Source organism: Heliconius melpomene, chromosome 12 (genome assembly GCF_056956725.1).
Source record: "Heliconius melpomene rosina isolate 202511_hmr_F chromosome 12, ASM5695672v1, whole genome shotgun sequence".
Taxonomy (NCBI): Eukaryota; Metazoa; Arthropoda; class Insecta; order Lepidoptera; family Nymphalidae; genus Heliconius; species Heliconius melpomene.
The window spans coordinates 8,455,153-8,573,577 of record NC_140400.1 but is presented as its reverse complement, the minus strand read 5'-3'; the positions used below and the strand labels follow the sequence as shown (position 1 = coordinate 8,573,577).

Below are 118,425 nucleotides of genomic sequence, written 5' to 3'. Positions count from 1 at the left end.
CCTTAAAATATAAAAGCAGGATACGCTATCACGCGATAAGTCCGGACTCGATGGTGCCGGTGAAACCTTTTACATATCAAACGAGGGATAAGTTCAGATTTTGCACCTAATTCTCTCAGAACTGAATGGAAAAAGGAAAATACAGTTTGCGCGGAGGTGGAAAATTTTTGCAGGTCTTAATTTAATTTACAATTATGTAGTAGGTATATAAAATGGTTAGTTTTCGTTTTTTTGCGAATTTTTATAATTTCTATACTTTTAACGCTAAGTACTAAGCGGATTCGTTTAACTTAGACAGTTCCCTAGAGGCGTAGGTTCAAATTCGCTAGTTTAAAATTTAAAATTTTCTTTTAAAGTATTTTACTGCCTCACGTGTTGATTAACAATAAAAATGTAAAAACAGTACCTCAAACTTTTTTTTATTGGTACATAATAGGACTGGCACAGAAAACCTACTGTGAGAACGCTACCTTTTCCCATTTCCACATGAATTCGAGATATTGCATATTGAGTGGCGGTACTTAACGCCGTTCTTGGTCTTACCCTAGTGGGAAATCCATAATCATTGCGTTTACAGTTACATATTCTCACTGCACCATGATGGCGTAAGAATTCTCTTTTACCATCTAAAAATATAGAATCGTGCAATTGAAATTCTAAAGCAGTTGCTTCCGTTGTTTTAGATGACTCAGAAATCTACTATAAAACAAAGAGAAGGCGCTATGTTTTAAAATATAACGTGTGGACAATTTATGTTCTCTTGTTTTAAAATTGTAAAACTGTAGTGTATAAAATAACAATAAATTTGGTATTTATTTATACGTGTTTTTATTAGCTTAGAAATATAAACTTAGAATACTCCATCCAACTTTTCATCTATTTTTTATACCTATATTGGCGGAACTCTACGCCGCGCTAGTTAAACTTGTTATTAGACTGAAAAAACTATCTTTATTTATTCCCCCGAGTGGAAATCGAACCCACGAACGTCACGGGTACAAAACAAATAAATAAATACTTATAAATGAGTATAAGTATTTATTTGTTTTTAACGGTAGGCAGAGAGATAGAAAATAAGTGTATTCCTTACTTATCATTGTGTATTTATAGGTAAAAGCTCAACGCAATGTTTCGTTTAATTAGACTATTATTTCTGATATTAATTATTTAGGAGAAATGGAAGCGCAAATGAAGCTTTCAATTATCAAACCTGTACTTATCGATCTAATTAGATTTCCACTCCTGTACGGTAACGGTGACAGTACGATTATATAATATATCTTTCTAAAACCATTCTTCCTTTTCAAGAACAAAATATATTGAGTTGGCGTGATAAATAGTACTCACGTTTCGTCGAGATTTCACTCTGACATTCAATATGTAGTTGTAGGCTTATTTTTAAGAAGATTTCGGCTTTTATATTTTACTATTTTCTTTTTGAGTTCTGCCACTTAACACGCAAAGCCTCGGCAGAAAGTGGGGAACGGAGTGTCTTAACATTAGGTTCCCTCTGCCTACCCTGCTGTATGCGGGTTACAGCGTGAAGCTGATATTTTAATATATATGTAAATCAGTATATTGGATATTGTTTCTATTATTAAATATTCATTGTTATCAACACGATACCGCTCGCACTTGACCGATTTATTTTTAAAAAATGTCAATATATGCGGAAAGATTATTAAGAAATTTAGATTGCGCGTCCCGCAGATTTAAAAAGTGCATATACGTCATTGTTGCACTAAATGAATCGCTCGTTTGGTTTAACAATGACGTATTTATATTTATTAGTGTTTTATTGAGTAAAACTTAAGTTACAGTTATTAAAATTCACATTCTCATTGTAACACAATATTCGTATGTACTCGTATTTTGTATATTAAAGTAAAAAATTGTTTGCAAAATTACCTTCACGCTTGGCTCGGCTTGTTTGCTGCTATACGAGTATAGGGCATAATATAATAGTAATTTAACGAAAATAATAACTTTATTACATTCGGAATTATGAAAGCGTATATTCAAATATAAGGTATAAATATCTGTTATTGTGAACTCGAATATGAGATTTATATATAAATACGATATTTTTTTTTGTACAGCATAATTAATTATAGCATTCATTCGAGGTAGTCTTGGGGTCCGTGACGTAGCGGATATGCTCCAAAAGCGTCGCCTGAGATGGTTTGGCCACGTTACGCGCCGGCCTAAGCACTATGTCGGATGCAAGTGCCTTGCTATATCAGTTCCTGGAGTGAGACCTCCCGGACGCCCAAGGAAGCGTTGGTTGGATGTCGTGATGCAGGACATGAGAGCCAATGGTTTAACCACCGAGGACGCAAAAGACCGTGCAAAGTGGAGTAGGTTGAGTAGGAGGGCAGACCCTGGCAATAGCCGGGATTAATGCCAGGAGGAAAAAGAAGTATAGCATAATTAAGGCATATGTACGTAGTGGTATTGTAGTTGACTGGCTGAATTTCAAGAGTTCAGTTTAAATTATATTTCTTTAGCTACACCTTGTATCTCATATAAGCAGCAGAAGAAATCCAGAGTCTAGACACTTCGTTCTCCACTCTCTTTCTTTTCTCTGACTTTCCAAAAAAAATACTCAATTTCTATGTGGAAGTTGAAACTACAACCGTTTCAGTCACACGCTGTACCGCTGTAGCCTTTTTTTTAAAGTAATTAGGTTAAAATTTACATGTATTTTTTAACCAAAATTTTCCATAAAAATCTTTTATTTAAAGTAAATCGCTAATTGTGACTTTGGACAAGTGCTTTTTCTATTTAAAACTTTAACTTTTAACTAATACAACTGCATCGTTTAATTAGTTACAATTGTTCTAACCACATAATGTGGTCACTATCAGTGAAGTCCTTATTTGAAAAAGGTTGATCATGTTGCGGTCAGTTTAAAACGTTTTAGATTTCCTTTAATTTTGCATTTTTCTATTTATTCCTATCTTTAAACAATAGGTTCACTGCCTGTCCTACTAAACGGGAACAATCATAAAAAATAAATCAGCTTCACGCGAAAAAATCAATAGAATCGAGGTCATTTTGCAAACTATACATATACTGATAAAAAACTGTCTATGGCCAAATCTCGTGGCAAATTGCGAACTATTATGTAACAAGCACTATGAAGCTATCACCAAATTGGAAGTTACCATTGATGACCATTTTGTGGTTAGATCCAATGTAAGTAAATGCCTTATAATTTAAGCTTCTATTGCTATGATGGTATTGGGACTATTGCCGGTTCTAGTAAAACAAAACGTAGCGTTAAGTTACGTTGCATTATATTACTTGAATTCAGGCGAAGGAGAGGCATACCGCGGAGCTGAGTTCCATAACACAACACGAAATGCCTCCAGAATTCGGCGGAAAGTTTGAAACGGTTTGTCTTAACATTAGATTCCTTGTGTCTATCCTGCTATATACGGGAAAGAGCGTGAAGCTGAAAAAAAAAGACACGTCAAAGCAAATTTATCGTAAAACAATCCTCAAAATACACCCCGTATAAGAATTTCAACTTCAAAAAGTATTTTCGTAGCTTAAAACAGTGAGGTGTCGCAAGCTTAACGAAAGCTTGATATCTTTTTTATTTTCGCCCGAGTGGAAGTAGGAAATCGCTGACTGAAAGTGTACAATTTTCTTTGGGCTTGAAATTTGTTGTGTATTTTTTTCTTTGCTGAAAAATAAATTGACTGACGTCGTTAGTTTTACTATATGGAGCAAATTTCGAATAAATTATAATTTTTTAAAGAAAATTACCCTCAATGTTGTTATATATGTGCAAGCATTGCGTGTTGACGGGACGGAACTCAACGCCGTACTTTCCTAGATACTAGAGTGAAAAAATGAACATTTAATTTTTTTAATTTCCTCAAGTGAGATAATACAAAATATCTTCTACTAAACTAGATCTTTCAACTAAACATAAGAATAATTACAATGACCACTGAGATATAATTTTCATATTTTTAAATAGTAATTTACTTAAAATATTTAACTAAACTTATTTTAAAATCGCAGGAACTTATATAAGCGATAAGGTGATATTTTGCAATTTTGAACCCGAGTACATGCTCGCTAACGCGCGAGTAAGCGGTAGATGAACTTCATATCTATTTAGTTTTAACATGAAAATCTTACGAAGAATTAAGATTAAGCATGAAATTCTTGGTCGAAATATAAGTTTTCCTTCGTTATTTTCCGAAGTGACATTTTACTTCACTAGTAGAGTAGTGAGGGTATGCTACTTTTATGCATCCTATTTGTTGGTTAAATAAATAAAATGATAATTAATGTTAATAAATTATATTAACAAAAAAAAATATTTTTATTAAAACCAACCAAAACAATTCAAAACGACCATTAGATTTAAAATATGCCCAGTTCGACAAGTCAACAAACAGACCACCGTTGTAATTTATTGTATCGTTGATAGGATTTATGCATATTTCTGTCGAAAATTGATTTATACACCTTTTGTTTGAAAACGTATTACATATTATATTTATTTTTGAATCAACTCCCTCATCAATCATTATAAGTGGACGTTTTGATAAAACTCTTAGAAGCTTTTAGCTATTGAATATAGATTTGAAAGTAATCTAGAAAATAATAAATAATATGTGACTCTAAGAGTCACATTTTCTACTGAGGCAGTCTTTTTGTGTAAGTACATTAATAAATTGAGCGGGTCGTGGCATTGTGGGAGCGTTTAACTGTAAATACGATGGTAGTAGATTCAATTTCAATTCCTTAACTTTACATACACCAAAAAAGTAAAAAAGAAAAATAAAGAATAGACGCTTGTATCTTCTGATTTTGTTGACTTAACTTATATTTTTTGTGCTCAAAGAGACTTTAAAACTGGATGTTTAAAACTAATTACACTTCGTACCTCCATACTATCTAGACAAAAATGATCTTGACAGAAGGACGCACAAGGAGATCTTACAAGGTTTCTGATATTTCTCTATTAAAGCAGTGTCTCTAAATCAGGAAAGAGGAGAACTGAATATCACATCACTATGTTTCCTCTGTCTATTCTACAAAAGAGAGGAGATACAATGTAATATACAATTATAGACTATATTTAAAGCCTCCCGAGCTTATCTATTGTTTATCATTAAAGGATGTTAATTCAAAAGACGTTGCGAACTTCCTTTCAATTGAACATCGAAAAGTAGGTCGAATTTAAATTGTAAAATTGAAATTGAACACGGACAGAAACTTAAACAAAAGTTATTAAAATATATTTAATATTATTCGACATCTGGCTTTTACTTAGAAAAAACATTATCTTATTACTTACGCTGTGCGGTTAGTACCATTTCTTAATTTATTAACGAAACTATACATTTCATATTACTCTATCTTTCTTTCTCTCTGTATCCCGCAAATAGCTGGGTACGTAGTGATGATAATGGAATGTCTTCAGCTTAAAAACTAAATTAAACTAAAAAAAATTAAAATTCTTCTTCAAAAATATAATTAAAATTATAAAATAAGCAAAAAAAGAACAAAACTACTACTGAATAAACAAACATTTTTCTCAAAGCAACTCACTCACCTACAAAATGAAATTAGAAGCTGTTCCAAGTTTATATTATACTCGTACATACGTTTCAGCAACCTTTCTGCGGGTTCACGGATACACCGCGATAAGCGTGACTAGAGCTTTCTCGTATATATTATGCTACTTATTTTTATCTAACATGTAGATAAGAAATGGATTTTCACCTTCTATTATTGTCATTAAAGAAAAAATAGTGAAAAAGTGAAATATAAGCCTAAAAATTACGACTGTAGAAATTAAATTAAAATGTCTAGTACAATTCGTATGACGTATCATTTCTCAATTTCGGTTCACCGGTTCATCTTTAAAGACATTCCGTTTTCTATTTTCTTCATGAATTCGAGATACTACGTGTTGATTGGCGCTGTATAATAAGCGCTGCAATTGTTTTACAAAAGAGAGGAAATTGATAATTCTTTCAGAAGTCCATATTTATCGAATATTTTGAATTTGAATTTGAATTTCTCAGAGCATGCTAGTATTATTGGAAACCTTAACTCTGCTAGTCGTCATGCATATAGCTTTAATGAGAGTTCTAGCCACAATGTATCAATTAGTTTCAATATATTGCAGTTGTTACTGTTGTATTCTCAGTACAATAATAATTGCATTAATAAGCCAATTTATTTAGAAACTGGAGTTTAATAAATGACTCAAAAAAGATAATATAAAGGTAGACAAAAATATACGGTAAAGGTTATTCATTTTATCGTAATGAAAATAATCAAAAAGAAAAACAATATCTAGTTTCATTTTAAAAATCACATAGAGCTAGTTTCTTATTTTTCTAGAGAGAATTTTGTTGATATATTTTTTTTAGGTTTTAGGTACTTAGACTTCACCTCTCCACTTTCCTAGGGGAATTTGTTTAGCCAAGCGCGCCTCTAACTTCCGCAAAGTCAAACGTTTGGAAAGTAGAAAAAAATCTGCTGTTTGCCGGAAGAGCGTGAAGCTGAGAAATAATAATATTTCGGGTGGTTTTTATACTTAAAACGTATAATAAATCAGCATCACGCTGTATCCCGCAAATAGTAGGGTAGACAGAAAGAACCTAGTGTTAAAACACTCGGTTCCCCACTTTCCACAGAATTCTGGAAGCATTGCGTGTTGAGTGGCGGAATTTAACGCTGTTCTTTGCCTCGACACCAGAGCGAAGAAATGACAATGTATATTAGACCTAAGTTTTGAGACATCACATGTTAAGCGACGGAACGTAGCGCTTTGTTTTGTTACAAGAGCGAGGAAATGAAAACGAGTCATTCCACCGAGTGGAATCGAATCCATAACCAATGTGTTTACAGTCATACACTATGCCACCACGAGTTCTAATTATTATTATTCAAGTATTACCAAAAATTCAGCACACACCTAGCTATTTAAAAGTCCTTTACTTATTAATAAACCCGCGACATGAAACGCGCATTTCAAATTTCGTTCGTGTTTAATAAATGTATTGACGCAGATGGCAGTTTTCCCACTGAAAGAACTTCATACATTAAAAATGTTCAACCTTACCAAGTTGTAGAGGCTCTGTTATGCTATACCTATTTTGATTATACACATACATATATATTTTACCTGACATTACTTATTACCTACTTTTACTTATAATGGGGTAAGATAATTTTCAATTATATACAGGGCGGAATTGTCAGCACCACTTTAAATGAAACCACAGTTTTAACTACTCTATAAAAGCCTAATATTGTTCAGAAAAAAAATAATTCCCAAAAATGAAAAAGTTATTTTTTCAAACAAAATAAATAATACAATAATCGTTTTAAAATAAAACGCCATTTGTAAAGTATAACATAAGCACGCACACACTTACCTGTCAAAGCGGCAACGTCGCATACGTATGTGTGCGTCACACGAAATACAGGTATGGATAAAAATCGTGAAATGAAAAAAAATTCCTACGTCTAAACTGTTGAGGTACCTTGATTAATTTTTTTAGTTCTGAGTTTGAAATATTTTACCCTATATGCAGTTTCAGTAAAAGGAGCGCTGCCTCTTCCACCCTGTATATTAGAATAAAATAAAATGCCGATGACACCGTCATGGCGCAGTGGGACAGTATTTGAACGTAACCGCGACGGTAGTGAGTACGCTGTTATTTTAGCAATATTTTTTCCATTTTTCTGCTCCAGTAAAGTATTTCTCGAAATCTGCCTATCCTTCTATATACACAGTGTAAAGCTACAAAAATGTTATTCTTCAAAAATATAATCTCTCAAATGATTTAACCAATTATTTTCTAACAGAAAAGTAATTAAAAAACACCAAAAAAAAATTGTTCTCGAATTAAAAAGCCCACAAACTTTACTTATTTATTACATTATATTAATAACTTGCTTCGCTCATTTTAAATACCTTTTCGGCTCTTTAATGTTATACAGTAGAAGTATAATTTAAATTGGATTTTTTTTTATTTAAGACATTGTGTATTGAGCACCTTTTTAGCCTAGACAACTGAAAGCAAGGTAATAAAAATATTATATATTCATTACCCCGAGTGGGAATCGAACCTAAAACAGTCTTTCAGGGCCTCGAAAATTACTTGCTATAATTTTTATTTTATATTATAAAATGCAAATACAACAATAATGTAAGTTTAAAATGCAAAAGTAATATAAGTTGTTTAAAGAATTTAGTTATACTAATATTTTATGCCATAGCTTCTGATTTTTAGGCTGATTGATGATTGTGGGTTCAACTCTACTTGGAAATAAATTATTAACGTTTTCATATTCTGTTAAGACTCGAGGTCTCGAAAATTTTGCGAAAATTGTAGAACGGAGTGCCTTATGACTAAGTTGTGTTTCTGTACTCTGTTCTACTCGTTTGCAAACAGATGCTGTCCCATTGTACAACCATCGTTCCAGATTATATCCTATAGGAACCCTATAAACCTAGAAATACATGACAAACTTCAAACATTAAAAATGTTAATAAAAATCATGCATATTACATAGATAGAGGTTTCGGAAAATGTCGATGCTTTCCCAATTCAATAAAACCGCACTGTTTGCCTTCATAAAAGTACTCCCTAAAAAAACAATGTAGGTATAGGCGACGCAATTTGATATTTCAGATAAAGTAATAAAGTCGGGTTTTTTTAACTTAAAAATGAACTGTTTCTCATTCAAAAAGGAACGGAATGAATGAATAATTTGGGGTATCATTATTTCAAGATTTATAAATTTTAATAGCCTTTGGTCTCTCATACAAGTATTGAAATTCGATATCTTCGATATTTGCGTAATTTGACGTCACTTTATCTCTTGAATTTAGTAGACTTTTAAATTTGTATTTTTGCGACATGAAGACATTCTCTTCTCTTCTCTTCTCTTCAACTTTCCATCCAATTTGCCTTGATTTGTCTATTAGAGTGGAGAAATACAAATAATTCGGAGAAATATAAAGAATTCATCCAGTTACCACCAATGGCGAACAATGGCGAAACATGTTTTCTTACCAGAGCGAGATATGAAAATAAATTAATCCCTCGAACAATCCAACCCACTGTAACATTAACAGTCAAAGTAATACATATATATACTCGTAAATCAAATTTCTCATTATTACGTCAAAATTCAAGAGTTATTTTAGAATTTTTCTTTAGAATTCTTTTAAAAATTATCGATATCTCCCAACGCTAATGGCGTAGCAATAAAGGCGACGTATTCGGTAATGTTTCGTGTGACACATGATCTTCTGAATTATATTAAGTTGTTCTTGGGGTAAGTTGTGCTGCGTTTACATTTTATTTGTTTTTTTTTTTAATTTCGTGCCTTTTGTTTAAAGAAAGAAGAATATTTAGTGATTTTGTGTATTAACAAGATCTACGAATATATTTTTTTAATTTGGATTTCAAAAAACAATAGTACAAATATTATAATGTAATATTTATTCAAGTATTCCCTCTGGCCAAGACAAAGCTTGGCATTGAATTTAAAAATGCGAAATGGAAAGAAAACTTAGTATATTCACAGTAAGTTAACTGAGTTCTGTTGTTTTACCCTGTAAAAGAACTCTGATATAATCTATATACTATACTGTTACGTTCCTGAGTGACTGACAGATAACGCACAGACGAAACTACTTGACTAATAAATTTGGCATACCAGTAGGTCAAGGAGTGGGGCTAAGCGCTAAGGATTTCAACGATATTCCTACTGGAAAGAAAAAAAAATGCAAACAAAATTGCAGGCGAGCACTATAGCAATAAAATACTCTAATCAGATATAAATATCAAATATAATATGTAAGTGTACTTGGCAAGCACTTGCCAGTTTGAAAGCAACAGTAATATCGCGTTCGCGTGTCATATCGCTACGAAGAATAATAAGGTGCCTTTTGGCCAAAATTTGTAGCCACGCGTTTATGCTAATATCTCTATGTAATATAACACTTAATTCCTTCATATTTGGGGAGAATGGAATTTTACCAGTTTTCGTATGGGTTAGCTTTTTCTTTGTTTGTTTGTAAAAAAGATGTGCTTATTACAATATGTATTAAGTTTAAAGTTACACCAATTCGATTATCTAAAGAAGAAAAATGTGAAATATTTAATAAAATTTTCATTTTCTTCTCGAGCTACTCAACAAGTAGTGTCTCGAGAATCCAGCACAGTGGGGGTGTAGAAGTGTCTTAAAAGAAATGCAGAGCCTAGATTCCCAGATTGCCCCTACCTAATATGTGCAGGAGCGTGAAGCTCAACACTCAATATCTCGAAAATTGAGGAGAAATTGGAGAACGGTGCGTACCAAAAGCTATAAATATTATTCGTAATTTCAATTATTTGTATTAAAAGTTATTTATAAGGTTTTCCATTATCTTGCTTACCACTTCAAATGTTCAGGATACACGTTGTACGGTATGCGATACGTATTGTATTTGCAAATTGTATGCGATTATACGACGTATTACGTTGTTCTCATTTACATGTTAATGCATTTGCTACACATGACGAATTTATTGGGAAGCAGATTTCTCCTCTTATTAAAGTTACTAATATTGTTTAATATTATGTATATAGTTCTTGCCTGTAGTTTTATGACCGGAAAGGGGGGGTGGGTTCGATTTCCACTCGGAGAAATTAATTATTTTTCTCGCTACGGTAAGTAAAAAATGTTAATTAATTAATTATAGACCGACTCTACGCTAGAATATGTTATTTTTAAATGTTTCACATAATTACGTTTCTCTTTTGTCGTAATGGTATTAATAAAATGATTCTCAGATTTCTTCCAATTTTCTAATTTCGCATCACTTATTCAGAATAATGGGAGAAATTACAATTAACCTCAATATTGCCTTTGTCGATCCAAGAATTAATGAACCTAAATTTAGACTTCAGCATCTTTACACAATTAGGCTTAAATTGAGTGAAAGATTGAGTAAAATAGATAATAATAATATTATTTATACAAAAGTAATAATATAATAAATTATGTTATACGTAAAATTTTAAGTAGTGATTATTATTATTATTTGAATGTATATAATTAAGTAAATAATAATTTAGTTTATAACCCTAGCAACCGTCAAACAAACATGTCAGGAAAAATTTTCACTGTTGATATAAATTAATAAATAATTTAGAAAAAGTACAAAACCATAAGAAAATTGGATACAAAAATATGATCTGGATTACTAGAATTAAAACAAATATTGGTAAAAGATGGCACAAGAGTAAAAAATAGTGACGGATGCCAGGAGGACAAGTGCACTCCCAACACCACGGGCGGAGATGTTGCCCTTCGAATTCGCAACCGTCGTCGTCAGAAGACGACTATCGCACTGCGCCTTCGACTGCGGGTTCGGAGGAAGGAATGTCAGAGTCGGAAGGGCCGGCTTTAAGACCACGCCGGCGCGCCGACATCCCACCATCGGAAGGTTTGGAGCCAGGAGTGTCGAGGATACTCAACAAGGCTCCCGCTACCGGTGGTAAAGTGCCTCGCATGAGATGGTCTCAACAGCTGAATGAGAGTGTCATGCGTGCGTACTATAGGGCAACAGAGGGGGGAACTAACCTCACTGCGTATCGTTCAAGGTTACTGTCTATGTTTCAGGAGCTTGAACCAACAGCGACCGTTACTGCACAGCGACTGTCGGACAGGGTGCGGATCATTCAGCGACGTCATCTGCTGGATGAATCCGTACTGGAAAGGCTACGCTTGAGCTTTCAGCAGGTCAATATTACCAACAACAACAGTTGCGACATCCGGTCACAGTTCCAGCACGCCAACATTGAGTCGCAAGGTAATATTGAGTTGTCTGTGAGTGCCCAGGATGATGAGCGATTGAGGAGAAGCTTGAAAGATGCTATTTTGGAATATGGTTCCATTCCGGTAAATCTCAGACCAAAATTGCCTCGTTTGCCTATGCATAGACGTAACATAGCACTAGTGAGGATTCTAGATCAACATTTGCCAAGTCATTTTAACAACTGTAACGATCTTACTGATACGCATTCATTGTTGTATTGTGGTGCTGTAGCTGTATGTCGTGTTGCTGGTGTACAGTTCCCAAATAAAGGGGGTACCAAGGCTTCAAAGCATACGGTGCCGGCATGGCAGTACGACACTGAAAAGCGTATCAATCTGACTAGAATCCTCATTGGCAAGCTAATAAGTTTCAAGTCGGGTAATCGTCGACCGAGGGTCATGCGGTTTGTGGCGGAAGCATTTGCTGGAACAAATTTAAAGCCCAGTGAGTATATGGCTAACGTCACAAACCGTATTGACTTTCTGAAACAGAAACTCTATGCATTGGCAAAACGCATTAGAAGATATAGAGAACGATGGGATCGATACAATCAGAATAGTGCCTTTCAAAAGAACCAACGGAGTGTATACAGGAAATGGGAACGTTCTGGGGATAGTGTGGTTAATTGCGAGATCCCGAATCCAGATGCTAGTGCTGGTTTTTGGCGTAGTATATGGTCGGCTCCTGTTGAACACACTGAGGGTGAATGGTTTTGTGATATTGTGAAAAATTGCGAAAATATTATACCAATGCCATCAATAAAAATAAGCGAAATTGACGTGAGGTGTGCTATTCGTTATGCTAGTAATTGGAAATGTCCCGGGCTAGATGGGTTGCATAATTTCTGGCTGAAGTGGTTTCGCAGTTCACATTCCGTTTTCGCAACACAATTCCAGGATGCCCTTGACTCTGGATCGTTACCAACATTTCTGACAACAGGTGTGACATTCCTGTCATACAAATCCGGATGTACCACGGAGCCTAAAAACTATCGCCCAATAACATGCTTACCTACCATCTATAAGCTCCTTACATCTATTCTGAATAAAAAAATCACAGGACATATTGTTCGTAACAAAATTTTGGCACCGACTCAGAATGGATGTAAGGCTGGTGGCCGTGGTACAAAGGAACTTCTTCTCATTGACACAACTATAAGCCAACAGGTAAGGCGGAACAGGAAAAATCTCACTACTGCTTGGATAGACTATAAGAAGGCATATGATTCAGTGCCACATACTTGGCTCTTGAAGGTCTTGGAGTTATATAAGATTGATATTACTTTGAGATCATTTTTGGAGGCTTGTATGGGACAATGGGTCACTGTCCTTCGTCATCTAGGGGAGTGTGATATTCCTGCAACGTCTGAACCGATAAGGATAAAGAGGGGTATATTTCAGGGTGACAGTCTGAGTCCTTTATGGTTTTGCCTAGCTCTGAATCCTCTTAGCACTTTGTTAGAGGATTCAGGTTTAGGCTTTCGTCTTCACCGGGGGGGTAAGGTCATATCTCACTTGCTGTACATGGATGATCTGAAATTATTTGCGTCAAAACGTTCTGATCTTATGCGGCTACTAAAGGTAACTCAAACCTTTAGTAGTGATATAGGAATGGAATTTGGCGTCGATAAATGTGCTAGCATGCATGTAGTGCGGGGGAGTGTGATCAGATCTGATAATATTTGCATTTCAGATTCTGTTTCCTTCAGAACTCTTGGTGAAGGTGAGACTTATAAATATCTTGGAATGTCTGAAGCATTGGGTATTGATGAGCGGAGCATAAAGCAATTGGTGAAGGAGCGTTTCTTTAGCCGCCTGAAAAAAGTGCTTGGCAGCCTTTTATCTGGTGGCAACAAGGTGCGTGCTTTCAACGGTTGGGTTATGCCGCTTTTAGCCTATACTTTTGGCATTGTAAGATGGACACAGACTGAGTTAGACTCCGTAGATCGCCAAATACGTAAATTGTTGACGACATACCGAATGCACCATCCGCGTTCGTCTGTAATGAGACTGTATATCCCGCGTAAGTGTGGAGGTCGTGGCTTTATGAATGTCAAGAACCTCCATAACCACGAGGTATGCAGTCTTAGAGAATATTTTCTCAAGATTGACGTGGATATGCACAAGGATGTGGTAACAGTTGACAAAGGCCTTACTCCTCTTTCCTTGGGCAAAGAGAACTGGCGTCGGCCTGTAGTACTTACTACTTCTGATCGCATGGCTGTATGGAAGAGCAAGGAGCTGCATGGTAGATTCCATAGAGCCCTAGTGGGCCAGGACGTGGATACTGTTTCATCATTATCTTGGTTACAGTTCGGGGATCTTTTCGGAGAAACTGAAGGTTTTGTCTGTGCAATTATAGACGAAGTTATCAAGACACGGAACTACCAGAGACATATTATGAAAGATGGCACTATCGACATCTGCCGGGCGTGTCATCGACCTGGGGAGTCCCTCAGACATATTGTCTCTGGTTGTTCTCATCTTGCTAATGGCGAGTATTTGCATAGACACAATCAAGTAGCCAAGATAATACACCAGCAACTTGCTCTTCAATATGGCCTTGTAGAATTGGAGGTGCCTTACTACAGGTACAATCCCATGTCTGTTCTTGAAAATAGCTGTGCTTTGCTCTACTGGGATCGGTCTATTATTACTGACAGGTATATTGTTGCCAATAGACCTGATATAGTACTAGTAGACCGAGTGGCGCGCCGCGCAGTGATTGTTGACGTTACTATCCCACATGATGAAAATCTCGTGAAGGCCGAAAAAGAAAAACAATCTAAATATTTGGACCTAGCCCATGAGATTACCGCCATGTGGGATGTCAATGCGACTATCATTGTGCCGATAGTGGTTTCGGTTAACGGTTTAATAGCGAAAAGCCTCGACCAACACCTTAAGAGGCTATCGCTTAGCTGTTGGATCAAGAACCGGATACAGAAGTATTATTTGAGACGGCACGTATTGTGCGGAGGTTCCTCTCTCTGGAGCCCTAGCCACCGATGGCTTGGACCCTTGTCCCGCCCTCGGAGGAGTGGTTTTTTATATTTTTAAATGTATCTTTTTTATAATAATTTATATTTAAAAATGTAAAATTGATTCGCTTATTTAATAAAAGTATATTCTGTGTATTTAGTTTAATATTTAATCCTTTTTCAAAAAGAAAATGGTTAAAACGAAAAAAATGATATTAAAATCATAACTGATCGGCGTCTGTACTTGGAACACGTAAAAAAATGTTGTTAAGGGCATCAAACATTGTACCTAGTAGAACCCAAAACAATGACTTATTTTTTTTGTTGGCTTGTTTATTTGTCTGAGCATTTGTCCATACTTATCTAAAAGGTGGCTTAACAGATTTAAATGCAGTTTTCATTATGGTATACTCGCTTTTTACGCTTTTTTCCACACAGCAAGGAATTTCTACTGCTTTGATAATAATTTTAGTATAATAATCACTCCCCTAAGTACGAATCAAATTTATATTTTACATGCTTACATTTAGATGGCCCCACTGCGATACAAAAGCCTTAAAATTATTTCCACATCTAAACTTACATAATCCTTACTAACACAAGCGGAAGGGTTTGTATGGTTGGACGCGCTAATCTCAGGAACTACTGGTTCGATTAAAACATCTTTTTGTATAGGATAGACGATTTATCGTGGAAAGCTATATTTCATCGTTTCGATGTCATCCATTTTACAAGGCCTTGAACCTACACCTACCAAAGGGTAAATTATACCTTAGAACAAACCTTCTAACCGAAGGCATTCTGTTTTTTATTTAATGTTAGAAAAGCTTTTTTGGGTACGGAAATATAAGGGTATAAAAAACCATCTTGCCTATCACTTACAATAGCGAGTTCCTGTATTCATTGTTGTCGGGATTTTTTTGACCTATTTACTTATTTTTCTAGAATCCTTTTTACTTAGACGGTATCTAGTATATTATATAGAATTTATATATAGAAATAAATTGTATTGTATAGTAGTAGATTAAAAAGTCATATTTTAATTTTAGAAATAAAATGTAGTTACTTTCGTTAAATTATATAGTAATTGTAAAGAAATTTAAAATTCTTTATTTAGATTTGTGTAAAGAATTGTTACAAATATAATTCGAATTGATATGAATTTATATTACCTAACTATTTTTTGTAAATAATTGTAAAAAAATATTTTATAATTACAAATCTTACACATTTTTTTAGCTCTATGCTTTAACCGGCATTTAGGCAAAAGGAACTTAGTGTTAAAATATTCCGTTCTCCACTTAATGTTTATGCCCGATCTCCTTGAGTGGGAATCGAACTCACAGCCGAAGCGTTTGTAATTAGACTCTATTTGCCTAAAAAAGCTACACTAAGGTTTTTAAATATCACCTTGATATAATTAATGATATTGAATTGAATTAGTTTTGTTTAGCTTAGTTTGTAACAAGAAATAAATTTAAATTCTCTTTAAAATTCCTTATTTTTGCTTATTCATTTATTTCACCTGCACGCTTGTTCGCTTTGTCCTTTGTTAGAAAGGCAGTTAGAGAGAGTCCAGTGTCAAAACACTTCGTTCTTCGTAATCCGTCCTAATTAGTAGCATTGTTTGTAACGGTACTCAACGCCGCATTTTGCCTTGTCAATTGGTAAACAAATATTTTTAATATAATTCCTTTCCCCAATGAGGACTGAGCCAAACCCTGCAATGAATATGTCAGATGCGGTCCACTGCTCCACTATAGCCTTATTTTATTTATATTTTTATTATATTAATAATGATAATATTAATTGGGTATAATATCATTATATTTGTTCTCTATGTTAGGTAAATAGGACAAGTCATACTGCAGAATTAAGAATGATCACTCTGAACTTAACAGCTTAAAACGTTATCCCAGATATAAGGGTAAACAAGGGGACAGAGGGAACCTAGTGTTAAGACACTCTTCCCAATTTCCTAGACATTGTGGATTGCCCGTTACTAGAGCGAGTAAATGAAAATAATTCATTCCTACGAGTAGGAATCGAATTCACAGCTATCACAATTACAATTCACAATTACCAATTAATAAAATCTTTCCAAAACTCCCTTTCATCTCATATGTGACATGATGAAGGAAATTAAGAGACGAATTTAAAAATACTTTGTACCATATTTTACGGATTTCATACATTTTACGTCCATACATACATATACAGACATACATACATACATACATATATCGCGATTTAATATCCGGCGTTGGACGAGAAAAATGGGAAAGAAACTAAATAAAGCTAAAGCTGTTTCTTTGTGAACCTAACAGCGAATAACGTTGCTATGACTAAAATGCAACAAATATAATATTTTTAAACTGATTTTATTCGGTCAAGCTGTAAATAACTTAGTAAATAGTAAATTTTGTAAAAAGGATTTATTTAAATACAAATCTATATATATAAAATCGAAAGGTCACTCACTCATCACGAAATCTTAGAAACTACGAGTGCTAGGAATCTCAAATTTTGCATAGGAGTTACTTATAGGACGTAGGTGCTCGCTAAGACGGGAATTTGCAATATTCGACTTCTAAGGGGTTGTTTTTGGGGTCAAAAGTTTGTATGAAACTTCGTTACTACAAATGCTACGAGTCTCAAATTTTGCATAGACGTCACTAGGACGTAGCCATGGAGACAGAAATTAATAATAACATAGTTCACGCGGGTGAAACCGCGAGCAGGCCGCTAGTAAATATATATAACTGTAGGCCTACGAGAAAGATAGCAAAATATACCCCATAACATTCTAGTGTCTTCATTACACCTAAACGTTCATCCATTCCTTAATTTTATATGAGACTATCCATTTTCTTCCATTAGAGACCTCTTGGGTGAAATTTAATCACCCACTCACGAGATGGTCCCTTTTGTTTTCGATCTATTTAGGGTATGTGCTCGTTTGGACACTGCTATTACTGTGTTGAAAGGCAAAAGTGCTGTTAGAAGAAATTGGCAAGAATTTTATATGTATAAGATTTCAAGGGTTAAGGAGTTAGTGGGGTAGATAACGAAAAAAATAGTGTTAAGACATTCCATTTTAAGTTTTATATTCAATTAAGATGTTATATTAAATATTTTAATTTTCTTGCTCTGGTAAGCAAAACTTGGCGTTAAATTCTAACCCTTTATAATCTTATAGAAAATCGGACAGAAATTTGAGAACGAAGTGTTTTAACACTAGGTTACATTACTACTACTATTATTTATTACTATAATTACTATATATTTAATAATTGCATCAATTAATTGTAATTAATTTGATCTCTTTTATTATCAATATATTAGCGCAACGTAGAGGTCCACTACTCAACACGCAATGCCTCTAGAAATCGGCGCAAAGTGGGGAGCATAGTGTATTAACACTAGGTTCTCTCTACCTGCTCTACACGTGGGATACAGTAAAAATATATATTATGTTATTCATATTTGAATAAGAAAACCATCGAATTTTACTATGAAAGAGCTTTTACCATTTAGATGGCACTTATAAAGGTTCACGCGAATTCTCCCACAAATATTATCCTAACTCAAATGTAAGTAAAAAGCCAACATTCAATAATACTTAAGCAACCTTTTTAACATCGCGAGTTGTCTGTCTTTTACATACTTACTTGTATCTATATGTATAACATCTAAATATCTATTTTCAATGAAAAATATTCTTACATTTCTTTATGTTTCACGCTTGTTTGAAAGATTGGAAATGAAATGAATGAAAGTCTATTTCATTTTAATTTTTCGCTAGGGAATGATGATATTTAAAAAAACTTTTACGTTTTTATTTTAAATAAATATGTTATAAAAGTAATTTATACATTAAGATGGGAACTACTGCCTAATAGTACATGCGATAATTTAGGCTTAGATTCTCACTCAGGAAATGTTTATATTAATTGTTCCTATTTACCCGCTTTGGCAGTATAAGCACGGCGGTGAGTTACGCAACTAGTAGTAGAGAACGAAGAACTTTAACACTAACTTATTTAGTTATCTCTGCCTTTCTTAATAAAATAAAAATAATAAAACAGACAATTATTTTATCATAAAAAAATATAAGTTTGCTAAATAATACAGTAAACAAGCTAAAGACAACAAAGATGCATCTCTGAAAGGGCACTATTGTTACTTGTTCGTCGACCATTGTACTCTGCTCATGCGACTCATTTCATTCCTTAGCTTGATTTCCTGTTGAACAAATAAGAGTTTCATTTAAAATACTGTATTTATTTGTAATATAGCTGTGGGCATTTCGTTTTTGTCATTGAGTTAATCTAAAAATAAATAGATTATTGTGGAATTGGTATCGCAGAGCTTTTCAAATCAATAGTGATCCAATAATCTGTGAAAAAACAATTCCTCGCTGTGCTTTCTTTATCACATCTGTCATGGAGTGTTCTGAGGAACTGTTGGACCTACCTGTAACTGCCGATGCTGCTGCTTCTGCTACTGCTGCTGTGTATACCTGCCGTCGTATTTTTTAGTCACTCAATAAGTGATAGGTTCAAATATTATCTACACCACCTGGATATGCAGTATTCCACTATTGTCATTTTCGCAGGAACTTCCTTCTACACGTCACACAAATGTGGAATGGACTACCCGCAGCAGAGTTTTGGGGTTTATATAACACGGATATTATCTCTACTTCAAAAGCCAGCATCGCTCCTGCCTGTAGCCCCACTGGGTCACACGAGGTCTTGAGAGACGGTGATCACGTACCACAAGATACCCGTATACTTTATTGACTTACTTGTTTGACTAGTTTCTTCCAAAAAAATGGTGTCTTAGCGAAGCGATATACAGAAGATGTAATTACACGCGCCACTAAGAAAAATTGATTTGTCTTGTCACCAATTTTCGAGAACACTACTTCAATTCTTAACTCTTTCAACATTTATAGTATGGTAAATAATTTAACATTAAAATGTTGCCCAGGTGACCCGAACGCTCGTTTGCCTTGTCCTTTTTCCATAAAAAAAAAAAGACATTCCCTTCTCCATTTTCGACCAAAAATCGAGACCATTCACGTTGAGAAGTACATTTTTACTCCTTGCAATGTCTTACTAGAATGCAGTAGGTCCCACAGCGGTTTTACTTTAAAACACTTTTCCATTTCGCCATGATAGCTTTCAAAATACATAAATCTAGACACAAATGAAATAAAAATTATCTATTCAGCACAAAATAATAAAATTACGCTCAGACAAAACTACTTCTCGAAAATTGTTCTTAAAGTAGTGAGTTTATACTGAATGCCAACTAGATTTGATATTACCTAACAGCTAAACGAACTTTTCGCATATATAAGTAGTTTAAAATTTTAATTAAAATTCTCTATACTGATGTCAGTAAAAAAGTTTCCGCCGGCGTTAACTTATATAGGAGGAATGAAACTTGGGCCGCTTAAATGCAAATGCAAGGTGTGGAATAGTAAAACACAGGTTGAAGTTGCTTAATTATAGAGTAAAAATTATGGAAAAATTGTGAAAAGTTAGTCTTTATATAATTTCTTTTATAAACCTTATGTAATTTTTTAGTGTGAACTAGGTGACGAGGTTTCTATCTATTGCAGTTTACATTTACATATTACTAGCGAATCGTTCGTGGCTTCGCCCGCTAGAACCACAAAACTAAAACTAACTAACCTGAATTATTTTCTCCAAAATCTGAAATTTCGTATATTGTTTTCTTGGGGAGTCGCTGCGCCACGACCGTGTAGACTTTAAATATAAAATTGTAAACACTGTGTTTGTACCACATGTTCCAGCAATATAATAAACATTTCTTTGTGCATATTCTCATACAAATCTATTACAAAGTATCCTCACAAATAAAATGTACTAACATTTGGGAAATGGAAAAGTCTTGTCGGAAGAAATTCCAAATTTATGTCTTAAGTGAAACTGCTTTCAAAATTCACTTTATTTCGTTCTGGACGTTATATTTAATATTAGGTTAAGGTGCTACAATTGTATAATAAATTTATTTGTTTGTTATTTAATATTATACTTTTAGTTAATTTTATAAATCTGAGTGTGAAATTTAAATAATGATATAATTATATAATGTAACAACACTAGGTACGATGGTGAGGTCCGTGATTTCACTCGCGGGTTTTCTTGAAAATTGGGTGGAAATCGGTGGAGTGTCTTAGCACTAGCTTCCTTCTGCCTACCCTTCTACATGCGTATAGCTAAGTGTTATATCATAGAGCCCAGTGACACAAGGACTCGTGACACAAGGGCACAAACGCGACTGGTAGTTGGTTCAATTTTGACTCGACGAAATTACATCTTAAATATTTACATTCCTTACTTACGTAACGAGATTTCCATTTCCAGATTCCAGTGAAACGTGGGCAACAGAAGAGATTCTTAATGGGAACGGAGTATATTAACACTAGGTTCCCTCTGCCTGCTATAAGCGGGATATAGCGTAAAGTTAAATAAAAAAATGTAAATAAAAACCTAAATTTACCATCAAAAACTACCGACATCAAATAAAAATAACTGAATAGATACACGTATTATGTCAATATTAACCCAAGCACGAAACTAATAAAACTTCGTTAAAACTACTACAGCGGAGGTACAGTTATTCAACGTTATTGTATTTGTTTGTTCGACGGTCGTATTGTAGGCGAGAATATTTCATTTTCCACAGTGTAAATCATTTAGTTACTAGTTTGTTGCATATAATGAGTTGGGAGATTTTACACTAAAGCTGCTGCCTAGGGTTAAAGGTGGAATTACACTAAGTTATTTCTGTTATTATTGAAAATATAAAATAAATTATTAAGGCAGAATTATAAGACTGTAAAAACGACAGATTGTAGGTTCGATTCCTACTCGAGGAAATTAATTATTTAATATTGTCATTTCTTCTTCGAAGTCTAACCGGGGAAAACGTTGGATCGTTCCTTTTACATATTATATAGATTTTAAGAATTATTTATTTTATACTGTTGTATATTTTATACATAGATTTTTTTTCTAATACATAATAGCAGGTATATCAGCATAATCTACAATCAAAGTAATAGGTTCTCCTCCTGAATTCAAAATATTACGTATTGAATGGCGAAACTTAACGCTGTGAATTTTATTGCCATTTCAGAAAAGTGGGAATCGAACCCCCAACGCCGTCCCTCAAAATTCAAAAAGCTTTGCAAAATTAAGTAAGTAGGTGCATAACAATCTTTAGCCAGTAGTACTTAATTGGAGCTCGCTCAACTTGTCTTAAAGTCAGCGTCGGTTCACAGTTTTATTGTACTAGACTCTAGAGAATAAATTCGCTATTATTTTGAATAGCTTTATTTATTTCTAGTAATGGTGTAACGAGATATGGATGTCTGAGTTAGCAATTTAATTTGTACTGAGAAATTTTAATGAGAAGATAAGTTAAATAAATCGGTTCCTGTTGTATCCCGGGTAGGCAGAGGGAACCAATTGTTGGGACACCCCCTCAATTCCTCCTGTCATGATATATTAAGTTTTTTTTAATATTTTTTTTATAGAAACTTCTGTAAATTGTGTAGTAGGCATTACATAATTTTTTTTCGTTCCTTGTCCATTTAGAGACATTGGTGTTATTAAAATTTCTAGTTTCTATTGGTTTTTTAACCTACTTCTGTAAAAAGGAGGTTATTAATTTGACTGTTTTTTTATGTTTGTTACCTTGGAACTTTTGACTGGGTGAATCGATTTTGACGATTCTTTTCCTATTTGAAAGCTGGTGCTTACCGAGTCATATAAGTCATAAATTTGAATTAAGTATATGCGCTACAAATGGACGAATAATTCAATATCTTTCTTCTAAATTAGTCCATTTACCTACCATCTTTCTTTATATTCCTTAACAACATAATATACTTAAAAATTAGTAAATGAAGATAGAGAGTTAAATAAATCTTTCTCCCAAAAGGGAATCGAACTCACAATCATCACTTTACAGCACTGCGCTATGATGACCAGTTTTCTCTTTTATCTCCTAATATGCAATAAACTAACAAATTCTAAACTAAGCCGAGGTCATAAATAAATTTTAGTGAATTAACAATGTCGATTGTATGAGGAATTATCGTTGCTGTTCCATTTTAGATTGGGTACTATTGAGTCTACGTTATAATCTAGCTTTGGTCTATAATGTATTGCGAATTTGTGTATTATATATGTGTAGATAAAGGATTGAAATATTGTGAAAAAGTTTTATACAGAATTTAGAAATATTAAAATGGCGTTGATATATTAAAGTGTAGTTTTTTAGCTTTACGCTATATCCCGCATATATCAGTGTAGGCAGAGGGAACCTGGGAATCTAGAATTAAGACACTCCGTTCCCATTAAGACTTCCGTTCGCTACTTTCCGCCGAGGATTGCGTGGTGAGGCGAAACTCAACGCCGAGCTTTGTCTCGTTAATGAGGAAATAAAATTTTTATTTCTACAATCGCACGCTTGTGCCCCTAAGTTAAGAAAAATAAGTGTGAAGCTAAAAAAAGTGAAAAGAAAATGTTATTCCTTCAAGTGGGAATCGAACCCATATCAGTCACGTTGTGCCCTTCGTCATGAAAAATAAGAGTGAAGCTAATAAAAAAGTGAAAAGAAAATGCCGGCTACAGTTGACTTCACAAGAAATCATAAAAATTCAAGTTAGTATATCAAAAGCAAATCTAAGTTACGCTATGGTAGTTCGTTCTTTCTAATTTTAAACTTATCATAACTTTACGAAACTTCAAAAATATATTCCTTTTCATTTTTACTATAATTTACACCACATTTAGAAGTTGGATGATGATAAATTTAGATATAATATGAAAATATATTAATAAATAGGTTATTATGATTATTAAGTTAAATACGGCGATGAGTTCCTCCCTACACGTGGCCTACGTACGTATTTTACTGGTAGGTATTTTGCCTACCCTGGTTTAAGCAGAAAAAAATAAAGTACTGAATACACTATTATTCAAAAGATAGTATTTTTAATATATTTTGGGGCCGGAGCGGCCTTAGCGACGGTAAACACGGCATAAGTGGGTTCGATACTATTTGCTCCATTAAGACGAATCCCGGTGTTGAGTTCCACCACAAAGCAACCTATACCTAGAAATTGCGAAAAACTGCTATAGGCGGGATACAGGATGAAGCTATGAAGAAAATAAAATACCTACTGTTATTGAAAAAAGAAAAAGAAAGAATATAGAGAAGATATATTCTTCTCCATATAGAGTATTTAACATTATCAAAATAAAATCAATAATCAAAATAAAAATCAAATATATATATATTCTTTATTGCACTAAAAAAATTACATAATAAACAATATATAAAGACATTTCGTGTACAAAGGTGGACTTATCTCTATAAGAGATCTCTATATATATAGCTATTATAAATTATATAACAAGTTGATTTTCACACAGATCACACTGGCCCTTATAAATGGCCTCCTAAATCAATCGCACGATTGGAAGTTGAATTAATGGTCTCGAAATGTTTAATATTTGTTTGTATCGGTGTCTTGCTGTTTCCAAAGAGATGAAAATAGACTGAAAATAAGAACTGTAATAGATAAGGACTCAATCCTCATTTTCAACATTCTTGGGTTCGATCCCCATTCGAGGAAATGAAATATTTATTTAAATTTATATTTCCATTTCTTCACTCTGGTTTCGAGGCACAGCGCGGCGTTGAGTTCCGCCACTCAACACGTAATGCCCCCAAATTCCGCCAAACTCTGGAGGCATCGCATGTTTGCTTAGCTACCAGAGCGAGGAAATAAAAATATTAAAGATTTCATTTCCTCAAGTGGGAATTGAAACCACAACCATGTGTCTCTATATATTCTCTATAGACAAATACAAATTTGAACTCTATTTACTTGAAGAGTTGGTTAGAGATGAAATTCATCAGTGATTTGTCTTCGACCGCAAGACTTGGCGTGTCCGTGCCATATAAATTAGTGCACCTGGCTCTATAATTAAACGATTGATAGGTTGATGCGGAACATCGGTCAGTATTTGTGTAGGTGCTAGTAGCACAGTATAAGGGTATTCTGAATTGAAGTTACAGATTCAAATTTATTTTTAACTATTTTTTTTAAGTCAACTTGTAACTATGAAACTATTTAATAAACTTTAAGTAACGGATTTTCACCTATGTACAGTGAGCTGGTGATGGATATGATGTCATCGAGCTGGTCATCATCAGATGAAGCCAGGATCCGATCATCATTAGGTAGTAATGGAACCTATAGTAAAGTAAGCTCTTTCAAACAACGAGAAATATAATTATCAAATACAGAAAATCAACTTCTTTTCAAATAAAGAAGTCAGTTGTCACTTCTTCTCTGATTATAACTTTTCTTCATAGTTCTAAAAAGATTTACAAGTTATATATACTTATGTTCTTGTCCTTTTAATTTTGATAGATAATATATTTTATATGCTTATGTGGAGAGCTGTGTGTTTCAGTGAAAAAAGTTAATTTCCTTTCGTTATGGCGTTATTTGTAACGGAAATTGTAGCACGTTAAGATGATTGCGTACTATACGGTAGGTGTTAAGGAATATTATTTCTAGCACCCTCATATTGGCTTCACTTTGTATCTACCAATGTATGCAAGAAATATTGCAATAATTTTTTCACTAACTTTTTGTCTACTAAATTGTTTAAAAAATTGTAATTTGTTTTAACTATAATTCGATTTTCTTTTCCATGAGTTAGAGTTTTTGTTGAAATAACAAAAATGATGAATTCAGTTCCTCCACTCATGCTTCGAAAATTCTGTTGAAATTATGCAACGGAGTTTCTTAACACGAGGTTCCTGCTGCCTACTATGATCTATGTGCGGGATACAGCGTGAAGCTAAAAAAAATTTTCCATTCACCAAAATTCCTTTCAAAGACATACAACCAGAAAGATGAACAACAAAGTTATTATACGGTTCCGGTTAGTTCTTTTCAGATACGAAATTCTAAAAATGAAAACACTCGGCTAGCAATGGTAGGTAGTCTTATATAATTCTATACGAATATTTATGTCTCCCAATTCGAAATCTAACATAGAATAAATCTCCTAAAATACCTAAAAAGATATGCTAAAATAATGAATAAATCTAAAAACATATTAAGAACCCTGATAAGCCTATAAGAAATATATTTGGGGCTGCCATAATGTCTTCGTAACGATCCTTTATGAATAACGCGTGTAGATAACAAGAATAGCTAAAGTTGCCTCAATAAATTCAACTTTCATAGTTTTTAGGATTAGTATTTGAGAACTTTTACTTTAAAGTGAGATATATTTTACTTTTATTCATACTCTTTAAAGATTTTACCAAGTAGCTGTTAAGTAAGTGGTCACAAGTAATTCTAGTTACCTTACCTTAATCTGGGAGGAGAAATGCGTTTATGAGGAAACTATTCATATATTAATTTATTTTTTCATATGAAACAAATCTATATATATAAAAGGACTTGTCCTCACTGACTGAGGTAAGACGCACGCACAGCCGTAACCGCTGATGGTAGAAACGTGAAATTTGGACAAAAGTTTACTTTCGTAATCTGGACATCCACTAAGAAGGGATTTTGAAAAATTTTAACCCTAAAGGGGTGAAATAGGGGTTCAAAGTTTGTATGGAAAAAAATTTAAACTGGCACCGATTTTTATAAAATTTTAAATTTAGATTTTTAAAAGTATTTAATTAAACACGTGTTTCATCGTTTTCTAGAATTCTCCCCCTAAGGGTGCAAATAAGGGGTTGAAAGTTTGTATAGGTTTTTTTAAAATCGTCACCAATTTTTATAAAATTTGAAATTCAGACTCTTAAACGTATATAATTAAACAAATGTTTCATGGTTTTCTAGAAGGGGCTAAGGGTGCAAATAAGGGGTTGAAAGTTTGTATGGGAAAATTCTTAAATCGCCACCGATTTTTATAAAGATTTGATATTTAGACTCTTAAAAATATTTAATTGAACATATGTTTCATGGTTTTCTAGAATTCACCCCCTAAGGGTGCAAATAAGGGGTTGAAAGTTTGTATGGAAAAATCTTTAAATCGCCACCGATTATTATAAAATTTGAAATTTAGACTCTTAAAAATATTTCATTGAACACATGTTTCATGGGTTATTAGAATTCACCCTTATACGCAAGCGAAGCTGCGCGCGTCTGCTAGTCATTAATAAGGCTATACTGACTTAAACGCGACAGTTTGTGGGTTGGATTCCTACTCGGGGGAATGAAATATTTAATATTTTCATTTTCTTGAGAAGAACCCATGGCAGTACCTGGAGATTGCTGGGACCCTTTAAAATGCACATTAACATTCACCTCTTTGGTAAGGGGCCGTGGGTTGTCGATTTGATTTCCATTCGGGGGAGTGAATTATATTCTTGCGCAGCATTGGGCTCGACAATTCGACATGTAATGTCTCAAAAATTCGATGAAACCTAATATTAAGACACACTGTTCCATAGTTTCCGCCGAATTCTAAAAGAAATTTATATATTATATTTAATTGTTCGTTAACAGAAAAAATAGCTAAATATTCAAATATTAAAACATTCACATTTGGTATTAAAACATATACAACTTTTGTATGTCTAATAAAAACCTCCTTTTGAATTATTCACGCTTCTTTTTTACGATATAATGTTATTAAGAAAATACGCGCCGTCGACTCATTTGCCCATATTGTATTACTGATATAAAAACAGATTCCTTCAACAAAGTTGATATAGTTAAAAATATTGTTTTTTATTAGTATGTATGTACGAATTCATTTATGATAGTCTTAAAACTAAAACTACGTTTTTTATGTACTATACTATATTTTACATTGGTTGTCCGTTTAACACTAAAATAATTCCAGTTAAACAAAATACTTTTTCTAATATGTTCTACGACCTGAACCAGCTCTGAAAACATACATTTCATTTTCCTTTCCACCAGAATCAATAACGCAGAACGCAGAACTCTGGCACGCAGAACTCAAGTCAACCTCTATACCAGAATAAAAAAAATATATTCCCTAATCGAACCCGAAACCATAGCGTTAACAGTCAGAAACTATCGCACTGGGCCACCATGGTTTCTTTAGTAAATCTGTATCTCATTTCATTATTTTACTCACTTTAGTACCAAAAGTCCAAATTCAAGTATACATACGAGTATAACATTTTCTAACCAAATCGTCCGAATATGGGGGGGAAACCCCGTGCGGGGCTTTAATCCACGATTGATGGTGGCGTTATAAAGGGGTAACTGATAACGTCATCATATATCAATCTTGGATCTCTAGAGAGCAGACAGTTTCAAATATTTGAAATTGCGAATCAATATTCATTAAGAGATTTTAAGCTGTTGCTTAAGTTACTGAATTGAATGAGAGTGCTATGTACGGTATGCCTGAAGTGTCTTGGGCGAAAACCTATACCGGTTGGATTCCAAACTCTAAAAGAATTGGTAGATCCAAATGGAGTTGGCGAGACGAGCTGGATGGATAGGCTTGACTGGTGTAGAATATACGAAAGGCAAATAAGAAGAAATGGAGACAGGCCCAGGCCCAGCAATGAGACAGGCCCTTGCCCGGAAATGAGACAGTTCAGGCTAGTACGTTAAGAATTATGAATATTTATTTAGAACCTATCAAAAATATTCTGTTCTATTTTTGCTTAGGAGACGTTGTGTATAAGCATACATTTTTATCTGGATATACTTTTTGGTTCTTTTTTTTTACACGTAGCTTGCTACGTGTAAAGACAAAGATATTATTAGAAGTGTTGAGTGTCGGAACTTAATTACGCTTTGTCTTACGTGCAGAAAGAGGAAATGCCCATAATTTATTACACCGAGTCGGAATCAAACCCACGAGCATCACATGTAAGAAAGTGAATTATTATACTCAAATTTTTATTTCCAATATATTTTTTAAATTACTACGAAATATTTTACAAAATACAATTTAAGAATAGCATTGATGTAAGATTTTTCATATACTTTAAGCCTGCTCCAAAAGGCACCTTTGTTTTCAATCCCTTGTTCCAATTTAAAAAGTTTCGCGATAATCGGATATTCTGATTAGGATTTTTTCTTCCCATTCTGACTTTTCATAATCCATTTCGTGGACTTATCCCATTTTGGCAGAATAAGGCCATTTTATGGTTAATTTAGTATGAATTTCTTCATACCCGTATATTCGTTGCGAAATATGGCTTATTGTTCTGAGAAGTATGTTTTAATTTTGTTTTTATTGAAAGTAATAAAGTTATAATTATATTTGTTTATAATAAGCCTAAGCTGTACGTAGGAACCTATAACTAGGTTCCATTTCCCCTCAAAGGTCCGATTAATATATTTTTTTATTCAATTGAGTTACGCTGCTCAAAATGAAATTATTCGAATTCAATTATAACACAGTGATCATTGTATCTCTGGACTAGATTACTTTCACAAAGTTTAGCTAGACCAAAATTTTCTCTGTCTAGCTTACTATTGGGTATAAAAATATAAAGTGGGGAACGGAATGTTGCAAAAGATTTCTCTTCTCACAAATCTTGTTATGCGAAAAACTGCTATAATAAAGAAAATCTTAACATTACTCAATCTTTGTTAACGAAAAGTGGAGAGTGCGGTCACTATGTAGATTTGTACCTTTCAATAAAACCATTACAGAAAATAGGTAACGATATGAAAAAAAAATAATTGGCGGATTTAATGGATACTACCAAGCTTTACTGAATTGAATGGTTTAAATTAACGATAAAATTGGTCTCCAATTTCGACACAAAGTGCCACTTAATTTCATATTGATGTTTCATAATAAATATTTTGGAGAGTGTTTGTAAATTTTAAATTCAATTATATTGTCATTTCTTTGTGGAAAAGTTTTTATATATGAGGCCGCCGAGGCATACTTGGTTCATTCTGGAGGAGATTCGCCACTCAATCCATAATACCTCATGAATTGGGCGGAGAGTGGAGAACGGGAGTTTGTCAATGGAGAACGATGGAGTGTCTTAACACTAGGACACCAGGTTTCCTCTGCCTATCTTACTGCTTTACGGAATACATTTGCATTTAGTTAATGTATTACGTGTTATACATATATTACGTATTAGTCTTTCGTATCTACCCTATAATGACCACATGGACTTCTCGAATAATAAAAGTTTTCTGTTCAGTGCGGCTTTAGGGAATTATTTTAGGTATTTTGTTAATAACGTTTGAACGTTTACTGCAGACAAAACTATTGGAAAACTTTTACTTGTCGTATATTAATTATTATATATATTTTAAAACAATTTAATACAGACTGGTGGTCCGTATTTTTTTTAACTTTCTCAAATTATCAAATAAACCTTTGTAAAAGTAGCCTCATAACAGACAAATTGAATTTATATTTCTTAAAATCCTAACTTTTGTGAAAGGCTTCTTCAGGCTCCTAAAATAGATATGTTATTCCTCATTATTCCTCAAAATTTCAAATTTGCTAAAATGACGTAGGTCTGGGGGCCCTTGGATCTCGGTGTAATAGTACCTACGACAAATTAACAGAAATACAAACGTTGACTTGTAAAATATGTTAGCTAAATATCTGTTCACGGTGAAGGTCTAGTGGATTTCATTTCACTGTTTTGCTTGGTTTAAGTTAGAAGAATATATTTTTTATTCATTGTTTGATATAAGTTTCCTTTTTTACCCCCCACCCAAAAGGAAGGGTGTTATAAGTTTGACCTAACTGTTTATGTGTATGTCTGTGGTATTGTCGCTCTTGAATTATTGAATCGATTTCATTGTGTTATTTTAATAGAAAGCCTTATTCATATCGGTGGTTCTTAGCTATCTTTTATATAAAAGTCGGATTAGCAGTTTAAGAGCTACAAGCACTTTTTAAAACGAGGTAATATATTTTTTGGTGGATTTTAATTTATTTTATTTTTATGCTCTTCATTAAGAACTAGTGTGTAGACGACTACCGAGGCGGTAATATGGAGAAACAAACACAACTTGGTGTAGCTACTTTCAGTATTCGTTGATTTGGAAAGTGATAATAGAAGTTAGTAGGTATATCATTTGAAAGTTTTATTACAAAAAAATATGAGAAATATATAAATAAAACTAACCAATCAATCAACTATATAATATATATAGTTCGATTCTATAACATTTACAAAATAAAACGTTGTGTTAAGTTCCGCTACTCAACACGTAACATTTTGAAAATAAAACAAAATGTCTTAAAACTAGGTTCTCTACCTATTCTACTAAAGGCGGGATATACACCACGAAGCTGTATTATATTATTGCAAAAAGAAATGACGTAATCGTGCATCACTTTCTCGAATCGAGGGATACTGTGTTATACTTTGTCTATCACTCACTCAGTAACTGAAGAATTTTATGTACAAATTTACCAACAAACGTATGAGTGGGTCATACATATCTTGACAGGAACTTCTTAACTTTCCTCGTAATCTCACAACTTAGACCGGCAGCTTAAGGGCAGATTTCATTGCACGCCCGCCTAAAGGCCGTGAATAATTCATCTCGAGAGCGTTTCGCTGAATAAACATGGAACTGCCAACTAAACTGCTAAACAGTAAGTTATTTTTACCTTTCGCGAGTGGAATTAAATGGTTTATCCTATATTTAATATTAATAAATCTAATGGGTCTTTTGACTGATTGAAGATTGTACATGTACTATTAAAAACCACTACATCCCACTTGAGAGAATGAATTATTAATATTTTATTTTCTTCGCCCTGGTACTCGAAGCAAAGGAAAGCGCGGGATTGAATTCCGTCACTCAACACACAATACCTCAACACACTTTACCTGGCGGAAAATGGAAAACGGAGTGTCTTAACACCATGTTCCCTCTGTCTAGCCTGCTATATAAAATAATAGAAGCTATTATAAATTATAATGTAATCTAAAATACAGCTTTATCTCAAATTTAGTTTATTACGTAATATATGTCTGGCTTAAATGCATTTGCATTTACTGGATGGCAACAAACCATTGCTTGGCACTATTGTAGCCGTACAGTCAGTTATGTTAATGTAATGCAAGTTAAAGTTAATTAAATTAAAATTATTATTTCCAATTAAACGATGATATTAATAAATTTATATTATACTTTATACAAGTAGAAATATCCTTTTTTAACAGAACACAATAATATGACGATTGTAATGAACTTAAAATCGAAATGTTTTTTAGTAAGTGGGTGCCAAGGTTCCATAAGCCATCTTTCAATGCCATCATCACACAAGCTCGATGGTATCATAATATGATATTGTTATGTAATCTTCATGTAATTAACAAGATTCATGATGAGATAACAATGATGAGAAGTGCGTGTAATTCAGTTTGTTAGATTTTTTCTTTTTAGAAATGCGTGTTGGTGGGGCGGCGACTGGTTATGAACCCACGGCAGTGGGTGCGGTTCCCAGAGTCTCAAGAACTCAGCGGAAGGTGGGGAACGGAAGTGTCTTAATGGGAACGGAGACGATCTTCCCTAAGTAGGAATCGAACCACGTTACAGTCGCACGCTTTTACTCCTGCACCACTACGGCCTATATATTTATATACGAGTACATAATAATGGTAAGTTTATATTTCATTTAAAATTTTATTAAATCCCTAGCGCGGCAGAAATTTGACATTGACTTAAAGCCATTACTCGTATATATTAGAAAAACGCGACACGCACTTCGAATCCAATTTGCGGCTTACAAATCTTATAAACGGAAAAAACGAAACGCTCCTTCCATTAAATTAGGCAGTTTAATAAAATTAGGAAATAACAAAAAAGCAACAAATAACTTGACGTGATTCAAATGAATCACGTCGACTCGAAAAATAAACTTGACGTGATTTAAATGTATCACAGTCAAGGGAAAAATTTAATCTTAAACGGCAAGGAATCGTAACGTTCCTTTCTCAATCGGATTTAGCGTCCTTTGGGAGGGCTTGCTTATCTTCTTTATTAGTCTTCTTAATGGCCTGACCGGGACATTTGCTAGTATATGTATTATATAATTGCTATATATTTTTCTTATTCTTTTTATCATATGATTCAACATTAAAGACCGTTGTGGAACAGCGGTAAAGCGACTGTAAACGAGACGGTTATGGGATCGATTTCTATGGGTTTCTATGGGTATTCTTTATTTTTCTCCCTCTGGCAATCATTCAACATTGAACTTGGCTCTCGTTTCATAGTTATGTTTTTGATGATAATAGCAGTATACATAGCATTACGATATTCCGTTTTCTACTACCCTAATTTGAGAGATTGTTAGATTACGGAACTTAACGCCGCATTCTATTACCACATTGTAAGATTATACATATAAAAAAAGTGAATTACGTCTCTAATGTACATACATGGTTACAGAACAAATTCTATTCGTTATAAACCAGTATGACATAAATGGCATTAAAATTAAGATTGATGTTAGCAATTTTGCGCAAATATGGACAGAGACGCGTGATGGGAGACATGCTTTGTATATATTGTTATTATGTTTACATGTGAATGTAAGCCACCGGAAGTTCATTTGTTTTTTTTTTTTATTTTAATTAAGCTATAGACGTTGCCGATACTTCTTTTTTCACTTTTCCAAAATTATTCGTTGTTAACTGTATTATTTTATTATTAACTGTTTATTAAAGTAGGTTTACAATTAGACGTTTTCTAGCATATTGTACTCATTGAATCCCACACATTGCAGGGAAGGCAAAAATTCAAATTTTCCAAATTTGAAGCTAAAATATAAAGGGATATTATAAAGATTTTCACAAAATTAATTTAATTATATACTCCAATTTAAACAATTACCCAAAAAAAGTATCTTAAGGTAAAAAAAAATAGAAAATCCCAGAACACGGTATCGTACTTAATATAAAATGTTTTAGGCCTAACAGACCCTTGGAGGATAAAAATCGTCTCACACCGACGAGGGTGAAGTTTGCGTGAAATTGTTTGGAACGTGAAAATTAAAAAAACGAGCTTATATAAGATTTAATTTTATATAAAAATAAGAATTCTCTTCATAGACTTTACATGCTATAAGCTTTTAGTTAGCTCACCAAAATCTACTCAAATTGAGAATGGACAGGTTTTTATTACTTTATGATGGGCATACGCGGCGTTGAGTGCCGTCACTAAATACTCTCAAAGTTGGATGGAAAGTGGTGAAAGGGTTGCCCTATAATTAGGCTCCCTCTGCCACACTGCTATGCGAACAAATTCGTAATTCTGCTTTTTTTTACTACCTTTTTGTCTTTTACGAGACTCATTTATAGAGTACATGGATTTTAAATTTGTATTTATATTATTTTTTTAAACCTGGGAATGTAATGTTATGACACTCCACCCCTTTTGTGACACTTCTGCTTCCCACTTTCGGCCGAGTTCTAGAGGCATTGCTTGCATTAACGGGGAAATGAAAATATTAAATATATAATTTCTTTGAATGAGAATCGAACCCACAACCTGTCGCGACTGTAACACACACTTGTGCCCATGCACGATTGGCTTAATTTGTATAATCCTATATCTTATAAAACAAAGTCGCTTTTCGTGTCTGTCTGAACTTTCTAACTCTTCTTCTTCTAAACCACCCAACGGATTTGGATGCGGTCTTCACCATTAGGTCGAGTATTTTTCAGGGAAGGTTTATATATAGTTTATTATTTGTACATTCTTATGTAAATTAACATAAATACGATAAATGTGTATAAAGTCCTACCCTTTGAGACACTTTCGCGCATGCGCTGCTCTAATGGTAAGTACTACATGAAAAAAATGTACTGAAGTATTGTTCCTCTTAATAAGATCTACAAAAAAGTCCGCGATGGCATATTTTTATCTTTTAAGAATAACGTGTAGTGATCATATTTCAGTCTAAAAATAGTAATTTCAATATATTTTTTATTGTGAGGGATATTTTTCCATAATGGTATTAATCCTTATCCTTTAAAATACTTTATTAATTTTCTACGTTAAACGAAGATAAAATTTGCTTTTTACACTATTTCGAAATTGCGAATAGTATTAGAGAAAAACGCATTTAATTGTTGACACATCAGCTGTGCCGACTCAAGTTTTACTTATCCCTTACTCTCAGCATATAAATAAGTATATTAGTTACGTTGGCCATTTAATGTAGATCAAAACTGTCTTTTACTGTTTTTTCATTTTAATAAGTACTTTAGAAGTTGTTACAATATCAAAACATCCTTGCTGCGAAACGCGCCCCGTGACGTTTTGCTTATACAAGCGCGTCATGAGCAGTTATCGGTGGTTCAGTGGTAGTATGCTGGCCTGCCACGCGGGCCCGTGTTCGATTCCCGGCCAATGCATTCTATTTAATTTTCCTCACAGGCAGCCACGTAGTGCTTGCTTTTCATCAGGGACAGAATACCCCCTTCAGCATAGAGCCGGCCCTCTCTGCCGCTATAGAGGCATAGCAACGAAGATTTAGATGCGTTTGCACGTATTGGATAATTGGAGTTGAATGTATTATTTAAGCGCGATATATTTGGTTTCATATTTTTTGTAGTAGTTATTAGTAGGTAGGCTTTTGTTTATAATTTCTTCCGTTTAAAAATAGTCATTTAAAAATATTTTAATAAGTACTTGAAAAGATTAGTAGCACAGATTTAAAATTACGGTTCCTACTAAAAAATCCTTGCTGTGTAAAATAATTGGAAAATCCTTATTGATACTACGAAAATGCGGGTTGCATTAGAGTTTAATTAATTTTCACATTATCTTAACTGCTTTGCAAACATACATTATATGAATAATCCAGTAGTAAAAGCGGGCGAAGCCGCAAGGGGGTCGCTAGTCTATATATATAAAAGGACTTGTCCTCACTGACTGAGGTAAGACGCGCGCACAGCCGTAACCGCTGTGCGTAGAAACGTGGAATTTAGACAGATGTTTACTTTCGTAATCTGGACATCCACTAAGAAGGGATTTTGAAAAATTTTAGCCCTAAAGGGGTGAAATAGGGGTTCAAAGTTTGTATGGAAAAAAAGTTAAATCGGCACCGATTTTTATAAAATTTGAAATTCAGACTCTTAAAAGTATTTAATTGGACACATGTTTCATGGTTTTCTAGAATTCTTCCCCTAAGGGAGCAAATAAGGGGTTGAAAGTTTGTATGGAAAAATCTTTAAAACGCCACCGATTATTATAAAATTTTGAATTTAGACTCTTAAAAATATTTAATTGAACATGTGTTTCATGGTTTTCTAGAATTCACCCCCTATAGGTGCAAATAAGGGGTTGAAAATTTGTATGGAAAAATCTTTAAATCGCCACCGATTTTTATAAAATTTGAAATTTAGACTCTTAAAACTATTTAATTGAACACAGGTTTCGTGGTTTATTAGAATTCACCCCTAATTACGCAAGCGAAGCTGCGCGCGTCCGCTAGTATAACATATTTCTTTTTTTATTTTCACGCTGTAACCCGCATACACCTAACAGAGGAAACATTAACACAATTATTCTCTAATCTCCATCAAATACTTTTCGAATGGCGGAACTCAACGACGCGCTAGGTCTAATCACATTTTTTCCTATCAAAATGAAATTCATATCCATCTTGAACAGTCAACTAACTGCGCCCATAGCAACTATCATATTTCAAAATACATATATATGTGTATATATATATATATGTATATTATATGTAGAGAATACTCAATAAAGTACTAAAGTCCGATCACGTTTCGCATTCACATAAAATTCATACATACAGTGACTGGGGCGTCACGAGAAATGATCGCAGTTTTATTTATCTCCAACTTGAAAACAAACGCCTTACAGGCTTTCTTTTGGATATCGCGATTTTTACTCACGACCGAAGCTACCTAATGGATTTATTTTACAACTTTCCATGGAAAAGTTTATTTTTATATATTGGAAAAAAACTCATTAGCTAAATGATACGATAAAAATAACTTTATTTTCAGGTTCACGCTTCGTTCGTTCGCTTCGTTTCGGAGATGTAGGCAGAGAGAAAGAAGTAAGTGCCAAGACTCTTTTCTCTAACCAAAATTAAGAAATTATAAAACTATAAATATAAAGTGACATTTTAAATATAAAGTGAAACTGCTAAACTTCCATACAATTATGTCGCTGACAGATTTTATTTGGAGGGCGGTACGAAAGGAACAAACCATTGTTCTGAGTCGCGAATTGGAAATAGGTCATAGATTAAACATTTCATTGTCTGTCAACTGACAAATCGCCGGTCGGGGTTGTTAAAGAGAGGACTTATATTGGGTTTTACCAATAATTTGACAGCATTTTTTGATGAGGATCTGATAATTTTATCACTAGGTTGCTAAATGAAGGTTTTAGCTTCACACTTCTCGCACATAGCACGGTAGGCAGAGGGAACTTGGTTACCTAGTGTTTAACCACTCGCGTTTTCATTAAGATACTTCCGTTTCCCACTTTCTGCCAAATTCTATAAGTTTTGCGTGCTGAGTGGCGATTATCCATTGCCGCGTTGCAGTGGTCATTACTAGAAGGAGGAAATGAAAATATTAAACATATCATTTCCTCTAGCGGGAATCGAACTCACAACCGTTATGTTTGCACTCGCACCCTGTCTACACCCTGTCTACACCACGACTACACCCAATGCCTCCAGACTCCAGTAGAATGTGGGAAACGGAGTGCCTAAACACTAGGTTCCCTCTGCCTAATATGCTAAGAAACGCGCGAATTATTCATAACATTGATTTTCCAGAAAGTTGAAGCTGCATAACTTCTATACTAAAATTTCACTGTTTGTTACAAGTCAAAGGCAAAGTAGGTACATTGTAAGTTATACGTATATACCGACAACTAGAGGCATCTGTGCGCTATTTATTAGTATAGCTTTAGGTCTTGCTTAACGAGTAGCTAGTTTGGTAAATAGTTTAAATGTATTTTTTTATTGAAATTCGCGATTATTTTATATTTTAGTTAGAAAACAAAAAATCTCATGAAGCAGTCGTAATAATAAAAATAAATAAAATGGTAAAAAACTCCAGCTATTCCGGTAGTATAATATAAATTATCACTTAGCAACTGCTTGTGGCAATAATTTCCCTACAATACAGCCTAAACTAACAGAAAGTTTTAATTTATACGAGGTAGGGTCAGTTATACCCCTACAGGTTGGTTGAACCTTAATAAACTAGCAAATATTACCAGTAAATACCAGACTTTCCCCATTGCTTTACTTGTATTATAAATATAATCTTTAATGAGGCTGTCATGACACAGCAGCTTGTATTGATTTGACTTGATTGTAAACGCGATGGTTGTGGATTCCATCTCCATTCAGGGTAGTGATTACATTTTTAATTATTTTCATTTCAATGTAGAGTTCGGCCACTTAAATGTTTCGATAATTAGGTGGAAAGTAGAAGCCGGGGTGCCCTAAGGATGCCCAGTGGGTTTCCTAGAAAAAAAACGTGAAACTGTTTCCCTCTTTCTACTACTAGAGAAACTCAACGCCGTGGTATGTCTAACCAGATATCCGCGCAATATCTCACTAGATTGGGTAAATGAAAATAATTTTAAATAATTCTAATTCCACTGCGCCATCAATTTCAAAACAAAATTTAAGAGGAAAAACATCATAATAACAGATATTCTTTTAAGACCTAAAAACGACATAAGGCATGTTTAAGCACTGCATCCGCATTTAGCTCCAACATAATGTCGTTTGAGACCACTTAGCTCTATGTTAAGTGTACTTGGCAGGGCCTTTTATAATGAAAGAGAGCCGACCATCGTGGAAAGCTATTTTTCTTATTTTACTAACATTTTTCAGTTGGATGCGAATAAAAATCTTTTTTCAGTTTAATTTTAGTGTAATATCTGATCTATAGTGAAAGGCAGAGATAATCTTCTATCTATATCTAAACTTTCCGCTTTCTAATTGAATTCTGTTTGTCTGTTGGACTGTCAAACTTAACGCCACATTTTCTCTTACAACGAGCGGAGACTTGAAAAAGAAATCATTACTCCAATAAGGAATCAAACTCACGTCCATATTTACACGAGCGCAACAGCCAGTGAATCAGTATATATAAAAGCTTTTAAGAAAATAATATTATTCCTTATTATTTACTCATTTAACAATCAATTAGGTCTATACAATTTTTCTAAGAAAATATCAATCTTGCTGGTTCTTTCAACCCATGTATACCCTTATAAGCCTATTAAGCTACCATCAACAAGGCGAGGCTGGCCCTTATCAATATCTTAGGGCCCACGGGAAATCAAAGCTAGCGACAAGTTTAATCAGACGAATGTAGGTGAAAAGGTAAAATGTTTAGAAGTCAGAATAAACTTGTAGGTAGTTGTTAGTTATTGCAGTTTTGTATATATTATACGTTATATATTATTTATATAGAATGAAATAAGGCAAGATGGCATGCCTTTATTGCCCTTGAATAATTTTGATTAAGTTTTCTAATATTTTAAAAGCGACAGTTAAAACCCGTTCAAGGGATCTGACCACTAAGCCTAGGTATTTTTATCGAGCGCTCAAACTTTTAATATGCTTATAACTTACCTATATTTGTTAAAATTTCTCTACGTAATTTATTTTATACGTTTTCTAAAAATATGTTTCTGAATCAGAATTCTTCCTAAAAGTGCAAAATTTTTTTTGATATTCCCAAAATTAAATTGGAACTTCTTATATCTGTGCTTCCACTGTACCACAAGGGTCAAACGGGTGTTTAATTTGTATATTCCCCACCATTTCCAATAAGCCTCCACGCTTTCAATATAATAAATGAATTCTCAAAAGAATATCGTCGGGAGCGCTCGGTATCGAAACTAACAGCAAGTTATTTGTGAGGACTTTGATCAATCGTTTAAACTGTAGCGTTTTGTTCGCTTCTATTGTTAACTTTATTAATTATCTTTAAGCTTATTTTGTTATTTATTGGCGATTTTCTATTTGTTATTTTCTATTTGCTTGTACTATAATATATTATGAAAGTGGACAACTTCGCATTTGTCTACATTTTAAATGACCAGTGAGGTTAATTAATTAAAATCGTTTTGTCCTTCTCACTTGTTTTATTTTTTTTATAATAAAAATATATTAGATTAAATTAATTTATTGGAAGAAAATTTTATAATATATCACACAGATTTTATGCAAAATAAGTAAATTTTATTGTAAGTATTTTTTTCCTGGGTTCTATTTTCTATATGATTATGTCACCTTAACCCTCGTCTCCGTAGAATGCTTTTAGGTCATCAATAGATGCCTTAAACGTCAACTTGTGGTTGATGTATAGATTTAAGAACAGTTTCTTTTAACACTACATATATTTTTCTTGTATTTCCCAGCTTATACACCGTGAAAAAAAAAAGATTTTTTTTGTGATATAGATATTTTTCCTATGGTATAGTAAATAGTAGTTTTATCAATTATATTTGATTTTTATGATAATGCACATTACTGTGCTATCTAGGGTCAGTTGGTACTAAATAATCAAGAGGACGTAGATTCTAATCCATATTTAAAACAATATACAATTTTTACTAAATATTTTGAAATATTTTTTGTTTTTATTTTAGCTTTTACCAGCTTTAAAACTAAGCCTTGTATATGAATATCGAAGCGAATACTAAAATAAAGTAGAGTGGTATGTACATTATCTCTTTGTACACTATAGAAACATTTAGAGCTCACTTATGGGAGTTTTTTAAATAAAATATATATTTAAATTCATTCATATTGTAAAGATTTGACGAAATAATATGTTTAATACAAGAAAAAAGGAATCCGTTGCAGTGCAGCGGCACAGCGTCTGGCTCTAAATGCCACAGTTGTAGGTTCAATCTGCACTCGGAGTAATTAATAATTTTCATTTCTTTGCTTCAATTACTAGACAAAACGCAGCTTTGAAAGTTTACCCCCCGGAATGTCTTGAAAATTATAAATGGAGAATGGTTTTTCACCACTAGGCCTATCCTGCTATTTGCAAGATCCAAAGTAAAGTTAAAAAACGCTACGTTCTCTAGTTTATTTATAGTTATGGATTGAATTTATAATATGTTTTTGAAATGAATCTATTTCTAGAAGAATACAAAGAAGAATAGTATAGAGATTAGGTGGTTTCCCTCTGTCTATCCTGCTATGCGGGATACAGAGCGAAACTGAAAAAAAAAATGTGCAAGAAATTGAAAATAATTGCAACATAAATATAATATTTGAAATATTATACAAGAAAAAGTCAAATAAAAATAACATTGTAATAAGAACCGTACACGCCAACATCTGTAACACACTCGTTTCCCTCCCGTAACACGAGACCCTCAGCTAATAATAAAATAAGAGGTCCGTCAATTTATCACTCGTAGATCCTCCATTATGGCGAGATCTTTCATTATATGCCATCCGTTGTCAAATATTGAGTTTTTAAACTAATTTATTGGTTTCCCGACTTTCAGACGACTTTTTTAAGATGACTTTTGAAGTATTTTATAAAAAAGTATACTTCTTATAGCTTCATGCTGTATTTTAAATATAGATGGGAAGGCAGAGGGAACCTAATATTAACAGATTTCTCACCATATTCGAGAAATTGTGTGTTGAATGGAGACACTCAACGTCGCGCTTTGTTAAGTTACCAGAGCGAGGAAATGAAAATAATTCATTCCTATGAGAGGGAATTGAACTCGCACCCATCACATTTTGCCAGACGCTTCCACTGAGACATATTGGTAATTTACAGAAAACCATATTACCGATAATTAAAAATCTATGTTTTAAATATCTAAGCTTATTATTTATCGATAGAAAGAGTGAGGTAAAAAAACAACATTAATATTAACAAATCATTTTATTAAACTCCAAAACCATACAAAATGTATTTCTGTAACGTTCATTTTAATTAATGTAGAAAATGATAACATAAAATTAATTTTAAATAATAGAAATTCACATAATTTGTGCAATAAATGTATTATTGATTTAAACGCGTGAATACTTAGAGATACGTATTAAGAAACCACTCCCAAGTCTGAGATCGATCTTGAGATGACGTTTTCATTTGGCATCTCAAGACCGATCTCAGACTTGAAAGCAAATTATAACTACGGGCTTTAGACTACAATTCTATATATTACATAGTATAATACAAAGTCGATCTCCATGGATGCGACGTATATACTTTAGTTCTTTAAATTAAGCTATAGATTTTATTACAATTTTTAATCATAGAAAGATTCAAGAGCGAGTTTTATATGTATTATTATTATATACATAATAACAAGCATTTATTAGTTCCAAGTGCAGCTTTTTTTTAATAAAATACAAGTAATTAAACCATGTAATAAATTTTATAAGCCCAGTAAGGCATATAGCGTTTAAATATGAAAGAAATGAATAAATCGAATTTAATACATTTTATGTTATTTAATATTGTTTTAAAAATTAAGTTATTCACGCGTTATTTTAAATATAATATTTGGCAATAGCTTTTGGCATTGATTAAATATGACTAGAAAAAAATATGTTACTAGTTCTTTTATAATTAATTCAATTTTGTTTTATATTTAAAATACATACAATAAAATAAAATAAATCCAATAATTTTATAATATATAAATGCTCTACATTTTTTCTTTGTAAATAGCCATAGTCGGATAAAAGATAATAAAGAGACACTAAATGCTGTTTTTTTTTAATCAAATTTATACAAAATCTTAGTTTTCATTTATAATAAGGTAAAAAATCTTAAGCAATATGCATTTTAAGATAAATTTAATTTTTCTTATCGTTCGTAAAAGCAATAAATGTTTATAAAACAGCGAGAAGGATATAGGAAATGAAAATGAAAAATGATTTTTCAACAACAAATTATTATAGTACAAAAAAAGTATTTTGGAAAGACTTGGCTTCTTTTTTTTTTCTTTTATTTAACTTTTATTAGTTAAATTGGTATAAAAGACAGAAATATTAACTGTATGTGTATGTGTGTAGTATATACAAATACATATATGCTTAACTATTCATATAATATTTTAAGTCGATGTGATTTTTGTTGATATCAGAAAGTCTGAAAAAAAATAAAAAAAATAAAAAAACATAAAATAAATCAGCTTCATGCTGTATCCTGCACACAGCAGGGTAAGCAGAGAGAACTTAGTGTTAAAACTCCCCGTTCCCCACTTTCTGCCGAATTCTGTAGGCATTGCGTGTTGAGTAGCAGATCTCAACGCCGCGCTTCGCCTCGACACCAGAGCGAAGAAATGGAAATAAAAATTTAATTAAATACACTCTTCGAGTAAGGATCGAACCCACAACCGGTTGGTTTTACTGTCACACTCTGTGCCCCTGCGCCACGACTGGCCTCTTACATTTTCGACCTTTATATTTATGTAAATTAGAAAACACATAACTATATTTTACTTTACCTTGGAATAAAATATTCTCATACGCTTTTAGTACAAAAACTAGTTAATTCAAATAGCTTTTATCTCTTGAATTTTTAATAATCCATTTCTAACTTCAATATAAAGTGTATATTAACTTTGTACGAACAACTCATCTGAACTTTCATGTTTTAATATATGAAATTGTAATTTGTATATTTATACGAATATATGAATTAATAATATAATTTTATATAACGGCTTCACGCTGTATCCCTCATAAAGCAAGTAGGGAGAGGGAACCTAGTGTTAAAACACTCCGTTCCCGTCCACTCTCACCTCTCTTAATCACATACAAAAAAAGATATTCTCTATACATAATATATACGACATACCTTTAAAAAACCTGTACTCTATGATTTTCTCGATCGCATACAATGATATTTCCACCGGACATTACAGCGATGCCTTCCAAGCCTTTGAATTCACCGTCTCCGCAGCCCCAAGATCCGAAAGCTCTAAGGAAAGTACCATCGGGTTGGAAGATTTGGATCCTGTTGTTGCCCGAATCAGCTACCACTATGTAGCCCTGGTCGTCTACAGCAACACCCCTAAACATAGAAATTAAATTGATTTTAGTACATTGCATTGATTTTGTACAGGCGCAACTAAACGCCGCACCTTTTTTGCAATTCTAAATACATATAAAACAATATTTTACGAATACTTATTTAAAGTCAACTCTACTTCGTTCTCAACCGCACTGTCATTTGACTCATAAAATTGAAGATCTATTAAATGTTCAGTAAGCATGTCACGTATTGGGGTCACGTTTTCGTTATTTTTGGGATATCGGTCAATGTCTATCCTGAAGTTAAAGATGCTGCAATGAAATTACGAAATTTTATATATTTTCATATACAACGTGTATCCGCATATAACTGGGTAGGCAGAGGGAACCTAGTGATGAGACACTCTGATCCCCATTTTCCGTCCAATTATCGAGACCTTGTGAGTTGAGTGGTGGAAAGCAACGCAGTGTTGTTTTGTTACCAGAACAAGAGATTGAAAAAGGTTTTTCTCCCCAAGTATGAATCGAACCCACAACCGTTGCGTTAATAGTCAGACCCTGTGAATTTTGAATAAAACCGTATTATGCCTAAAAAAACTAACAAAATACCATAAATTATAAATAGATATCTTCATCAAAGGCGTCCCTTAAGAAATCTGAACGGGATCCTCGATTAATTTACGTTCTATCCAAAGCTCACAAAGGTTCCCAATCGATTACTCGTTAGTAATATAGCAATCACCGTATAGTTTACAACGGGATACGTAGACCCGAAGTGTAATCCTATTATCGCCCCTTACGATCCTAGTTAAAGACTTCTAAGGTTATGTCTTGGTAAACTATTTGGAGTATATCAATTATAGATTATTATGTTTTCTTGCTGTAAATTGGAGTTTATCTATATATTTCAAGGTCAGTTGCATGGGTTTTATGATCCATGTTATATTTATTTCGATTAATAATAATAATTTTTTTTAAGAGTTTTTGAAAAATAATCTTTTAATGTCGCCCTATAAGGAACTTGTATGTTTTTACAGCTTTCTACATCTTCAGCTATGCCTTATAGTGTTAGAATAGAGAATGGAGAATAGCCAAAAGAAAAAAGAAAAATATCTAAGAATATTATACTTGCCTTGGGAACTTGAATTGTCCATCTTCAGAGCCTTCCTCCCCAAATGAAGATAGTTCTCTTCCATTCACGTCAAACACTTGGATCCTATGGTTATTGGAATCGGAGACCAGGACGCGGTTGGTACTAGATACTGCTATGTAATGAGGATGCTCCAGTTGTCCAAGTTTAGATCCGAAGCTGCCAAATTTACCCACAAATGTGCCGTCGGATTGGAATACCTGAACAAAATTATATGATATTAATATTAAGATTGTCATTGGCCACCTTAGCACAGTGGTAGAGCGTCTGACTGTTAACAGTAGGTCCTCCCAAGGTAAAAGAACACGGTACGTCGGTTATAAAGTTGTAATACTTTTTGTTTATCCGCCTCAATCCACCTCCGGAATTTAAGGAAAGTGGGGAACGGAGTATCTTAACATTAGGTTCTCTCTACCTTCTCTGCCGTGAGTGGATTTAGCGGAAAAATGATTTAATTTTTAAATTTTTATATGAAAAAAATCATATAACGTTTCAAAAAAAAGGAATGAGTTACATTATGGGAAACGCCTGGTCACTTACTGATATTATTCGCCATAAACAGGATAACGATACCATAAAACGATAACCTCGTAAATGTCAAAAAGAAAAATATTTTATATCTGTTAGCAAAATTTCCATAATAAATTTCAATATCTTATTCTATAAGTTTTTTTTATAGAATTCCTTTTTTATGATTAAAAAGCTAATCGTATACAAACAAAGCTGTTATATGAGAATGGAGATATATTTTCAGGCATTTTTACCTCAAAAAAAGTAGACGGAGACCGAAACCTAAATGAATAAAAGCTCCTTAATTCTTAATTTTCCAACGCTTTAAAAACGTGACTGATGTCTATCAATTCATTGTCTGTTTAAATAGCTTAACTCAACGCTGCGCCTTGTCTTTTTACAGTGATAGATGAAAATAATTAATACCCCAGGAACCCCCAAGGAATCAAACACCCTACCGTCGTTTTTACAGTCACATTTTGAGCCACTGGGCCACGGCTGCCTATATTTAAAATGTAAAACACAACCCACATCCTGAACATTATGAATATCAATATTTTATCACACATTGGCTTTTTACCAAATTTTATGTTTAATATCTCATAGCCGCAGACCATAAAACTAATTACCAAATATAAATAATTTATCTTAGCCACTGAAATGACTATACATTGTAAAAAGTAAAATAATTTAATATAGATTTTGCTTTAGCGTCAAAACACTATTTTCAACGTTCTACCTGAAATATTCTGTTTTTATAATTTGAACATTCTATACTTGAATATTCTGTAGCTCAACGCCGTTCGCTGCCTTACCAGAGCGGATAAATGAAAATGCTTAAAATATAATCAATACGTTTAAAAATTTTAAAAATTATTTTATTTTTTAATTTTTTTTTTGAACAAACTTATATCTTTATAAAGCGTCAGGGAAGTGTTATGGGTTCAATTTTTATCATTCGTTTAGGGATTTATTAACTAATTCTCTGCCCCTTAAGTCTATTTACCACTTTTCATTTTGGAGACGCGCTTCGTCTTGTTACTAGAGTAGAGTGGAGTGGAAATGGAAACCACAGCCGTGGTTTTTAACGTTTTACCGAAGACAGCCTCATTTTTTATAATATGCTAAAAAAATAAATTACCTGTACTCTATGGTTCTCCTTGTCACAAACATATATAAATCCGAGGGCGTCAGTTGTAATACCCCATGGGTAATTAAACTTGCCGTCTCCGGTGCCTTGGCTACCGAAGGACCTCAGGAAACGGCCAGCTGGGTCGAACACCTGGAACAAAAGATGAAGTTGAAATATAGGTATTTAATTTTTATCAAGTTATAGTTGTTTTTTTAATAAAATTGAGAATTTTATAGTTGTTACAGCGTTTTATAGTGTAATTTTTATTCTTCCTTATGGTGGAATATGGAGAACGGAATGTCTTTATTCTATGCCCTTGCCTTGCATTAAAAAAAAAAGTTAGACAGAATTTCTCGTAACTCCTGGAACTTACAAAAGGGATTTTACATCTTAAGTATTTAAACATGCAACGATGTGACCTAACGTGATGTGATGTGTGACGGCTGCCTTAAAGAATTATGACATTTTTTTTATATTTACATTATAAATTTAAATAAATATTTTAAAATTTAAAAGCTTTTAAATAAATATTGTTTTAATGAAACGAACAAATGTTTAATAATTAAGTTAGCTTATAGCAGGGTTGCCATTACGAGCTTTGATCTAGACATTACCTTTTACAGAAAGTTCTTAACATTATAATGAGAAGATTATTATTACTCGATACAAAGTAATTAATGTCGAGTAGAAATCGGAAAAGCGAAAACAAAGGCAAGGGCTTGAATTGTTGAACTAAAAATGATTTTACTTAGTTATTTTGTAATTACAGGCTAAAAGTTGGGCTTGCGACTGGTAACGTGACAGGTTGTGAGTTCGATTCCCACTCGATTAAAAGTGAAAACAATTCTGCACTCTGGTAACGAGACAAAGGGCGGCGTTGAGTTGGGTCATTGAATGGCGCAATGCCTCCAGAGTTCGGTTGAAATTGGGGAACGGGCGTGTCTTAATGGGAACGTGCCTTAACACTAAGTTCCTAGGTGTCCTCTACCTTTTTTTAAAGTGGGGCTAAAAAAACTTAGTTATATAATAATTTAATTGTGATAATAAAATTATAAATAACATAGATCTACTGTGGCTCAGAAAGTGTAATATACTCACAAAACATAGTTTTCATATCAGTTGTTAATGCCATTGTATCAATTTAATTAATCAGTACAATTAAGAAATTATTTAGTTTTATTTTTGTTTTATTTTCTGAGTAGTACCATTTTATTTTAAGATTAGGTAATCCCAGCATTCGTTCCAATTCTAAGTATTCTATAAGAAGTAAAACAAAAACAACGTAATACAATATCGTTAATTAACTGAGACAATAGACACACAAGTATAAATAACATTTAAATGAAAGATACAATTAACAAATTCTTCGATAACTCCACCATAGCTCAGTGGTTATGTAACATAAAATGTTATGGTTATATGTTCAAAAAGGATGTGTTTATATATAATTGTAGTCAAATATAGGGGTGGGTAAAAACAAAAGATAACAGATAAATACACAAAAAAAAGCCAATAATATAAAAAAATAAACAAATTGAAACAGATTAAAATATTTTTAACCCCTAACAAAAATAAAGGGATGTTCTAAGTTAGACGTATCTAGGTATGCGTGTGTGCGTGACTGTAGTAGGTATCGTAGCCTCCAAACGGATAAATCGATTTTGATTTAGTTTTTTTTATTTGACATGTCACTTAATCGAGAGTATAGAGTTCTTAGCCATGTTTAAAAAAAAAATGTTAATTTGAACTGTTTGAAGATTATCAGCTTATTTTTAGCTGTTTTTTTATTTGTAAGGGCTTTTTAGAAAAGTATTTTTTAATAATCACGTAGTAAAATGCGTTTTACGGATTTTAAATAGAAAATAAGTATATGCATTCTATAATAATAATTATTTTTTTTTATGGAAAAAGGACAAGGCAAACGAGCGTTCGGGTCAACTGATGATGATCACCGCCGCCCACGACCCCGTGCAGCACCAGAGGAGCTACAGGTGCGTTGCCGGCCTTTGAGGTGGAAATAGACGCGCTTTTTGAAGGTACCCATATCGTACCGACCTGGAAACACTGCCGCGGGTAGGCTATTCCACAGTTCAGTGGCGCGTGGAAGGAAGTTCCTACGAAACCGCACAGTAGTGGAGTGCCACGCATCCAGATGGTGTGGATGATATTTAAGTTTGTGACGTGCTGTGTGGTTAGAAAATTCGGCGGCAGGTAACAGGTCAAACAGTTCTTCAGAACACTCACCATGATAAATGCGATAGAGAACGCACAGCGAGGAGACGTCTCTACGCAGAGCCAAAGTGTCAAGCCTTTCACAGCTTACTGGGTCCTTAATGATTCGGACAGCTCTACGTTGTATGCGATCAAATGGGTGCACCAGCCCAGGGATGAGAACAGTACTCCATGTGTGGCCGAACCTGGGCCCTATATAGAGCCAATCGGTGTTTTGGCGTGAAGTACCGTCTCGCTCTATTGATGACCCCCAGTTTCTTCGAGGCCAACTTGGCCTTGCTTTCCAGATGATCAAATGGGTGCACCAGCCCAGGGATGAGAACAGTACTCCATGTGTGGCCGAACCTGGGCCCTATATAGAGCCAATCGGTGTTTTGGCGTGAAGTACCGTCTCGCTCTATTGATGACCCCCAGTTTTTTCGAGGCCAACTTGGCCTTGCTTTCCAGATGATCGCGATACTGGCAATATCAGTAGGCTGAAAGGGGAGTGTTCTGAAAGACTGGCGATACGATAAATGGGTTTTTTTTTGTGGTTAGCGCGCAAACCTGTGTCTTCAGGGGGTTAAATTGGACCAGGTTCTTTTCACCCCATGAAGAGACATTCGATTAATTTTTATTTAATTCGTTTAATTCATTTAATTCGTTAACTGTTTTTAATTACCTTTATTTTAAAGGTAATTCCTACTGTTTACTTAATTTCTACCTGTCTACTTTTGAGTTTTTGTTTAAGTTTATTCATATTATTAAGTCAGTTTTTACATTTTTTTAAAATAATTGTTTACATATTTCAAATAAAAACTAAACAATAATTAAGTCTTACCTTCTAATTAACACAATAGAAGCTGTATTGGAGTAAAGATTCATTTCATCATCAAATTGCCTTTGTATTTGATCAATTAATTGACATTCTTGATTGATGACAATTGTTTACAAATAACCCAACTAATGAGAGGCACTAACGAACTCTACGTGATGGTATTTAATTATTTCTCTATTTAAGACTCTCTGTTCCCTACTTTCCGCGTAATATTTATTTTGAATAAAACGTATTGAGTTGCGGAACTTAACACTGTGCTTTGTTTACGGTCCGATACTGCCACGACGGATTTAATTATTTAATTGTAAATTTAATTAAAAATTTTGTAGAGATTGGAGAGTTACTAGGCTATCTTTGCGTATTCTTATATTTTTATCTATATATGTTTTTTATTATTTATTTGTATAAACATATATAAAGTATATTTTACAATAATTCAAACTACGAGTACTATAACCGTTCGGGCGTGAAGCGTCAAGCGACGTATCCAATATGGAATGCGATTGTAGAGAACGGAATCTAACATGGCTTTACTTTTAACATTTTATATTTTACTTCACCAATATTTTTTTGTTTGCCCACGTTATATCCCACATATAGCAGAGTAGGCAGAGGGAACCTAGTGCTAAGACACTCCGTTCTTTACTTCCCACCCACTCTTGTATGCCTGACTTTACGCATTAATTGGCAAAAGTCAACCCAAGCGTAGAGCAAAGAAATAAAAATAATACTCCCAAATTGAAATCGAACTTACAACCGTCGTGTTTACAGTTAGATATTGTGCTACTACGGGATTCTTTACTTGATCTCTAACTCCTATATTCTTGCAAATATCAAGTCCGCTTCATGATAAATGCTCTCATATCGAAATCTTGAAAGTTCTAGTTAGAGTAACAAATGGTGTGTGTTATTGGTCATATTCTATACAAGAATAGCGAGCCACAGGCTATTTCGTATATAAATTTGCATATACATTTTAAATTGGGTGTAATATTTCACAAAATCGAATTGACCACAGATTTAGTCTGCTATGGTCGTTAGTACTTTCTATATTCTCTCGTAGTTGAGGAATATAAAAAATTGTATTAAGATACTTTTTCATATTGATTAACGGAACTAATGTCTACATTCGGCGACCAGAGCGAGAAAATGAAAATAATTTATTCCTCCGAGCGAGAATGGAACCCGTAACTATGCCTCTGCGACATAACGGTCTAATTATTTCTATTCCATACTGAAATAAACTACTAAAGTAAGTCACTTTAGCTAAAATCACATGCTTAAACAAACAAAAGCTATTATACGATAAATTTATTACCCACATAATGTACTTTAAATTATCTACTCGACAGTAAAAGCTTAAGAATATTATGTGTGTATAATTTTCAACTATAGAATAGAATTTGTTTTAGTCTTGAATTGTAGTAATTAGTTTTTACATACTTTTACAACATTACATGTAAGGCAAAGGCATTTGTGTTCCGCCACTCAACTTTGAGAATTTGGTGGAAAGTGGGGAACGGAAGTGTCATAATGGAGAAAGGAGTATTAACACAAGGTTCCCAGGTTCCCTCTGCCTACCTTGCTAAGTAATAATCAATACTTCTTGAGATAACTACATTCAACCAAATAAGGTCTTTTAGCCATATAACATTATTATAGCAGATAATAAATGACAAATATAAGCCAAAATAAATGTTAACATATTTCAATACAATTTTTTGCTTGCCATTAACTTAATTGTCAGGGAGTTGGGAACTTCTGACACTGGGAATGACAGTTTGACAGCCAACCCAAGTTTCGTACAAGGGTTTGTTCCGGAATAGTAAAGTATTAGGTGTTTGCATTTCAATGCATATTCAAAATCTTTGATAAAGTTATGTTTGACCGACTGACTGACTAAAACTGTGTTTTTGGTTTAATTTATTTAAAAAAAATAAATTTTAGGTGACATGAATGAAGAGTGTAAGTTTAAATTCGGTGGAAAACATTGGAAAAGAAAATTTATGCTACAGGAAATTATTGCAAAAGCACAAATATTTTGGCACCTTAGCTTTACAATAAAAAAATGTAATAGAAAACTTTATTAATAATAATTTAAAAAATAACTATAATTTTTTAGTTTATGTATTAAAAGATGAACGGACAAGTAAGTTATCTTATAAGGATTTGGTTATTTCTTTTGAGAAACTTCTTTATACGGAACCCTAAAAATATGAATAAAAAAATAAAAAAATGGGAATGGAAATTAAAAAGTCACTCACTTGTATACGATGGTTGTATCTATCAGCAATGATGTACTGTCCAATCCTGTTGACAGCGACGCCGGCGAGGCAATCAAACTCGCCTTCCCCACTGCCGTATTGGCCGAACTCTTTGACAAATATGCCATTCGAATCAAATACCTGTGGGAAAAATATATTAAGTAGCAAATCAAATAAAATTATGTAATGTCAGACTTGAGAGCGATTTATAAATGGATCTCATACTTGAGAGCTCTCAAGTCCCATCTTGATTTGCTGTCTTCATTCATAGATTATAATTTATGAAGAAAAAGGCATTTTAAGATCGATCTCAGAGTTGAGAGCGGTTGAGCTCAGAGTTGAGCTTAAGTAACGCAATAGGACACGTTCCCGTTCTAATACCAAAGTGTTTTAAGCATTGCTTGTTGGACGGCGAAACTCAATCCGCCACTTAACACGCAATCTCTCGAGAATCCCTGTTACACTGGGTTCCCTTTGTCTACCATACTATATGCACTGTACGACGACGGCTATTTATATTTCGCAAATGGTAGACAGAAGGAACCTAGTTATTTACTTTTCGTGTATTCCATAGCGCATATGTCAGAAAGCCATCTTTTATCTATTTAGGTTAGGATGACAAGACTTAAGACTTAGCTCTGTAAACCTTACAAAATATGATGATTGAAATATATTATAATTTAACATATTTGAATATATATAAATAGCAAAGATCAAATGAAACTACTGTAGGTACTAAAACATTCATTATATTAGACAACGCTCGAGGAATACGAATACATAATTTACGATGTTACGCATTCCTCTATTTGCCAAACACGTGTATCGAGGTGACTTCTACTTTACGAGAAGATTGTACGGTATAGATGTTCATTTTTTAACGTTTATAACCTAGAAATATGAAATATGGTTGCTAGTTAAAATTAGAAAACTATACATTTGTTGTTAAATCCTAAAAAATAATAGCCTTAAAAGGGTCGCAATATTTGATATTAAAGTTCAACTGAAGTATCAGATGAAAAGGCTCTGTAGCCAGCTTAGCAGCTCAGCTAGAATTTCAGAAAAAGCTCGAGACATCCAATTTTTGTACGGGACCCTCGATTGGCAAGCCGGATTTTTTTTTATTTTTCATCCAATACAACTCTTTTAGCTGAATTTTCTTGGTTGACGAATATTTTTAGTAAAATTATAATATAACACTGTAATGTTTAAATTAACATCAAAAAAAGTAAATTTATGCCAATTTACTCGAGGCACTAAATGTACAGCTAAATTTATTTGAAATTTTCGTAGCATTTAAAATATTTAGATCGTTATATTTTAAGTAGGTTATAAAATTGATATATGGCGGCTTGAACACAACAAATTGTTACTGAGTATTAAAGAATGTTGGGGATTGTGAAGTACTAGCGAATTGTACACGGCTTAGCCCGCTCAAATATATTGTTATATTATAGCTGAATTATATATTTTTTTACATAAATTATATTCTAATATATTTTTATTATCACCAGAGTAGGCAAAGGGAATCTAGTGTTAAGACACTCCGCCGGATCCTGGAGGCATTGCATGTTGAGTGGCGGACATTAACGCCGCATATTATTATTGTAAACTTGCTAAATTACCTGTACACGATGATTAGATGAATCAGCCACGACCATAATATTGTCGGGACCTACAGCGATGCCACGAGGCCATGTAAAACAACCGGGTTCGCTCCCCCGACTCCCCACACTGAATTGTAAACGGCGTTTCTGCAGATACTGGCTCCTAGGGGAGGAACCTGCTGCTGCGAAACCTGTGATAAAATTATATAAATTTATTAGAAAATAATCCTATACCTTTTGATAACCCAAGTTTCAGAAGCATCAAACCTATGTACACGCCACTCTCATTCTAACCTGCTACCGCTGCTGTAGCCGCCGTAGGGGAGATGGGGGAGCCTGCCGCGTTTTTTGAATCGTCATCAGAACTGGCAAGCTCGTTAGCTGAGCGCAAGGGCAACCCGAGAGACAAGCGACGGGATGTACTCGACGATGTACCGCTCGAATCGCGATCTTTTCCCCGCGAGCCGTACTTATTCTTTAAGTACCTCGCCCAGGAACTCAAGGCCGCTCCGTCCTTCTCGCCGGCAACCGGACGTTCAGGGGAGCTTTCTCTCGATTTCAGCGCGTGAGAAGATCGGCTACGAGACAACTCCGAACCTCCAGTGCCGGAGCCGTATCGAGCCGCTAGATAAGCTGATGGAGACGCAGTAGTTGGCGATACGGGATCATCTTGATCGTCATCATCGCCACCACCAAAACCAGAATGACTACTTTTACTTCTTGCTAGACGATTTCGTCGTTCTTTTAAAGCAAGATATCTAGATCGAGCGGTGGGATATTTAGAATCATCATCCAAGGAAGATGTCATTTCGTCATCTTTTGGCTTGCTACCATAACGACTATATGAAGAACTACTAGCGCCATATCGAGGTGCTGGCTCCTCTTCGGTTTGTGAGGACTGTCGAGTTCGGTATCGAGATTGAGTTGGCGTTTCTTTAGTTGGCTTATTTTCAATGGCATCACTCCTAGCATTACTACTTCTCGCTAAAAGTGGACCTATGTCACTGCGTGCCATTGCCTGACTCTCGGGCTTCCTTTGTGTTACAGGCTCCTCCTCGCTCTCCTCAGATGAATCAGTTTCCTCTTCAGAGCTCGTATCGGAGTCTTCTTGGGCCGGCTCGGCGGGCGCCGGGGCTGGTGTGGGTCGCTGTGAACCAACAAAACGACTTTGAACCCGTTGTGCGCCGCCAGTTGTTCCATTAGTAGTTGCCGGTGCTGATCTTTCATTGCCTGCGGACAGAAAACGTGTGGTCGGTTTTTGTGGAGGCCCATCACTGCTATATTTTGCTTTCAATTCTGCGATGGTTAAAATCGCACCTGTATGTTTTACCGCCGAGCCGGAACTTTCTGTCGAAGCACTTGATTCAGTGCTCGCTGCACGGGTTGCGGGACGATGTGTAGTGGCAGTATCAGAGGCTGAAGGCCGTCTTGCAGCAGTTGCTTTAGGTGCTACAGCAGTATTCTTACGTTGGGTTCGATGAAGAGATCCAACAGATTCATCAGATTCACCATCGCTGGATGCCTGAGAAATATATTTAAATTCGGTATTGACACCAAAAACGTAGTTTGGTAATATTTGTTGTTGTGTTGTGTTTATGTGTGATTATCATGGAGTGTACATTAGTGGAATGCCCTAGTTAATTGTTTCGTTTTCCATGTTAGTATCGATGATTATTTACTTATTTTATATATCTGTTTATATATTTGATTTACTCTCTTTCCTCTTCCCAACTCACCTCGCGAGCTGGTGTTGGAGGCTTACGATTAATAGAATTTCGTTCTTCTTCTGCAGGTCGCTGCACTGGTCGATCAGGTTCCTGTGATGTAGCTGCACCCTTATTTTGTCTTTTAAGACGAGTTATTTCGTCGTCTTCACTCTGCTGTCTTGCTGGTGGAGGTGGACGACGTTGTGGTTGCGGTGCTGGTTGAACTGGTTTCGGCGGTGGAGGAGGTTCTTTCTTCTCTTTTTTCTTACCACTGTCTACATCTAATATTCGCTGCATTACGCGAGGACAGTCACTTAATCTGAATATTCCGCTAAGAGGCCCACGTGTAGCATCTTCTGTATCAGCTACTTTCTCCTTTTCTTTTTCTTTTTGCTCACTTTTTGTTGATCTTGTAGTCGTTTCAGTATCAGAATCATTATCTGCTTGATGACTTCTCACGAACCGAGAGCGAAATCTTCGCGAAGGTCTATGCTCTGACTCATAACCGCTATAGTCATCAGTAGCACCATAGTCTCTTGTATGTTTTTCTGGTGGAGGTGGTCGACGTTCACCAAACTTACGACCACCTAAAATTGGTTCATCATTTTCCATATATCCTTTAGCTTCTTCTTGCTGACGAAACTGTGTTGCTAAACGATGGTCACTCTTGGATCTAGTTAAGCCTTGTGTTTGTTGTAGCCCAACTGAGTATGCGTTTGGTTGAGTGATATTCAGTTCTCCATAACTAGCAACGTGCATAACTAATTGATTAGGATCATGAGTCATTATAAACCGTACTCTTCGATTGTAATCACCAGCTTCATAATCAAAATTACGCAAAAATTCTACAGTTTTCAAAAATATTTCTTTAGTATCAACAAGTTCTGTATCTTCCCACTCAACATCATCGTTCATGTATTTGTCAGCTAGATCACAGTTGCTTTGTATATTACTTAACTCTAATTCTAAATTATCCTTAAGATGAGTTAAGTTTCTAAGTTCAGTAGCTAAATAACGGTCAACTTCGTTTCTTAAGAAATCAGTTCGATCTTTCAAGGCTTTTGCGAGCCTCTTATGAATTTCATCTACTTCTCCAGCAACTGCACCACAATTTGTTTGTAGATTAGCAGTATTTCGCTCTACAACAGCCAAAATATCTTGCAATCTATTTACACCCCTCCGTATTTGATTATTAATTCTTGCTATTTCACGACGAAGTACTTCCATATGAGCAGATTTACATTCTTCACAGACTTTCTTATCGCAATGCGCACAAGGAGCACAATATGCTTTTTCTGAGCAAACATTGCATCTTTCCATAACTTGACCCGCAGTAGGATCAGGCAATTCCCCAGCGATTTGAGCATGAAGCTCTAAAAATCTTTGTAAGGTAACATTGGTCGGAAAACCTTGTACACCCTGGTAAGGAATACGATGCTCCGCTCGACATTCTGGACATTTAACCTGGAAGGAATATTTTATTTATAATTTACACAACTTTTTCTATATTATATAGTAATAAGAGAATACACTATTTAAAAACAGTCGCTACCTGTCGCCGGACATAGTCGACCAGGCCGTCCATACATGGTTCCATACAGAAACTGTGCTGACATGGCAGCAGCTTTGGGTTTCTGTACCGGTCCAAGCAGACGCAGCACGTCAGCAGTGATTCAAACTGCTCCATTTTTGTTTTACCCTCTTACTATGTATCTAAAATAAACAAAACATTTTTTTAATTAATTCAATATATGTAAGTTTTATGTTTAGTGTTTATGTAAGTTAGAAAGTTGAGGCCGTTGTGGTGTGTTATTCTTATCTATTATGTAGTTCGATATTTCCATTTCTTAACTCTGGTATCGAGGCAAAGCGCAGTGTTGAGTTCTGCCACTCAACACGCAATGCCTCGGCAAGAAGTGTTGAACGGGGTGTCTTCCATCACTAAGTTCCCTCCGCTTACTCTACTGTGTGCAGGATATAGCGTGAAGCTGATAAAAAAATGTAATACTAGCGGCCCCTCCGTAGCTTCGCTCGCTTGAATAATATAAATATGTATTTTATATTATTTGGGGGTATTTACATATTATATCTTATTTTAGTATGGTTGTCTAAAGTATTAATTACTAAATTATAATTTAAATCCTTTAGGTTTTTATTTAATTTCACACACAATCGTCCTATTTAATAGGTACACGTGTACGACAAGCACAGCTTAAAAAGTTAAAACCTGAACCCGTGGGAATTACGGTTCAGAATGTAGTTCATATGTTGTTCTACGGATTTTTACTGAAAGATAGAGAGATAATCTTTTCAAGGTTGTTATTTTTCAGTTAAAAATCCAAAAAAGTTCAAGAGTTTAACCTGAACCTGTTCCAACCTTTAACCTGGATAAATAGAAATATATACAGACAGATAAAAATTATCTGCTTACAAAAGTATTCTGCCATGTTTCATACATTAAGGGATAAATTAAACATTCATTATAATATGGCGAGTTTTCCATAATATATAATCACTACAACCTATTCTTAAAATTATAAACAAATTTTGATACTTTTTTTCACAAATGTACATAAATATTAGTTCATTAGCTTCCATTACATAAGATATCTATTCTAAACTGTCCCACTACACTAGCAATATGGTCACTGGGATTTCTGTCAGGTTTAATTTTAGTGTTTGCGCGATATGTAGAGGATCCGGCTCCATTTAAAAATAGCAAACGTCTGGCATTTCACACGGCTTTCATTTACATTTTAGAAGCGGTGGGCCCGAATGCGAGAATTGTACTTTTGAAAACACTACGCATAATGACGCCAGTTTTAAATGATGACGAATTAAGAGAGCTACGTTTTAAATTATTATTTTTTAACAGTTAATAAATCTATTAATCTCTTTTGTTGTTGCTTGTAAATTAGTTTTGTTTACGAATATTTTTGAGAACACATCATTGCAAGAAAAATTTTAATATCAGAGACATCTCTAGGTATTCTGTATCTTTCTCTAGCATACATCATTTTGGCTCAAGTAAACTTGAGAGATGTAAAAATGAATCATTAATGAGAAACAAAAAACATTTTTAAAAATAACTTTCTAAGAAATAGCCATCAGCTTGTACTACACAAGCTAGTAGTCCGCTTTTGTAGAAAAAAAATATTACACATATATAATAAAAACATATAAGTATGTTAATATTTCGAGGCCACTGAAGCACGGAAAAATAATATTTGACTGTAAAAGTGATTGATTGTGAGTTTCTTACTTAAGAAATATTATAATTAAATTATATTTATTTCCTCCTATCTTATGAGACTAAGCGTGGGTAATCCATCACTCAGTATGCACTAGGTTATCTTTGTAGACCTTGCTATAAGCGGTAAAAAGGAAAAAAGGGTAAGCAGATGGAACCTGGAAACTTAATGTTCAGACATTCCGTTCCCACTAAGATATTTAAGTTAGTGAGGTATTCCCCGAGTAGGAATCGTTTACAATCGCCACGAATACACACATTTATTCCTCTGAGCCATGACGGTTTCAAAAAGAATAAAAGTTTCCTAATTAAGAAAAAACGTGAATGATTTTTATGATTTATATAACAGTGTAAAGATATCGTGACATTTTTCTAGGTGCTATAACATAAATATTTTTGATTATATAAAAACTTTTAAACCCAATACTTTAAACATAATAAGTTCCAAAAATATCCAGAATTGAAAATGTCTATTTCTAGAAATCGCCGTACATTTGCATCAGGATTAATTTTACTACATATCGACTGCGTATCTCGTGTTTATTATACAAGAACGCGTCAGTGCTATTTTGAACGTGGTTGGCAGATTTTTTAATGGTCTTCTTCGTATTTGGCCGATCGAAACGAACACGAAAGTGAATTTTATTTTATTGGTCTTTATCCTCAAAATAAGGGTGCTTTTACGTTTTCGTCAAAACTTCAAAAATGGTATAATATTTTTTTATACATATTGCATCACCGATTAGACTAAATAATTTAAGCATAATTGTAAATAACGAATATTTTCAAATTATGAGAAATTAAAGGAACGTTACTAAAAAAGTGAGATTTTTTAACGATTATTTATTATTTCCCAAAATAATTCAATTATTCAACTTATATAGTCTTTTCTAGTAAATATAGCAAACTTTACACAATATTGTATGGAACAGCTTTTTTCTATAAAAGTGAAAATAACACATTCCATAAATAAATTTTGTAGACAATTTATATTACAGTCTATTTATATCGGAATAGACTTGTCACTGAATAATAAATAATTTAGGTTCGTAACGACGAAACGAATTTTCTTAGATAAAAACATAGTTTTTTTATGTTTTGAGTATATTATGGCATTTACAATAAAATATTTGGCTTCTACGGTTGTCGTCGTAGCGCAGATGCAAAAGCGGGCGACTGTAAACGTGACAATGGTGGGTTTGATTCCCACTTAGGGGACTGAAATGTTTAATATTTTTATTTCCTCACTCTGGTTACAAAGCGCGGCGTTGAACTTCACCGCTGAACACACAATACCTCAAGAACGGAACGATTTGTGTGCGTATGTGTGGAATAGAAAACGAGCAATTTATTAGCAAAAGTTAAGATCCGTTATCAAAAGAATAGATGCTAAATCTTAAAGTTCACACAGACAAAGCTACTAGTTCCTGACCTACTAGTTCCTGAAATTTATGAAGTTCTCTTGATTTTTTAACATAAACAATTTTTAAACAATTAAGGCCACCGGAGATTTCAAATATTATTTAATTAGTAGATATACTAATCGCTTACAATTTTTACGCTCCAAATAAAATAAAGTAATAGTTTAAACAGCTTACTTGCTTTACATAGAACGACAGCGATATTTACATAAGAGTTCAAATAAATTGGTTACCCTCGAGACCACACTGTACGGAGTTGTATACATCAAATATTTAGTCTTAAAATGATATATTTATTGGTTGGGTCTGAGTTTTTTTAGTTACATTGATAAAAAAAGCACCAAGCTCTATCTCGAACATAGTCGTGTAGGCAGAGGAAACGTAGTGTTAAGACATTCCATCTATTCCGTTGCCATTTTCTACTCAATTTCTCAATCAATGGCTCAATGTGTAGATTGAATTAAATCGGTGGAGTGCTTAATTCTAAATACACGTATTGCTTGTGTGCCAATTAGTGAAAACCGCTCCAAAATCTGTAGCCTAGTTTGCAATATTTAAGCAAACATCGATGAGAAAGGACCTTTATTATATTATGTAAAGATAAAGAAGATCAGAAAAGAATAGACTATAAACAAAAACACTTTATCAAAGTAGCACTCAAAAGCATTCAGTTATTTTAATTCAATTCATAAACAAAAGAAAACATTCATCCGCTAAAAAGCTGGTTTCAGTACATGACGTATTAAAAACATGTATGAATAAACCATACGTCATACATCTCCAAGGTCGTCTACGATTTACATTTCCTTGCAATTTGTTCTGTGGAAAAGTTTTAAAGTACAATGAAAGTTTGAGCTTTGTATGTATTATGTATAGTATGAGGGGTAGTTGGTAATTCATTACATCTTACTTTTTTATATTGATTTTAATAAATTAATCAAAGTAAAATAGTAAGTAGTAAGCTTTTATTATGTTGATTTGACCGTGTCAATTAAAGTTAATTATTTTGCCAATGTATCGTTGAATGGAGAACACATGAAGGAGGTTGTACTATGAAAGAATGAAATAAGAACGGAGAAAAAAACTACTATAATATAGAATATAAATTATAATATATACAAATTCCTTAGTTATTTACAGAAGTAAGTTAATTTTAACGCTTCAATAATAACAACTATAATTCTATAAATATTTGAAACTAAAATGGCAGCTACGTAGTGAGTATGGTGTCTTACGTCACAGCTGTATTTACGTTACTTTATAATAAATCGGTTAAGCACACTTAAGCATAATTTAGCAGATTATTTGGGATTTAAAACAAAACTTTAGGTGTTTTTATTATATACGTTAGGTGTAAAATACCTTTTAGGTATAATTAATTATTACATCCTATAATTAAATAAAAAATTAATTAAATGATTTTTATGGTTTTTATGGACATTTATACGTATCTCGTATTTATTTTATTTAAATGTAGTTTTATTTGTACCTAAAATGTTATTGAAAATGTAAAAAATGTTAAAAAAATATTAATTTTAATTTGTCTTATGAGGATTATTTAGGGCAAAGGAGCTCAAAATAACCAAAGCTTATATACAGAATCTCGCGCCGTATAAAATGTGGGAAAATTCCAGAAGCAAACATTTTAAGAAGTGTTTATAAATAAAAAAATAAAAGAAAAATTTTAAAGTGGAAACCAAATAAACAAACAATAGGAAAAAATTCGCATGCTCTTGGACTATAATAAGGAACTTAAATATTGACTAAACCTGTAACTCAAAAAAAATAAGTGTTAGTAAAAAAAGCTTACTTACAATATTTAATGGCACATTAAGAAAAAAACTGGGGGTAAAATCCAAATCACAAGCGAAAATACACTATTAATTTACTTGTCATTGTGGTATACGGGTGTTTCAGACTAGATATATCACAGGCGGTCGGTTTCACGTTCTTAGCTAAACTGAAAGCAACTCGACACCGTCATGTTATTTTTGGTTGGTGCGCACGCGCAGCCGTCACGCTCGCTTTTGGACGGGAAAAGGTCATTGGACACGCGGTTGTTTTCAATACGCATTGTTCCCTTTCAATGTCGGTGAAATTTTCAGGAATTGGGTCGTTATGCATTTTTTTGGGAAAATTCTCAGTAAATTCATTAAGGTATGTTTTGGTACAATTTGCGAGATAGTCAAAGACATACCTAAGATAATCCAAATACATAATTTTTTTGGAAATTTAAAAATCTTAATTATTAATTAGATAGGTATAGATAGAGCTTAGACAATGTACCTTTCTTTTTTTGGGTAAAAGCTACCTTTATTTATAGAGAAAACAGTAATTCATGAAAAAAAGATAGGCAGAGAGAGCCTATTGTTAAGACACTCCGCTCTCCATTGTCAGCAGAATTCTGGCGGCATTGCATATTGAATGGCAGAACTCTATGAATCTATAAATTAATATAAAACATTTATTTTCCTCGAGTGGTTGCGTTTACAGTCGCACGCTTGTGCCACTGTGCTATGACCTCTAAGTGAAAAAATCTATCTGTACTTATAAATAAATAAGAGAAATGAAAGTATGGCATTGATTCGGCGGACAGGAGAAGTGTCTGTGTGGAGTGGAGTCAGGGTCAGAGAACATAAAGTTATCTCCTTTACCCTGCTGTATGACAAATACATGGTGAAAAGAAAGAAAAAGGATGTTCTAAAATAAAACACGTGGCATCCACGCTGATCAAAGACATTCATATATCTTGCCAGTACTGTCTATCACTGTTTATAAGTCATTGGCATTTATAGGAAAGGGCAGTTAGTATTATTTATAGATGGACCACGTAATAGTTTTTTATATACGCATGAGTGATGCGTAATTTAAATAACTAAATATAGAAAACAATAGTGTTGTTCCACTTTATCTTTTTTCTTTATTTATCTCTCTTTTATATTTAAATGTTCATCAATTTTTTTAGAGTTCTTGCATGTTGTGTAGTGAAACACCGAGATTTTTAAATTAATTCCTTAATGCAGGATAGAACTCACTAATCATCGTATATACTGTTGGATACTCGAGTAATCTCAAAAGCATAGCAATTATGTTTAATCAATTAATTTCATCAATATAATAAGAAAATATAGGCTAACAGTAAATTGCAAATTAAATTATTTTCATGTTCCCAACTGTGGTATACAAAGCGTGGCATTAAGTTTCACCAATCAACACGTAGTGTCCCGAAAGTAAGCTTAAAAACGGGAAACGTACACTACGTTATGTACTAAGCACTAAGTTTTCCCTGCGCACTGTGCTATGCCAGAAAAAAATAAAGTAAACAAATATAACATAATATTAGATCGCAAACAATAATAGGAAGTTGTATTTAATCAAATTAATGTAAGTACATTTAGATGCGTATAATGGCAGAAATAAGGAAATTATATTCAAAATTACTCCAATGGAAGGTATCACGGAAACAGTTCAAAACGATATATAAATTTCGCAACTAAGCTGCAAATATAACAATGACGTATAATCGTTTTCCACGAGTTCCATGAAGATTATATAGAAAAATAGACATGAAGAAGATATAGAGATATTACATAGAAAACTCTCCTGTCACTGGGAGACACCGCACAGACAAAATTACTGGACTTAGAAATTTGAAACTTAGCATATACATATGTTATGGAATGTATGGGAATTTTAGAAGATTTCTCAATATACTGTGTAAAAGGAAAAATATTTTCTTTTTTACATATAAGAGTAAAAACTATTTGGTAGGGTGGACAGAAAAAACTAGTATTGAAAAAGTTAGTTAGCCTTACTGTCTCATTCATTAACTTACATTCGGATGCAACTACTATAATGGTCTCAAAATTCACGTTTTAAAATTTCACAAATAAATTCAACTAAAAAGTCAATTTTTTCTGTTGCATTCCTTACACTCGTATATGAAGAACTGTTACAAATTTTTCGGTCTTTCTCAAAAGTTCTTCACATTCCACCTATTAAAAAAAAGACATAATAATAAGAACATACTTTAATTTCACAAGTCTCGACCCCCAAACCGTTTGGTGAATATTTCTCACACTTCGTTTGATTCACATTCACTTTGACGTCTGTTTATTTCCAAATTGAACTTGCTTGAGGTGCATAGTAGTGTAAATAAAAATGAGGTTTACCGAATTTGACTACTGTGTTTTTAAATGGTTTTATATATAGCTTGGCTTCTTGTGGGTCATATCTGGTAATTGAAATATTATTCCTTGTATACTAGCGACCCGAACATCCGATTTGAGTCTCGTCTTCTCGTTTGAACTACAGTTTAAGATATATTTTATTATTATTTTTAATTGCAAATCAAACATTTTAATATAAAATTTATCTTTATACTTTACGTGTATATGATAAATTTCATTATTACAGTAATTTCAAAAGAGAACGACGAAACTAAGATAAGAAAAGAATTTTGAAAATTTAAATGTCACTGCAACTAAGTTCACAGCTCTAAGAGTCGAGGGAAATAACTGGATTCCAATACGTATTCGTTCAGATGAATACTAAACAAAATTTCATTTTTAAACAACCATGTAAGAAAAATCTTTAAAAACAGTCTTAATTTCTACATTGTATATAGCTTTTGTTACTTTATAAATGAAGAATACTAATTAATAACTAAAACTATTATAATAACATGTATTTCTTAATTTATTAGCTGAGTGGGAATCGAACTAGCAAACGTCGTGTTTTAAGTCCATAATTATCTTATCCTACTATACTACATCGGTCTTACTATGAGAATTATAATATAAACAGTACGACTAGGCTTTAAAGCCTCTATATTAATGAATATAATTAATGCTTGTTGATTGAAATAACTATTTTATATACTCAGTGTGATTTGTGGAGAATCAAATATATTATTATTAAATTATTTACATTAATTATATAAAGATATATAGAATTCTGGTGGCATTGCGTATTGGGCGTAACTCAACGCCAACGCCGGTTCGGAATAAAATATTTGAATTTATCATATAAATAACTATTTTCAAGTTTACAGGAAATATATACAACTTAATAATACTTTCTTACCATCGAACGCCATTTGGGGTAGTCTTTTATCGCAAAATCGACCGATACCGGTAAAAGTACACCACACACTGACCGGCAAGGTCGACTGGTGACCATGGATAGCAATGGTGCAGACGCCAAGTCATCTATAAAATTTAGGCAATCTACCATGGCCATGGCCATTATGTTTTTTTATTAATTATAGTAATTTATTGTTAATTCCTTTTTCAAATATGTAATCAAAGGCAGTCGTGGGGTAGCGGCACAGCAAGTGACTGTAAATACGATGGTTGTGGTTTCGATTCCCACTCAAAGAAATTATTTATTTTCTCGCTTTGGTAACGAGATATTGATAAATCGCGATATTTATTTTCGTCATTCACTTAGCAATGTCTTGAAAATTGGGTGGTAAATGGAGAACAGAGTATCTGAGCACTAGGTTTTCTCTTCCTACCTTGCTATATGCGGGATTTAGAGGGGTTTAGTCTGTTAAACGTTCAGCACACGATAATCGATTCCCTCACTTTCAATAATAATCTCATGAAATAAAACAAAGCAATGAATACAAGAGGATGTTCAAAATAGAATTTTGTTGCTCACATTGCTTACAAATGAACAATTACCATTGAAGTCTTTCTTTGTTCTCATATGGAACGTTTCAATTTTATTCTTACACCTCAATTGTTGTAAAATTTATTCAGTTCAAAATTAGCATTTCATTTTGTTCGTATAGGAAAATGAGGAAAAAAGTTGTCATATTTATTTGATTTCCCTTACAAAAGAAAGATTTGATATTATTGAACTAATTGTATTATTATATATTTTTCAAAGAAATAAATTTAACGTTATTGTAATATGTAACTACTGGCAACTTAAACGCGGCTTCGCCCGCTTGAACTTTTTGGTATATTATAGATAAGTTATAGAAAATCTTTAGAAGAAAAGAAGCTACGAGTATATTATACTGTAAACTTTCATCTCAATCTGTTTAGTAGTTTTCGCATGAAAGTTAAGCAAACATCCATCTATCCATATAAACTTTTACATTTATAATATTCCTAGCACAAGTTTACAAAATTATTTTCTATTTTTACATGGTAACATAAGGTAACTGTTATAGATTGTTATCTTTAACATTTGCAGTACATCTCAGTTTGCTTAAACATTCTTATTGGAGAAACAAAGCGTAGCTTAATACATATAATGACTTAAAAGTGTTTGCCGATGTATACCCTAATTTACGGAAAAACCATAGTGACTGGAAAAATGTAGAAAACTGAAATTGAACGCACCTATAAATAGAACTCTTAGAAACTGTTCCGAACCACATTAAAGATTAAAAACCCAATCTTCTAAAATATTAAATGTAACCTTGCCACCTTTTTAGATACGCTTGTGAAAAGAACACGCGGGCTTGACGCCGCCCCGGTTGATTAAAAACGAAAATATAGACATTTGTTTGCCTTTCGTGAAGTTTTTAATCTAATAACTTCAAATTATAAAGCCGTAAGATGTTTATTTATTTGCACTTTATATTTTCGATTTTATAATTTAACTTAGAACAGAATTATTAAAAGTGTTGAATAGAGACATATTTAACCCATATAGACCCGCCGTGCCCAACTGGGTACGCCTACAATAGTACCCTTGTTTTTTTTATATTTTTATTTTTATGCAGTCTATGTCTAGAATTGTAAAGATAAGTAGCATATCCTTATGTTGTAGCCGTAAAATCCAACTAAAAATTTTTTACAATCGTTCATTTCGTGCCTTTTGTAAAGCTGTTTTACGAAATCTGTGAAGGCAAAACGTAAGTATATTTATTTTTAAATTTTTCTTCTAAATACATTTGTTTTGGTACAAAATATACTTAAGTACTTAGTATTCTATGTAATATAATTACATTTGATTAGAAAAGAAGAGTCGTAATAGGACAAATTCAACTTTTACGATGCTGTCCCCAATTGGGGCCAATGGGCACATCAGAGGTAAATTTTTATGTTTTTATATGCATGTCCATCCAAAGTTCATAATGACTCTTAGGATATTTAGCGGTTATATGTAGCGGCAATGAATATAAGGATCTTCAAGAAGCAATCGCAGTTGTAATTATTGAAGAAAAAGACTTCGAAGAGGTATATTTAGTTGCGCTGCCTCTAAAACCAGGTGTGGTAATCGACGAAGAAGATGTAGATATACAAAGCACTGCTAATCTGCCTGCTTACTAAAAGAAGCATTTATCAACCTTTTGCTAAGAGACGTAGAGGAACCGTAATATTGAGCAACTCCGTTGGTGTAAAAGTGATCTTACTACGACTAATATACAAGATCGTCTTGAGAAATTTAAGAATTGTTAAAAGATGAAACTCAGCAGTAAAGGATATGAAAAGAAAAACCGAGCCGATTTTGATTACTGCTTTTACCAAGTTAACTAAATTTTATTAGTGCGAAGGTTTTACAGTGTGGTATGGGAGGGGTTGATCAGGCTGATCAATCTTTTTACCTATATAGCAATGCTGTACGTGGCAATAAATGGTGGTAGGTTTTATCCACACATACATAGGATCTTGCTGTTGCAAATTCGAGGCACCTGCACTTGCTAACTAATATAAACAGGATAGATTAGCTTGATTTTTTCGTCACATCGCTCGTCACGATTTAAGAGACGAAAACATCAACGTATTTATGCGACCAGCAGCTTCTGCAGTACCAAGTCTGAAGCACCACGGGGTAGACCACTACTCCCAAAAATTTTGCTAGCAACTGAGACGTGCAATGTGCGATAAAAAAACGTGTTTATAGTGTAAAAAGTGTTATAAAACATTTCGTGTCGCAAAAATAGTTTCGAAAATTTAGATACTACATGTGCCCATTGGCCCCATTTAAGGACGGCATTTTTTTATATTTAAATAAAAAAAAACTTTTTTTTTTTTACGTTTTTTATTTTTTTACATCGATATCTATCAATGATTACCTAAAAAACCTTTTATTTACTGCTAGTTTGGCTATGGGTCTAAATGGGTTAAATTAGAAAAAATATCAAAATTAAATGTCTGAAGACTGGGTTCCCAGGTTCCCCCTACCTACCCAGCTATACGAGGGATACAGCATTCATCACCCAGACATTGTCTACGCCACAAGGCCTCATAATCTATATATATAAAAGGACTTGTCCTCACTGACTGAGGTAAGACGCACGCACAGCCGTAACCGCTGTGCGTAGAAACGTGGAATTTGGGCAGATGTTTACTTTCGTAATCTGGACATCCACAAAGAAGGCATTTTGAAAAATTTTTACCCTAATTTTTTTACCCTAATTTAATTTAATTTGAAATTTAGGTTTTTTAAAGTATTTAATTGAATACGTGTTTCATAGTTTTCTAGAATTCTCCCCCTAAGGGTGCAAATAAGGGGTTGAAAGTTTGTATGGAAAAATCATTAAATCACCACCGATTTTTATAAAATTTGAAATTTAGACTCTTAAAAATATTTCATTAAACACATGTTTCGTGGTTTTTTGGAATTCACCCCTAAATACGCAAGCGAAGCTGCGCGTGTCCGCTAGTAATATAATAAAGTAACTAACTAAAAATAATCCATCTCTATTCTAACCACGGCAAGACGCTGACATAATTTAATTTTCAGCTGACATGAGACGAGCTTAATCAATTCCCATGTTTTAATATAAAATGTATTACCAGATTGAAACTTCGTTCTTTTGTAAGTCACTTTGTTTCAAAACCGCCAAATATATGGTAATTATCGAACAAAGCGTGAGTAACGAGCTATGAATATAATGGAAGGAAGTTGGAATTGTAACATTATGTTGTATATGAGAGTGTTACTTTATTTGATTTATTAAGAAAAAAATATTATTTAAGGCTTTGGTCGCTTAGTGGTACTGACTGACTGTAATCGCGATGGTTGTGGTTTCGATTTTCACTTGAAGGAATGAATTATTTTCATTTTAACACTAAAACACATTGTTTAGTTCTACTACCTAACAAGCCGTATCTTGAATTTGATTACAAAGCGGAGAACGGTTGGTCTTTATACTATTTCTCCTCTGCCTACCCAATTCAAAAATCATATTATTGTAGTTTTAATTAATTAAAAAAAAAAAACCTTAAATTAGGTAAAAAAACAATATCGGACTATATATGTAAAGGAAAATATCGAAAATTGTATTTATATATATTAGCCTTACTTTCCTTTAGCCACTCTGATAAAATTAACTCCCAAAGTGTGCCAGAAAAACAAATTATAAAGTACAATATATTTTCAAAATAAATATTTTATATTACTTTTTCAACTTCCTTTGTCCTTTTAAACACCAATAAATTATAATTGCCAGTGATATAGCGTTTGGTGATATTTATATGAAATCTTGAGTATGCAAATTGGCTGTTTGCCGAGCACCAAGTATTCTTGCGTGTGACATTTCTTTATTTTGGTCGAGTCGAGTTCGTATTGACAAAGAAATCGTGAAAACAAGTCATTGAATTAATGTACGGGATAGGAAGGGAGGAAAGGGAGCAGAAACTTTTTTCAGCTTCACGATTTTAAAGTAAGCCTAGCAATATAGGTATTTTTATAACCTGTCGCCGTCTATTCCGTCTGTAGGCCTCCCTTATCGAGCACCAACTATCCTAGTCTCGGGCCTCGGGCTCCATCCACTGCCAGTTTCCTTCTTTAAGTCCTCTGTTCGTCATTCTGCAAGGCCTACACTATACTACACTTGCCTAAATGCGGTATCCACTATTACACGATGTGGCTCTATCGACCATCTGATGATGTATATCTGGAGACATGGCTGGCCCAGTTTTGCATAAGTTTGCTGATTTTACCTGCAGCGGTGACTTTGAATCTCTGGCGGACCACTTCATTGCGAATTCTATATGATAGAGAAGCTTCCAGTATTGAGTGACAGATTTCGGTTCCATAAGTCATGATTCTTTTTGTCTTCTACTGTGGGACAGATGATTTAAAAATATAAGAAAGCTTCGTAAGCAGCTATAGCAGGATAAGAAGAGAGAATTTATTGTTAAGACACTTGTTTGAGACATTGAGTTGTAAATGCCAGAACTCAACGCCATGGCAATAATATATATCGTCTCTTCCACAAGTATCGAACTTACGACCAGCCTATTATTCATATTATTCTATAAAAAGTAAAACAAATTTTTAGTTTCAATATACTTTTGTTTATATTCTAGAATCATTTTTATTTAAAACTCTTGAAGTATTCAAGCCACGTTCTTGCAAATGTAAATTTGTACCGTCTTATATAGAAAAATATTGTATAGAAATATACTCTGGAGGATAATTCAGAAATTCTCGCCTTACAACGATCTCTAGTACAGTGTCTTTAATATTTGCGGTTCATATTTCCTTTACTGGATCTATTTGTGATACGCTTCTGTTTTCTAATTTTTCGATCATTTCAAATCGCATCCGAGAACAAAATGAACAGAAAATGTTTTTGTAGTTTCCGCATATAGTACGATTTGTACAGACAACCTAGTATTAATAGTCTTCTTCTCACTTCCAGATTAAATTCTTTGGGTGTTGAAAGGCGGCGACTAAAATAATTCAATACCGCCTATCGCCTAACCACTTTGACTCTATGTCTGTACTCCAAAACGCCTCACAAAAAATAATATTACCGGTTTATTGCTAAAACGAAGATTTTGCTATTACTAACCAGACCGTAAAAATGATTTATAATATAAAAATTCAAGTGAAATATGAATCACTTTCATTAATTCATTTTTTTGGATATTTTTTTTTCTTAACACAATGTTTCTCTTGTAGCAGTGAGGTAGAGACCATATTTTAGTGTTAAGACACTCCGTTATTTGCTTAATATTTTCATTTCCTCGTTCTGGTAAGAAACCATCAACAGCGTTATGTTAAATTCCACCACTCAACACATAATGTCTCGAAAATTCGGCGAAAATGGGCCAAGGAGTGTCTTAACACTAGATTTCTTTTGCCTTACCATACCGTGCGTGGGATATACTAATAGAAACTAATGTGACCACTAAACATAGTCATTATCTATATATATAAAAGGACTTGTCCTCACTGACTGAGGTAAGACGCACGCACAGCCGTAACCGCTGTGCGTAGAAACGTTAAATTTGGACAAAAGTTTACTTTCGTATTCTGGACATCCACTTAGAAGAGATTTTGAAAAATTTTAACCCTAAAGGGGTGAAATAGGGATTCAAAGTTTGTATGGAAAAAAATTTAAATCGGCACCGATTTTTATAAAATTTGAAATTTAGATTTTTAAAAGTATTTAATTCAACACGTGTTTCATAGTTTTCTAGAATTCTCTCCCTAAGGGTGCAAATAACGGGTTGAAAGTTTGTATAGGTTTTTTTTAAATCGTCACCAATTTTTATAAAATTTGAAATTCAGACTCTTAAACGTATATAATTAAACACATGTTTTATGGTTTTCTAGAATTCACCCCCTAAAGGTGCAAATAAGGGGTTGAAAGTTTGTATGGGAAAATTCTTAAATCGCCACCGATTTTTATAAAATTTTATATTTAGACTCTTAAAGATATTTAATTGAACATATGTTTCATGGTTTTCTAGAATTCACCCCCTAAGGGTGTAAATAAGGGGTTGAAAGTTTGTATGGAAAAATCTTTAAATCGCCACCGATTTTTATAAAATTTGAAATTTAGACTCTTAAAAATATATCATTGAACACATGTTTCATGGGTTATTAGAATTCACCCTTAAATACGCAAGCGAAGCTGCGCGCGTCCGCTAGTCTAATATATTACTATTTTTATATAAAAAAATCACTCTATGAATTGAAGGCCTATTATTTTAGAAACGTGTTAATAAGTCCTGATAACATAACTCACGTCGCTAAGTACAATTAGAACATTTAAATTTCATAAATTGCCAAACCGTAGTCGTTTAGATTATGTACAAAGTACACCCACCTACCCTACTATATGAGGGATATAGCTTTATGCGTTTAAAGATACCTATTATTACTAAATTTGGGGAATCAATGAAGATACAGAACTCTGAAATTTATATATATATATATTTAAAATACCATATTAAATTGAAGCTCAGAATGTGAAGTTTTTTTTAGTTTCCCGTTATCCTGTACATCCCAGGATAAGCAGAGAGAACCTGGTGTTAAGACATTCGCCATTAAGACAGTTCCCTTCACCAGCTCATTATTATTGCAAAGTGATCTTCTAAAAACCAATTTTTTATGAGCTTAACCACCAAATTTTAGGACAAAACCGGGATCCCAACACTAGTTCTTAAAATAGTTAAAAAAATTATAATATATAGTTATGTTCGTAAGCTTTCCGACAATTGCAATATGTGTCAATTTTATTTACAGCTAGCCTTGGCCGAAATATGTAGACTGTTTACATATAAACAGAAATAGCTGGTCTTCATACGATCATAATTTGAATACTTACTTCGTGACATTAGAAATGATAATGAAATGTTATTGAGGACTATTTTTTAATATCTATTCCTCTTTGCCCCGCATATTCGGCTTAGACAGAGGGAACCTAATTCTAATGGGAACCTAATTGGGGATAGGAATCCCTACGCACCGTGAAATTTTGAAGACAGTGTTGAGTGGCGAAACTCAACAGGCGCAGTTACTTGAAACGAATACATACCTGTAACAAATAATTATTATTCATTACTTAAGATAAATAACACTGTTAATCGAGATTCAACCTAAAAACAACTTATTAAAAACAATTTGTCAAGTGGGAGTTGGACTCGCCCACCAAGAGTTCCGTACCAATTTCATGATTGTATGTCAAGGAAAACATATGATTTATAAAATGTCACTTGTCACGGCAACAAAGTGATTCAAGGCTTTCCTGTATTCTTTTACGGTACGGAACTCTAAAAAAATATTATTTAAAATAATAAAAAAACTATTTAAGAAAATTCTATCTGATGTGGGGAGCGAAAGTGTATAGTGTCTGAATATTAGGTTCCCAGGTTCCCTCTGCCTAACGTTAGACAGCGTTATTAACACTTCTTTACATTTATGCCTTGAAAAGCACAAAATTTTGTGTTAAACTGGTGGAAAATACGTAAATATTATTCTTACTCACAAATAGCTTAACTAACTAAAATATCAAGAGCTGTCTTTAACGAGACATAAAAGTTGAAGTACTTGAACGATGTAGCTTTGAAACTTAAACAACTCTAACTGTAGGATAAATCATACAAAACTAGAAAGTAATTTTCTTGCATATTTAGTTTATAACGAGATTTTAAATCAAGTTGCAAACGAAAACTGACTGTGTATAAATAAATATGTAAATATAAAAATATAAAATATGTATTTGAATAGAAATTTTGTTTTATTTCTCTTTTATTAGTGTTTGGAGAGTTCGAAAATCTATTCTTTCCATACATTATATAAGTGTTTCACATGGCAATCTAGTTCTGAGACACTCTGACAGACAGAATCTGGTACCCTAACTCCTACCTTTTCAGTCGGATTCAGTGAGCGAACTCACCGAGGCACTTGTTTCATTACCAGAGCAAGAGAATGAAAATAATCAATTTCACAAAACAATATATGACGCCACGAAGAACTGAAGAAATTGCATTTATTTTATATTTTAGAAGTATTTTGTACTAGCTAAAGAAAAACTATTATAAATACCTAGTAACTTCTGGCAGTTATTTGCATTTTACGATTGTTAAATTACATATATTTCGATATAAAATATAAAATTGTTCTACAAGAAAACTATTTTATACTGTGATTTTATTAATCAAAAATTTAAGTAATTTCCATATTATGATACAGTGATATTTTTATTTATTTTTACGTATAACGACGACAGCCAACTGATATGAAAATAAGAACTGTCTTTCCAAGCTCTTATTTTCATATATATTGTACTCGCAAGTGAAAAAAAAAAGCTTTTCTGTTGAATTTTGTAACATTGCGTATTAAGTAACTAAAACTGGGAAATTAATATAACTCATTCGTTCATTAATTTCACCCATAAGCAGAGAAAGAACTCACAATCAACGTGTTTGCTGTCAGACGCTACTCCACGACGTAATGATGGCCTCGAGTTCATATATAAACTAAAATAAAACTTTTAAATAGTTATAAAATATAAACTTATAATGTACCTATATAGTATATCCTAGAAGCTCTAAGTAATTTAAAAGGAATAAACTACTGCATTTCTGTTGCCATACATTTGTAGAGAACATAAAACATTAACTGTATAAGTTTATACAAAATCGTAAACTATGCACTTTATGATGATATAAAACAATAATTTAAAATTCAATGACTTCAAGACGCCATCGATGCGCAGTAAGGTCTTACTGCAGTTCGGAGGAAATTAGTAACTGGTACGATTCCGATTTTGTAAATTGTATTTAGGTAAAAAATAAAAAGGGGAAAAATATATTATTCATCTATATAAGCTATATGCTATATAACATCACGTTTAAGGATAAGTTAAGTTAAGTAAGTAAGCTTTGAAACTTAACGCCGCGCAAGCCTTACATCTAACTGGTTTATTTTAATTATAAAACATTTTTTTTTTAACTATTCAGAGCTTTTTTTTACAAAACAATGAAGCAAGAAGCCAAAAGCTGTAGCAATAATAAGTTAAAATAATTACGCGGCCTCACACAAAACGAAAGGCTACGCAAAATAAGAAAGTGTAAGCTTGCGACAAAACTGTCTATTTTTTTATGAAAGAAAATTTCTTTTCAAATTCACATAATTATTATCTAAAACCTTTTTATTGTATAGATACATACAACTACATATACCTACTACAAATGATAGATTAAAAATAAAACAAAAAGACAATGCTGCTACGAAATCGAATCGACGAATGCTACAAAACAACGAAATACAATCAATTGTAAATTAAAAATTATAATATTTTAAAGAAAATAAATAGAACGGAGTGTTTTAATTCTCTCTTTTCACTCTACCAACGCTTACAGCCGAAAAAAGTCACAAAGTATACGCCATCCATACTTACTCGTATATGTATAGCATTATTGTACAGAGGATCACGCTTAAAGCCAGTTACACGCGTCATTTACTCTGGAAATTTTGGCTGAATTATATTGTTTGCTTAAGATTTTATCCGATGTGTTTAAACGCTTAAAATATTACCATAATTATTATGTAATGGTATGGCTTTTGTTTTCGTTTTGTCGAGTATAATTATTCTTTTTTAAAGTTAATTTTTGGTTTTAAATGGTTTTTTTTTGTTACTTTTTGGAATATAGAGTTCGAGGAAAGCTAGTGAAGGGTTTCTCTGCTTTCTTCTAGAATAAATTCTTACTATTTATTATTTCTAATAGCTAATAGCTTTTCTTGTGACATTGAGTTCAGCCACTCAACATGCAATTCTTCCAAAATTCGGCGCAAAAAGGGAAAATATAGTGTCTTAACTCTAGGTTCCCTCTGCCTACCCTGCTGTATGCGGGATATAACGCGATGGCAAAAAATATTATAACACACATCTACAAAATAATATTATTTCTTTCATACAAACATTCATTTAACCTATCTGCCTCCCATATCCAACTTAACCGACCGTAGCGTGAAGTGTCATTAAACACGAGATTCCCTCCGCCAAAGGAAGCGTTAGGATATGAATCCTCCACATATTAAATTTAGTATCTTCATATGTAACATTTTATTACAATTTCAATTTTCCACTTTAATATGCTTCTATAAATTTAGTTTGAATTCGAATCGTAAATTTGGTTTTTTACTGAAAACTATTAAGTAAGCTTAGTATCTATTAATTTAATTCATAAATATTACTTTATAGATTTTATATTTTTGCGGGTTGTCACGCTAAACAAATATTTGTATAATTTGGGGTATAAAATTTTTATTCTAATTTTTATTTACTTCGCTTCCGTGATCAAATAAAAAACTTTAAATATGACTCGTGACAGATTTTAAGTCATACGAACGGATTCTAATATTAAATGTAAAAGTTTTTGAGGATGAATCTTTGTTCCAATTTCATACAAAAACTACTGAACAGATTTAGATTAAACTTTACATAAATATTACTTATACATCAGAATAATACAAAGGTTACAATTTACATTTTAAATATTTTGTAGAATTTGGCTATTATATAACAATGATGAGAAGAGAAGCCACGTTTAGGTTGCTAGTATTTAACAAATAGTATTTCCTCTTGCCAAATAATCTTTCTTAGCAGCAGTATTTGGATAGCAGTTATTTGTAAAAATCTCTCTATATGGATAAATTTCTATATGGATGTTCTGCATCGGAGTGTTTTAACACTAGGTTCCTTCTGCCACCCTGATGTGTGCGAGATACAGCGTAATGCTATAAAATGTTTCTAGCTTATTTAGTTTTATAGTGTATCACGCACGGCGCTTTGCCTTGTTACATACATACCAAATAAATATAATAATTTCTCCCGAGTGGGAACCTAACGCACAACCGTCGTGCTGTATAGTTAGATGCTGTACACTCTGCTGTACGGCCGTCACGGCAGCCTTCATTATATTGAAAAACATAGCTTATAAGATATTCCAAAATTATAAAACGTAAATTTGCGAGCAACTCCTCCGTAAAGCTACTAAGAAGCTGTCAAATAAATTTGCAAAATATCCACAGCTTAAATATCTGAGTTACAAAATTCTGGGCTATAATTAATTACATGTCGCAATATCATTTTCCTCAACTTAATTACTTTACAAATATCGTGGAGCTTCCGCTTGAGCTTGAGATTCAATGAAAATATAATCACAATTTTTTTTTTCTTCAAAATATTTGAGATTTCAGTATACAAGAGAAATTAGTGGAGAACATAATTATATCCATGGTGAGCGGAGTGTCTTAACACGAGGTTACTAGTTTTCCTCTGTCTCCCCTGCCGTGTAGGATGGAGCAGAAAAAAGACATCTTCTGAGTGTAAATACGACTTGACCTCCACTCTAGATAATTAATGTATTAAAATTAATTTTATTTCCGCTATTATCGATAAAGTGCAGCGTTTAGTTTCATCACTTAACACGTAAGGCCATGAAAATTCGAAATAGCGGAAAGTAGTAAATGTAGTGTCTTACGAGTAACTCCAGATTCCCTCTACTTGCCCTGCAATGCGCAAGAAATTGTGATACGCGTTAAGCCATAACCCTCTTTTTGAGCTTCATCGCTGTCGAGTAATAAAAAAAAGTATTTAAAACCCATTTAATATACAAAAAATAATAAATAAATAATTAATTAAAAGTAGTAAATAATTAACGTTTCATCAAAATTGTTTAAAATATTCACATTAAATTTAATTTTTTATTCAAAAGTCTAAAAGATATTATCATTATTTTAACCAAAACGTGAATTTAATGCAAAATTTTAACGAGCTTGGCTGAATTGTTAAGAGAGACCGCAAGAACCGCAAACTTTTGAACGATATTCCTTTAAACGCAATGAAATGAAACTATTGAAATATTAATACAAACGTCACGCTGAAAATCAAAATTTATTCTATAGATTTAAAATATTTAAAATGCTTTTCCATGTTAATAAAGAAAAATATTAACATGGAAAAGCATTTTAAATATTTTTTTAAAGTTTTCAAGAGGTGCGGGTTCAAGTTCCGCAACGTACATATTTGAACATTTTCTAAAAAATGCTCTTTGGGCCTCTAAGCCTCGAGCCTAAAAAATGCTCTGTAAGATAATTCTATATGAGATACAGTGTGAAAAAATAAGTGAACGTACTATTTTCTTTACAAGATAAAAAAAACAAATTTTCTTATGAGAAAATAACGTCTAAGAAATTATAAGTTCCAAAGGACGCGCAATACGAGTACATACGTTCGTTGACGTTTTAAGAAGTAATAATATTGCAATATGAAAAGTTATTTTCAGTGAATGACCTCTTAAGGTGATTGCAAGTATAATTCTCATTTGTATTCATAATAATGATATTTCTGTCTTTATTATTGTTTCGCTTAATGTCTTCTTTTTGACATTAAAATAACTTGAAATATAATAAATATTTATTACTCTCGTCTTCATCAGCAACTGTCTATAGACATGAAGGTAGTGTGTTTGATTCTCGTTCGGGATAATGATTTAATTTCATTTATCCGCTCTGATAATAACACGAAAGGAAAGAAAACTGTAAGCGTAATTATTATGGATTTGATTCGATGAAATTAATGATTTTCATTTCCTAATTTTACAAAGTCAATGCTCTCGCATTGAATTTTGCCACTAGACAAAAACGGGGAAAACAGAGTGTCTTAACATTAGGTCCTCTACTATCCTAATTTACCATAAATTGGAAGGCAGAATAAAATTTTCAATAAAACAAGTAAAACCAATTTAACTTTTAAATTTCACATGAGCATGTTTGTTAAAGCAGCCAAATTTCATCCTGCGATGCGTAAAGTAAAAAGGTAAGAAAATAAATAAAAGGAATGTGATGGTGTAATCTAATTTGATTTAACCGAATTCTGCGGGTAAGGATAGACTAATGGAAACATGGTCAAAGGTTTAATATATTATGTGGAGAAAGTAAAAACAAGCCTTGTAAATTTCATTACGCAAATTGGTAAATTTCTTCAGATTTTATTGTTTTCTTTTTGTTTGTGGTTCGTATTTTTTTGTTATATATAAATATTTTGATGTAATTTTTCCTTATATTCATTGAATATATTGGATTAGTCTATATATAGTAGTTTCTTTTAAGCATACACAGGCCACAACATTATTCGCCTATGCTGCTTCAACGTCATAGTTAATTAGTTAATAATTCTGTCGCTTTGCTGTTAAATATAATGTATTTTTGACAGGTTGGACATTCATCACACGTATCATTTAGTTTGTGGAAATTGGTTTAAGCTTTTCGATTATAAGAACTGGAAAAGTCTATACTAATTTTTATTCCTAAATAAAAATTAGTATCGACTTAGCTTTATCGTAAACTTAGATAAAGTCAAAGTGTTTATTTGGATGAACAAGCTAACCTTAGGAACTGCTGGTTCGATTTAAAAGAGTTACTTAGCCAGTTTGTTGAGGAAGGCTTGGTAATCATATTAACTTACTGCCCCTTCAGTTAGAGTTATCTTAGGCATTCGGAACTCGTAGTTATTTCCATTTGACTATGAGAGTGAAACCGCACGTGAAATCTAGTATAGAATATTTGACTAATATCATTCGTATGGAATTTCAATATCTTGAGGAGGAAGGATGAAGGAAAGTGCCTAGCAACAGTATTTATTAGAGCATGTTAAATGATTAAGGGAATGAGAACTCAGACCTCAGCTCGTGTCCCTAAATATTTGGTTAGCCATACATACCCTCGTACGTGTCGTCTTTGCAAAACAAAATTAGAATTCTATAATTTATTGGCTATTTTAATTAAAATATCATTGGTTGAATATCATTGAAATATATTTAACGTTTTTATCAAAAAATTGATATCTTTTTGTGATTTTATATGATTTAACTTGAGGCAGTTGTGACCCAATGGGACACCATCTGACGATAAACGTGATTGTTAACTCGAATCCCAATCCAAAGCAATTGTTATATTTAAATTATCTTCACTTCCCCGCCCTGGAACACAAAGCGTGGTGATGAGAACCATTGATCAACACGCTATTCTCTCCAAAATTTGGCAGGAATTGGAGAATAGATTCTCTTGACACCAGGTTCCCTCTGCCTCTGCCTATTCGAATGTCTCTGTTAAATTTGATTTGTTAAGAAATTAATTGTATCATTCGCAGTTGAAAATTTAGCATCTTACCTTACAAGAATTCCTTGAAACAAATAGACCAAAATTACAATTGTGGAAAGCGAACATGTCTAAACAAAACTAAAGCAAATTTAATAAAAATTCTTCTTCAGGACCTTGTTTTAAAGAACTTTTGCCATTTATTGCCCAGTGTTCTACTTTAAACTGGCGGTTTAAACGTTCAGACCTGCTTTTATAGCTGCGATACGATACGCCTTACTGAAATTTTATATATTCTTTAAAGATGACTGTATAAGTATTTTAATGATATATATTAAATTAATATGTACACTATTTTCTCTATTAAATGTATGATAGGAATCAAACTAGATTCGGAAATCAAATTTTTTACAGATACTAGTAGTATATATTGTTAAGTAAATATCACTAAATTAATTATATCTTAAAAAGTAATATAACAAACTGAAGATATTTTTATTGATATAAAATTTTGATATACCGACACCGATTGAAACAGTGAAATCGATGGCCCCTAGGTAATATTTCGAAAGCGAAAACTCGGAATGTTTTTACCGCCCTTTTAAAACAAACAATATTTAAGATTGTATCTAAAGCGTGCTTATCCTTAAAAAATATTTTAAGGTAAGCACAATGGTTATGGGTTCGATTCCCGTCCCGATTCAATGTCCCGAAAATGACCACGAAGTTCCATTCCATTTTAGTCAACACAAATCAATTCTATTTCAGTGGCACCGTATCGTAAATTCGAAATGTCACTGGAATGCAATCAAAGCCCAGGTTTTAAAGTCTTTATAGGTAGGCGATAAAACGTGGTGATAAAACGCTTCATCATTTTTCTTGGTCCTTAAAAAGATATATAATTTAAAGACGTTCTCTTTATAATAGACTAGCGACCCTATTGCGGCTTCGCCCGCTTTCACTACTGGATTATTCATATAATGTATGTTTGCAAAGCACTTAAGATAATGTGAAAATTAATTAAACCCTAATGCAACCCGCATTTTCGTAGTTTCAATAAGGATTTTCCAATTGTTTTACACAGCAAGGATTTTTAGTAGGTACCGTAATTTTATATCTGTGATACTAATCTTTTCAAGTACTTATTAAAATATATTTAAATTACTATTTTTAGATAGTTAAATAACATTAAATAATACATTCAACTCGAATTATCCAATACGTGCAATCGCATCTAAATCTTCGTTGCTATAAAAGCAGGCGGGTTTTTTTTTTCGAGCTTGTGGTTAACGCTGAAGAGGGTATTCTGTCCCTGATGAAAAGCAAGCACTACGTGGCTGCCTGTGACGAAAATTAAATAGAATGCATCGGCCGGGAATTGAACCCGGGCTGCCCGCGTGGCAGGCGAGCATTCTACCACTGAACCACCGATGCGTGTAAGGCAGGCGGGCGCGGCGGACTCGCTTGTATAAGCATAACGTCGCGAGGCGCGTTTCGCAGCAAGGATTTTTTGATATTGTAACAACTTCTAAAGTACTTATTAAAATGAAAAACAGAAAACCAACGTAACTAATATACTTATTTATATGCTGAGAGTAAGGGATAAGTGAAACTTGACTCGATACAGTTGATGTGTGAACGGCGTGATGTGTCAATAATTAAATGCGTTTTTCTCTAAAACTATTCGCAATTTCGAAATAGTTTAATAAGCAAATTTTATCTTCGTTTAACGTAGAAATTTAATAAAGTATTTTAAAGGATAAGGATTAATACCATTATGGAGAAATATCCCTCACAATAAAAAATATATTGAAATTACTATTTTTAGACAGAAATATGATCACTACACGTTATTCTTAAAAGTTACGAATATGCCATCGCTGAATTTTTTGTAGATCTTATTAAGAGGAACAATACTCCAGTACATTTTTTTCATGTAGTACTTACCATTAAAGCAGCGCATGCGCGAAAGTGTCTCAGCGGGTAGAACTTTGTACACATTTATCGTATTTATGTTAATTTACATAAAAATTTACAAATAATAAACTATATATAAACCTTCCCTGAGAAATACCCGACCTAATGGTGAAAACCGCATCCAAATCCGTTGGGTGGTTTAGAAGAAGAAGAGTTAGAAAGTTCAGACAGACACAAAAAGCGACTTTGTTTTATAAGATATAGGATATATTAAAAACATTAAGTGATTTTGTTGTAATACTGGCGATATACCCTTGGTTTTTTTAGATTTTTTTTTATTTATTTGCATCCGGTTGCATTTCGTTCGACTGATCTATAGGTACCCTCATGCATGTTCATTTTAATGAAATAATATTTCACGTATTCATGTTTTTTTATACTGTCAAATAAACCTAATGTTTTACGAAAAAATATTTTTTAACAGATTTTTTATACAAAAATTCACTTCGTTCGTTCAATTCAATAACAGAAAGTGTATAAATAAAACGGCTCTTAAGAATTTCATTTAGAAAAACGATTTTCCTTGTATAGGCTTAGGAGTCGAATCCCTTTTCTAGGAGAGAACAAATGGCTCGTTACTTCAAGACTTCGTGATAAGATAGCGTTTATCTTTCAATGTTCTATATATGAGTAAACGTAAATTATTGTAACTGTTTTACTTGCTCTGAATATTAGAAATCTATCGATTTGTCTTCAGAAATATTAGAGAAACAGGACATTTTTTTTAAAAATTGTCTAAAAAAAAGTACTTGCCATATTTCAATTTAAACAGTTTTTCAATTGTTACTAGAGTAATTTTAATTAATTATTGTTAAATAAAATTCAGAAGTCAGAAGATATATAAGACAACACAAGTTTCTATACATTTTTTTGATATTTATAATGCAGAAATTCGACATGTAGGTGCCTTGGGTAATGTAGGAGAGCATTACAAGAAGATTTCCCGAGACTTATTTTAATTTTTTAGCTTCACTCCGTACTTCGCTTTTCACTCGCCACTCGATTTTACATAAAAAAAACTGAAAACTCTTTAGTAATTATAAGTTATAAGATTTACTATTACAATTCTATTATTACAATTTGGAACTTATAACATTTAAATATGGCTCTATCTAAGGGCCTATCTACAATTTCAACATAATGGTCTCAAATAAACATTACTATCCAATTAAAAGCTTCTAAAGCTATTTCGAGCGCTCACAGTTTAAATGCAAATGTGAGCTTACTGTAGGATCTAAGATATGAACTTTTTAAGACATAAAGTTCTTTCAGATTCGGCTATGGCCTAAGAAAGTATCACTAAATGGAAATTTCAAAGTAAATGTAATTGAGTTTCGCCACTAAAATATTGTAATGGCCCGAAAAGTCAACTGAAAGTGGGAAATGGAGTGAATTTACACTAGGATCCCTCTACCTACCCTGCTATGTGTGGAATATAGTGTAAGGTTAAAAAAATATTTCCATGAATAAAATTGATAAGAAATTCAAGTATAAAATTGTTACCGAATTCCTTTTAAAAAATTGAACGGTAAAAAGCAAATATCCAAAGTCAGTCAGTGACACGTACGGAAACGCTTCGTTTAAGGTTTCCTCTAGCATCTCTTTTACATTCACATGTTGAAAATTGAATATTTCAGGATGATATTATTAAATGTTCATTTTTGTTTGCTATTATAATATTATTAAGAGAAGAGAGCACAAGAGGGCGAATATAAGTGCGACAGGTCATGGGTTCGTTTCCCACTCGAGGAAATGAAATATTTAATATCACCATTATATCTAGGACTATCCTAAGACAAGATCCCCAGGTTCCCTTTATTTATCCTGCTATGTACGAGATACAGCGAAGCTAAAAAATATATTAAAGAGAGTTATTTAAATCTTGGCAACTTTGCATGAACCAAAAACAATCCATCAATCGCGGAAGCTCAATTTGACAAGGCAATCCTGTGATAAATTTGCCTCTTTACAGATTTAACGAATTCGCACTGCATATTTGGTGTAGCCTTGGCTTACTAGTGTTTTATTTGAAGGTACAAAATTAGGTTAGCAGTATACAAAACCAGATTTGGACTTTGGACTGAAATCCTATAATATTAAGTATTTTATTTTAAATTTATTTTAATTTTTAAATTGTATTATAATTTTTTGAGTTATAATTTCAGCACGAATAACAATTTATTTAATATTTAAAAGAACTAGACCTAATAATATAGAATCTCTCTGTCTATATGAAAAAATAAAAAAAATAATCTAATAGTTACTACTCCATTACGAAAATCCAAACAATGTAAACAATGACGATACACCTAAAGAAAATCTTCTCTATTACATCCTTACCTTCAAACAGCTTCTTGTAACATCACTGAAAATAAAAATAAGTGAAATCGAGTTAACCCTAATTCAATTTAAAGCTTACCTTCCTACCTTCTAAAGAGAATGCTTTACCATACAAAATTGCTCGCCACATTTAGATTCACCGCAGTAATAAGTAATAACAATTTTCTTTTACTGTTATCACGTGTATTTATTACCTAAATACCTGCGTTACATTGAGATGAAGATGTTAAATTTTCCATGTTATTAGGCTGCTTATTTGGTTAATTGTGTTTTTTTTTTAATTTTCTTTTTTTAGTTTCACGATGTATCCCGCAAACCACTCCCTATATCCCGTCCAATGTTCTAGTCAATGCGTGTTGAATGACAGACTTTAACACGTGGTTTGTATGATTACAAGATCAAGGAAATGAAAATAGTTAAATGGGAATAGAACCTAAAACCCATAGTTGTACATTCTATTCCCTTTTAAATATAATATGGATTATATTGGCTACGAACAAAAACTATTCTACGGTAAGAGACGGTATATAAGCGCTGGACGTATATATAATTGTTGTAAGTTTAGCATATGTGTATCTGTATCTTTGTCTGTAGCATCGTTGCCCCGAAACAAAGTAATTTAGTTAGAAGTGTTCTTAGCCATAATATAAAAAAAATATGTGCATTCGTTTAAAAAATCTTTTCTAGTTTGTAATGCCTGTAAACTAGGTCCAAAGGTCCTATTAACTCCATTTTCGTATCCTGTTATTTTGATTTGCTTACTTCTTAGAGTTCTTTCTTTGTCTTTTTCTGGTTCTTTTAATTTAATATGTAAATTATAAATCAAATTCTTTTACTTTATAATACTAAGTAGAGATTTTATTTACTAAATAGTAAATACACTCAAATTTCTAATTTCTTCAGAAAAAACCCTCAAGATATAAGAAAATAATATTTATTCCAGCAAAAAGGAATTATATCGAGCGAGTCTGCTTATAATTTATAGAATAGCATTTTCCCCACTGCGCCTCACCGTACCATCTTTTATACACGTTTCCGCGAATCGTCTTAATGTTCGCTTAACGACTTCTAGACGGCGAACGATAGATTTACTTGATTCACGTATTCATATTCATATTATTTTCTTATATGTACGTGACTTTTCCTTATTGAGTGTGAAGTTATTTTTATATGTGATATAGGTAAAATACTATTTTTGTTATATCTGTGTTTTTACTCTAATTCAGTTTTAAGACATTCCAGTCCCCATTTTCAAGACATTCTGTGTCAAGTGATGGAATTTTACACCGCGCTTTGTCTTCTTACAGGGACCAGATTACCAGTTAGAGACTGTGGCACTGCCACTGTAACATCTAGTTTTATAGGAGATTGATTGACTCTAAAGAAGTGCCTTAACACTATCATCCCTCAGCCTATCCTGATATGCGTGAAACGGCGTTGAACTAAATAAAAGAAAGAAAAACACATATTAATATACTATTATTGTAGTTTTAGCTAACATGTTTCGCCCATTAGTTTTATGAGTTGCCCTCACTGTGTGATAATTTCATTAATGCTGCGTTTAGAAAATAAGTGGATGAAAATATTATCAATTTTTTTTTTCTGGTTTTGTGTGGATTTTTTATGATTTTTTCAATAATATCTTTGATTTTAGTGTTAATTTCTCATTTAAAATTGAACTTTGGGAACTCGCTTGTTCGTCCACTGTTCACCCGTGACCACGGACTATTTAAAATATTTTCTTTTTCTTATTTTCAAACTTGTTTTTTTCATCTGCAACTTCTGTCTACGGTCCCTTAGGGCACATAAAAATCAAACTTCGCAACGCAATCAAAAGATACGAGCATTTATACATAGTTTTTGCTGCATTTCGTACGAAATATGTCGCATAAACTTTATAGTATTCCCCGTGGACCTACAGTTATGAAATTTGGCACGAAGTGTAAACTTATAATATAAATAAAGGAAAAAATCGAAAAGAAAACAAATTATAGCTATTTCATAGATAAAAAGTATTCTAAACTTGTATGTTCCGCACACAACAGGGATGGCAGAGGGAACCCAGTAGAGGTTGCGTGTTAAGTGACGGAACTTAACGCCGCGCTTTGCTTCGACATGAGATTGAAGAAAATGGATATATTAAATGTTTCATTTTCGAGTAGGGATCGAACCCACAACCTAGCTTCATTATTTTCTGTAATTAACAATAATAATATTAGCATTTTTTATATGTTAACCTAAATAGATATGCAGTAGGGAATATATTCAGTAATATACGACTCATAACTTTACGGCTAGTCGTTAGCGAGATCGCTTTATGATGAAATTGCAAAACATTTTACTGCTATGTTAATGACATTGGTGTAGAAGCGACAATGTTTTAATGGTATCTACAAGAACATACATATATGATCTTAATATGACTTTATTGTAGACTGCTTAAATACTTAGTTCTAATCTTAGAAGGTTGTGAGTTCGATGATCAATCGTGGGGATGATATACGAGTAATTTTATTTCTCTGCTTTGGTAAGATAAAGCGGACGAAAAGCTCCGTCACACACATGAAAAGTGGAACGCGAGATGTCTTGACGGTAAGTTCTCTCTGCCTATTCTCCTACGGAATAAATTGTGAAACTCCTATAACTTGTTAATAGAAAAAAAACCCTATATTAATATTCATTTAGTCACGTCCAACGTGACATAAAGCCCTCAAAACTTCATATACACGTAATAATTCAAGCACACTCCACTCACGCGACGTGTAATTTAGCCCAACCCTTATACATCGTTAACTTAGTCTTAGGAGATATTACGTACTTAACTATATTATTTGACCTTTCATTATGCATTACACGAACAAAACACGAATTGTTTGACAACTAATGTGTTTTATGGTGTACTGAAGTAATATTATTAAATAAGTACCAGTGTCTGAGTTTAAGGTGGTTGTGAGTTCGATTCTAATCTGGGTGCATGAAAGGTGGACAAAACATTACCTAGGTCTAAATGCATAATAAATTGTGAAAACCATAAAATAATAAAATGAAATATCACACCATCGTGGTTCAGTAATACAGTTTCTAATTGTATACGCGATGTTTGTGAGTAAAATCCTACTAAAATTAGTAATGGGGAATGTTATAAATCTTCAATTCTTCATCTGGTAAGAACAGCGTTGAATTTTACTTACAATGTAACATGCAATATCTTGAAATTAGGCGGAGAGTGAAGAGAGAATGCCGTAATTTTAAGTTATAAAAACCCATGGTAGAAAAAAAAATGAAATAATTTAAATAATACAATCAATCATCCCCTCGAGCAGAAAACACAATGTCAATGCTTACGACCTCACACGCTGAAACTATTTTCATTTTCCCGCTTTGATTTCAAGGCAAGCTGCTAAGTTCTTATCTTTTATTTATTTTTTTTATTTTTTCTCTTTTATTTGTTCTTTTGAATCTTTTATTCATTTTTTTATATTTTTAAAAATCTCTATATAAAAGCAAGTCACGTCCTTAGAAAGATAAAATACATAAATATTTGATATGAAATTTTAACTCAATAAGACCATAGAAGACAAATGCCTTTGGTATGTAAATATAATAAAGAAAGTTAACATAAAAAAGAATCGCTCCTATTGAATTATGTTTCTGTATTTTTATAAAATCAGTTAAGTAAAAAATAAAATTTTATAAGAGATGAAAAAACATTGTTCCATTTTAATTTTCACTGAACATTTTAAAAGAATCAATATATTATAATATATTTTTAGCTTTACGTTTTCTCTTAAGGAAAAACGCTCGGGAACCTTTATTGGTTAAATTGGGCAAAAGAGTTGAAACAAGTATTTTTTACACGTAGTAAGATTGACGGAGGGAACCTAGTGTTAAGATATTCCGTTTCCCACTTAATTTCTTCGTCTCGTCTTATATAAAGACAAAAGATAAAAGAAATTAAATATAAACATTGGGATTGGAAGAAAAATTCTTGTGACAGAAAGATAAATGAACGTTCTCGACCGATTGGGTCTAGTACACAAGTCTAAATAACTAAAATGTAATAGCCATATAAAATTGCCTTTAGTTCCTTATAGTGATTTGGTGCAAGAAAAACATGTAGGAGTCATGGGTTCATATTCTTAATATTTGTTTATATATTTATACTAATTTTTACGTTTTGCTGAATTCTTAAAAATCCCAGTACGTCGAGATTTTAATACGTTTCTAAAAAAATATTTTTCTTTAAAAAAAGAAAAATAAAGAAAATTTAAAGAGGCGGTTCTCTATGCCTACCCTGCTATATGTTACAGCGTGGAGTTAACAAAATATTTTTGCAAGCGAAAGAACCGAAAAATTTCGTAACTAAACTCCATTTTTTCGTATTTCTCAAATTTAAGATAATTTCGCGATGAACCCTTATCCTTGTATTTCCCAGAGGTACAACCTGTCATCGTTTTAATTAATTTGACGAGCAGGCTGTGACGGGACGATGAAGTTATCCCACTTTTAAGTAAAAATTATCTTAAAACGTATTATTTTAGTACATTTTCGCCTAAATATTTAACAGCTGTTTGAAATTTAGAGGGTTTCAATTTTTTTAGTGGAATTAAGAACTTAATGAATTTTCTTCTAGGAAATTGATATATTTAAATAATTCATTATAAAGAAGGTATCTTGAAGGACAATTTTCGTAATTAAATATTAAAAGGGTTGAAAGTAATGTCAGGTATTTAGCCAAAATAAACAATAATAAAATTAAAAGCACTTAACTCAACACGCAATGCCTCTAGAATTAGGCAGAAAGTGCGGGAACGGAGTGCCTTAACACTAGTTTCCCTCTGCCTATCCTGCTGAAATAACTCTCAGAAACTAGCTCTCAGATTATAGTATAAGTAGGACGTAATAAATTTATTATCAACACAAAAAACACAGAATAAGAAAAAATACAAGCACATTATTAACTTTCTCTATAATTTAGAGAACAAATTTCCAAAAATATATAGAACTAGCGGCCCGCTCGCGGTTTCATCCGCGTGAACTATGTTATTATTAATTTCTGTCTCCATGACTACGTCCTAGTGATGTCTATGCAAAATGTGAGACTCCTAGCATTTGTAGTAACGAAGTTTCATACAAACTTTCGACCCCAAAAACAAGCCCTTAGAAGTCGAATATTGCAAATTCCCGTCTTAGCGAGTACCTACGTCCTATAAATAACTCCTATGCAAAATTTGAGATTCCTAGCACTTGTAGTTTCTGAGATTTCGTGATGAGTGAGTGACCTTTCGATACGCTGAAAAGAAACTAAACATAATATTAGTATTATTGTTTCGACAATTTCAAGCTTTTCCATAGCACTTCAACTAATGTAGGTAATGATATCCATAACACTTATGGACAACGAGTAACCTTTCAGTAAGTACTTCTGACCGTTAAAGAGCTATAATAATATAGCTTTATGTTTACAAAAGAAAGTAAGGCAGATGTACGGTATTATATTCCATTGTATTGTCCAAACTTGTATTGTAAAAAGTTCGGCGTTGAGATCCGCAACTCAACACACAATGCCTCGAAAAATTTCGTGGAAAGTGGGAAGCGGAGTGTTTTAACACTATGTTCTCTCTGCCTACCTACCTACGCAGTGTAGAGTTCACTGCCCACACTAGGTTCCGAAAACTGGATCTTAAAATCAATTTAACTCTACGTATCCCGACGTACAAGCTACAAAAAAATTATACATAGTGACAATTCTTTTCTAGTATACTATTTATTTCTAAATGATTATGAAATTTAATTTTTCGATTTATAATTTAAATATTACAACATAGAAGGGACCACATTGACTGGAAGGCAGTATTAGGATATATCCAGTACATATCCACATTGTGAGCGAGCCAGATTTTTATTTAAAATACGGACTCTTCCGGACGAAGCTGTATAAAATATAAAGTTTGGTTCAAATTTATATCTTTCCTTTAACATTTATATTATTAAATTTAAAAACTCATAATAAAAATGTAAACGTGCAATTGTAAACAAAACAGGTTGTAGCTTCGATTCTCAGTCGAGGAAATTAAATCCATACCTATATTATAAATTCGAAAGTAACTCTGTCTGTCTGTCTGTCTGTCTGTCTGTCTTTTCCGCAATCAGGGCCAAACCGCTAATTTAATTGTGATAAAATACTCATATAGAGATACTTGAGGGTCCCGGGATGAACATATGATACTTTTTTTTTCTCATATTTGTAATGTTTTCGTTATATACCAATATATTAAAATAATTAATTTGACAAGGAATTTATTCCGCCATGTTAATAACAATCGTCGCTACGCGTTGCTAAGCAACAGCTTGCAAAGTTTGCTGTTTTAAGAAAACGTCACCCACAGTGAGTTTGCTTAATGCATACATGGTGCGCGCCGATATAGATTTATACAAATCTCTTTATACAAATCATTAACAAAAATTAGATGATTTCTATAATTTGATATTCATCCTTATGAAAATAAATATAATAGTCTTTTAGCATTTCATCTAGATGGAAATTATAATTTACTGTATAACATTCTAATAAATAATTAAGATGTGACTGATTCCAAATGACCTAGCCTTCGGGCGGCATAATATGAGTATGACCGACGCGAACGGGCAGATGACTTTGATGATTTTGTAAATTTTTATAGATTTTCGAATTACTATTATTTTTTATGTAATTATTTGCTGCTTATAATTAATTTATCTCAGTTCGGTTATCTATACCGATGTTATACACTTAAAATATCGTAATTTTAATCATTTGAGATTTTATTTAATATTGTTCGCAAAAATTAATAATTATTTAATATAGAAAAATGTTTAGTACGCGCGCACAGCAAACTTTAGGTTTTTTTTTCTAATATTAAGAATTTCCTTTAGTTCCTTTTACTTCTTTGGTTTGTTCATTTCGGTTACTCAGATATTTTTTCTAATAATAAATCTCCACTTATTATTATTTTTTAACTTATTTCAATGATTTAGGCTTATATTTTCGCGGGCGTAGCCGCGTCCGGGCCCACTAGTATTTAATATTTTCATTTCTTCTTTGGTAACAAGGCAAAGCGCGGCGTTAAGTTATACTATTTAACACGCTATGCCTCCGTAACTCGGCGAAAAGTGAGGAACGGAAGTGTCTTAATGAGATAGGTTCCCAGGTTCCCTCTGCCTACTCTGCATTGTGCGGGATACAATGTGAACCTAACAAAAATATATGAAAAGAGAAAAGAAAAAGCGTACCTAATTCCATAGAAACTTTCCATGTACTAGTAAGTGAGACCGTTCAAGATTTCTTCACTCAATTTAGAGTAGTTTAGACGGAATTTATATAGAACAAGTGTTTTAAGGTAAAAAGCTTAAAGTTTTATTCCCCAATTCTAATGTGTGTTTTTTTATAGAAATATTTCTGTTATGGAAAAATCTTTTGTAGATTGTGAAATTTAAAGTATAATTATTTTATATACTATATTACTTATATATAGGTTACAGTGTGCTACACTAAGCGCGAGTGGTTGTGGATTCAATCCTCAAGCGAAGAGATGAAATGCGCATTAAAGCCACTGCGTGAATTTCCGTCAGTAAACACGCAATGACTCCAGAATACAGCTGACACTGGGTTCTCAGGCTCCTTCTGCTTTCCCTACTAAGTGCGAGATTCAGAGTGAAGCTAAAAAAATCTATCCATTTATATTATCTATAAAACTTACCTCAGGTAATGTCAGTGGCGGGCCCAACCTGTAGGTGGGCCCGCACAACTACCGTCTGTTTTTACTGTCTTCTTAAGAGTATTCAGGTCACCTGGAAAGAAAGCCACTAGATAAATTTTACGAAAGAAGCTTTTTCCAAAATCTGTGTACGAGGTATTAGTAAAAAGTTTTTAGTGTTTTTCCTCAAATGGTTCATTAAAGAGTTATATTTAATATGTGTATCCTCTTATTTCTGTATATTTCAAGTTTGTGATTTTAAAATTAACAAAAAATAACGAAAAATCATGATTGTAGTAAATATATGATTGATTTAAGTTCCAAAAACGAATTTTGCTAATTTTATAGTCCAAATAGAAATAATTTTTACTTTTTCTATGATTATCTACACCGCCTGTTCACCTATTAAAGACAGTTTGAGAAAACTCCATGTGCTATTTCTACCGACTACTATAGGATATCTTATAAGTCAATATACAAAACCTTTTATTTTAATCTATGAAAAATATATTACAAAATTATTGATGTTGGCATACTCGTAGATGACGTAAAAAGCTTTGAATATAATACAACGGCATTAAGCTTTCTAAAACTGCATAAATGAAAAGCTGCTAAGCTATAGGAAGTAAGGAAATGGCACCTAAACAGTACTTCAGGTTGATGAGTTTTTCGGTTAAATATAAAAGTTCAAATTTTACATCTGACGTGGAACTCTGAAAGACTAACAAAACTATATAGAATATGGAAATGGCTTTTAAGAAAAAATAATTCAGTATTCATTTTTCACATGAGAATCTAATTTGTAATATGTGAGACCAATGACTAGCGAAAAAGAATCATAACATTAATTAATTCTTTTTAACCGACTTCTTACTTTAACTGATACAATATCTATATAATAACATAGCTATGAGCACCCTACGTGGTGAACCTTCAATGAATATCTAAATTTCTATTTTCGTCTTTTATTTGTTCTTTTTATGTACTTATTTCGAAGAAATGAGAATACACTACGTAACATTTTGCTTAGTGCTGGGCCCATAAAATTATAGAGTGAAGAGCTCGAAGTAGTGTCAGGGAATTCGGTGTAGATTTGGGTTTGTAGAGGTTCTTTAACTCCTATATTATCATGTGCTTATCATAATTGTTAATAGCAAACAAGAAACGTACAAATTAAAATTGGATTATCTAAATTAATTTACTCCTATTTACCTTAAATACAGCAAAAAAATTTTCAGTATAAAAGATGCCTTTAAACAAGATCACGTTTACGAAAATTCTTTTATTATATAGAAGTAGAACTTCAAACGTCAGATCAAGGTTTGGAAAGCATAATATTCTTTGTTTAAAATCTCCTTGTACTCATACCGTTTGCGGAAGATAAGACGTCAAAGGAAATACTGTACATGACTGCTAAAAACACAAATTTAAGATAGAAGATTCTTTTAAAACATTTTTGAAATGAATATATTTTTTAGTATTAAAATGGAGTCAAGGTGGCGCAGTGGGACACCGTTTGGCTGTAAGCATGATGGTTGTGAATTCGATTCCTATTCAAAGCCTAGTTTTTTGAGGATCGCTTTATCCTTAGGGGGAGACAAAGAGAACGGATCGCAAATCACTACGATATTTATTAGATGTAATGATTATATTCACATTATATTTAATCTAGTAACATAAAGAATGGTGGAACTCTAAGACATTGTCTCCAATACCTCGAATTGAAAAATGGAAAACGGAGTGACCTGACTTTACATATAAATAAAATATTGACTCTCCTAACTCCCTGCCTTAAATATCTTTCTTCCTTAGTTAAATGTAAATTCCACTAAAAATGTCTCCTAATCCTTGAAACGAGTAGAACTATCTCAAAACATCCACCAGGCTATTGTATAAACTGTTACTAGAGTATACTAACTGTTTCTTTTGTCGCCTATCTACTTCCGCAGGCGGGATGTTTGGCGTAACGCCAGTGTGTGTATGCCTTAATTGATAATCTTAAGCGTTTTTGTTTTTCGTGATGTATCCCGCTGAGAACAGGCAGAGGGAACTTGGGAACCTAATGTATGGTGTTCAAATTGGATTTAGCATTTGAATTAAGAATAGGACAGTCGTGACGCAAGGGCACAAGCGACAGATGTCTTTGATGTGTAATATTTTCATTCTTGATCCTTGTTCTAGTAACAAGGCAAAACGTAGTGTTTCATCTCCCCACCCAACACGTAAAGCCTCCAGAATTTATCAAAAAGTGGAGAACCGTGGTGTCAAAATGAGAACAGAGAACAGATCAATAAAATGAGTAGTGAAGAAAGGAATAATATAATAATAGTGCAGTTTAAGCTAAAAAGTAATTTCAATATTTTTTAGACCAATCCTTATAATAACGAATTTAGATTGTCATACATAGCTTATTTAGAATAAACAGAGAAAGAAAACGAGCTATAACAATAAAATAAATTGGTTTCCTTTTCTACAAGATGCCAAGATATTTAATTATGAAAATATAAGGCACAAGTTGTCGGCCAGCAACTTGGTTTGCGTGATATTTAAGGCCTAAAATTAAAAACCATTTTTCCTATTCATATTGGACTTTTGACAAATCCTTTCTTATTGTTCCCTATACTTTCACTTAACCTACACTTTCGCTCATCAATGTAAATCTATTATAATATCTAGTCGTATGATCGTGATGAAGAAGTATTTGACCGAAGACACGATAGTTTTAGATTCGACTCCCAGATTAGAAAATTATATTTTAAGCATTTTTTTCTTCGTATTGTTAAACAAACCGTAGAAAATGAAGAACAGAATGATTCTACTAAAATTTTCTCTGCATGAAGCGCGATACTAAAATATGTGAAAAATAAATTTTATTTAGATCTAATACAGCATGCACCGTATAGTATTCGTATCACCAACTCAATTTCTGCTGTGACGAAATATTCAAAATGTTTAAACGTTGAATATCACGATGCTCGTACAGAAATTTCTGTATATAATATTATATTTTTATTATTATTTTTTTTAATTCCACGCTTTATCCCGCTTATAGCAGGGTAGGCTAAGGGATCTCAGTGTTAAGACACTCCTCCGAGTGGAAATTAAACCTCTTTACAATCTGGCGCTGAACTGCTGTGTCATGATGGCCTCAAAGATAATGTATTTATAGTAAAATATCAAATTCTTAATAAATATTAATACCAACATTAGTATTGAAACTAAACTTCAAATAAAATTTTATTTGAAGCCATCTTAGCGTAATGGGACAGCGTCTTGTAATAAAGAAAATATTTTAAAATAATAACTTGGTGGTATTGTAAAAATTGTCCACGTTTATCTCCGTGTTGGAGTTAATAGCGTCTCTCAAGATCACTCCTAATAAGTGCATCTGGCCAGCATCCAATGCACTCACGACGTTCATATGAAAGTGAGCACGTCATACGACTTTTGTATTTTAATGATACTTTAGTAAAATTATGGATTTTTTTTTTAACTTTCTTTTACTATAATCCGGCGAATAATGGAGTTGTCTGGAGAACGGAGTATCTTGACACTAGATTCTCTCTACCTATCCCGCTGTGTGCGAGATACAGCGTGGAGCTGAAAAACTATAATGATAAAAGGCAAAGACCATCCTGAAACAAAATAAAACGTTTTTAAACTATTCCTAAATCATGAATCATCTCGATATGGCTTTTATTTTCCGAGGAAGTAACTGTGACATATACCTACACATACAAAATTTAGGACACGTGCTTGAACGCCTAAATAGATCGTCCTACTCAAATATTATCCAATTACATGACATTGTCAACCTGACAACCCTTATCTATGGAGTATTTACACATACTATTTTTAAGCTTTACGCTGTATCTCCCATATAGTGGAGCAGGCAGAGGACCTAGTGTTAAAACACTCCTCTTCCTACTTTCTGTCTAGTTTTCGAAAGAATCAATGTTAAGTGGCAGAATTCAACTCCTTGTAATGTTGCTATAGTGACGAAAAATTCAATCCCCCCCAACTAGGAATTGAACCCACAACCGTCGCGTTACCAATCAGGCACTGTATCCCTCTGTCACGAGAGCCGCTATATAACAAATCTTAATTTTATATATAATTACGCAAAATCAAGTCAAGGAAGTTAGTTGGCAAAGTCTGAGACTGAATACATTAGATTTCACAAAGCCCGACTTCGAGGAAAACTTTTGGTATCAAAATTTTATTGACTAAGGAAATTTTAATAAGGTAGCAATATTTACTTTGCAAGTACATATTCCTTCTTCCTTGTTATAGTAATAAACTTTGATTAAATAAATTTTTATGATTAGAAAAAGCAGTGTGTTGAGTTCTGCCAATCAACAGGTAATGCTCCTATGTAGAGCGGAAAGTGGAAAACGGAGACTGCCTAACCAACTAACATTCGTAAAGAGAAAAATATATTGAATTTATTTAACCTATCTTTTTATTTAATTTACCAAAACTGCTATGAAACGTTCCTTACATTTTCATCGCAGTTTATATTTCTTCATACTAAACAAAAGTAGACAGAAACAATATAGCAGGATTTTCGGATTAAATAAATCATCCCTCGCGTCAAAGGGTTCGACGCTAGAGCCCTTTTAAGTGCTTCAACTTGAGATAAGATAAGACCTCAGGGAATCGAGTACGCGAGTAATAAAATTTCTTACGGCTGTAAAAATAAACACTATTGTTTTATGTAAGAGCTTATAAGGCCATCGAGGCGCAATCGGATAGCTACTGATTGTTATTTTGATTGTAATGGGTTCAATCCCTTCTCGGGGAATTACAAGCTTTGATTTGATTCTGCTAAGACATGATTTTTTTCTTTGGGTAGAATGCTAACTATAGTTCAAAATTTTAATAGATTCCATCTAATTTGACTATTTAGTGTTGAGTGGCAGAATTTAACGCCGCGCTTTGTCTTATTACCACAGTGAATAAATGAAAATAATTCAATCCACATCCGAAATCGAACCCACATCCCTCGCTTTGCATCGAGGGCTTCAAGTACAGTAGGATCAAAGTGCTCACTACCTAGTAACTTATTAAGTGGATATATCTAGGGCTAGTAGAGTAAACAATTGACACAGATTCTGAACATCGTTCGTGACTAATAGCCATAATATGAAGTCTACTTAATGGAGCATCCATATTTTGATTTTTTTTTTATTTCTTATGAGTTTCTAATAATATTATTTTAGAAAACATAATCCCATCCACCATAATCCCAAAAATCCCATTAAAACATAAATGTAAAATGAGAGCCAAGTTCAATATTACGATATACGAGTATACATTGGTTGTGGACTTCAATGACAAAAGAAGTGAGAGGTAAATGGGTGCTAAATTCATGGTCCTTAAAGTCCTGAAATTTATTTTTAAAAACGTAAAATATTTTTAATTTTATTATTTTTTAAACAACAAAATAAAAATAATTATTAAAATATAATTTTTAAACGCATTTACGTTTTTCATTTTATGAACCCACTTGTACATGGGGAATGGGGTGCATAACACTAGGTTCCCTCTGCCTACCCAGCTGTGTGCGGAATACAGCTTGAAGCGAATGTATTCCGAAAACTTCTGTTTTATTTAAAGCTCAATTGTCTAAGAGATGAGTGAAATAAAAATGAGGACCTTTACTATACCGTCTACGTAGACTATTTTATGGACCTTATAAAAGAAATAAAAGGCCGATTTCAAAAGAATATAACTGAATGGTTATGAAGCTACATTTTGGTGATTTGTATCATCACAAGAAGTGATAGTAAAAAAAGTATAAATATGGCGAAATTTTATTAGCATCTTCATGCTTTTTTCAGCGTAGCAGAGAAGGCACAGGTAACGTAGTGCCAAGACATTCTTTTTCTCAGGTTTGAGGCAGAAGTAACGTAGTACTACTACACTCCTCTTCTCAGGATTCAACAAATTTTTGAGACATTATATGTTGCGTGGCGTAACGGAACGCTGTGGTTCGTCAACAAACATTAAAAATATTAAAAAAAAAATATTTTAGCTCTATTCAATTATTGATTGCTTATCATGCTATATGTTAGATAAAATATGAAGTTAAGAAAAAATATGTATTAGTTTCTTTGGCCTAGAAAAAAAACTAATGCTTAACTCTCCCTGTGTTCCTGTGTCTTGCAAACACACGCATTTGATTTACATAGGTTTTTTTTGTATAATATTTAAAAATTAGATATGAATTTTCAGAGCGGAGAAAAGAAGACATTTAAATATACTTATTCCACCGGATCGAGATCAAACCCACAATGATTATACTTACATTCAGACATTTAACACTGTGCCACAACGGCCACAATCCATAATAATTTTGAGAAATAAAAAATAAAATCGCAATCTAACCCTATTTATATAAGTTAGTCAACAACGTAATTAGCTTAACATCAAGTATATTTAAGTCTGTCGCTAGAGACGAGGGCCCTAGAGTAACGACTCATTAGATATCGAAAAGCGAATTGTTAAATGCTAAATACATTTTGGTAGTTACTAAGCTCGTATTCAAAGAGAAATCTAGTTTAGTACAAATGTTTTCAAGTGAAATTTAAGTTTCACTAAATGGTTTAATTTCAAGCAATTTGTTATATTTATTTATTTATTTGGATATATACCACTCATAAATTAGTGAATCTTTTTAATAATTGATAATATCAAAACTTAGTGTCTAGTTGCTTAAGGGATTGGAGAGGTAAGTGTCCTAACCTAACAATTAATTGTGATTTATATCATGTAATTACTAGCTAACCGCGGTGTTGAGTTACGCCATTCAACATGCAATATATGTAAAACGGAATGGTGCAACAGGATCGGTGTACTTAAACGTAGGTGCCCTCTGTCATTTTATTATTTCAAAACATTTTTACAGATTCTAATGATACATCATCCAAGGTCTCAAGACATTATTTATTTTTATAAGGTACTTGGAGTGGAAAAGTCTATACAATTTTTTAATAGCTTTATGTGTTTTTGCAAATTGGTAAGTCGAGAGCGAAAAAAATGGTATTGTCGAAACGGATAATAAATTCAGTCGTTTACCCTAGTGGGAATCGAACTCATAACCATGACCTCTAGTGAAAATTTACATTTTTTCTATAAGTTAAAATATATTGGACAGCCAATTTACTACCTACCTTATTCCTTTAATTAAGGTTTAACCTTTGGTTCGCGTCACCTGTCAGAAACAGGATGTTTAAAAGAAAAAGTTCTTCCATGAGCTAGTAAATATTTACATATTTCTTAATTGAAAATTGTTTTTTTTGCTAATAGTTGACCCCGTCTTCTTATTTATATCTCGGAGGAAGCGTTTAGAATAGTGAAAAGTGATTGATTATTTAGTGTTTCTTTTTTGGAATAATTGCTAAAACAACCTCCATATATCACGACCTTGAGTTCTACCAGTCAAAACACAATGTCTCGGAAATTCAATGGAAAGTGGAGAATGAAGTATAGTGAAAACAGCGTGCTTTTTCCAAAAATTGTTCCATACAAAATATTCAAGCAGGATTAGAACTCACTATATCCACCCATATTCCTTGATCCACTGGATTACGTCTAGACGTTCCCCCCAAAATATTAATAAAGAGTAAACTGAGTTAAAGTAAATACGAACGTTATGTCTCCAAAACTTCGCTCTTTTAGTTCGCTCGAATTGTTTTCATAGGATCGTAACTAAGCAAGAACGAATAAAATACATTCTTCGTTTGTTCTCAAGAAAATTACTGGGCTGCAAAATTGCCATCTGCAGTACAAGTAAGTATGGGGCAAAATGTTCAGATAAGTAAAATATATGAAGATACTATTGCGTTCTGAATGTGCAGCCTTGTGAGACCAAATTATACTATTTGTTCATTCTACGTAATATGACATTGTAAGGCTATACAACTATAAGAGAAGAAATTTGGTCTAATTTACTACAATCTTGACAAATTTTATATAATTAGAATAAATCAGCTTCACGCTGTATCCCGCACACAGCAGGGTAGGCAGAGGGAACCTTGTGTTAAGACACTCCGTTCTCCACTTTTTGCCGAATTGTAGAGGCATTGTGTTTTGAGTGGCGGAACACAACGCCGCGCTTTGCCTTGACACCAGAGCGAAAAAAAATAAATATACATTTAAATAAATATTTAATTTCCTCGAGTGAGGACCCACTCAGCACCAGTCGATTTTGCAGCACACTTTGTGGCCCCGCGCCAAGACTAGCCTTTAAAAAAAAATATAAAATACATATTATTATATCCAGAATATAATAAAGTTACTTTTAGATACCTAAATTTATTTTACCAGAGTCTATTTACTAAGTTGAATAAGCACAAATCATTGCTTTCATACTCTGGTTGGCGCTCGGTAAGTTAAGTTCGAAAGTTCTTATTAAATAGTTACAAATTCTCCTTTACTACCAAACTTGATTCAATCTGTTAAACTTAAAGTAAGTGTAATATATTCATTGAAGTAAACGTGGCTGAGTGGAAAAATGTCCAACACGATGGTTGTGGATTCGATTTCCAATCGGGGGATAGATTTATCGTTAAATTAAAAGTAATTCTCCCGAGAGCTACGAACCGGACGATTATTAATTTAATAATCTGAAGTACATTATTGAAATTTTCATAAGGATTTTTGACTGCTTAGAAGATAAAAAAACACATTTTTTCTGCTGACTCTACTTTTCGTATTATATATTATTTATGAATATAATATTTTTAATTCGTAACTCAACACAATGTCTCAAAAATTGGGAGGAAACTAAGGAACGTGTGTTTTAGCAACAGGCTCCCTCTGTCTTATCTTCAATTATTTTATTTAAATAAAACAATTCAAAATTTTAACAACCACGTTTATTTTAAAACAAAAAGAATCCTAGTTACGTATACTGTCACCTACATTTCATCTCAACCAAAATTACAATAGCATATACATCCCACCCTACCATTCCATCTCTAGTTTTGCCTGAATTTATTTACAATTTTCCTTATGAAATACTTCGAAACGTTGCGCGAGAATTTATTAGAGGACTTTAGAAAAGTAATTCGAAGTTTCAACGTCGAGCCGTACCGTAGCTCGGTTGTGTTCCGCTAAAGACTTTTACTAACATTTTTAAACTGTTATTGTACCAGTGTTCAAGTAAATTGTTTTCGTTTTACAACACTATAATAAAAATAAATTTTGAAACTTTCAAAGATTTGCTGTTTCATGTAACTGGCTTGTTTGTTGTATTATTTAAATTCTGGTTTTAAGGTTTCGTTGTGATATTACATTTTACCTCGGACTAGCTTTACCTGCGGCTTCGTCCGTGATTTCAACCTGCTTATGATATATATTACAGCACATTCTAAGTTAGTTAATAAATGGACTGGCGAATACTAAAAGAGATTTTCAATTCGAGCAATTAATGTTTTACAGAGACTAGCGCGTTCAATCAAATATTCTTTAGCTTTATGATATTAGTATAGATATTTATACGTCACTATAAAAATATCTATATAATATTAATATATAAGAGTGGAGACCCAAATGGACCGACGACCTAAAGAAGTTAGCGGGAAGCGGATGGGTCCAAAGAGCTGGGGCATCGAGCGTGGTGGCGAGAATTGGGGAAGGCCTATGTCCAGCACTGGACAAAAGATGGCTGTCTATGAATAATCAGCAACAACAAGCGTAACAGAATACCGCCATTCATTTTAAAACTGAAATAGACTAAATCTAACATAACCCTAAGCAGTATTCGAATCAATAACCATCTAACCAATTACAATTTCCACTTTTAATCTAACGAAACGAACTTCAAATAAGGGGGAAAAAACATGCAATGTAAAACTATACGGCGTCTCCAATTACTATATCTCTAATCCCGTCGTAACACTTTATCGAAGTGCGCGTGTATCGTAAAGGCGGGCTGGAGTGCGATAACGGGGAGGTCCGTACACTAGTTTTATGGCTTTTCCGTTCTTTCTCTTAAATTTTATGACAGCCAGCCAATGGGGACGCTATAAAACAAAATCTGTAACTCCTTTAGATATGATCGCGGGGTAATTGGTTATGGATTGTTAAAATGTTATCGGCGGTTCGATGTTTGTTAGATGTTAACGTGGTTACGGTTTATCTTATGGGGTATATATAGGTAGGTCGGCATGTATGGGCGATAGATATATTTCAACTTTCGAGACATTGCTTATTGAGTGGTGGAACTCAACGCTGCAGTTTGTCTAACAGACGGGGTAAAACCACGGTGGCCCTTAAATTAATTTGATTCTAATAATAATTAAGATTGAACATTCAAGTAAATATAAAAATAACCTTAAATAAAAAATATTTCTTAACAATCAACAAACCGACTTCCAAAAATAAAAGAAAAAATAAATTTACTTAATATAAAGTAAAACGTACTTAGATTTTGTTAAGCAAATATAATTAAAGAAAGATTTTATTATTTTTGTAGCATTAGCTTGAGCTAATGATACAAAAAAATTACTACAATATCAAATTACTAAGCCTGTTTGTTTTACTTTGCACTGACTTCAAAATTATTGCAATAATAATTATCATTATTTGCATCAGCGGAAAACGCTGCCCTCATTACCTACCTCGACTTATATTCGACTATTGTACGTGTTTCTGAATTCCAATTTGAGGAATGATTATGAAACGTATATTTTCCTAAACTACAAACCAGATAAATTTTGAAAATTCATCGCAAATATAATAATAACTCTTGAATATAATTAAGTTCACAATGTCACAACACTCTATGAACTAACAACTTATGAACTATCTCGACCCTAATAATCAGAAAAAATGAGAGAAAAACTACAGTTCAAACAGCAAAGAAAATATTAGAAGTGGCACCAATCAACAGAAAACAATATATTTTATTAATAGGTATACCCAATATATACAGATCGACGCGTTGTGGGCACCACATGGGGTCACATCATGGGGTTTGATTCCCTTTGGACGAAACTGACATTCCTGTGCAATTTCTATCAAATAAAGACAACGTTATCTTTGAAAAAAAAAATATTCAATTTATTCTAAACAGTTGTGGCCATCGTGGCGTAGTCGACCTATATATACTCAGGGTCCTAATCATCAGGGTCCTTCAGCCATCATATTTCCTGTCAAATAGACAGGAAATATGATGGCTAAAGGTCTGATCCCCAGTCAGAGAAATCATTTTTTCATTTCTCTACTCTGGCAAGACAAACCGAAACGTTGACATTTGCTCGAAACCGGAGTGACTTGATATTTGGTTCTCTTTACCTATCAAACTATGGTTAAAAATAATTATTATATTATCGATCCCACCAGAGCTAACTCACTGCCAATCATTAACAACCACTCGAGCATGATCATCATTGAGTTCTATCAAATTAGATACCAAAATGTTGTCAAGAGATATCAAAACAAATGATTTCATTAGCCTCCAACGTAATAGCTTTAGAAGCGGACGAAGAAAATTTTGTATTTCATTCCTTTCATCGCTCGAGAGAGGCTTACCAAAAATATAAATTTATTTTTCCTTTGAAATACTTCAAAACCCTTATATTTGATAGTAATACAATATTTTATTTAAATAAATATTATTTCTATAATCATTGATTGTTTGATTTAGTGCAACTATTTTTTGTTAATTGTTATTGTTTGTCGTTAATCGTGCATGTTGGGATAACGTGTATGGGATCCTCTTAGATATTTGATTTTATTCATTTTTTTATTATTTGTTGTGGTAATAGACAGACATACAGACAGCAGAGTCTTAGAAACCTTCGAGTAAGGTAAAAAAGAAAACTTCTAAACTATGTGCTTGGATCTTTATATTTTATACTAAACACAAAACTGAAAGCAACGATAAAAATAAATATCAACCTTACATTTTTATTATTTTATCTGTGTCATAGATAGCAAGTATCACCGTATACTCTAATAAACTTAACCCAAGAAAGAATCTTACAAAGAAGTATATTATCAATTTTTTTCTTGGGCTGACCCCTTATGAGTTTGGTAGAAAGCCCCGCAAAATATTAGCTATGACACTTTTCCACATACAAAACGACAAAAACGTATCATTCCTCCTTCTATCCTTCATAATCCAGATCGTAAACCTCGAGAGCTCTACATGCTGTGTTATTACCATTAGATGAATCTTCATTATTCACGGAATATTTTCTTTTTTGTTCAAAAACTTTTTTTGCTCTGATACTTTAAGCTATATATTGCAGGATAGTTGAGGTTAGTGTTGGGACACTCTGTTCTTCGCTGTTTATCTTAATAGGAACGTATTCATGCATAGGCAGACGTCAACGCAGTTCTTTGTTTCACAGAGCAGAGTAAAGACAATTATTTATTCTCTGAATTGGAATCAAATCTGTAACCGTCGAGCTTGTAGACAGATACTATTCCACTGAAATTAATATTCAAAATGATCCATCTTTATGGAGTGTACAATGTCCAATGCTTGTACGTCGTTCTCTACTTTCTGTCAAACTTATAGATATTGGCGGAACACAAGTTCACATCTTGCTTTACTAGCTACAGATAAATTATAGATATTTTAAAATAAATACCACAAATGAGAATCAAACCCACATCCATTACGGATAGATAGAGATACTTTCCCACTGCGCCACAATACCATAGACAGATGCCGACAGAGTATTTCTTACTTTATTACACGATTAGGATCTTTAAGCTTCACCTGCTGACCTAATTCGGAAACTTTTAAAAAAGTTTTGATTATAAGCTTCATGAAGGCCGTTATTGGTGTATAATATTGAAAAAACTTTTCTATTTTATTTTGTTTTACTTAATTTAGTTTTTATAAAAATAATAATCGATTTTCGTAACGAGAAAATTTTAAGAAATAAAAAAAATATTAATGAAAATTAACCTAAACCTGTTGAAGCATGATTTTATAGATATTAAATATTCCCTTCCCTTGAATTGAATTGAACTCCCAACCCTCGTGTTTACAGCCATAACTCAACCACAACTATCTATAACTAACTATAAATATATATCATGTATTAAAAATATTATCATATATTAAAAATAAAATTGTCCTTCGCCTCTGTCTGTGCCTTTCTAACTCTTCTTCTAAACCACCCAGCGGATTTTGATGCGATTCTCACTATTAGGTAGATTATTTCTTAGTGAAGGTTTATACATAGTTTATTATACATATATTTTTAATTTGACATAAATACGATAAAGTCCTTAAATAAGTATATAACTATCTATAAATAACTATGAATATATACTAGATACAAACATAAAACAGTTTGACACCACACATTTCGTTACAATACGCCGACTCAAATGGAACCAGCTTAATAAATGCTTGCAAACAATATTGGCGGGCTGCCTTTGATATTATTTTCGGGTATCGCTTCCCAAATACGATAAGGCCTTAGCACGGAAAGGATTATTTTATTATCCTTATGAAATTCCTCGAACGAGGATTCCCCTCCGTGGACTTTTTGTCTACCGAAGATTTATAAGATATATGTGACAAGTTAACGAGGCTTTTGGGTCAGATCGATTGCGTTAATTATATTGTAGATGTCTATCTAGAGTATGTAGAGGTAGCAGTGTTTCAGACAAATTAGGTGATAAAGTGAATTAAATATATATAAAATATAGTTTATAATGAGAATAGCCTTGCAGAAGGAGAATCTTAGAGATTTGTGATTACCTTCTGGGATCTTTGTCTTTACTAGGAAACTCTTTTCTTATAGAAACAATATAAGAGATACAAGTTATAAGTTATGAAACCAGAGAGACCAAATGAAAATAATTAATTTCCTGAATGAGAATTGAACCCACGACTGGGCTGCTTCTCTACGACGGCCTCAATAACTATTCTTTCAGTACTATAAAAAAAACCATGACATTTTTTTCTCTCTTTATTTCATACTCACTTCTCACTTTACATATTAAAACAATAAAACTTTCAGTTTAGCTTACAAAGCTTCTAACTCGAAATTGAAGTTTGTGCTGATTTAGGCCTACCTACTCGCTATAATAAACAACGTCAAATAACAATTTCGCTAACTAAATAATGTAATTTACTCAGAAACTAAGAAAAGTTATCCGGGGGCATAGTGTTTGATATAGAAGCGTTAAAATCAAATTACAGCCGCACACTGTGGACTAATGAACAACCGGCGCGTTAGTTCATAGTGCATGTATTGAATTATCACATTGGATAATTGTAATTGTGGTATAGTGTGTGTCGTAAATTATAATAAATTTGGTATAGAAAATGTGGAAAAATCATGAAATAAAGAATATTTAGGATTCCGTAACTAAAATATGGGACATATTTGCCCAATTCTAAGTTGAGAAATAAGAGATGAGAAATTCTGTACAGGAATGATAGAGATAGAGATTGGAAATATAGACGAATAGAATATTTTTAAAAATATAGCATATTTTTTTAATTTTTTAAAAGTTCTATTACAAAAAACATTATATATAAACAAGTTTATGTTACAATCTACTACTAGTTTAATGAAAAATATTATGACAAACTGCCATTGTACTACAAAATTTATTGACATTTTTCAAAGTGTAATGAACCCTTCGCGTCGCCCGTCGTCTCGCGCTTGTTATTTTTTTTAATTGTTAAATAAAATGAGAAGTACGACTTAGATAATTTACTTTAGTAGTCCATTTTATTACAACTACCTTTCAAATTTTCAACTAGGACCAAGTTGAAGATCTTCATTATCTTTATCTCCTAGTACATACGTGCTTATTTTGGAGAATCGTCCACGTATTGCGATGAGTAACGAACTTGGCCATTCCAGGCACGGCTGGTTGCAGTACTGTACTGGACCGTTCTAGTTTTAGTATGAGTAAATTACATTAGTTATTAAACTAACTACGCTTAACCCTTTGCTGCTCAGTGAGCTAGGATAATGCATATTTAGTGTTGGTAAACTTATTTTATTACATACTACTCGTATGTGTAGGACTTTACAGAAAATGTACTTTGAAGACATTCTGGTCTTTACTATCAGCCGAAATAAAGGAGGAAAATGAAAATATTTAATTATTTAGACTTCTTACTTTTATTCTACCGCGCACCTTAGAACTTATCGTGTTGCTTACAATAAAGAAAAATAGAAAATATTTTTTAGTTTAATATTTATCAGCATTTTAAAATTAAAATAATAATTTAACGTAATAATGTAAAATACTTTCAAATCTTTGTTTTAAAATAGTTGAAAATATTAAAGCTTTATAACTCTAAAGCTCAAAACAAATATTTTCATAAGTCTCAATTACGCGATAGGAAGGCGGTACTTTACTGTACGCTACATCCGTTCCTTATAAAATATTACTATTGCTTTCTACTTTAGAGGAAACTTTTCTATTCATGGATTCGTATTATTATCTTAAGGTTAACTTGAAAGATTTAATAAGATTTTTTAAGTTTTATTACTGAACATATTATCAGTTTCACCATATATTCCGCGCACAGCCGAGTTCAGCAGAAGGAACCTGGGAAACTAATGTCCGCTCCGTTCTCCATTAAAACACTTCCGTTCTTTATTTTCAATGCTGAAAGAGCGAAAAAACGAAAATATTAAACATTTCATTCCCCTGAGTGAGAATCGAACTCACAACCGTAAAATTAACAACCACCCGCTTGGCCCCTACGCCGCAACGACCTCAACTATCATAACATTCAAATTGCACCATAAAAGAATCAAACATGCTTCCTTTATAAATATTTAAGCTCCTTACCAAAGTTTGTTTTAAAGCTAGCGGTTGTCGATAAAATTATTTGTTGCTAAAATCAAAAGTAATACTGACACTGAATAAGAAACAAGTATCTAACAAAACAGTCTCGTTCGTTAAGTACTGCCGAGAACAAAAGTTACTTCCAGTTGGTGGAAGCGAGAGGATTTTTTACATATTAAACGAAGTTCCCCCTCTAAATATATATTTAATTTCTAGACTTGGTAGCGAATTGTTGAGAAGTTAGTTTTTTGTTTGGAAAATTTTCTTGTTAATTAATTATCAATTTCAATGAGGTTTTTGTTATCTGCCTAACATAGGGTATCTAGTCAACGCCACGCTTCTTTGCTGTTAAGTTAGAAATCGAATAAGGAACGGGCGCACGCTAGTGCTCCTGCACCAAGACGGCCTCGGAAGTTTATATTAAAAATAGATTAAAAATAAACACTTTATTTACATGTAATTTGCTTTATCTGACATAAATATTTGACGCACGCGTATATCGACACAACTACCATCTCAATCATCACTTAGAATATTTCTCATACCAATATGAATAGATACGAATGCCTTAAACATGATATAATCAATAATAAACAATGTCAATTACACTTCTGTACTTCTAACACTAATATCATGAAGCTAAAGAGTTTCTTTGGTTGATCGCGCTAATCTCAGCAAATACTGGTTCCAATTTACAAAAATATTTTTGTATCGGGTAGTCCATTTATCAAAGAGGACAAAGTATAAAGAAGATATAAGCGATTCTCAATATTCCTATAGAATTTTACGTTTTTCAATCAGAAATGAAATTTCTATGCTGCATGTCAAAAAGTCCACACAGACCAAGCAGCGGGCGGTTGCTAGTGATATATAAATAATTTCATCGCATCTAAATTAAGCTTCATACGTTGTGAATAGGAAGGCGCAGGTGCCAGGAGTGACGTACAACAGCTGTATATAAATACAGATATATATGTACAGTATATAATAGATGTTTGAATTATGTCATATGAAATAATTAGACGCTGCTTTGTCATAGCGTAGGGCAATTTGTGTATTATTGTTTCTTGACCATATATGGTCATGTGAATGGATAGATCTAGAAATCTAATATTCAATATAAGAAAGTATAAGAAAGATGAAGTTAAGGTAATTTTCATTAATTTAATAATTTTTTTTTTGGAACAAATTAACAAAATCAATTAAATAAGAAAAAAATGCATGTTAATCAATAAATTATTTCTATAAGGCATTCTTTTATTACTAAAGACCTATACGTAGAAACCTGAAACCTATAATAAAAACCGAGACTAAAGTTGAAAGTTAACGGTATATAAAGACATTTTATTATTATTTATATACTATACATACACATATCGAAATGGATATAGAAAATAAGACATATTCTATTATCATAATTTCTCCTAATATAATCAGTAGAACATTTTCTATGTTAATTGACTTTTTTATTAAAAAAATGTAATTAATGAAGCAACACGATGAATAATGGCCGACGACCGACGTAAAGCCACGTAACGAGCAAAAACAGAAAATATCTCACCTACTAACTGAAAGTGGGCAACATCTTGATATGTTTCATATGAGCATTCTGTTATTTATGGCGGCGCACCTGAAAAGATAAACATTGTTATAATTTTGTATATAGGAGAGTAGGCAGGAAACCTAGTGTTAACACACTCCGTTTCTCTCTGTCTGTAAGATTTTCGAAACGTTGCGTATTGAGTGATGAAACTGAACGTCTCTCAACTCAATGTTGACAAGACTGGTGAATTGAAATATAATTAATTAATTTTTTTAGTTTTATTTTTTTCTGTTAATTATTATTATAGCAACTAATAAAAGTCATCTCTGATATTTTGTTTTTATTTGACCTAAAGGTTTTTGTACTCCGAATTATTAATGCTATAATAATATGCTATAAAGTATTATTATAATTTCAAATTGGCGTTTTTATTTTTGTAAGTTGGATAAATTTCTCATGCGCATAAGTATAAATTTGTAATTTAAAATCTATATGATTTTATAGAAGATTTCTCTATTTTTTTATCGGAACGGAAAAAAAGATGATATTCCATTTTACGTCTTAAAGTCCACGCAAAAAGTAAGATATACAAAACTAAGGAAGAGAATCATTTGGACTTCCGAACACAATAATGGAAACGTATATCTATTATAGACTTACGAGAGCGTATATTATTTTATTTGTGGTGGTTATGTACAAGCTTTATGTACAAACCTATTAAATTCGTTTTTGATTTTATATTCGTATAATTCTTGGATAATTTTACTGTATGAAAGTTAATAATTTTTTAAAAAATCTTCAAGGTAGGCAGGGTAAGCTCATTTCTAATACACTCCATTCCCCATTTTCCCCAATTTTTGAGACATGTTGAGTGGCTACTAGAGCGAGGAAATAAAGATAATTACTTCCCCCAAGTGAAAATCGAACCTGCAACAGTGGCACTTACGTCAACTAATGCTATTAACAATACAAACAACTAATGCTAATCAACTATTGCTATTAACAAACAAACACCACAATAAACGCAAAACATAACCTAAAACAATTCAAACATAAATATCTAACATTATTACCCACCTAATAAACAGCCTACGTGATAATTAAAGTGACCTTTTACCATCCTTTTATTATATATCAAACGAATCGCCATTTCTCGTAATTCTCTATCGCACGTTCGTTAAAAGGGTTCCCCCAATGGGACGATAATTATAGGTTCCCTAAGCCTAATAGATACTCGTGAAGGCCATGGTCACGTACTGTAATTATATATAAAGGCTATTAAGGCTGGATTCTGTATGGTTATTGAATTTTGTACTGCTGTTTAGTATGTATTCGATTAATGGGTATTCTGTGTGGTGGGGAGTTCTAATTGGCATCTCATATATTTATTAACATTTTTTTTCATTAGTCCATATATGTCAAAGTTGGTTTGCCTGTTATTATAAGTATACAAAAAGAAATTTACATTATAAAGATGATCAAAATCGAACCAACTAACACCTTAAAAAGCTATGCGAATTTCAAAAACCAGTACTAACTAAAATATTGAAATCCAACAATAGTTCAATTTTCAATATAATGAATAATTTATTAACGTAATTTCAACGCGACGCGTATTCTATACAGATTATGAAACTGAATACGATCCCAATGGCATATAATTTGTATACATTACATTACATGTGTGTACGCTAATATGAACGGATTAATTGGTTTCAAATGTATTTTTGTAACTTCATGCTGTATAATAAGGGATTATTGGGGTGTTTAGAGGGAACCAAAGGAAGACGATTACGACACAGTTCCTTATTTTTCATTCAATTTGATGAGACGTTTTATCATTAAAAATCGTGGGCGAAGCGAGCGAGATGTGGTAAGCGAAATGAGCTAAAATTATAAATAATACTTAAAATTTGATCCTACAACCTTCGTGTGTACAATTAGAGAACTGTACTACAGCGGCATTGTTATTATATTAATATTTGACGTTTATTAATCTATTTCCTCCTTGTCCCTTGGCACATTACCTTTCGCAAGGTTCCCGATATCAATCGTAATAGATATTGAATATATTTGACTTATATTGCTTATTGTTTCCTTTTATAGGTCCTTTTTTTCCGCGTCCGCTTTTAAGTTTTGGGGTAAATTCGTGTAACATAAATAAAGTAATTTTTTTTTGTATGTGACAAAGATAGATTTGCAAATATTAATTTTGTTTTATAACTGTGGAGATTTCTTCTAAGCAGAAAAGATTTAAAGTCTCTAAGAAACCTCTGTCTTTTCGATGAGTTTTTAAAGACTTGTTGAATTTCGGAACTTAACGCTGCGGCTAATCTACCAGGTAGGAAAATTAAAATAGTTATGCCATCGAATGGTGACCGAGTATACTTTTTTAATTAAAAAAAAATATTTTGAAAATCAATATGCAAGGAATTTAATACGCTATATACCTATTCATAGAAAAATTAAATCAAACCGGTATTTCATTACTAATATTTGTACTATATAGTTTTTCCACTATTCTTTACAAAAATAAAAAATAAAAAAAAACACATCACATATCACAATCACGTTAAACAACTGACAAACATAAAAATAGAAATCCGAATTCCGAGCTAAAATGATAATTACATGCACCTTCACCTACATTTCGACCCAAAAACACAAATAAATGTAAATTTTACTTATAAACACCATTAATTATTTCATTTATCACAAATAAATTTAAAATATGTGTAATTTTAAGTATTTTTAGTTCGAAATGCTTCTTTTTTTATATGTATAACACTTACTGTAGTGCGCGCGCCTATCAAAACTACACTGGGTTCTTCCGTCTAAAACGATCCACACTTTTGCTCTATCTAAAAAAAGATTGGACATTCAGAATATGTTAGCGTAGGTGAGAATTATAATAAAACACTCCACTGTTACTATTTTATTTTATATGTAATATATATTCTTATTTAATTTTTTAAATATCTAGAACATATAATCTAGCGGCGTTGAGTTACGGATTCGGGCGGCATCTGACACTAGGTCCACTCTGTCTACCATGTTTCAAGCGTATGTGGAAAGTATGAAAAATAGATCTCTCCTCAATAGGTCAACTTCTACGTTCGCTTTAATAGCTCTACCATATCGTTGCGGGTTCGATAAATAAAGTTTATGTACAAAGTTTATACACTTTCACGCGTTATCCCACATAACGTGGTAGTCAGAAGGAACCTAGTGTTAGAGCACTCCGTGTCCACCCAGTTTCTGAAACATCTCCAGACATTGCATGTTCAATAGCGGAAAACTCAATGCCGTGATCTATCTACCAGGGCCTTCCTTCCTTCCTTCTTCCCCCGAGTGTGAATCGAACTCTCAATCATCCCGTTTATAGACAGACTGCCAGCTGTCCTGTCAAAGATACAGCTCATACATGTAGATTTTTCTAGTACAAAAATTACAATACTATTCTTTAAAAAAAAAAGAAAGCTAAGAAAATTTCTTAAAACAATTTTATTACTCGTGTACTGTAAATTACCAATCAATTTCTATTTAAAATGTACTTATTTAAATTTTATATTACAATCATAATGTGTTTTGGCACGTACTTGGCAGAGACTGACACGTGGGAAGAGGGAACGATCAAATAAAATGTTTATATCAGATTTTTTGGCTAAATCGTGTATTTGTAGAGGTCGCAGGTTCAAGTGCCCCTTAATATTTTTTTTTATAAATAAATAACAAAATTAAATTAAAACAACAAATAATTATGTTATTCCAGTGGTGTAACGTCCATGGCTGGATATAGACCTTCTCCCAGTATCTTTATGAGGATTGGTCGATGTGCACATCAAAGATTGATTAAAAAATTTTTTACATTTACTTTCGTTATTTTTTTTTTCAGCTTTACGTATATATCCCATCTGTAGTAGGGTAGGCAAAAGGAGCGTAGTGTTAAGGCACTCCGTTACGCATTCAGCGCCGGATTCTGCAATGAATAATGAAAATTACACAATCTTGCCACCGTAAACGCGACAGGTTATGGATTCGATTCCCATTCAAGAAAATTAAATATTTAAAATTATCATTTGTATGCTCTGGTAACGAGGCAAAGCGTAGCGTTGATGATGCGGGAAAGTAGGGAAAATAAAAAGAAAATAAAAAGTAGTGTTTATATTGTGTAGAAACGTAAAAGAGACAGTGTCTTTTGCCAACTTTAATCGAAAGATGCTTGAAGCGTCATATGTAGAATGAATCATTACATTATTTGCCTACACCTATGTATGTCATTGAAAGTAATAGTCATGTCTATTTACCTTCAGGTTTTATATATATATATGATAACATTTAATAACATATATATACACACAAATATACACAAACAAATAATAAAAAAGTACTTTAACTCCAGTAAAAGCATAAAATATAAAAATGCGTGAGCAAAAACGGTGCTATTGCTTCAAGCAATCTCTTAGAGACAATCGTCGATGAAGAAAAAAGAAGAATTATTTGTAAGTAAAAAGAAAATAGGAATATAAAATTGCAGGGAAGTTGAAAAACCAAAATCTAAATTTTACATGTTTCTATTATATAGATAAGTATTTTGTGATAAATTTTGATAATTTATATAGCAGTGGGAACTCAAAAATATTATTAATAGTTCATCGAATAAACTATGGTCGATTGGCTTGTCCTAGATTCGTTGTCGCTTGTCATATGAAGGATAACGGACAACAGAAGCGTAGAGTCAAAAATTGTATTAGTTAGTTAGTTAGCAGTTTAATAACAATATTATACATATATTGTATTTATCAGGTATAATATTCTATCTTTTAAAATAGTTTCATTTAATACCCCACCATTTCCTGTGTTGTAATGCTTGGCATGTGGACAGCTTCAGCTTGTATATTTAGTCCCAACGAGGTATGGCCGTCTCACCTTCTACCTGATGTTTAATTTTATTTTCTTAGCTTGTCTCGTATGAAATTACGGCGTAGACGCGTAAGATAATGAAAGTGAAGTTTCAAATTATAAAAAATATATACTTATTTAATACTTTTTAGGACTTCAAGGACCTTGCAGCATAGATGTTGGTGCCAATTGATGCCATTGTGATGATGAGGAATAGAATGTGACTGTGAACACGACAGTTGTTGCTTGGTTAACGTTAAAATATACTATAAATATTGAAATTTATGAACAAATTTTACCCGGTGTCCATCACGGAAGAATTGTAAAGTTCATAAATTTTTTATCGAAACGTCACTGTGAATTCCATCGTCGCAATAGACACTCGAAATTTTTGCTGTTCTTGTTATTTTAGCTTATGTTTTAGTAAAATTGGACAAAAATTAAGAAAACAGTATTCGTTGTTTATAAATTTTACAATACAATGCTCGTAAATAAATGGCGTCGTAAGAAAGTTTCGACATTGAATTATGTAAGCTTGGAATTTCAAATTTTCGTTTGTATTTTTTATAATTTGTATTGATTTAAAATAAATAAAGATCGATTTGCTTTGTTAAGCTTCTTTTCAATTTTTTAAAAAATTAGTCTGACTTTTATATAAATCCTTTACCTATAACATTTTATTCTTAAATACAATTCTTGGATTATAATTCTGTGGATTATTGTGAGAGAGCAAGAGCCTGCCTGCCGATGCCGTATGCGTGAGAGAAAAGGAAGCCAGACAGACTGGCGCCGTTACGCGTTACGTAACGAAGCGGTTTACATTCCAGTAAGAAGATATTACTTCAAAAAAATATATTTATATCTGTCTACGCTTCACGCATTATCCCGCTCATAACAGGGTAAATATAAAGAACAAGTAAAGATTCCATTCTTCGTTTTCTGGCTAATTCGAAACATTGTGTTGAGTGGCAGAACTAAACGCTTTTCAACCGTCATTTTCTCACGCCACTTGGGATTTTAAACCAAAATATAAACTTACATTTTCATTATCCCTATATAATTATAATATTTTCATCAAACTTTATTATTACACACTATAATTTTAACGACAACCTGCGTAATGTCGCGTAACAGCGTACCAGCGTGTGGTCTCTGTACATTAGTTGTGCTACATTAAGTTATGATTAAACGATGATACTGGGTGATGGATGCGTTGTTGAAGCGAAGTTGATAGGAATTTAACTTTTTGGGAATTTTCAGTTCGTTTTTGGGTGGTGTGGAGGAAATTAAGGCCGCTATAGTGTAGTGGCGTGTGATTGTTCGCAACGGTTATGGGTTCGTTTCTCACTTGGGTGTGAACTATTTCCATTCGCGGTCTGGTAACAAGACAAGCAGTGGCGTTGAGTTTCGCAGCTCATCAAGCAATGTATCAAAGGAGTGTTTTAAAATTAAGTTTTTTCTTTCTACCCTACTATATACATATATGATAAAGCGTGAAACTAAAAAAATATTTTTAAAATGAAAATACAAAACATATCAAAAATACTATACTCGTATATATAAAATTTGGTATAAGCTATTTTACAGTTTCTAAGCGGATTACAAGATCGTCCATACATTTTGTATGGACGATCTTGTAATCCGCTTAGAAACTTTTACATATTGAAAAATAGACACCAAAATCACTGTTACTAACAGTGTTGATGAATTTTGAAAGCTTTTTTAAAAGTTTTTGATTCTTTAAAGCTTTTATCTACGAATGCTAATTAATCTGAGCTTTTATAAAAAGTATGTAGTAGATGTAAGTCAAAAATGCAATATAAAAACTATGTATTCTATAACTAAAAGGATTTCACGACATAGTCTATTATATAAAAAGATATGTAATTGATTGATGCCAGTTCTGGCCCAGGAGCACACGTGTTTGATTGTAAACACGACAGATTGTAGGTTCGATTCCCCCTCGAGGAAATGAAACATTTAATATATGCTCTGGTAACAAGCGCGGTGTTAAGTTTCGCAACTCAACACGCAATGCCTCTAGTTTTCGACGGAAAGCGGAGAACGGAGTGTCTTAACACTACATCCCCTTTGCCGGGATAGCAGTGCTGTGCGCTAGATGCAGCGTAAAGCTAATTTTTACTATTATTTCCATTTCAAAATGGAATAAGTGTGTTAATAGGTTTGCTCTACGGAAGTACTATCTCAGTATTTATTTTAGTAATGGTGGCTATATGGTAGGGTACTCGGTGAACTTTGAAATTGCTCTTCAACTTGAAAGCTCGAGTTTTATAATATGTGCCTTACTTACGGAATAACTTTTACATGTCTCTTTTAACTTTGCTATTACATTTTGTTCTAAAATATTTAGTTTTCTGGTTATTTTAAAAGTAAGTAGTACTTACTTAGACCCAGTTGTGGTGCAGGATGCATGCGATTGTACACGCGACTGGTTGCGGGTTCGATTACCACTCGAATATTTTAAATATTTAATATTCATTTATTTAAATTTATATTTCCATATTCTTCGCTCTAGTGTCGAGGCAAAGGGTGTTGAGTCGCGCCATTACGAATTTGCCTTTGATTTTGAACCTGTAACATAGAATTATATATGGTCTTATGGTTAACGACGTAACCGTGTACGACTTCAAACTGTAATCCCTTAACCCCATCAAGCCACAAGGCTTAGTTCATTGTATACGGTGAAGAATTTAGTTCTACGGTATATAATTTATTTTCATGTATTTTCCGCATATATGAGGACCACGTATACAAGTTGAATTGCAAAAGCCAACGCTGTGTTATCTTGCAAAATTGAGTAAATTTCAAATGGAAATCGAACTCACAACCATCACGTATACAGTCAGTTCTTTCTTTACTTTCACTCTTTATCCCTCGCTGTGATACTATCATAGGCATAGGGGGCTAGTGTTCCCTATAAGACACTTACGTTTCCCACTTCCCGCCAAATTCTTGAGGCATTGCATTTTAAATGGTAGAACTCAACACCACGCTTTTCTTCGTTACCAGAGCCAGTTTTTCCTTGAGAGGGAATCCAACCTGCAACCGTCGTTACAGTCGTACGCCTGTGCCTCTGCGCCATGAGGGACTCAAATCTACTCTATTATATAACTATTAAAGCTTATTTTACTAGCCGTATGTAATTTGTACGTTTTAAGTGACGTCATTAATCTCAATTCATGTAGCTTTGGTAAAGGTAGTGCCGACATTTATCAATCAAACGATCGTGGTAGCCATTAAGAGTGTTTTATGATATAATTTACTCAGTTTAGTATTTAATTTACCTGTCCTTACTCAGGATTTTTTTTCTATGTTTTCACGCTTTATCCCTTATATATAGTAGGATATGCAGAAAGAATCTAGTATTAAGTTACTACGTTCCCCCCATATCACTTAGTTTTTGAGACATTGCGTTTAGAATGGCGGAATTCAACGTCGTGATATGTCTTGTTACTAGAGTATTGAAATAAAAATAATTCATTTCTTCCAGTTATAATCGAACTCAAAACATTCGACCTTACAGTATAACGTGATGCCGCTATGTCACGGCGGCTACGGCCACGATGCTGGAATTTCTTAAAAAATATTTTTTTATATCTCTAAACCATATTCATACGACTTAATATAAAAATTCCACGATAATAAACTCAAAATATCTACAAAATGAAATTCTTACTGCAACGCCCGCATTTTCATATATTAACACAGTTGCGAATATTACGACCGAAGTGGGAAATAATTTCTTCTCTCAGCTTTTACCCAAGCGAATGACATTCTATGTAATATACATATATAATTATAGTTTGTTTGATAAAACGCGCAAATCTCAGGAACTACTGGTTCAAATTGAAAATTTTGTATTGAATAGTCTAATTATCGATTATTTCATCGTTTCATATCCATATTAATAATCATTTTAGTGGCATCACTATATATTTTACGATGAGAGCTCACACACTACTTTAATGTCTCATACACACCTCTGAGTTATTCCCATTTGACCATGCGGGCGAAGCCGCAATTAAAAGCTGTCAGATATATTATTTGTAAGGAATGCCAAATTTTACGAGTGACCTTGTTTCTCCATTGCATCGTATTATTAAACATGCAGTAGCATTCGTTCGCACGTTCGCCAATATAAACAGAATGTGGATAAAATTAAATTTTATATAAATAACCTTAGAATGATGGAATATTAGAAATATGCTGTCATGGAGCTTTTCAGGTGTTCATTTCAAGTATTTACATAATACTAATACTAGCTCGCAACTTCGTTTGCGTGACTACGTCATATCTACTTAATGTAT

General features: G+C 32.9%; 2 protein-coding genes across 6 annotated transcripts; one reads left to right on the top strand and one right to left on the bottom strand.

Annotated features, from left to right (window-relative positions):
- The first annotated feature begins 11,301 nt into the window (after positions 1-11,301).
- LOC146533748 (uncharacterized) lies at positions 11,302-19,601 on the top strand. The gene is made up of 2 exons (XM_085193791.1): positions 11,302-13,816; positions 19,459-19,601. Exons 1-2 carry the CDS (start codon positions 11,302-11,304, stop codon positions 19,599-19,601), a joined length of 2,658 nt encoding a protein of 885 aa, XP_085049917.1.
- Positions 19,602-41,783: 22,182 nt separating this feature from the next.
- Positions 41,784-112,014, bottom strand: tn (tripartite motif containing protein thin). Of its 5 annotated transcripts, XM_085194104.1 has the most exons (12): positions 111,988-112,014; positions 109,214-109,282; positions 91,864-91,954; positions 56,877-57,037; positions 55,355-56,788; positions 53,913-55,140; positions 53,637-53,809; positions 52,012-52,152; positions 46,708-46,848; positions 45,039-45,256; positions 43,731-43,946; positions 41,784-43,019 (listed from the first exon to the last, which is right to left on the bottom strand). In XM_085194104.1, the coding sequence occupies exons 4-11, from the start codon at positions 57,009-57,011 to the stop codon at positions 43,733-43,735; spliced, it is 3,684 nt and encodes a 1,227-aa protein (XP_085050230.1). In that variant the 5' UTR covers positions 57,012-57,037; positions 91,864-91,954; positions 109,214-109,282; positions 111,988-112,014; the 3' UTR covers positions 41,784-43,019; positions 43,731-43,732. The 5 variants fall into 5 exon arrangements, 4 of the variants coding, with proteins under 4 accessions (XP_085050230.1, XP_085050232.1, XP_085050231.1 ...); XR_014878535.1 differs by lacking the exons at positions 91,864-91,954; positions 109,214-109,282; positions 111,988-112,014 and adding an exon at positions 61,810-61,968 and having other exon boundaries at positions 41,784-41,981; positions 42,038-43,019; XM_085194106.1 differs by lacking the exons at positions 91,864-91,954; positions 109,214-109,282; positions 111,988-112,014 and adding an exon at positions 61,810-61,968 and having other exon boundaries at positions 53,913-54,848; positions 54,936-55,140.
- Between the last annotated feature and the right edge of the window lie 6,411 nt (positions 112,015-118,425).

Bases quoted from the DNA above. Each gene is read 5' to 3' on its own strand.
- tn (XM_085194104.1), bottom strand. From the start codon at position 57,011: ATGGAGCAGTTTGAATCACTGCTGACGTGCTGCGTCTGCTTGGACCGG. The intron at 56,789-56,876 runs GTAGCGACTGTT...TATTCCTTCCAG, and splicing joins TCGACTATGTCCGGCGACAG to GTTAAATGTCCAGAATGTCG. The intron at 55,141-55,354 runs GTGAGTTGGGAA...TATATTTCTCAG, and splicing joins CTCCAACACCAGCTCGCGAG to GCATCCAGCGATGGTGAATC.
- LOC146533748 (XM_085193791.1), top strand. From the start codon at position 11,302: ATGCCAGGAGGACAAGTGCACTCCCAACACCACGGGCGGAGATGTTGC. The intron at 13,817-19,458 runs GTAAATTGTTGA...TCATTTTCGCAG, and splicing joins CTCCGTAGATCGCCAAATAC to GAACTTCCTTCTACACGTCA.